Source organism: Cibotium barometz, chromosome 3 (assembly GCF_041138505.1).
Source record: "Cibotium barometz isolate CiBa-2024 chromosome 3, ASM4113850v1, whole genome shotgun sequence".
In the NCBI taxonomy this organism is placed as follows: Eukaryota; Viridiplantae; Streptophyta; class Polypodiopsida; order Cyatheales; family Cibotiaceae; genus Cibotium; species Cibotium barometz.
Genome location: NC_141048.1, coordinates 15846087 through 15990265, shown reverse-complemented (window position 1 = coordinate 15990265; position 144179 = coordinate 15846087). Strand labels below are relative to the sequence as shown.

The window sequence follows — 144179 nt, the reverse complement described above, 5'->3', positions numbered from 1 at the left end:
ATCATCTATGGGAATGCAGCATTCACTTTCACATGCATCTTATGTCACTTGAGATGCATGAAATATGATTATGTGGCACGCCATGGTACACCACAAAATAGTGTGATCATTAGTCAAGGTTTCTATGAGATAGGAGGATTCGGTGCTATGACCATTGATGATGGAGTTCCTCATACCGAGGTGGTGTTGGGTTTGTATTCCAGATTATTGGATGCATCGATATGTCTTCCTTTCGATCCAGGAGGTCACACAATTGTTTTATGGTGGTTTGATGAAATCAAGAGATAGTTTACATGCAGGTACACTCCGCAAAACAGAATGGTGTTATAGATAGAAAAAATAGGCACATTATAGAAGTGTCACGTGCCTTGATCGTGGCTGAAAAGAATATGCCACATTAGTTTTGGGCAAAAGCAGTATCAAGTGCTGTGTACATTGTGAACAGGACACCCACTGCAGATGTTCATGGTATAATGCCTGAACATAAGTTCATAGACATAAGACCGGATGTGTCTCACTTCTTGAAAGTGTTTGGATGTATTACGTGTGCATGTTCCTGATGAAGTAAGAACAAATTTTGATCCAAAGGCTAACCCTTATAGATCTGTGTACACCTGGATCATTGTTGCCATTGTTCTCAAAACAACCCTACATATGGAATGCCAAGCTCCTCATCAAGGCTCTACTCAGAGCTACTAGAGTCACCATCCACATATGAGTGACCTGCTGAGAGATCAGGCACAAAAGGTTGATCTACCTTTTCCTTTCCTTTGCGTGATATATGTGTACCTACATCTGTCGCGCATCAACCTGCCTGACTATGGGCTAACATTGGATCCACTGCTAGAGGACTCTCAAGGTCCACTAACCACCTGTTGATTTGCTGCTCTACATGTGATACAGCATCGGCTTTTCTTACATCTATATCTTCTGTTGCCTTCACTGCTGGTACATATACTAGCTACTCATCTCGTCAAAGACAACAACTTTGCTTACTCGCATCTCACGAGTGGTAGGGTTATAACATCTATAACCTTTTTGCTCCATAGCTTAACATGAGATATGATGGATATACATCCCATCATTATGCTTACACTAGACGAAATGTAAATCTAAAGCAATGGCTATCAAACTGCCTGGATCAAATAGAGAATATAAAAAGCCCATGTTGGTGATGTGACTAGCCAATCCTCCTGGGTCGAATGGATAACCACAATGTAGATTTCTCAAGAAATCGCTGAACTCATTAGAGAAATATTATCCCCCACCATATCTGATCTCAAGAATTTTATTTGCATCCCTTTTTTCTTCTTGACCAAAGCTTTAAATCTCTGAAAGTGAGCAAACACCTTACTTTCCTCCTTCATGAAGTAAACCCACACTTTCCTAGTGTGGTCTTCAATTGTTATAGTCTTGGCCGGTCCCTATATATCTAAATGTATAACATCTAATGGCCTTGCACTAACATGCTTTTCATGTGGAAAAGCATGTTTGGCCTGCTTACCAAGCTGGCATGCTTCACATACTTTATGCATACCATCAATCTTAAACTTTGGCAAACCTGCAATAATATTTTGGGCCTATATAAACTTGAGTCATTGTATATTCACATGACCAATGCGCTTGTGCCATATGTCAATATTTGCAATGACACATGTTCCATGCATAAACATGGTTACCTTTATCTCATACATGTTCACATCCAAAGTAAACATCCTGCCATTTCTGTTACCCTTTGCAACCAAGCGACACTCATTTTTGAAGTCTTTCATAAAACATCCTTGAGGATTGCAGACCTTAAACAAAAACCAAGTTTTTTATAATATTTGGAACATAAAGTATATCTGCCAAGTACTTCATTTTGCTATCCTACATAGGACATGCGTAATGGGATGCGCAATATCATCACCTCTGTTTCTATATAACGTGGTTTTTCCATTTTCTACATGTCTCTAAACCACTCACCATGACTGGTCATGTGGTTAGAGGTGCCAAAATCCACATACTATATATCTTTATATCCTGAGACATCCCGTGTTATGGAACTAATCATGTGCTGCATCTCAAACAGCTGCTCACTTTCGTCATCACCACCTGTTTACTAGATGATGCATAGTTGCCTTGCTCTGCAACTTTCCACTTTTAATGTCATTCTACTTTTTATAGCAATCCTTTGCTATGTTCCCTGGTTTGCCACAATAATAGCACTCTATTCTATTTGCACTCTGATTTCTTTTGCATTTGGCTTATAGACACCCTTTTTTTTTTAAAGCTTTACCTTTATTTTTTTGACTCACAATGAATGACTAGTCTACCACACGTATATACTAGTTCGGTTTTGCCAAGATTGCTTATTGTTGCATGCAAAAGCATTGCAACCAACTCATCAAATGTAAGGGCATTGGGTTATACCCTTCATCATGAGTCAAAGTGTAGATAGAAAGCCTTAGTATGAATTTAGTAAAACTTTGAGAATAGTGCACTGCCTCGATAAACCTCATCATAATACATGCAAGCTACTCCCTAAGATCTTTAATCCTTGTGGAGGAACTCATTCATTAAATCTCCCTCGTTCATATGCTCGGACTTTGATTGCTTGTGCAAGTAGGTGCAAGGAAAAAATCTCACTACTATTATCCAAAGGTTTATGAAAGCAAAGAGGTGAAAATCTTTGGGCACATAATTGAAGGCTTTGGTGAATTTTCCACACCATCATATCAAAGATTAAGTCAAGGCTACAGAGAAGATGCAACCCTCTTGAAGAAAACCACCTTTGCAAAACCACTCTACAAGCTCTAAAGTCGTTTATAGGGGATTGTGTGTGGAAATTAAATCTATCTTTATGGATGTGTGGAGCAAAGCTTGACGACCATTCCCATTACACCACTCTCGCTTTCTAGATTGGTGGGGTCACAACAAGATTTCTATAATGAAACCCGGTGAGCAGATTGCTATGGAATTGAAGAAAAACAATTTAAGTTTTCCCCAAGCTAATATTTTCTTTTTTTACTCATTGTAGGCCCCTATTAGAATTTTGAAAAATTGGAAGTGCTCATGGGATATAACCGGCAACTAATCCACCATATTGGATTTTTAAAAAAAAATTGGCTTGATTAAGCAAAAGCGCAAGTGCTCGTGGGCTACAACTGCCAACAAATCATTATCATGGTGGCAAATTTCTTATTTTTTCTCCAATTGATAGGTAACGACCTATAACGCTACAATTTAGCCATTTTACGCTTTAATGCTTAAAAGCTTATTAAAGCCTAAAGGTTTAAAAGTTTAAAAGCTTTAAAAAAACAACCTTGAAAAGCTTATGAAAGCTTTACATTCAGCCCTCAAAAGCTTATGCACTCATACTCGTGCACTCAGGTATTTAGTAAAGAATAGTTTTAAGTCCTTTGACTTCGGTGCTATATGTACCCAAAAATTCTGATACTCCTTGACAGATTCTTAACACGGGGGTATTATTTCTCTTGTTGCGCAACTGAACAACTTTTTGACTTTTTACAAATTATGGATGAATCCGTAAGTATTATTTTGTTAAACCTTTCTTTCCATCTATCTACAAATAAAATTTGTGCTCTTTATTTATTTACATAACCTTCTTCATCATGAATCCTCGACCCCCAACTATGTAAAAGTAATTTTAGGCACTTTAACATCAAATCTTGGTTGAAAAAGAGTTGAGGAAAGAGTTAGAAGATAGGCTATCCCACAAGAAGAGGCGTAGAGGAGTCAATAAAAAGAAACTTCAGAGTCTAAAGAAGATCATATTCAAAAAACTATGGAAGCTACCCTTAAAGAGAAGAAGAGTAGTTGAAAAGCATTCTCGTTTCAAAATTATGATGGCAAAAAGAATGCTAAGGTGGTATTTTCATGGTTAAGTCAGGTTTATGATTATTTTTCAGGGGATAAATTCTATGTAAGGGATAAAATCAAGTGTGTTGCCAATCATTTAGTGGATAGTGCCCCATTGTTGTGGAACGCTACTAAGACATGATGTCCCAAACCTCGTACTTAGAAAGAGTTTCAAAAGGCAACAAAGAAAAAAGTATGTTCCTACTACTAAATCTTTTCATAGGTATCAAGGATCAAAAAATACTTTCAAATGCTTCAACAATAAGAAGAGCAATGATTCAAAGACTGAAGAGAATATTTATAAGGTGAACAAAGACGACCAAAAGTGGTGAATCAAATGCTTCAAGTGCAACTAGGAAGGCCATATTGTTTCCAATTGTCTAGAGAGGAGGCACACAACATAGGCCACGTTTCCAATTATCCAAAGAGGATGCACACACCATAGGCTAAACTCAATATGATCGATGAAGCAAATGATACGGATGGTGACTATGTGCTCGAGTAAGAGGGTAACTCAAACTATGACAATCTTTAAAACCAAGGAGGTAATTCTAAACCCTCACATACCTAGTTTAATCTGCATATATTATTGAAAATGGAAGGTAAGATAAAAGATAAGTTAATCATAGTCTTACATGATGATGGTAGCACCCAAGACTTCATTTTGTGAAACGCTTGTGAATGCACTTAATATTGAAGTCACACCATCCAAATACAAAATCAAATCTATTTTTAGTAATCAAAAGTGTAACTACACCAAATAAGTAAGAAATTTAAAATTGACAATATCACCTTATGAAGAGGAAATAATTGTTTTGGATGCACCACTACGAGGTATTGATCTAATTATTGGTATGCCTTGGAGACACAAGTATAGCCCACACGTTGATTATCACATGCATACTTTGTGTTTCAAGCATGAAAGAAAATATTTGTGTCTTAATGGAATTAGGAAAGAGGAGAGTATTATATTCCTTAGCCATACTCAGGCTAAGAGAGCATTAAGGAAGAGAGAAAACATTCTTAGTTTATGTGAATGAGCTCATGACTCATGAATAACCTCCCAATGATCCTTTATATCTCTTTTCTTCCCTAGTTCTCTGATTGTTTTCTTGATGATTGACTCCTTGGTTCACCTAGTTCTAGACCAAAAGACCATAGGATTGACATAATACCTGGTAACATTCCTCCTTGTAGAGCACCATATAGAGTGAACCAACTAGAACAAAAGGAAATTCAACATCAAATGGAAGATCTATTAGGGTGTAAATTGATCCACCCTAGTAGCTCACCCTATGGTGCCCCAGTCCTCTTAGTTAAAAAGAAAAATGGAACATATTGAATGTGCATTGACTATAGGGCTCTTAACAAAATCATAGTTAAGATTAGGTATCCTATCCCTTATGTAGACGACTTGCTAAAAAAATTGAGAGGAGCAAAAGTATTTAGTAAGATTGGCCTTAAGTCGTGATATCATCAAGTAAGGATGTGTGAGAAAGATGTGTACAAAACTACTTTTAGAATGCAGTCAGGCCATTATGAGTTTTATGATGCCCTTTAGTCTTACTAATGCTCCGGCTACATTCAATCATATGATTAATTAAATATCAAAAATTTGTGGTAGTGTTCTCTGACGATATTCTTATGTTCAGGGATGATATTACTTAACATAAGAAAAATCTAGAGATAGTATTTAATCTTTTAGACGGAAAATGAACTTTATCTCAATCCCTAGAAAAGATCCTTCTTTCAGTCATAGATTGAATACTTAGGCCACATAGTTTCTACAAAGGGTATTCAAGTGGACCCCGAGAAAATTGAGACCATAGTAACTTGGCCTAGACCTAAAGAGATACATGAGCTTCGATCATTTCTTGGTTTATGCACTTACAATAGAAGGTTTGTGAAATTTTTGCATATCTTGCTCATCGTTTGACTTTTTTTCTTAATAAGTTGTAGAAGTATGAATGGATGCGAAAATAAGAAAAATCTTTTAATGCTTTTTTACCAAAAGTTATTGTTTCAAATAGAGATTCTGAATTTGTAGTGATTTTTGGACTACCTTGTTTGATAATTTGGGTACAAAATTAGATTTCTCTACTACTTTTTCACCCTCACCACTGAGGTGTTGTGCATGCTAGTGTATTTTGGTGTATTGTGTTTGTGCCTTATCACCTGACATAATTTGATTGTTATTATGGACTTAGGTGATACGTGCAAGGATACCGACTGAGGTGTTGTGCATGCTAGTGTATTTTGGTGTATTGTGTTTGTGCCTTATCACCTGACATAATTTGATTGTTATTATGGACTTAGGTGATACGTGTAAGGATACCGACTGAGGTGTTGTGCACGTGTGCGAGGTTACTAACTAGGGTATCGCACGAGTTATAAGTAGTATGAGGATACTGATTGAAGTGTCATATTGTACGAGGGTCACCGATTGAGGTGTCGTATGGATTTTGTCAGTACAAGTATTTCCCACATGTGAACATTATTATTATTGGTTGACCTTGAGCCAAATGATTATACATATTATTTATTTGCATTTGTGTACGGTGTTGCTATCATATTAGCGCATGCAATAGTGGATTTTTAGTTTTACACTTTATGCGTGAACAAGCTCTTAGTACTTGTTATTTTTGCTTGAGTGGAAAAGAAAAGCCCAATTTTATACGAATCATCTATTATTAGCTCCAGGGATAATTTTTGCATTACAATATTAAAATTCTCATGCATGAAGGGAGCCACACGCATAAGGGGAAAAATTTGACCCAATAGGTGTCGACAGTGATGTTTTTGTGTTCTTCTTGCAACTTGTTTATGTTATGCTTGTCTTGATAATTTGTGTGAGCTCTAAGCTTTTGTTTATCTATAATAAGTGGGCAATTTGATTTATTCTCCAAAGTTGTTGTTCAACTATAATACGTGGACAATTTTATTTATTATTCACGTATAAACGAATACTCGCATAACGTATAATGCAACTTAGGTAGAGGCCTTCTCCCTTGTCTTTATTTAGTTGTTGGTTTTTGTGCATCTGCTTTATGAGCAGCATGCTATACTTGTAACTTGTAACTTAGCGTCTATGTTTGTTTTGAAGTAATACAAATAGTTTTTAGATTTTGATACTTGCAACTTGGCTTCCATGGCCATTTCGATTTAATACAAACAACTTTATCCATTTTGTTTCCCATCAATATTTTTTTAAAACCACGTGTCATTTAATTGCTCAAACTCGTATAGAGCAGTGCTTATATTGGTGCTTATATCGTTAAAAAATACCATCATTTATAGTGGCACTTCAATCTTGACACCCCACCTAGTTTTATTCATCATAAAAGTGACGATATAAGCATTGCTAAAATATTATATAATACATATATGTGCATACACACACATGCACACTTATATACACATATACATATATAAATGGCTATATTTGTATATGTATATGTATGTGTGCACGCACATAAAATTTGTATATGTATATGTATATGTGCGCGCACATAAAACTTTATTTAGATAAATATAGAAATGTAGACTAACATGTATAGATTCTCTCTCTCTCACACACATTTTCATTTGTTGAGTGAGAGACTCAATACTATGGTCATAATTGGCAGTTTTATTAAGCATTCAGATTAGTTATCTTTGCGAATAACCTACATTGGTTATTACTAATTGTTGAGTGTTTGAATTATTTTTTCCCTTCATTTTTTGCTTATTACGTACATTGGGTGAGTAGTAACCTACGTTGGTTACTATTCACCCACCAAACATACTCATAAATGACTACTATAAGTACTCACCTACCAAACATACCCATAAATGACTACTATAAGTACTCACCTACCAAACATACCCATAAATGACTACTATAAGTATGTGACCCACTTGTTGCTGTTGACTAGGCCATATAACAAAAATTACATTCCCAAGCGTGGAAAAATATATCTTCATTTCAAATTTTAAAAATCCAAAAAACCTCCTTTCTCCCTAGTCCCATTTCTCCCTCTTGTTTGGCCATGTGGAGGGATAAGCTTTTAATGCGAGCTATTAAGCTTAAGCCAACATTGGAAAATGAGAGAGAGAGAGAGAGAGAGAGAGAGAGAGAGAGAGAGAGAGAGAGAGAGAGAGAGAGAGAGAGAGTTCTATTAACATCTTCAAATGACCAAAATGACATATGACACCAAAATGTTACATCATATCCATGGAATACATCATCATGATACTAAAAGTGAAACTAAAAGAAAATATCCGTAAAAAAACAAAGAGCCTCAAGCTCTCGCATCAACCAAGAATATCTTACATAGGGTGTTGCAACATGGCACCCAATGTAGTAAGGCTGAGTCGGTGGGAGAAAGTCTTGCGATCGTGGGCCCCTTGGCCACTAGAGCATGCAATTCTCCCCCTTGCTACGATGAGAAGAAATAAAGTTTACCAAGGTGTATCCTCATAACACCATTTGCTCAATGAAGATGTTGATCTTTGAGTGGCAGCGCAACAATGCCAACTCGAAGAGAAGCTGTGCCGCCGAGATGAAGTTCGAGTCGTTGAGTTGTTGGAGAGGTCTAACGATATAGACTCCATGGTCAACTTGGTAGTGCTTCTCTTAGGGCTAGGGCTTATGTCCCCAAATCTACCAACTTCATCCTGTTGGCTGATCCTGACGCACACTGGCGGTTCTGGAGAGCTCCCCCAATAGGCTCACACTAGAGCTCCTCTGTGCGTTGTTGTCTTGTGCCAAATCATAAGGATATTGGATGCTGCTCACCTTCTTCTTCCTATATCTTTAGAGAAGGAGAGGAGGGAGAAGAGACAACTTTTTTTTCTTACTCTTCTCTTTCTATCTTTATAGAAGAAGTAGATGACAATGACAATATCATCATTATCATCATCTTCTTTTTATGCTTTTTGGATAAGGCCCATGCATTATATAGTCCATATGCATAGGCTTGTGGGATTATGGGCCATGTGCAGAAGGCTATACAGATAGGTAATACTATGGTTGCTTGTGATTGTGCATTCATGGAAAGGTTATGAGATGTCATTCAACATGTGGTTTGTGTATTATGCCACCTTAAGCAACTGGGGAAAAAACCTCTTTCTCCCCTTGCTTACTTATTGATGGATCCTCGGAATGAGTTCATTTAGTTGAAATGATGCATCTATGTGCATTGATGAACTCTAAACTTGGTGGATAGAGATTTAGTGTCGCATCATGAGAGAGGGAGAGAGAGAGAGAGAGAGAGAGAGTTATTCTCTTAAGGGTGAGTGTGTGGTGCATGCATATGTGTGCTTTTTTTTTTTCTCTCTCCATGCCTCCTTCCACCCTCTTTGTGAGCTGCTCTCTCCATTGCATACGTACATGCACATGCAAGGACACATGACACATGGAACCGCAACACATAACCCATCCGTTTACACGTGCAGAAAGCACTCACATCCCCATTCCCAAAAAGAGGTTAAGAGGACGTGCCAAGAGAGAGAAAAAAAAGCTATTCGAATTTCTCTGACAGGACGTGCCAGCTACCTCGTTAAGTAGCAGCCAAAAAAGAACTATTCGAATTTCGCACGCAATACGAAAGCTGTTCTCTCTGGCGTAGCTAGGGAAAGCTGTGCGAGACTGAAACTATGCAAAACCTGGTGAGAGCAGGAAGGTCTTCGCCCACGGTGAGTTTCACTTCGTCAAGATTAACAGCTGATTAGGGTTTTCCTTAAGTTAAAGTTAGGGTTTGAAGAATTCAGAGTTTCTCTTGCTTGTCTTATCAGTCTTTTCCTTTTTTCTTTTACCTTTTGTTTTGTCCTGCAATAGGCTTTTGGAAATGCCGTTTCAAATGCCATCATCACTCCGAACGCTAGGGTTTTATCAGGACGCTTAATATACACTCAGTCCAAACTGTTTGGGTCTCCACTGAAACTAAGTAAGACGCTGAAGGTCCGTTGTGTAATCATTTTCTGTGTTTTTGAATGAGCCACTAGGGTAACAGATAATGCTTGCAATTTCTCAATTCATATCATGGACTGAGCCGCATCAATACATCGTGAGAGATCTAAGTTTTCACACAGCGTATTTTGAACATTCTACCTTTAATCTAAGTTCCGTATTAAATTACAGAAACAAATCTCAAACATTTGTAATTTTGAAATTTCATAAACTGTGTATATACATATATATTGCATAACGAGTGTGTGTGTGTGTGTGTGTGTGTGGGCTTGCGTGCGCGCATGGGATTCATTCACACATGCTACACACCTGTACATGTATACAATTTGTAGTTTTTTTACATGCGCGTGTGCGCATGGCATTCATTCACACATGCTACACACCTATTCATGTATACAATTTGTAGTTTTTTACATGCGCGTGCATAAACACACATAAACAACAAATATTCAAAGGTGAAAGCTTTCAATTGGCAATACTCTGAACAAATCTTGTTTTTCCCTTAAAAGTTTTTTATTGCCTTAACAGAAACTGCAGAGAAGTACAAAAAGAGGGATATGCAGGTCGGAGTTTTCACAAGATGCACCTTTTGTTATTGCAATTGGTGCTTGCATCTTCAGCTCTTTGGTACTCATGGAGCAAGACAATGAAAAGGACGAACACTCCAGGAATAATGCTCTTGGAGTAGACGATGTTCGCAATGGGGCCATGACTATCATTAGTTTCATTCCTCTTTTCAATTGGCTGGTATATCTTGGCTTTCTGTTTTTCCGTTTACATTGCATTATTGCCCTTTGTTTTTTGGTAATAGGTTTTTAGATCAGGAATAAAATCCATGGATCAAACATGTTTTTATGAAGAGTTGAGTTTTTTGAGCTTTTGTCTATTTCACAACATTACATGCTGTCTAGTCTTCATGCTCTCCATTGGTTTTTTTTGTAAGAGGTTTTTGTTGCCAAGAGAGGTTTCTTGGTTAAAATAAGAAAGCTATGGGCAAAGAAAAGACAAGATCTTTATTTTTGAGAGCGGTAGTTTCGTACATTCATATAAGCTCAGGTTACATAGCACAATGACATTTGTGCTAAAGAAAATATAGGAGCCTAAGATGGCAGAGTATTGATGACCAAAAAGAGAAGGCTGAGTGGTCCATGTCCAATATTCAAGACGCGGCCACGTTGTAAACTCCTATCGATAGGAGACCAAGAGAAGACAAGATCTTTATGCATTGCTTACAATTAAGCTTGAAAATTAAGATGTCAAGATAGCCTTAATAGTAGAAACTTGATAAAAGGAAACAAAAGATCAATTGTAAGATCCCTTCCCAAGGGAATCTAAGATATGTAAGAGTAATTAATCGTTCTTTTTTAGCTAAATTTTTTAGAGAGAGAAAGTGTGATTCAGGTGAAATATTCATTCAGCAAAATTTCCTTTTACTCAAGAAACTTATGTATATGCCTGGTTTTTGATTTCGACTTTGCTAGAGCCATATTTTTAAAGTTACAAGTTGTACAGAAACCATAAACAAGACTGGATTTCGGATAAAATTGGAAATTGGATGTCTGGATTGATTAGGTCATGTAACCTCTCAGAGTTTATTTACGGGATTATTAGAGAACACCGGTAAGGAATCACGATTCTGAGCAAGTGCTATTGCTTGACGTGGCGAGATGCTAACGGGTGGGAGAATGAAGAGGATGGGGGCTCCGAAGGAGTCGATCAGAGGAAGTTGTTGATAGCACCCTTGCTCTCTTCGTAAGGAGATGAAACCGGCTTTCAAGATAGCTTCCATCGTGGCCTTCCCATGAAGTGTTTTTTGAACCAAACACTGTAGCACTCCAGACGAATAGATTTTTGTCTCCATAAGGCTCACGCTGCAGCCCTTTGTGCATCTGACCATGAAAGGACTTTGTAGTCTGCCTCTTAGCCACATCTCGCCTTTCAGTCACAGTCCCGAGAGCATAGATCCAGAGAATGCCGAGCAGCCTCTCAAGCTCACGAGGCCCGGTGCAACTCTAGCACAAGGTAGATGAAGGTGCATGCGAGGGGGGGGGGGGGGGGGGGGGGGAAGGTGATGATGACGATGCCGGCCTGTTTCACGTTGCAGAAAACCGCCCGCCTGGTTGCTTCCACACATGTAGCCGCCACTAGCATGCGGCCTGCTCCACGTCCACCAGCACTCGGCTGGTTTGCTGTTGTGCGCCCATCCCCTGCACCGCCTTCCCAAAACTGAGATACGCATGCTTTGACTTGCTTTTTGGCGACTGGCTGTTGCCGTGCACCCCCACCCACAATGCCTTCTCTTAGCCCTCGCGACTGGCTATTGTCGTACACCCCCGGCCAATGCCTTGCTTTTTACCATGCTACTTCTCTCTTCTCGCAGGCGCCAACACCAATCGCTTGTGCTTCTCTGGCAACCAGCTGTCCAAGGAGAAGCAACCACACGTCTCTTCGAATTTCGCCACCCCTTTTTATAAGGAGGCGCCTCAACTTGCTTGTCTTCAAAAACTAAAAGCAATAGCAAAAGCACATCTTCCAAATAAAATTATCATCAAAGGTTTTAAAACCTTATAAACTTTGAAATCCTTTTGTCCCCTTCACACTTTGGCTGGCCACACATGAGTTTCTTCTCGATTCCAAGTTGATGCCATTCACACAGTCCATCCCGTGCCCGTGCCCACCTGCTTACTGTCCAGAGGAAAACACAGGGTTGTAACACCAAATCGACTTTTTTTTTCTCAATACTGGAGTCGCCTCTCTTTCATCAACCCTCCCCTCTCCCCCACTTACCTTCCACGTGTGGGGAAAGAAAAGTTTCCCATGCAATACATGCTTTAAATTACATACATATATTTTGTAGAGATCTAGATTCAGACCATATTTTGGTGATTTAGAAATCAATAGGTTTCTCGAAAAGATTTATTCTCCTGAGAAGAATTAATTTATATGCCGAAAGAGATTACTAGTAACCTTAAGAAATCTTTCGGAAGACTTGCAAGCTGAGGAGTAATGGATTGTAAGACGTATATGGGGTAAGTTCTAGTGGTATGGGATGCTAGGATGTATCACGTGTGGGTTTACAGGGTTCTATAGAGGCAGATGCTTTAGCTTTTAATGGGATAGTTATCCAAAACTCGATGCCTGGTTCATGGGGTGAGTGCACTAGCCTCTAACATGGTAGATATCCATATTATCAGCTTTTATTATGGCTGATATCCAGGGCTGTGTAGCGGGGTATTGATTGGTGGGGTTTTTCTAGATCGACTTGGTTCCAATAGAGTGTTGATGTCGGTAGATTGTGCTTACATCTTGATTACCTTGACATAATAGAGTGAGTTAGGACTTGATGTTTCTAGATACTGTAGACAGAGAGGGAACGTATTTTTGATATCCCCTAGGTTCAAGGAATTATCCAATCTTGATAGGCTAGGTAATTTGATTGGCTATGGCAATTGTCTCTGTGATGTCAGATTATCCTCGGGAGTTGGATTGAGATATTGCTCTGTTCCTTGTGACTCTGGTTCGAGTTAGTTTGTTTTTAGTTCCATTGAGAGAGTTGTAGGAACAGTGGTTGCATATTTAGTTAGTTGAAAGCTCTAGAGTTATGAGTGGAAAGTACATGAATGGTGAACGAGATTATGGAGTCAGTTGTTAGATGTAGTTTACAGCATAGGTTTCCTAGTTTTTTTTCTTAAAGAGACATTTTGTTTCGAAGAGTGGAAATGTCTGAGGAGGGGAAGTATGTTATGTACCTAGTGCTAATCCTCAGGTATTGTGCTAATAGGTGATAGCCCAAGCGGTGAAGGTGTTTGCGTAGGACTAGGAGGTCCTGACTTAAAAACTCCAGAGGGTGCTTCCTCGACGGCATTGCCTACGGGCGGATGAAATGCGCCTATAGGCGGGCGCCTAAGTGGTGTGAAAAATGGTAACTAGTAGCGCAGCACCCTTTAGTAGCACACACATCAATCAGTGCTCAGATGTGATGCCAGCAGGAAGCCATACAGTATGGTACGAAGCAGTTCTGTGGATTCAGCCAGGTATAGATATGTGCTTTCTTGTTGACGAAGAGAAAAGCAATGATGTCCTTGAGGTGACGAAACTGAAACGCTTGTACTACTCCACACGCCCTAGGGTTGTGTAGTTCTGGGTGTCCCTGGCTTCTCATGATGACACAAACATCCAAACAGGCAGCAGCATAGTGCACACATGCCCAGGCATAAATCCAGTGTTATGCTAGTGCAAAATACTCATGTGAAAATTCTCCATTCACAGTTCTGTACCATCATGAGCTCGTCCACATTGGTCCAGGAGTCGTACCACTTGACCTTGGGGTCCGGGAATCGAGTGCAACACACCTGTACAATGTCTAAAAAATCAACTTCTTGCCAGGAGAGACATTTGGCTTGAAACTTGCTGTCTAAACCTTGCTCTGATACCTATGCTAGATAATCTCGTGGAAGTGATTACTTTAGCATAGATAAATGTTGCAATGAATTGTTTTAGACTTCGAACAAACACTTAAAACTTTTAACACACGTATTGGGCCTGGCCAAAGTGCCTGTGGCCTGCTAGCTCCCCAATTTTGCAGGTTCTTGGAGGATTTTCTTGACAGGTGGATTGGGATCTCATTTCTGGTGTCTGTTTAACAGGTCAATGGTGTGCTGATGTGTCAGTAGACTGTAAGCTTCTAATGGAGTCAGGTCTGTGGCTTTGTTTTGTGTTTGCAGGGTTGGGTCTTTGCGTGGCTAGATACCAATGAGCAACGCTATCTTTTCTATGCCTCTGTTTACCTGGCTCCATATGTGCGGTATGGAAGTCCAAACAATGAGATTCTTTAGAAAATGCAGGAGAGTTGGAACTATGATTATCTTGCATGATAAAGTTTAAAGTGAAAGTCTAGTTGTTTAACAACTGTTATCTGTTTGTAGGACTGGTTTTTCCTTTTCCTCAGATGAAAATTGGTTGCTCATTCTAAGCTACATGGCTTGCATAGCTCACATTCAGGTAGACTCTTTCTATTTCAGTCCTTTTCTGTTCTCTTTCACATCTTTGTGAAGCATTGTTAAATGATAAGAATGGCGTCTGTTTGGTTTTGCTCATCCATTTTATTGAAAATTGACCTTGCTGGCCTGTTTTGCCACTGTTTGTAACTTCGGTCCCATTCAGAACTTTTCTGCCATTTCGTTTGGGCAGCAGGTGAGTTGGAGAGTGTTGGGTAGGGCACCCACAGGCAGGCCGGCCGGCCAACAGGGCGCGGGCAAAGAATTTTAAGGTCCAGCTGGTTCAGTCTGTTCACAATCTGTGAACAGCTAGGTACAACTGGGAAGCCAGTGTTTATCTGCAGACAGCTTCTCAGAAGACTTGGGTTGTATGCTGGGTGGTAGGATATTTAGTAGTTTAGGTATCTGTGAGTGAATTCATGCTAGTTTAAACCAGCTTAGTTCAAGCTATTGCCTTGAGTTGAATAGCTTGAAGGGCTGTTTCTCTGTAGCTACGGGAATGGCCGGATTGCAGAATCTCTAGGTCAAAACATCTGTTTCAAGGGCCCCTTGACCAGAATCATGTTCTTCTCTGCCGTTCTGGTCATTTTCTTGAAAGTGCCTACCGGCTGCAGGAGTTACATGTCCCTCAAAAGTCTCTTGTGGTAATGGGCCTGCCACACCTGCCATGACACGATACTATTGATATTCTCCCAGGAGTTCAGAGCTGTGGTCCTAACCCACTGTGTCACAGGCGCCCACTGGCTGATGGTTGTGAGTCATCAGTTGAAAAGGCAGATAATATGATAATTTGTGAAGGCAGGTCAGGTCATTTTATCAGTGCTCGTTTTTTAAAGATTTTGGTGCAATGCTGTTTCAGGTAGAAATCACTGCACAGACTGGTGGCATAGAGCTTGGAAATACCTTCCTTAAAGATAGTTTGAAGCAGCTACAAAAGAAAGCAAGGTCACAAGTGTTGGGAGATCGACCCAGAAGGTTCTCAGTAAGTGTCTAGAACTAGTCCGAAAAGGAGAGTTTGTTTTTCTCGTATTCCTTCTGTGTACCACAATAATTTCTTAGCATTTCTCATCTAGGAATCCGTCCTGCCTGAAAATGAAGCTCCAAACCCATCCGCAGAAGAATTCTCTGAAATAGAGTTATCAGAGTTTGACAAGAAGCTGTCAAGTGTGAAAAAAGTGGGGGAGGATGAAGAGCAGCCTACTGTTGAAGGTTCTGAACATGCAGGGAGAGAGAAGAAGAGTACAGAGAATGCTGAAAATTCAGGTAGCTGATGTGCTCTCAAATGTTTTGCCCTTCAATTTTCCAATGCGAGTGCCCATTCTGGTTCTTAAAATACAGCAAATCATGGAATGGTCCCTTGTAAGGATTTGTACAGTTGAGATGATTGGACATTTGAAAACTTGGTAAATGTTGTTGGGAACACATTTTGCAAGTTTGTATGTTTCTATGCAGATTGTGGGCGTAGTCCTCATTATGCATGTGCCCACGGTGTGGGTAGACGGGGAGGGTTTCAAACCTGAGTTCCTGCCTTGGGTTCCTTCATTCCTCACAATGAGGCTGCATGTCGTCACATATATGCTTGAAATTAACTTTGGGCTTGCATTTCTTGCATGGTGTTCGAAACTTTAAGCAAGGGGCTACCAATCGCTACCTATTTTTATCTTGTTAACAAGAATCATGAATTTTGTTTTGTGTTCTTAATGTTGAGCTAGTTATAGAATTCATGGCGATGCTATGGTTCAAGAACATGTTGCCAAAATCATTGTTTTAATCGAGTGCGATCCTTTTTAAGTATTGGAGTGTAGACAAAGATAGTAACACAGAGATGTGAAGAGCAAGCAGAGATGGAGAGAAGCACAATATTCAAAGTATATTGATGAGAGTAAAGTATAAGTGAAATGACATGATAAGGTCATTTACACACTCATAAGAGTATGTACATATACTCTTTAGGGAAAAAAATCTTTCGAAGGAGGGAAAAGTATCCCAATTCATAATTAGCATGCATCCATACATCACTACCATATAAATAGATATAAATCCTCTATATAGTGATGATGTGAACACGTACAAGGATCATGTGGTTGATTAATTTTTAAATGGTAATAAGTCTTGAACTTTGCAAAAAGCTTTGATCTACCACATTGTTGTGTGTAGAGACATAAGCCATGTTAATATCTCTTACAATAAGCCTCTCCTTGACATAATGATAATGCACCTCAATGTGCTCTTTGCATTGGGCTCCTCGCAACGGCCATGGACTTGTTGTTCGATATTAGGATCTGCCAAAAGGTGTCTGAGTTATACACACTCCATAGTTGTAAAAGATGCCTTGTATCCAACTTCATTGCTCGAAGTGGCCATCGTCGATTGCTTCTTGTTGAGTCATGGTGTACATGAATCACCAAGATGAAAGAACGTCATTAGTGGATACTCGCGTGTAGTAACATCCACAATCCAATCAGAGTCATTGAAAGCGTGTAGTTGAATATCATCCCCTTAGCGTAGAATATCCCAAGGGACTAAGTGTCTTGCATGTATCAAAATACTCACTTGGTAGCCTACTAATGCGTGCTTTCGAGACTATGCCTAAACTTGACCTCAACTTGAATGTTTGGTCTTGTATTGTAGAGATAGATAAGGCACCCATAACAACTTGCTGATAAAGTGATGCAGCAAATAGTTCACCTATATCTTGGAGACTTAGCCTAGCATCTATCTCCACTAGTGTAGCAATATGCTTATGGTTTTTAAGATGAAACTGTGTAAGTAATTTGTATATGTACTTTACTTGTAACATGACAATAATGCCATTAGATTGCATAAACTCTATGTCCAAATAATAATGCAACAAGTCCAAATATACCAAATGACACTTGTAATTCACTCTTAAAGATTGAAATCTTCTCCTTATAAGGACATGCGAGTAGCGGCATGCCATCAACGTATAAAACGAGGACCAAAAGCCAATTCTTACTTCTCTTTATATAGAGAATGCTCTCAGTTGGATTGTTGCAAAAACCATTTGCAACTTAGCATGCATTTATCTTCTCATGTCATGCTCTAGAAGCCTACTTTAAGTCCATATAGATCTTTTCTTAACTTGCATACTTTAGACTCTCATCTCTTCTAAACAAAACCATGAGGCTAAGATACATAAACCTCCTCATGCAAATCACCATTCACAAAGGTAGTCTTGACATCCAACTACTCTATATTTCATTTATGACGTGTTGTCAATGCAATAATACACTGGATTGTACTCTAATAATATCGGAGAGAGAGAGAGAGAGAGAGAGAGAGAGAGAGAGAGAGAGAACCAAGATCTCATTATAATTTATGTCCTTGTCGTGAACATTCCACTTTGCAATAAGCCTTGTCTTGTAGTGGTCAATGTTATCATCAGCTTTATGCCTAAGCTTATAAAACAACTTCATACCAATCACCTTTTTACTATAAGGCAAATTTGAAAAATACCTAATGTCATTTTTAGGACTCCTTGCAAGGCATGTTGCATCCAAGGATCACTTTCTTGTGCTTCCTCAAAGAAAACATGTTCCTCTTGATTGTATATATTGGTAATGAGAGTATAATCCATAAGAATAATATGCATGATGAGAACCTGCACGTGCCTTGCGTTAGGCAAAGGAGCAGCTAATTTGGTATCTCATAAATGATTGCACCAACCATTTTAGCATACTCTTGGATGATTGTATGGGTGTTCTTTCGTCATCCACTGTATCATCCAGAATTGCCTCATCAATAGGCTGATTTGTGGGTTGAAATTCAAGCTAATTTGTAGCACCTTGTCGAGCATTCATTTGCTCCACCTTATTGAGCATTCATTTGCTCCACCATATATGGCTGTCTGACATTGTATAAAGGTAGGAGTGTATGAAAGATGTCCTATGAGTATACACTTTGTTGTTTTTTTTGTTTAAAAGCATGAGTTGAATGAGTTCTCAAGAGAGGTAACATCTCTCCTCACCGAAATCCGCATTGTGGCCAGATGGTAGAGTTTATACCCTTGTACTTTCTAAGATACATTTTATTGCCTTATTATCTACCTTATTACGTTGTTGCTTGGGCATAAGATTATAAGCAAGAAAAATAAAAATATGCAAATAAGTCAGAGGGCTTCGTGCCATTTCAAGCTTCATAAGGGGTAATTGTTTGCAAGGCCTTAGTGGGAATCACATAAGAATTGGCACATTGTCTCCAACCAAAAAACATAAAACAAATCTTGGTTTTTAACCATGTAACGTGCCATCTCCATGAGAGATGTATACTTCCTTTCAGCCACACCATTATGCTAATGTGTGTAAGTCACTATGCATTGATATGTTATGCCTCTTTCAACCATAGAAACAAAGTGTCTAAAGCATGTAAAAGCCTTTGACTTTGCCTTCAATGGATACACCTAGGTGTGCCAATAAAAGTCACAAAGTAGAGATATCCTCAAATCGATTGTGTCCTCATAGGACCACATACATCACTATGTGTAAGCTGTAATTTTTGGATAGCCTTTACTGATCCATCTTTCAAGAATGATGTCTATTGCATCTTGCCCAAAATGTATCCCTCACATACATGTTTGACATGGGCCTCAAGCTTTGGCAACTCTGACACCATCTCTTATCTTGTAAGACATAACAAATTGCTTAAATTCAAGTGACCATAGCGGGCATGCCATAGCACCATGTCCCTCATAGCATGTGTAGCTATAACTAAACAAGCATTATAAGCCCATGGTGGCTTAGAGTACTAAATACCATAGTGTGATGTCTCCATCATTCTGGTCATGATCTGTACACTTGTCATCAACAAATCTGACCAACTGGGCCGGCCCTAGCAATGGGCATGGACTAAAAGTAAGTTCTTTTTACTGCCAAGACTTTAAGAGTGTTGTCTCACCATTTGCAGTAGTGACCATAATCTTACCAACTCTTTTCATTAGATATGTGGAGTTATTTGCATATGTGATTGTGCTTCCTAAAAGGAGCAATCTCAAGAGAGGAAAACAAATCATGCCAAGAAGTAATGTGCTTGCTAGCACCACTATATAATACCGAACATGTTGATTTATCATTGACTTATATATATTATGGACAAAGGGGTCATAACTACAATGCATAATGAATGCCCAGTCATCTTGTGCATAGTTCACTGACTCCTTCTTTTGAATACTTGGTGCTGATGCATTAGCCACAACCATGCTTGACTCTTTCTTCTTCTCCTTCTCTAGCCTTTTTTTGCATTCAATACTTGGTGCTGATGCATTAGCCACAACCATGCTTGACTCTTTCTTCTTCTCCTTCTCCAGTCTTTTTCTGCATTTATTAACATAATGGTCTTTCGATAGAAGTTGCATTTTATCTTTCTTCTTAGGCTTATCACCCCCTTCTAGGAATCCTTTCCTTTCTTCTTAGACTTATTACTCCCCTTCTTGGCATCCATCTTGACATCTTTCCCTTTCTTCTTAGACTTATTACCCCCCTTCTCGGTAACCTTGCCCCACAAGACTTGGGTTTCTGTCTTTGACTTATAAGGAACCTTGAGAGAAGGCTTTGCGCTTTGGCAGTGCATAATGAGGCACATCTGGCAAGAGTCCAAGCATATGAATAAGGGAGACTTGATGAATGAGTTTCTGATAGGAATTAAAGATCTCAGAGAGGAGCTTGCATGTATTGATGAGGCCTATTTGAATAGTTATTGGTGTCTATTGTTTTCATAGCTTTACGAGATTCATATTACGAGTGTTTTTCATTCATAGTTTGTCTTATGATGAAGGGTAAACCCAATGCCCTTATGTTTGTGAGCTGGTTATAGTGCTCTTGCAAGAAGAGCAATCCTAACAAAATCGAACTGTTATACATGTGGGAGATCCCAAGATTACTTGGCAGTTTTACATGAGTAAATATGAGGAGTAATGCTCGTTTCTTACGGGAAGTACGCCAAAGCTCTAAATCCTTGGCTTTAGTACCAGGAAATCTATCTATAAAATGTAAGAGAAGACATGTGGTGTGACCAAATTCATACTCACAGTCCGCACATGGCTTTGAGGTTGAAGTCTAAATGGCTCCTAAAGGGCACCAATTAAAATCATGGATCAACATGGTCAGGGCCACCCACATACCTAAGCCTATCTAGATGCACTATGAGCCCTATCTCGATATAACTCATTAATCGTTCCTATTAGTTTACACCCTAGGTTATCTTCTAGCATATAATCTCTTATCTCAATAGTTCCAAGTCATTCATTAAAGCATTCTTCACAAGAGCACACACATGTGGGGCCTTAAGATGTCTCTATGCTATAACAGCACATAGGAAAATATAACTACAACAAATGATTACATAAGATCAATAGTGATGACACGTGGGTTTATTTTTAGGATGTCATGTTCCCTAAAGGTTCATATATCTTATGCACTAATCATCTCCATGGGTCAAAGGTGTCATGAGGTAAATACCAAGGAGCACACCATCCTTCAATGTGCACTATACTATGAGATCAAATGCCATTGACTATTTAGATGGGGATTTGGCCTTCTTTGTCTAGTCATATTGTATGAGAATAAAAGGTGTGTAGCACTCTTTTGCACGAGGGTTAAGAAGTCACATAGACTAGCTCATGAAAGGAGGCAAAAGAATAGACCCGATGTTAAACCCTCCTTACGTATTTCTTTTAGAGCATTGGAGAGTGTTAAAATATTGAGAGCCGAAGGAGGCAAAAGAATAGAGCCGGTGTCAAACACTCCTTACACCTTTCTTTTAGAGCATTGGAAATCAACCTTGAGAGCCAAATGATGAGAAGGAGACACAAGTGCACCTGATGAGTGAACACATAAAGAGATTGTAGCCACATAGAATTTTCATCTCGATGTCCAAATGCCTATATTATACAAACACATCAAAGACCCAAGGACCAGAGATCACTCTCCATGCCATGCTTTAAAGAAATTATAGCCACACAGAGTTTTCATCTCGATGTCCAAATGCCTACTATAAAAGACCCAAAGATCATGGACCACCCTTTATGCCATGCAATATTGGGACATAAAATCTTATGAAAATCTCTAAGTTCATATCCCCTTGATCTTCATCATTAAACAAGGCCTTAAGATGTCTTCATAACCCTATCAAGCTTTGTCAGATCATGCCTTAATTGTCCATCAATATCTTCTCGTAGTTTTTATCCACTTTTTGTTTAGCTTGTATAGGGGATGCCCTATGCATTTCCCACTATATTACTTACAAATGTATTATATAATTATTGGTCTCATGGACACTCAAAGAATCTCTCTCTCTCTCTCTCTCTCTCTCTCTCTCTCTCTCTCATGCACACGCACACGCACACGCACATGCACACGTGCACGCACATGCGCGCGCGCGCACACACACACATGTACATACATAAATAGGAAATCTCTAGACGTACTCTCTCTCTCTCTCTCTCTCTCTCTCTCTCATGCACATGTGCACATGTGTGTATGTATACACACATGTATATGTGTGCAATGCATGCAGACACACACACATGTACATATACAAATAGACAATGTCTAGATTGACTCTCTCTCTCTCTCTCTCTCTCTCTCTCTCTCTCTCTCCCTATGTTGATGGAGGCCATGTTCTAGATAGCCACTTATATACATAGGGTGAGGGAGATGGATCCACTTCAACTACCCCAACTTACACTACAATCATCACAGTAAATAGCAGTTGACATGAGAGCATTCATCCTGGTATGGCATAATACTCACTTGGTTTCAGGCACATGGATTACAAATGGACGGGCTCCCTCCGTTTTAGTATGATCTAGATTCCCCATTCATTAGGCTTATACACAAGGATAGGAATTGGGTGATCTAGTAGGATCTATTGAGGCGACCTATTGAGACTATACACACATAAAACACGGATCACGTTGGCAGGCCCATTGCCTACCAAGATGCAACATAGAATAGATCATTTCTTGAGATTCATAGTAGATGGTTTCATACAGAGAGACCAACAAGTTATCTCGATGCCTTCATGACCCATTCTATGAGGATAGCCATTGGCCACCAGATTAGGGTATCATCCCATATATTGAGGATAGAGACTAGCATACCCAGAGAGGACATGACATGTAGACTCTATCAAATGGGGGTTGAATCGTGGAGGAGCACTATGTTTGCAGTGTCTAGTCTACTATGAGATGAGAGAGAGATTTCATTGTCTATTCTGTTAGTATACACTCAATGCCCACCTCTCGGCATGTATCTCACTTTGATGTATAATGCACATTTGTTAGGCCCCCATTATGATGAGGAGTAGCCATGGTGCATATGTATTTAGTGGGAACCCCGGCTTAAATGCCGATGGGGTCATTATTGTGACCATTGATGATGGTTAGGATATGGTCAGGGGTATGAGTATTAGCTGGGGTCCGAGGATATTCCTTAGAGCATTTCCTCGGATACTGGGTCCATCATTAGTGGGCGATCATTAGTGGGCGGTGGTCGGGGGGTCGCATTCTTCATATGCGGGTGGTGACCGTGTCTATGTAGTGTAACCACCCTCGTTGTATACACGTCTACCACACTGCATACAATACTATATATGGACATGGTTGCCATGAGCTAAGGCATCCAATGCTTATGAGTATTCACCCCCTTCTACACTTCGTACATACTCCATCTAGAGTCTGTCTATATCGCATCTAAGCTCTACTTGAGAGCGCATAGGTGGACAACACCATCACTTGTACCTCTTTGGTATAATCAGAATTTCAAATTCTCTCCATTGTGTATCCATTGCATTGTCTATTGTGCTTTGTTTTGCTATCTCTTTCCACTGCACCATATTCTTATATGTGGTATTAGAGCTTAGGTGCTCTTAGCATGAATTGTGCATAAAGTTTAGTCTTTCTTTGCATAGAACCCTAGAAGTGATGGCTTCTATCTCTGCTGTGTTGCACTAGTCGCGCATTCGTCCACCTGCCTTCATGTGGAAGGCAAGCTTGATGGGACAAACTATGCTCTTTGGAAATTCAAAATCAATGCCATTCTAGACTCTTATGAGCTCCTAGAAACTGTTTTAGGAATGGATGCAGAACCAGTGGTGGGAAGTCGACCCCAACAACCCTGTAAACATGCTTCCGCCAGATGCTACACTTCTTCGGGCATGGAGAAGGCGCAATGCTGACGCACTTTGTTCCATCGTCACTAGCGTTAGTGACTCTGTTGTCACTCTAATTCAACATACTACCAAGGCTATAGAGTTTTGGATCATATTGAGAAATCAGTATGAGACTCGTCAGACCAGGATTTTGAACCTGGAGAATCTGCTTGCTATTGAAAAATTTGCTGAAGAGAAGCTGCTGAAGCATTTATCTTGCGGATCAAAAATCTGCGAGATCAAATGGCTACTGTAGGGATTACACACACTAGTGAGGAGTTGGTTCGGAGGTGCATCCAAATTCTTCCACAGAAGTAGGATGACTTGGCTACATCACTAAACACTCAGGTTAGAGTACCATCTTTATTATTTGAGGAATTTAGTGCTATGTTACTTGAGGAGAATTTGCACAGCTGAAGACTCGCGATGGTAGTGATGCTACATTTTCAGCCAATGCTAAAGGCAAAGGCGCGACATCTTCTGATGAGAAGAAGAAGAAGCCAAAGAAGAAGTTTAAAAGGAGATGTTATTACTGTGTGACAAGAAGGGTCACGTTGTCACAGACTGTAGAAAGAAGTAGGCTAACAAGAAGAATGACACCTTGAAGTCTTCATGGAAGGGAAAGGAATCAGTTAACAATGTCGAGACCGAGCTTGAACTTTGGGTCGCCATTGAAGAGGTATGTTCATCTGCTCAGGCTCCAGTTGATGATTCATGGATTTTGGATAGTGGAGAATCCCGACACATGACTAGTAAATAAGAAGCTGGTAAAGTTCCTGAAAGCCTTTACAGCAACCCATCAATGTCGTTGTGAATAATACTAAATGACCAGCCGAAGGGTCTGGAACCATATCTTTTGTGGCACCTACAAGTGAAGAGAAGAAGCTGTCAGATGTGCTCTATGTACCCCAGATAAAGAGAAATCTACTATAAGTTGCTCTGCTGCGATGACACAGATCGTGGGCTTGAAGTACGCTTCAAGAAAACTGAAGTAGAAATTCTAGATGCTGTTGGCAAGGTAGTCGGCAAAGGAGTAAGGCACAACAATCTCTACGAGCCGAGTGCCCTTACAATGTCTGCAGATAAGAGCACAAATAAGCTTTGGCACGAACGATTTGGTCACATTGGATTTGTTGTGCTAAAGGAGATGCAGAAAAAGGGTATGGTAGCTAATTTGCCCACATTTTTAGAATTGTAGGAACCATGTGAAGCTTGTATAATGGGCAAGCAACAATGCAAGGCATTTCCACAGGAAAGCAGCAATCGAGCAAAGACTCATCTAGAGCTGGTACATGCTGATCTTTGAGGTAAATGTCTACTTTACTGAATTAGGGGGATCTTCTTACTTTATGCTGTTAGTCGACGGTTACAGTAGGAAGATGTGGGGCTGAAGCTTTTTGCAAGTTCAAACAGTGGCATAAGCTTGTAGAAAATGAGATAGGTAAGAAGGTGAAGAAGTTTCGTACTACAGATCGAGGAGGAGAATTCCTTTCAACAAAATTTGACAGCTACTGCAAGGAGAATGGCATCAAGCGCCAACTCACCACTGCTCACACACCTCAGCAAAATGCTGTTGTAGAATGCCGCAATCGAATTGTCATGGAGATGGCTCGATGCATGTTTCGAGGAGGAGAATTCCTTTCAACAGAATTTAACAGCTACTACAAGGAGAATGGCATCAAGCGCCAACTCACCACTGCTCACATACCTTAGCAAAATGGTGTTGTAGAATGCCACAATCGAATTGTCATGGAGATGGCTCGATGCATGTTACAGGCAAAGGGTTTGCTCAATATATGTTCAGCTGAAGCAGTCAACACATCCTCAAACAATCAGAGCTACACAAAGGCACTCAAGGATGTTACACCTTAAGAGGCCTACTTTGGTAAGAAACCTTCAGTTTCTCATTTTTGAACATTTGCTGTGAATGTTATGTGCATATTCCAGATGCATCCAGGACCAAGCTAGATGCCAAAATCAAGAGTGTATCTTTCTTGGATATAGTTAAGAGTCAAAAGCATATCGGCTCTATGATACACAAGCAAAGAAGATTGTGGCCAGTCGAGATGTGGTATTTGCAGAACAACCACACTCAGTGGAGGAAGGAGGTCTATCCACTCTGTCATCAGCTGGAGAAATAGTCCACCATGAGTCCAACCCACTAGTTAGATTTCCTCTCAAGGAGGAGGAGTTTTCAGAGGATGAAGACTCTCACACGTCACAACAACAGTCTACTGTTGCACCATAAGGAAAGCCACTTCCAAAGTGGGCACAACGACTCTTTGATGAGCATAATCTAGTACCTGAGAAGCCAGAATCTTCAACAGATGGACCATGCAGATGAAGGAGAATAGAGGAGTAGAGATGAGCATCTGATCTCATTATCAATATGGCCTTGATGGTTGAGATAATGGGAACAGTGAAGGAGCCAGCCACCTTGGATAAAGCCTTAGAAAATCTAAAGTGGAAAGCCGCAATGCAGTCTGAGTATGACAGCATCATAAAGAAAAACACCTGGGAGCTAGTTGACCGACCACCAAGCAGAAAGGTAATTGGTACCAAATGGGTTTGGAAAGCTAAGTATAAGGCTGATGGCTCACTTGAAAAATACAAAGCTAGACTGGTTGCATAGGGATTTGTACAGGTAGAGTGTTTCGACTTTGATGAAACCTTTGCTCCCATAGCTCGTACAACAACTATCAGGGTGGTACTTGCCTTGGCTGCTCACAAAAAGTGGTCAGTCTTTCACATGGATGTCAAATTAGCATTTCTGAATAACCATCAGCCTGCTGCTGCAAACTTTGTTTTCTCATCCGGCCATCTCAAAACCTGGTGGTTGAGCTACATATACCTCCTCCTTGAGAAGAAGGCATTGTACGGGCTAAAACAGGCCCCAAGGGCATGGTATCACATGATAGACCAATTTTTCAAAAAGATTGGGTTTATATAAGTAGTGCTTCTGATGCTAATTTGTATGTTCTAAAAAGGAAAGGCAAGATTGTTTTGGTTGTCTTGTATGTATATGACTTAAACATATCAGGTGACAATGAAGAGATGATCCATAAGACAATGGATATGCTGAGCCATGAGGTTGAGATGTGAGACTTGGGTCTTATGCATTTCTGTTTGGGGATTGAGGTTTGGCAGCAAGAGTCAGGTAAAATCTTCATTTCGCAACAAAAGTATGATTGGGAGATTCTCAAAGCATTTGGGATGACAAACTGCAAGCCTGTGTCTACGCGAATGGAAGTGAACATGAAGCTTTTTGTAGAGGATTCTTCATCATGTGTTGACATCAGGAAGTACAGGAAGTTGGTGGGTATTAGATGTCGGCTTCTCGTTTGTTTCCGGAATGTAATTATCTTCATCGCCATCTTTTGCAATCAAAGTTTCCACAATTCCATTTTCGGGTGCACGAGATCTCGTATCTCGTAGTAGTGAAGAATACCAGGTGCACTAGGAGCTTCCACATCTCGTCATTGCCAAATCAGATGGGGTCGAATCCGACGCAGGGATAAACTGCCACTAATATAGAATAGGAGAGAGAAACAATAAAACCATGCTACTCCTTGATGTTTTTCCGGGCATGGCTTCAGTCTCTGCTGTTACGGTCATACGTGCTAAAAACTCCATCTTGGGGAGTTTGATTTTTCTCACTAACACTAGACCTGATATCAGCTTCACAGTTGGTGTGTTGAGTAGGTTTTCCAACAAGCCACGAGAGAGTCATTGGAAGGAAGGGATGAGGGTACTTAGGTACATCAAAGGTACTCTTGAGTATGGCATCACTTACATCATGGGTGACACTCTGACAAGTTATTATGACTCAGATTGGGCAAGAGATTGTGATTCTAGGAAATCAGTTTCTGGATATTGTTTTTTCCTTGGTTTCGGTGCTTTCTCTTGGACCAGCAAAAAGCAACCTACAGTGGAACTTTCTTCCACAGAGGCTGAGTATAAGGTAGCTTGCTTTTGTTGCATGTGATGTAGTATGGTTGAGGAGAATCTTGGTTGACATGGGAGTTCATATGAGGGAGGCTATAGTCTTGTGGTGCGACAATCACAGTTGCATGGCTATCTCCAAGAACCCTGTGTTTCATGCTCGCACACGAAGCACATTGAGATTCAGTATCATTATGTGCGGGAGCTGATAGAGGATGAGATAATGGAGCTGGAGTATTGCTCTATAGAGAAAACCTGCGCTGACATCTTCACCAAGGCTCTTGGGAAGGACTAGCTCACTCGGCATCTTCATTGACTTGGTGTTGGGCCAAAAACCTAGTTCATCTCCGGATTGAGGGGGGGGTTAGTATACACTCAATGCCCACCTCTCGGCATGTATCTCACTTTGATGTATAATGCACATATGTTAGGCCCCCATTGAGGAGTAGCCATGGTGCATATGTCTTTATTGGGAACCTCGGCTGGGGGCGGGAGCCCTTGAGGCAATGACATGAGGAATATTCCCTACTAGAATATTCCCTCGGATACTAGGTCCAACATTAGTGTGGGCAGTGGTCGGTCACGTTCTTGATATGCGGGCGGTGACCGTGTGTATGCAGTTTAACCGCCCTCGTTGTATATGCGTCTACCACATCGCCTACAGTACTATATATGGACATGGTTGCCATGAGGTAAGGATTCCAATTCTTGTGAGTATCCACCCCCTTCTACACTTCGTACATACTCCATCCAGAGTTTGTCTAGATCACCATCTAAGCTCTACTTGAGAGCGCGCGGGTGGACAACACCATCACTTGTACCTCTTTGGTATAATCAAAATTTTAAATTCTCTCCATTGTGTATCTATTGAGAGCGCGCGGGTGGACAACACCATCACTTGTACCTCTTTGGTATAATCAGAATTTTAAATTCTCTCCATTGTGTATCTATTGCATTTTCTACTGTGCTTTGTCTTGCTATCTCTTTTCGCTGTAGGGGGCTTTAGACCATTATCTAGGATCATGGAATACCCAGATTAAAGGTGCCTTGGACTCTTCCTACTGGAGCTCAACTGACATAGAGAGTCACTACTTAGAGATCCTTGCCCCCAATAGTCCAGCTTACCATCACCAATTTTTTCTAGCCTAGAGGGGTGGATAGGGAGGCACCAAAGCTCATTACAGTGGATATGGGAACCTATACCACAGTGCCTCCTTGCATCAGACTCATGGGAATCACATCACATCAGGCATGCACACTCCAAAGAGCTAGACACACTAATCCTATCGGCGGACCACGGCCACCTCCAGCTCATTAGCCCCAAATTCAGGAGATCGTGGCCCGTGATCAAGAAGCCTCATCCTCATAGTAGACTATCGACATCTCTAGCCTTCTTATATCACCCATGATTGGCATCCTTAAAGATACCATGATTTAAAGAGAGGAATTAGTTATGTATCACTTCTACAATCACAAGTCCTAGCCCACCTCTCGTCTCAATGAATATAAACACAAGTCCCACCTTTCGTCTCAATGAATATAAACACAAGTCCTAGCCCACCTCTTGTCACACTGAATCCAATCACAAGTCCTAGCCCACCTCTAATCAATGAATGCAAATATCATCTAAGGGACATGGCACATGTCCTATAGCCTTCTTATCTGTGGAAGTTAGAGTCCCGATGATAAGTTCTCTTTTATAAGGAAACACCCAACTATGGAGATAATTATTTTACTAGATTAATGGGAACCTAAGAGCCCACAATGAAGATCCATAAGAGATTGAACCATGCCCACCAAGAAAGCACTCTCCTTCTCTAAGGGACATGGCACATGTCTAATAGCCTTCTTATCTTTGGAAGTTAGAGTCCCGATGATAAGTTCCCTTTTACAAGGAAACACCCAACTATGGAGAGAATTATTTTACTAGATTAATGGGAACCTAAGAGCCCACAATGAATATCCATAAGAGATTGAACCATGCCCCAAGAAAGCACTCTCCTTCTAATCCCACGTCTAAGTAAGGATTTCCCAAAGTGCCCATGAAAAAACTGGGACACCATTTTGAAAGCAACAAAATTAATGACGTGCTCCTTGATATGTAAAGGAAAGGTTGTCACAATATGCATTCTTGCATAAGAGTACAAGATAATAGTTTGGACTACTTTAGTCACAACATCTCCTAATTGTGCTATAAGTTCTTGGGGACAATGAAAGTGAGAAACAAAATATGAGCCTCTCCCCAAGCTTGATGATTTCGAGAATTGGATTCTTGTTCTGGAAATAATATTCTCACAAGACTCAACAAGATTGATACAACATCCTATTCATGCTAAGTGTTGCTATGTGTAGCCTCCCTTTTAGGAGCTAACAATGATTTTGAACCACGGGGGCTTACAAGTGACTCTTTTGGCATAGATTCCTCCATATATAAGAATCAAACCTTGCCCTACCCTTAAGCTTTTGACCAAGGAGAAGGAAACCAAAAAGAAATCCCAAGAGGTATGTTCCCCAGATGGATCTTCATTGGCTTTGCTATGCTGAGGCTCTACAATCTCACAATACCTATATAAAGCCATGCGAAATAAACCTTAATTTAGTCACACTTTTGGCTAAGACAATGAACACCAAAAGTAACAAAGCCAAGTGGTTCAATGGGGCTTTGTAGAGCTTCTCAACAAAAATCTAGATAGGCTTTTAAGGCAGATACAAAGAGAGAAGCAAAGCTCAAGTAGCTTGCCAACGCTCTGGAAGCAGATCTAAGATAAGTGCCCGAGTATTTCAAGTCCCACAACATTGGAAGAAGATCTGAGATAAGTGCCCGAGTATTTCAAGTCCCACAACATTGGAAGAAGATCTGAGATAAGTGCCCGAGTATTTCAAGTCCCAAAACATTGGAAGAAGATCTAAGATAAGTGCCTGAGTATTTCAAGTCCCACAACATTGGAAATAGAGTGATATATTGTAAAAAATCTCAAAGTAGCCCGAGTGAATATTATCATACTTCTTATAATGGCCTTGTTGAGGTCAAAGAAGTAAACCTTGCTAGCTTGAGCAAAGAACCCAAGCCACTATTTATTGCTAAACACCTCACACCCAAACAAGAGATAAAATCGGTAGCTCTCTACTTATAGAGTATCAAGATGTCTTCGCTTTACAAATATCCAAAGATAAATTGGATAATAATTTCACCAATGTGGAATTTATTTGAGATATCATCAAGCATTCAACAAACTAGGCAGTTGGATCCGAAGAAGATTCAAACTCTTGGAGGCATTAAGTCAGTGATAGTGGAGATAGGTAGTGACATGTTGCTTTCAAGGAAGCTAAGAAGATTCAAACTCTTGGAGGCATTAAGTCAGTGATAGTGGAGATAGGTAGTGACATGTTGCTTTCAAGGAAGCTAAGAAGTTCATCTCTAAAGCTCAAAAAAATTGAGCCCTCCTAATTAGCTAGATGATTTCTATGTTAGTGTTAGTGTGGGTACATATGCTACTGGTACCACTCTTCTTCAGAAGGGAGAAAGGGGATATATGCAGCATGTTTATTTTGCTAGTAGATAGTTGATGCCTCATGAGCTTCACTACATAGATATGGAGAAGGTGGGCTTATCAATGAGATCTTTATAGTAAGGAAATTCTGATCTTACTTATTGCCTAAGCATTTTATTTTCTTGAGTTCTTCATACCTCATGCCTTTTCTAGCTAAGAAAGCTCAACCACATCGTCGATTGTTTAAATGGTCATAGTAGAGCTCTAAGAGTATGATTTTTCTTTTCTCATTGAAGAAACAACCAAAGCTACTCTAGCCGATCTTCTTACTCATAACAAGATTTAGGAATAAGTGCAATTGAAGACTAAAGGTGAGACTCTGCTCTTAATATCCAGGAAGAACATATGAAAGGTGCAGATGTCTTGTATTTTGATGGGGCTTTTGCAAAAAGCAAGGGTAAGGGTAGTATTGGGGTAATTCTTAAGGATTCAAATTCAAAGGTACTTGTTAAGGAGGGTAAGGTTATAGAGGGTATTAAAACTAACAATGAAGTTGAGTACATGGCCTTATTAGTTGGGCTTCAATGATGTGTGGATTTTGGAGTTTAGTCCTTACTAATTAAAAGAGTACACTTGCAGGGTATTTGGCAAGTAAGAAGGGACACACTTAATCATTTGTATGATCAGGTGGTAGTAAAACTAGCACTAATTCCACATTAGTTTATTTGCTTTTATACGAAGGAAAGACAACACAAAAGTTGATGTTTTAATTGCCTCAAAGCAGCTCTCCATCATCGAAGAAACCTGTGCCCATGCCAGCCAAGCATTGGCCGCATAACAAAACCATCACAAAGCAAGGCACGACCGTCACTTGCGTCGTCCGCCGCAATTCAAGGAAGGTGACTTGGTTCTTCTCTACTAGGCCCGGTACCTCAAGTGAGCCGAAAAGCTTGTTCATGCATGGGAAGGCCATTCATAGTGCATGCAATCTTACCCCAAGGCGTAGTGGAGCAGCTCCACACTTTGAATGGGCAGGCACTCCCATTGGTCAACGACACTCGTCTCAAATTGTATCGGCCACTTGGGGTTCCTGCCTCACAAACCCATCTTCCCTAGCCTCCCCCTCGGATGCAGGAAAAAAAAAGATGAAAAAAGGAAAAAATAGAGAACAAAAAAAGAAAAAAACCATGCCATCACAACTTTTTGGCTGCACACTCGTGCACTTCACACCCTTTCCGTGCACATTTCGATCGCCCACATTTTCCACTAGATTTTTTATGCACTTTTTGTCCTTTGCACATTTTTGGGGTGCACATCATTACACACATTTTCCTCCACCGACTTGAGCTCACATTTTTTGCACACATTTTACTCCATGTTAGTATTCACATTTTTTAGCTCCATTTACCTTTTACACACATTTCTGAGGTGCACAATTTTGGGTCCACATTGTGCACATATTTTTGCAAGCCCATCTTGTGCACTGTAGCATTGACATTTTGAGGTGCACATCATTTTTTCATATTTTGGGTAAATGCCCATTCTTTTTTTTACACCACGAGCGCATATCCATTTGTTTCAATCTTTTTTCACATTCCCACGCGTTTGAGTCATGAGGCGCACCCCGTAGTCACCCATTCCTGCCGTGTGCACCCCCACCGACCATCGGCTTACGCATCCCATCTGCCCCCTTCTACACGTGCGCGCCAGACCCCCCCCCCCCCCCCCCGGCCTTGTGCACCCCCCCCCACCTCGACATGTGTGCGCCCCCAACCCCGCCTCTGCTCGAAGACCGCTTCACAGTTGGCGCGGTTCCCACCTTCCTCGGCCTTGTTACCTGCCCCCCCACACTCACACTTGTCCACAAAGTTTCCATTCCGGGGAGGCCCCCTTTGATACCAGTTCTTTTTGTCCACCACGTAATCACCTTCCTCATCTCACCGTCTCCACGCCCGCTGCAAGCTTCTAATGTGCTCACCACTTTTTCCACACTCACACCCCCCCCATCTACTCACTGCCCCCTTGCAAAAGGCCAAGCAAGGCTCCAACTTCAGCTCCATCGTCCTGAGATCGGCCTTACAAGTTTGGCGCCACCACTCCATAGTCCCATGTGCACCAATCACGACAAAGTTCATGACACCATTGTGCTCTGTGGCTCTATTATGATGGAGAAGCAATAAGACCTCAGTGCAAGTAACCATGCCCATCCCTTGGCCACCTTTGCTGACTCAATTCCAACCATCTTAGTTCACCAACCCTCACTGTGGGTATGTGCTATATACATGGGGAAAGATGAAGTAGCAAATGGTTTTACTTCTCTCTCGATGAGGTCTTACTCTCTTCTCACCAGTTTTACTCGTCCGACATGTGGTGTCCTTCCTACGAATCTCTTGGACCTGTGGTGGTCCTACTTCTTCACCACATTCTCATGAACTTGTGGCGGTCTATCTGCAGCTTTAGCTCAACATATGCCTCTTTGCTTCTGGTGTTCACGGGGACAGTGAACGGATTAATGGTGGGAGACCTGTAGCCACCCTCACTGCCAGTGATTGGGCACCCCAAGCTCGTGAACCCCCAAGATCGAGCACCCCCAACGTCAGGCACCCCAAGCTCGTGAACCCCCAAGATTGGGCACCCCCAAGTTCGTGAACCACAAGCCCACCCTCCAGTCACACAAGGTGGGAATCTCTAACGGCCCCACTCCCCAACAAGTTTGGCTAACCACTTGACCGATGGGAAGCGGTGCTCACCTACTTGTGCTCAACGCCTCTCACCTACTCCAACGGCATCTGTCAGTGACATTCTTGAGTTTGTGTGAGTGCGTAGTGGAGGGGGATAGAGTGGTTGCCATCTCCCTGGCATGTGCCAACTCCTGAGGGTATATTGCCCTAGAGAGGACCCTATGATTTAGTGTGCCTACACGATGGGCATCCTAGTCCGCTATAGACAGTGTGACCATCCTCCATAGATTCCATGTTATTGACCAAACTTCTTTGAGAAGTAATTTGCTTGGAAGCACCACTATCAAGAAACCAACTGTGAGAAGCATATACATTAAGATATGAATCTGTTTACATTACCACTATGAATCCTATGACATGAATCTTGTTTACAGGATTAAAGCTACAAACAGCCACAAGTAAGAAGTCTTCAAGGATAACATTTGTAGAGTCCTCTTTCTTGGTACTCTTATTATCTGGGGTAGAAGTACTAGTGATATCTCTACCTCAGGGCAGATCCCCTACTTCGAAACCAAAATAAAATTCTCTTATGTGTCAAAATAGATGAAAATGGAGTGATCGTAACAAGCTTAACTCCAAGAATAGATTTCTAATGAACAACAATGATTGTCTCTCTCTCCACATGTTTGGACAAACCCTTCAGTGATGTGTGGAAGAGCTCCACAGTATGCCTAAGATGACTCTCATAATTGAATGATGAATACAAGACCCTGAGGTTCTATTTATTGGGTCTAGACTACCAACCCTATCTACCTAGTGCCAACAGGACCAAATTAGGTCTACACCCACCACTAGCTTCTCCATGGCCCCTAAAACTAGTTCCACAGATATATACAAGCTAGTGTCCATGTGCCCAAGCTAAGCCAATGTACATAGGACCAAACCCCACCTATTCAAGCATACAAAGGACCACCAAATATCTCCAAACTGTCTCCCGAAAGGGAAGCTCACACCATGAAGATGTTTGTTGCAACATCAAGCACACTAAATCTAAGACCCCCTCTCATTTTCATGGTTCAGAATTTAATGTCAATATGTCAATGCCGAGGCTCTTTGTAATCTCCTTGGCAATTTGAGAAAGATCACATCCATATAAATCCACCAAACACACCTTGGAACTTGTAGAAGAAGGAACAAAACCATGTGGGAGCAATAACATGCTCCAAAAGTGTCACACACATCGTGTGATAACTTCAACTTTGAGCTATTCTCAATCGAGAAATTACCTAGGTCATGACACTTTTGCAACAATAACATGCTCCAAAAGTGTCACACATCGTGTTCAGTTCAACTTCAAGCTATTCTCATTCCAGCAATTACCTAGGTCATAATAAACAACTCTCGTCCTCTGAAAACCATTGCCACATGGAATTCCATCGAGGAAAAACTCATTTTGATCAATCTAGGAAGCCTCTTATAACCAATCCATGCACAACCGCATGGAAACCTGAGGTCATACCCCTCTAGCCGCTCCAGAGATGCCACCACCTCCCAATCTTCTAGCCATGGGCATGTATTCTCAACTTTCCAAGTGAAGAAAATATATATCAGGACCCTATCAAATCTGCCTAGATGTATACCTATCTCAATGACAATGTCCAACTATCTTCAGACCACCGTGATCCGACGTGCCAACTTTGAGAGACACACTTTCCCTCTTTGTTTGAGAAAAACATGAGCAACTTGGATCGATGCACATGAAACCTATATGCTCCCACATCATGAAGTATGTACCTTTTTCCTCTCCCATGATCCCAAAAGCTCAAGGATCCCACTCAAAATCATCTATACATTGACATGAGCTCCAATGCTTGGCCGGTCTACTTACATGCCCTGATACCATGTCAGAATAGATGACAATGGAGTGATTGCAACAAGATCAACTCCAAGAATATATTGCTAATAAATAAGCAATTACAATGGTCTTATCTCTCTCCACCTATGCTCGGCCAAGCCCTTCAATGGGTGAAAGAGCTCCACAGTGTGCCTCAAATGACCCTCATGAGTGAATTGATCCTTGGGATCTATTTATTAGACTGCCAACCCTAGCTAAATGGTGCCAATTGGACCAAATTAGGTCCACACCTACACTATCCTTTCAATGGGTGAAAGAGCTCCACGGTGTGCCTCAGATGACTCTCATGAGTGAATGGACCCTTGGGATCTATTTATAGGATTTGTGCTGCCATTCCTAGCTAATGGTGCCAATTGGACCAAATTAGGTCCACACCTACACTAGCCTGCCCAAAACTAGTTCCCCATACATATACAAGCTAGTGCTCATGTGCCCAAGCTAAGCCAATGTACATAGGGACAAACCCCACATAGTTAAGCACACAAACAGCCATGACCTACCTCCGGACTATCTCTTGAGGGAGCTCACAACATAAAGATGTTCGTTACATCAAGCACGTAAATCTAACTTTATGATCCTATTGACTTGGTAAAGGTTCTTGGGTTTCATCTGCATAGAATGGGTTTTTTCTCAAGTTTAGCTTCATATCCCAAAATTTTCACATGTTTCTCAATTGACACTTAATTTTGATTGGAGCAACTCTTAGTGCTGGAGGTTATGGGTGGTAATTTAAGTGGAGCTAAGAGAACTTCTACAAGTGGTGGATGTCATGATGGTAATATAAGTGGAGCTAATAGAACTTCTTCAAGTGGTGGAGGTCATGACGGTAATACAAGTGGAGGTAGCCTATTCATCATTCCACTACTAGTAGTTGGAGTTTGAGCTTGGTTTACTGTTATGGTTGGCCCTAGTGGTACATGTAGTTGCTAGAATTTGAGCTTAGTTTACTATTATGGTTGGCCTTAGTGGTATAGGTAGAGAAAATGGTGCTCTTTGTCGGTTTGGATTTGATCTTGGTTTACTATTTTAGTTAGCCCTAGTAGTGCGTGTAGAGCAAGTGATCCTTTGTTGGTATGGCAAGGCATTTAACACACTAGCATAGTGACATCAATTACTAATTATTTGTTGAGGCTTTAGAAGCTCTTTTTCCATGAATCCTTTTGGTATATTAGTGAAACTTATTATGTGGTTGCTTTTGAGACCTCCACAGGCTCAAAGTTAAAGGTGACAATTCTTCCAAAGGCCCCTACCCCAAGTTGGTTGTAAACCAATCTCAAGGTCTCTTAAAGTAGGATCCTCCTTTAACTCTAAGTCTTCATGATGTCCTTCTTAGACATGGTCTTTTGTGATAGGTTTCATTCCAAAATAACTTAAGGCTCTCCCTAGCAAATTGTTAAAGAAACTCACTCTTTTTATACCCTTGAAATAAACCCGTCTTAAAAAATTTCCCAAAAATATCTAAAAAATGGCTATATTTAAAAGCATTGTATGTATAGAAGATGAAATCTTCAACATACAATCACAATTGTCTAACGTATTGTTGAAGTTTTCTTTTGTGTCATTATAATGGTACACATACAATTTGAAATTGTATAACATGTAATAAAATATACATGGTAGATTTTGTTTTTCTTTTATTTATACAAATTAAATTTTACGATGTAACAAATAAAATGTATGAATTGATTTGAAGTTACAGGACGAAAATGTGTATGGTTCACATCTTATACAATGTACTAGATGAATGCGTATGATGTACAAATTGAATAATGCACAAGTACAAATAGAAAATGTATGGTTAAAGTGATACATGTCAGTCAAACATTGGAGGATTTTATATGCCGTGTGTTAAATTTTTGTTTTTGGAAATAGATAATATTATCCATCACATATAGTTGCAATAATACAGCATACAAGATGATCTTGTACGTACAGTTACATGCTTCACACATATAATTGTAAGGTTTTTTTAATGACTTTCGAGAAAATTTTTAATTTATGGGTAGGTTTTTTGGGATTTAATGAATAGATCAAGCATGAATGCATCCAATTTTCTACTAGTTCATGTTTTTGTTTTGTTTTTTAAATAGAAAGGAAAAAAGTATAGATAATGAGTAAGAAAATAAAAATTAAACAAATTGATACCTAAGCTATGTATAAACACCCATTGACCAAGTTTTCTAGTGGTCTTTACCTTTCAATGCAAAAGAAATAATAGAAAACAAATATTTTTCAACATAAACCACCTATCTTTCCTTACAAATAAATCTTGTTTCAACATAAGTGAACCTATCTTTCCTTACACACTTGTAACAACATGCTCAAAAGAGCCACGAGCAAGTATGACACATCAAGTGTGCTAAGCTAGCAAACAAAAAGGAGAAGACAACAAGTTGTTCCTTGGTAAATGACACCAAAGATGTTACTCCTCCCCACTCCAACCTTATCATATTGGGAACTAACTTCTACTTGCACCAAGCCATGCTTCAAATTATAGCTTTCCTTTCATCACTCTTCTCTCTCAGTTTGCTCCATTCGTGTGTCACTCAACATAGTTGCTCCATCACACACAATGGTTCATTCTCTCTTGCTCTCCTTCTATCTCACACATAAGCAAGATAGCTAAAGGCACAATGCAAAATAAGGTTCTCTCTCTCTCTCTCTCTCTCTCTCTCTCTCTCTCTCTCTCTCTCTCTCTCTCTTTTTCTCTTGCACACACACACACACACACACACACACACAAATAATTTCTATATTATTCATAAGAATGTCTCATACAATAGTGAAAGTTTAGTTATATACCAAGCCATTGGATTTGATCATTCATCACATAAAAATACTAAAAAGACTTAGGCTTTATGGGATCAACCTTTTACATGGACTAAGAGGTATACTCTTGGTTCATGATTTTGGACATCATAGTTTTAAACTTTGATTTGAAATTGAAAAATTAAAGAGCAAAGATTAAACAAAGGAATATTTTAAGAATATTTTAATGTCTTTAAAAATTGCCTACCTGACCATCTTATTGAGTCAACTTGTGATATTGTATCATAGTGTGTTGACTTGCAATCCTTACCTCTAGAAAATCTTGTGACTCTTACAATCATCAAAACCTCAAAGGTGTGTCCTGTGTCCTCACTTCATTATATACCTTGCTAGTAATAATGGTATTAAGGTGCTAATTTGTGATTTTTTATTAGTGTGTCTTTAAACCTTAATTAGTTTATTTTTTAATCATGAGCATCTATAAAGAGTGGTCCTTCATAGCTCTTATCCTATCTACCATGAGAAGAGATATTCCCTTAATGATTAGCCGTATGAGCCCAACACCTCTCCCTCTTGTAAGAGATGGAAATAATTTTTCAATTCTGTTAATCAAATTAAGATGGCCATGCAATGTTGTTACAAGAATAATTGTTTATTGAAGATTGGATCAAAAAGTTAGAGGTCCTTTGACATTGTTTTATTGAAGATTGGATCAAAAAGTTTGAGGTCATTTGTTTTAACTCTATACTAAGTTGTAAGGAACAAGATGCATATCTCTTAGGTCAGCTTATACAATTACTTTTTCATGATAAGTTTGAAAAGTGTCATCAGCAAATAATGTGGCTTGTAGAATCGCTTTCAAGGATACCTTGAGTTTGGGGAGTGATTGGCTTAAGAGAGTAAAATGCAATGCAAAAAGAGAGAGAGAGAGAGAGGGAAGGTTGGATTTAAGCATTTCATGGGACATGTTAGTTATTATAGAAGGCTCGTTATCATTTATGCCAAAATTACTAGACCCTTGTATCCTCTTTTCATTGTCTTTGAGTGGACCAAAGAGTACTAGCATGCTTATGATACACTTAGGAAAGCCCTAGCAAAAGTGGAGCAAAGAGTTACTAGCACGCTTATGATACACTTAGGAAAGCCCTAGCAAGTGCAAGCCTAGTCTTAGAGTCTATTCTTAGAGCACCCAAATGGGATATTATGTTCCACATACATATATTTTAACATTCATAAGGGGATATGTACTAGCACAATTCAATTAACATAAAGTGGATTTTCTTGTTAATTTCTCTAATGGCCAATTGAATGAGGTTAGCAAACTTATACTACCACCAAAAGAGAAGGTTTAGTGATGGATTGTTTATGAAGTTAAGAAGTATTGTCATTATCTTTTAACACGTAAATTCATATGTATGGTAGACCATCAATTGCTTCTATACCATGTAAACAAGCCATGCACTACGGGTAGGATCACCCAATGGAGGAAGGAGTTCTTTGATGATGGATCAAGAGAAACTTCTTGCTAAAGTCCATACAAATTATTGGGATCTGGTTAATCCTTTTGTGAGGCTAGTCATAACATGTGTCACACTCAAGCACACATTTCTCAGGAGATCGATAGTCTCCTTCATGCAAACTCAAGGCACAATACCTAGGGTTGACAAGATATAAAGCAAGAAGAGAACAACTCCAAGAGAATCAGAGCAGAGATCCCCAAGCCATTAAGGAGAGAACTCCTGTGGCTACTTTAGGAGAGGATGATGATTTTGGTCATCCATTTTGGATTGGTAAAGTCATAGGGATGAAAAGGATGAAAATGGAGAAGCATTATTGTCTATCATAGTTCATTGGTATAAAACAAAATATGAAAATGCCTTTGAGGAAAAATGCATCTTAGAAATCTTAATAAGTGGGGTGCAAGCAAGAGGCAAAAAGAAGAAGAGCAAGAATACTCCTAGCCCTAGCACCTTGAAACTTGATGAGGTCGATATACTTGTGTATGACTTCAATCTTATACAAACATGGATATCTCAAAGGCAGTCAACAATAGCCATTCTTAAATGGCTTAATTCATGACTTGTGCAAGGAGATTTGTGATGGACCAACAACTGGATGCACTAGGCAAAAGACTCAAGTTTATAAACTCATGGTCTTCACCTTGAAGAAGACAATGTTGTTGTAGATAGTGCTTAGGAAGATGCATCCTCCCCTTCATCTTGCAAAGTAATTGAAGTTGGTGGCACTGATGGGATAGACATCCAAGAAGAATAGTCTAGCTTGACGGTGTCAATGCAATGTTTTTTGTGAATTATTTCTAGCAATAATATTTTCACTAAATTTGGTTTTGTGCTAGGTACATCTTACAATGTACACAAGAGTGACATGTGGGGTCTTGAAACCTTCAAATGGTATTAGATAAACTAATAAACAATATTTTCATAGCAAATAATTAACTATTAAAAAAATGTGATTTGATAAAAAGCGTGCATCTTTGTGAGAGATGACCTATAAGTACCCAAGTAGCACTTGGTAATAAGTCTTTGAGTCATGAGTGGACTATGGTACATCTTGAAGCCTCCAAAAGATCTTCATATGTCTTCTTGAGGTTGTTTGGTGTGGGGCCTTGAATGTCTTGTCTTTATCACTTTGATGACAACCTAATTGTTGACACGAATCAGTGGACATGGTGTTCAACAAAAACATATCCAAGGGGTGCATTTGTATAATATCATGGGATATCTTGGGACTAATTTGTCGCCCAAAACTAGAAGCTTCTCCAATCCTTTCTCTAAAATATTTTGTAGCATGGCAAAACAAGAAATGCATAGTCCACATATTAAGGTGAGTGGCGTGTAATCTCAAATTTTGTAATTTGCAAGTGTTTTTTCGTGCCAACAAATTGATTTCAAAGCTTTGCAATATGTGGCTTAAGTTGCTGGGTAACAAAAGTGCATACATACTTTATTGTAAACACATAATTAGTATGCGCCCGCGTGTGTATATATATAAATATATATACATAATTAGTATGCGTGTGTGTGTGTGTGTGTGTGTGTGTGTGTGTGTGTGTAAAACCATACCATTATGGTCTTGGATCGTGGGAAAATAAATCCCAGCCATCAAATCAACAAGCTTTATTTTTAAAGAATGCACTATAAGATACTAACACATTAGCAATGAGAATTTTACTCAAATGAAAGCAAATGAGTTGGACACATAAGCAATGAGAATGTTAAAAAATAGAAAGCCAATAAAACCTTGACACATGAGCACATAGAATGTTAAAAAAGAATAGAGAGCTAATAAGAATTTGCCACATCAACAAGGAGAATTAAAAAATTTTGTTCTACTCCCCATTTTCCTCTAGGGAAAGGCCTCCCCATGGCCTTGCCCTGCACCTTCATGTGGATGGGAGTTGGCATACAAATTACAAGACCCAAAGAAGGTGCTCTTCTTTGGAAGAATAGTGTGTTTTTTGTAATTATAGTACCGTAGATTTATGAGGTTTGATTTGTGCAATTGGATTCTGATACTATGTATTATTATTGTAATACAAGGTTTTATATGTGAAATTGGATACTACTTGTAAAGGATGCATTTCCCTGGATTCAAAATAGTAGTAGAAAGCATGCAGGTTAAGACTCCCATTTGATCAAGCGAAAATTTGATTTGAATCGCTAAATTCTGCTAAGTAGCTTGGTGTCAATTTGTAATCAACACAGAGACATGCGCCATGATAGCTTGGTGTGATACAACAATTTGTAAAGGGTTGATTGACATACAAATAGGACCAAATTTCTTTTCCTCCTACAACCATTTAGCACCTTTGAAATATTCTTGTAAAAAAGAGTCAAATTTTTCTTTTAAATGTAAATTGAAAAACTACTTCCTTGTTGAGTAAATTTTTTTTTAATGTAAATTGAAAAACTCTTTACTTGTGAGTAAACTCTTTTCAAAAAATTTAAATATAAATTGAAAGACTCTTTAGTTGTGAGTAAAAACTTTCTAAAAAAGACAAAAAATTGGAAGTTTTCTAATCTCTTACAACAATGAAATTTTGAAAATGACATGGATTTTTTGGGATAAAAACACTATAACATCAACACAAAAATGCATGTCATATTTTACACATCTTGCCCTCTCTTATTGTCAGATGCTCTTGGATTAACAAGCCTTCTCTTACAAAGGCACTTGCTTTGTATCAAACCACCTTAAACTTTAACTTCTATTCTCGACTATTTTCAAAGAACCAATAATTTAATTGCTTAACCATTACTTTTAGTTCATATTGAAGCTCATGATTAAAGGACATCTGAAAATACAGGCTTAAGTTTTGCATTCTCTTAAAGTCAAATTTGTCACATGTATTTTTATTTTTTGGTTTAATGTCTTCATGTTCCTTGATGCATATAGAATGTATCCTTGTGGTCTTTTGCTATGTGTAAATAATCTCTCTCTCTCTCTCTCTCTCTCTCTCTCTCTCTCCACATCATTTTTTTCTACATCTAGCCTATCTTTCTGATCTAGGGAAGCCTAAGTGGACATTATTTCATCTTATGTGTACCACTTGGTTACTTTTATAAGACCATATTTTCTATGAGACCACCTACAGTTACACAATTGGTGAGAGGATATACATCCCTAGCCTGCATGGAGAGGTAATGTTTCCAAGCCCACTTCCAAGAACCGTGCACCAAATGTTGCCTATTTGATACCTTAGTGAACCCAACAACATTGTATGGGCCCCACTTTTGTTGAAGACTAGATGTTAGTGAGCCAACTTGGAAGAACATAATGGGTGTTGAAGACTAGATGTTTATGAGACTCCGGTCCATAATGGCCTACACGAACATGTGATCCTCACTCAACATACATGGGGTTTCATTGTGGAAGTGTGCATTGACTTCTAAGAGCCAACCACCTCAAATTTCAGAGGACTCGTCCCTCCACTTAGCAACTAAACATCCAAGATATCCTTCTACAACATGGCAAGTTTCCATCACATAAGGGAGATGCTATGGCTGCTTTGCCTTCAATTTTAGGGAAGGATGGTATCACTGTATGACCACATTGTTATCATGTAGCATCACATGAGCCTATGTAGCTAGTTATGTATTTTTTATAAGAAAAAAAACTTTTCCATGGTGACCATTGTGTAAACCCTTCAATGCTTGCAGTTACTACAATCAACACTATTGCAAGAAATTCATGGAATAAACTCTTAAATTGAGCTATAAAACTGTGACTCTGCACTGTATTGATTGTTCATGTAGGCCAGCTTGGTCAATGCAAAAAAAAATGTAGCCAAGTGCAGACAAAGAGAACAGCATGATATAGTTCATTGCACAAGTTCTCTCTCCTTGAACATTGTAGGTACAAATTTCACATATACCATGAGCAAGGAACGACTGAAACCCAAAATTTCACATAATCTAACATTGATATTGGATTTGCATTGAGCTAGTCTTAACCACACATTTTGAAGGCCACTATCCAGCCCATAGGGTTAAGTAATCTACACGCCCTCTATCAATACATGAAATGCCCTGATAGACCTCACCTCCCTTAAAAGCACTGTTTATGAGAACTTCTAAGGTAATCACAATAAACATTAAGGTAATCACAATCACTAGGCATTATAGCATGATTTGACACCATTACAGCACTGTGACCCCACCTTGTCAAACTACATCTTTCTTCCATGGCTTCTCACAGGACACTGAGGTAAGTTTATACAAAAATGTTGTCCACATTTCTCCCATTTCCTCATCATGGCTGGTTCACTCTGACAAAGCACAAAAAAGAAGTCATGCATAACATTTATATACAATAAAATGTCATAGAAGCATCGACTAATGCTAAGACGCTTTATCAAGAATAGATTGTAATTTTACCTAATAACACTTCGGCTTCTCTACCATTAAGAAGATCAAAAACCTCTCGAATATCTGAACCCTTGCACATCTGTCAAAAAGGGTTGAAACATACACAAAAAAAAATTATTATGGCACTCACTTCTCCTTAACGTAAAACTATTCATTAATCCTCAAATCACCCATACTCATATGCACACCTTCTACAAACCCTCTTAAAGTACTCAGTATGGCCTATGGAAGTGTAGTAGCTATACAAAGCTCTAGTTTATCCTCCATTCTCACACAATTATAGAGGATGTTCTGGAGGGATTTCTCACTGCCAGATAAGCTTGGTAGCCAATGACACGTGGCTGTTACAGGTTCTTACTTTGTTCACGAATTTGAGCAGTCATGATGCACCTGACCCCTCCCCCTCCCCCCTCCAAAGGTTCATCATTTATCCTCACTCTTGTGAGTGGCCTTGAAACTGCTGTGGAAGAAAATTCTAGTGGGCACATGTGAAGGTAGCCTTAGAATTGCTGGGGCTAAAACTGTTGTCCCAATCTGAGCTCCTTTCCCCTCCATTTTGTTGGGAATCGGAGCTTCATGTGTGTGAACAAGCCTTGAACGTGTCCCATCATGTGTGTGTGTACCCTTGTTTATGTGTCCTTGTGTGTGTGTGTGAAAAGCCCCCAAAGGGGTGTGAACACTCACTTATGTGGTTATGTGTGTATTTGTGTGTAATCCCAGTGCCCACTCTTAAGAGTGTCAGCATAATATCTATATATTTTGTGTTTGACATAACCAATGATGTCATGAGCAGAACCTTTATACCTATAAAGGTATTGTACTTGATTGAAAAAATACAACATCACATCATTGAGTCGTGCATCATATTCTTTATGGTGCTTTGTTCTCTTTCTATTTCTCTCTCTCACTCTGATCCTGCACAGCCGCACCTCCACCTGCTTGCTACCGGCCACCACCACCACTGCCTTTTCCCACCTGCTGCCACAAATTCTCTCCAGCTGCAGCACAAAAAGAGCTTCGGGCTGCTTCCTGCCCTATGGCCTCTACCTGAGCCACAGCTTCAGCTCTCTGCGTGGCCCCCTTTCTCATAGCTCTTCTGTAGCGTTTCCAGCCTGCATACATCACTGCTGGCATGCTGACAGCCTTGCACAGAATATCATACAGTGTGCCTCTCTGCATACAGCAACATTAGCATTGTGAATCTTTATATATATATACCTAGATGAATCCAGGAACATGCCCAAATTCACCTTTTAGGAACGTGCATGTTATATACTCATGGTAGTCAACCCACAAGACTATATTAACTATCAACTCCATTATGCATAGTATGGACTAGATACTACGACATCCCCACTAACGTCATCACTGCCCAATAGTGGGTGTAGAACTCTGTATCAAGATATGATCTCACACACGCAATCCACACACACACACACACACACACACACAAGAGCATGTATTCACACAAAGGCCTTCGTACTAAGTTTCTGTCAAACCTTCGGAGATGCAGGGTAGACTCAGCCATAATGAAGCCTAGCACTAAGGGAAGTAGCAAATAGAAAGAATTAGTACATTAAATAAGAATCTTTGTGCATTATATCTCTTATGCTGCTGAAGGCCATCTTTTAGCTTCCATTTGCTTCTACCACCATGGATCTCAACAGAAGCAGCATCTCCTTTGACCAATACTCCGGTGCTAACTTTCCAACATGGTAGACCAAAATCAGACTGCTACTGATGCGAGAACTACTGTGGAAGATCATCAAGGGTTATGAGACAAATCCTGAAGGTGTACCTACGGAGCTTGTGGTAGTCGACTGGACAGCCAAAAATCACAAAGCCATGGCATACATAGGGCTGGGACTGCCTGCATCACATTGATTTCGACAAGCCAGCAAAAGTGGTATAGACACAGCTTGAGAATTTGTTCGACAACAAAATAAATAACTTTGAAGTGTTTCTCAAGCAAAAATATTATGGCCTTAAAATGAAAGAGACTCGTACACTTCAAGAGCACTTACGCATCTTAGGGTCACTACTGCAACAATTGACTGCGTTGTCAGCACAAGTAGATGAAGATGATAAGAAGGTAGTCTTGTTCTCAAGACTTGAAGAAACCACCAAAGTGGATTTTCCGCTATCTTCATGGCTCCCTGGATCTTCCGTTGGCATACCCTAGGGGGGCAGCTTGCAGTTACATGCTTACAGTGATTCTGACTGGCCTGATGACTATGATACAAGGCATGATCTCCCTAACACATATCCAAGGCATCCATTACAATACGGAGATCGTGAGGATCATCTCATGGCATGACGGAGGAATTATTTGCATAAGCTTGTGCCACAAAATGCTTGCCATACACCTTGCTAAGTAAGTTTTTGTTTTTCGAGCTGGGGCCAGAGACCAGCAAGCTCGTTCTAAGACTCGAACATAGAAATGCTTTTGTTACTAGCTTTGTTGCCCGCGAAGTGCACCTTTCCGAGTAAGATGATCCATCAATTGAAGACCACGAAGTGCACCTTGCAAGGTAAGTTTTTGTTTTTCGAGCTAGGGTCAGAGACGAGCAAGCTCGTTTTGAGTTTTTGTTTTTCGAGCTGGGGCCAGAGACCAGCAAGCTCGTTCTAAGACTCGAACATAGAAATGCTTTTGTTACTAGCTTTGTTGCCCGCGAAGTGCACCTTTCCGAGTAAGATGATCCATCAATTGAAGACCACTAAGTGCACCTTGCAAGGTAAGTTTTTGTTTTTCGAGCTAGGGTCAGAGACGAGCAAGCTCGTTTTGAGACTTGAACAGAGAAACACTTTTGTTATTAGCTTTGTCGCCCGCGAAGTGCACCTTGCCGAGTAAGATGATCCATCTATAGAAGCAGAGAATGAGTTGCGATGGCATATAATAAGGCACTCAAAGGGCATCCTTGACGCACAAACTTACCCAAAGACCACGAGTCAGAGAGTTCACCATCAAGAATACATGATGCCTCATCTAATTGACGGCGGTATAGAGGACGATCATCTAATTGCAGTCCGAAGTCTAGTCCCATCCATAGTGACACATGATCAGATAACACTTGTGAGTGATCCACCCAAATTTTGCATATAAAATCATCATACTAATCCACATGTAATAAATACCATCTATCGAGGGGAGCTCTATATCAAGAAAAAGCCCTGTGGTGGAAAGTAAAGCCAAACACCCTAGGACACATGTGAGTCCACAAATCAACAGCCTGTAAAGCGTTTATCATTGCATTCCAACGGAACCTCTCAAAAGCTTGTTTTGTATATTTTGCTTACTCAACCCCAATGTAGACATTTGCAATGTTATCCGTTATATGTCTGTGCGGGACAAAACCATATTGCGCCTTGTGTAAGCTTGCATAAAGTACCCCTTTTACCCTGTTGACTAACATTTTGGTGACCAATTTGTATACAATGAGCATTAGAGTTATATGCCACCAATCACTGAAGGTCTCACATAGGCTCTTTTTTGGGAGAAGTTTTACAAGCCCTTCTTTTCATGATTTGGGTATTTTCCAAGTATGCCAAGCATCATTTATCATAAAAAGCAACACATGTTTGAGGTCATCCCAAAAGTGCAAGAAGAATTCCCCAGTTAAACCATCCCAACTTGGAGATTTCCAAGTGCCGAATTGTTTTATTGCCTCTTACAACTCTTCCTCTGTAAAGCATTGTTCCATAGAGAATCCCTCTTCGTGTGATATTATGCCTGAAACATGAGACAGCAACTAATCCCTGGCCTGACCTTGTGCATTTGCAGGACCTGTAGTAGCAAAGACATGCACATAGTAGGACACACATTCATCAACCAATTATTGTTTGAAACATGTCCAAGTTTGCGTCGAGATCTTGACGCGTTTAATGGTGTCTTTTTGCCGTTCAAAGTATAAGCTTTTGAGGAAATCCTTTGAAGAGCATCCCTTATCCTTGAATGGCCGTTGCCTGGCTTTGACTTGACATTTTTCCAACTTACGTCGGTCATTTTCAGCAAGAACATGTTTTGCATTGTATAAATCCTCCTCTTCAGACACCGAAAGATTCCTCGTGTAAGCAAGCTCCGCCACAGCTTGACAAGTTGCCTTTGCATTATGGAACCTCTGTTTTCTTCATGCAGATACCAGTGACCATATTCTCTAATGATGAGTTGAATCCTCTCAACAAAACGATACAAGGCTACATCCGTACTTTTCCAACATTTGCAACTTTAGTAGTGTAATCACCTCTTTGACCAAGTTGTGATGCAAGAGGTAACGGTTATTGATTAGAAGCGGATGACGGCGGTATACAGGACAATCATCTAATTGTAGTCCGAAGTCTACTCCCATCCATAGTGACACATGATCAGATAACACTTGTGAGTGATCCACCCAAATTTTGCATATAAAATCATCATACTAATCCACATGTAATAAATACCATCTATCCAGGTGAGCTCTATATCAAGAAAAAGCCCTGTGGTGGAAAGTAAAGCCAAACACCCTAGGACACATGTGAGTCCACAAATCAACAGCCTGTAAAGCGTTTATCATTGCATTCCAACGGAACCTCTCAGAAGCTTGTTTTGTATATTTTGCATACTCAACCCCAATGTAGACATTTGCAATGTTATCCGTTATATGTCTGTGCAGGACAAAACCATATTGCGCCTCGTGTAAGCCTGCATAAAGTACCCCTTTTACCCTGTTGACTAACATTTTGGTGACCAATTTGTATACGATGAGCATTAGAGTTATATGCCACCAATCAGCGAGGAAGGTCTCAAATAGGCTCTTTTTTGGGAGAAGTTTTACAAGCCCTTCTTTCCATGATTTGGGCATTTTCCAAGTATGCCAAGCATCATTTATCATAAAAAGCAACGCATGTTTGAGGTCATCCCATAAGTGCAAGAAGAATTCCACAATTAAACCATCCCAACTTGGAGATTTCCAAGTGGCGAATTGTTTTATTGTCTCTTACAATTCTTCCTCCGTAAAGCATTGTTCCATAGAGAGTGCCTCTTCGTGTGATATTATGCGTGAAACATGAGACAGCAACTAATCCCTAGCCCGACCTTGTGCATTTGCAAGACCTGCAGTAGCAAAGACATGCACATAGTAGGACACACATTCATCAGCCAATTGTTGTTTGGAACATGTCCAAGTTTGCGTCGAGATCTTGACGCGTTTAATGGTGTCTTTTAGCCGTTCAAAGTATAAGCTTTTGAAGAAATCCTTTGAAGAGTATCCCTTATCCTTGAATGGCCGTTGCCTGGCTTTGACTTGCCATTTTTCCAACTTACGTCGGTCATTTTCAGCAAGAACATGTTTTGCATTGTATAAATCCTCCTCTTCAAACACTGAAAGATTCCTCGTGTAAGCAAGCTCCGCCACAGCTTGACAAGTTGGCTTTGCATTATGGAACCTCTGTTTTCTTCATATACGAGTGACCATATTCTCTAATGATGAGTTGAATCCTCTCAACAAAACGATACAAAGCCACATCCGTACTTTTCCAGCATTTGCAACTTTAGTAGTGTAATCACCTCTTTGACCATGTTATGGAAAATGTGATGCAAGAGGTAACGGTTATTGATTAGAAGTGGATGATGGCGGTATAGAGGACGATCATCTAATTGCAGTCCGAAGTCTAGTCCCATCCATAGTGACACATGATCAGATAAATCTTCTGAGTGATCCACCCAAATTTTGCATATAAAATCATCATACTAATCCACATGTAATAAATACCATCTATCCAAGTGAGCTCTATATTAAGAAAAAGCCCTTTGGTGGAAAGTAAAGCCAAACACCCTACGACACATGTGAGTCCACAAATCAACAGCCTGTAAAGTGTTTATCATTGCATTCCAACGGAGCCTCTCTGAAGCTTGTTTTGTATATTTTGCATACTCAACCCCAATGTAGACATTTGCAATGTCAGCATATATATCATCAGGTGCAACATGTGTTGGGGCTTCTACAGCACCCATCTTCAGCACAGAAGGTATTCATAAGCATTTAGAGCATTTATTATATCCGGTCGTGGATTGTTAGGACTAGCCGACAACAGTATTTTGAATATTTTATGCAGTCGTGAGCATTTATGGTTGGCTGACAGCAATTCTCAGCAAACCGACCAGCAGCATAACCCATATATAAGAAGCGCATCATAATCAGCATTAGATATCTTCTCTTCTCAGCATTTTCCTTCCTTGGGATCATTGGGAGTCAACAGATCAGCAATAAATTCAGCATGATCAGCATTCAGTCATCTTCCTACCTCCTACATAGAGGAAAACCAGCATCCAGAATGTGGACCTCAGCATTGGAGAAAGGATCAGTCGTCATCATCAGCATTCAGCATAGATCTATTCATAGATCTCAGTTGTAACCGTTGCATTTAATATTGCTGCATTGACACCATTGTCCATCTCTTAAGCATCATTAAGTGAAGTTTAGTATTAGCCTAAGGTTGTTTACTACGATCAATCCCCCGCATGTCACATTGGTATTAGAGCTTTACAGAGTAAGCAACCTTCGTTCATGTTCATTCCAAAGGTCATTCAATAAGTCAGCATGTTAGTCACTTCCGCTCAGTTAAATCGAATTCTCAAGATCTTGCAGGCCATCCTTAGGGTTTTCCCCTTAGGTGAGCATCAATAACCCATCTTGCATTCTTGCACAGCATATAGGGTTGCAGAGGGCTTGCATTAGCATAGTAATCATCCTAGCAATCAGTCTAGCATTTTGCATCCGCATGAGTTTTCTGGGGAAGAATTACATCCATCATCAAAGGAGTAATTGGAGTTTTGAGCTTCAACTGGCAACAGGGGGTTCTCTTCCACAAAAGAAGACGGAAGTTTGCTCAAACATCGCCTCAGGAGGTTCAGAAGTTCAAGAACGACAGAGATGGTGTGTGTAAGGATTCCACAGACAGGTCAGGGGTGACTCGGGTATTTCCAAACAGATCTATCAGCATTTGCCATGTAGTTCCGCAGTAAAGAGAAGTCTTTGTCTCAAAGGATTCAACTCCTGCATGTGTCGACCTTAGTCCTGGCAGAATAAGTCAAAAGGGGGCAGTGGTTTCAGTGGAGGAGAATCAGTAGAGGAGTCGAGAGGTTGCCATGTGTACCACCCAGCAACAGTTCAGTAGAGGGGAATGTCACGTGCACACCCAAAAGGTGTACAAGTGACATGGCATATCAAAGCATTCATAAGCATTTGGCAAATAGCATTTAGAAACATCAAGTATTACCCATGCATTTTCAGCATATATATCATCAGGTGCAACATGTGTTTGGGGCTTCTAGAGCACCCATCATCAGCACAGAAGGCATTCATAAGCATTTAGAGCATTTATTATATCAGGTCATGGAATTTTAGGACCAGCCGACAGCAATATCCAACAGCCAACAACAGTATTTCGAATATTTTATGCGGTTGTGAGCATTTATGGCTGGCCGACAGCAGTTCTCAGCAAACCGACCAGCAACATAACCCGTATATAAGAAGCGCTCGTAATCAACATTAGATATCTTTTCTTAGCATTTTCCTTCCTTGGGAGCATTGGGAGGCAGCAGATCGGCAGTAGATTCAGTATGATCAGCATTCAGTCATCTTCCTGCCTCCTACATAGAGGAAAACCAGCATCCAGAAGGTGGACTCAACATCGGAGAAAGGATCGGTCGTCATCATCAGCATTCAGCATAGATCTATTCATAGATCTCAGTTGTAACCGTTGCATTTAATATATAGCTGCATTGCATTGACACCATTTTCCATCTCTTAAGTATCATTAAGTGAAGTTTAGTATTAGCCTAAGGTTGTTTACTATAATCCCCTGCATGTCAAATCTCCATCCATAACGTTGCTCTCTTGGCCGAAGCGGTTGGCGCATAAAGAGCTAGAAACTCATAAAGAGCTGCAACAAATAGACGACCAGCAATACATGAACTTCTTTGACTGCTCTAGACAGTCAAATCCTTGGCCCCTATATAGGGGCTTCAATTGTATCATGATGTTTTGTTTGTGGGTATTCACCTCGTAATAACGAGGTTTCCCACTAGTAATATAAGAATTACTATAAAAAAAGAGTGTGAACAAACCTGAAAGGGTGTAAACACTCACTTACGTGGTTATGTGTGAACCCACTGTTACAGTGGTGAGCATAATATCTAGATATTTTGTGTGTTTGGCATAAGCAATGATGTCATGAGCTGAACCTTTATACCTATAAAGGTATTGTACTGAAGAAATACAACATCACATCACGGAGTCATGCATCACATTGTCTCTCTAGTGTTTTGTTCTCTCTCTATCTCTATCTCTCTTCTCTCTATCACTCTGCACATACAATAGCCATGATGGAGTGTTTGGCAAGCCAGCATTACTAATCAAAATATGGGATACAATGAAGGCAACAAAAGGACATAACGTCAACTACACTCGGAGCCGCTACCTCAAGAAGGAACACACCCATGCACCTCTGATCAGGTTACTAAATGAATTGTGAGAAAGGCCCAAAACCCACCCAGAATACACAATGGCCTCTACCCCAGATCTCATATAAAACGAAGGCCTAAAAACGATAGTGCTCCTTCACCTTAATCCTTCTTCTCTCTCATAGGTGGCAGAGACTTCGATCTCTTACTCGGTAGGTTGCCAGCAAGGTCTACTTGAAGAATCGGCAACAACATCAACACATTTTTTTGAAACCTTTATTCATTGTATTGTTGGCCTTGGATAAATCTCGTGTGCCAGCTCGGGATTGCCCCGGACACACTCAAAGCTTGTACTTTGTTAACGCTTCTTTTGTATTGCTACTTGCAAACAACCTTTCTTCTACACCTAGTGAGGTATCGTTGTTGGTCACCGGTGGAAGGTGAGGCCGAACTAGAGAGAGAGGGATAGCCAAGATGACGACCAGCACAAGATTATCAGCATGATTAATACACTGAGTTAATTAATTAGGAATTAAGGGGAGCACAAAAGAGAGTTGTGGGAAACATATTTTTATTATGATAAATGGTCCTCTTTCTAGGAGAGGCTGGTCCTCTTTATAGGAGAGGCTGGTCCTCTTTATAGGAGAGGCTGGTCATCTTTATAAGAGAAGCCCCCATTACAAGGTGTGCATATGCTACCACCACACATGCCACATGTCAAGGCATGATGCCAAGTGTCCCTAAGAGGTGTCACTTTTACACATCATTGCTTACATAAGATCCTTCTAAGGAGATGTTCCCACACATAAATGAACTAACACACTAGCAGTTGTTCACACACACTAGAACCACTTTATTTAAGCCCTAGTTCACACATAAGTAAGTGCTAGTTTACACAACCACCTAGCACCTTTTTATTTACTAACTCATTACACATTTTTACTACCGTGAATGCGAATATTCCCAACAATCCCCCCTGTAGTGGGAATGTGGTAATGCGTTTATGTACACAGTTATGTCCCAAATGCCAGGAAGTCCAAGACTGGCCGGAAAGCCTTGAAATTTACTCGTGGGCGCTCTTTCTTCTTTGCCCATGAATTTTGGCCTCCTGTACGAGTCATCTGTAAAGGATGGACGTCCAGCACCAACTCATTTTCATGCTTGAATGTGGCAGCTGCTCTGTACTCAACTCCACAAGTTCCCTTCTATACTTGCACCATTGCAAGCATGTGATGCTCTCCTACAATAAGAACTTGTATCCAGAAGGTATGCTCTGTAGGTGGCTAACGGTATGATGATGGGAACTAGTTCTTATGGACACCACATGCCCTGAATTGTCATGCATACTGGATTTCCTTATTGCAACTTCTTGGTGTGACAGGAAGATCCCCCCCTATGATGAGAGCTTCAAAACACCTTTAATGCAGATAAGAAAAACAATGGAAGTAGATGTCACAAGACCTGGAATGTGTTTACAACACCGGCAATGTGTAAGGTATACCGAGAATGTGCCAACTGCATTGAGATCATAGTTACGGGAAACGGAAACGGAAACGGGAACCATGGAAACGGAAACGTTTCGAGATTTTTGGGAAGGGGGGACACGCGAAAACGCCGCGTAAGCAAGGGTTTTATAGAGAAGGGTAAAGGAGGCACAAATGAATATTAAAAATTCACAAATAGTGCTCACATGTCATCACTCGGTCTTTTAAGTTTTAGCTCTCTATTTATTATTTGACATCAATCATTATAGAAGGCTGAAGCCTGGTCTTTACACACCGCTCGCTGAAGCTCTCGTTTCCACCCTGCTCTGCGCACCCTCGCTCCCTCCCCCTCCTCGCCCCCTTTTTTCCTTCCGCCCCTCGCTTGCTCCCCTCTGCTCGCCGCTGCGCCCCCCCTCTCCTTCCTCGCTGCTGCGCCGCCCCCCCCTCCTTCCTCGCCGCTGCGCCCCCCACCACTTCGCCGTTTCGCCCCCCTCCCCTCTTCGCCATTTCGCCTTCCCCCCCGCTGCCGCCTGTTCGCCTTCCCCCACCGCTGCTGCCTGTTCCCCCCCCGCTGCCTGTTCGCCATCCCCCCCGTTGCCGCCTGTTCGTCATCCCCCCCCCGCTGCCGCCTGTTCGCCCCCCCGCCTCTTCGCCTCCTCACGCCCGTCTCCATTCAGCAGCGCCCCCTTTCTTCGTCTCCTCGCCGCCCCCCCTCTCCCTCCTCTGTCGTGCTGCTTTTCACCCCTTGGGGGTTTTGGTTTTTTTTTCCCTCTTCGTCATCCGTCTTTCCGCCTTTTGGTGTGCAGCCCGCTTCCTGCAGGTTTTCCGCTTTCGCCTCGCCTTCGCTTGAGCTTCAGACTCTGATGGAGACTCCTCCCGCCTCGCCTCAGAGGGACTCTTCCGCAGCCCCCTCGCCCGCCCCCGAGGTCATCCCCATCAGGCTTTCTCTTTCGCCGGAAGAGGAAGCGAGCCTCACCGCAGAGGTGGAACGCCTTCAGGCTCACTCCACCATCTGCCGTATAGTCGGCACTCGCCCCAGCAGAGGGGAGATCAGGGATCTACTTCAGGCTCGCCTTCTTGCAGATGTGGGCAAGATCCTTGATGTACAGCTCTTGGGCCGGGGACATTATCAGATCGAGTTCGAGGCCGCCCAGAGCGTTGCCACGGTCCTTGCCATGAGTCCTCTGGATATCAGGGGTGCTCGGGCTTTCTTCAGGCCTTGGCAGCATGGATTTGACCCAGCTGCGGCGGAGCAGGGAGAGCGCCTCTTCCATATTACAGTTTGTTTCCCTGGTCTCCGCCGGGAGTATCTTCCGCTCCTCTCCAGGCTCGGAGCATTGGTGGGCTCGGTTCTTGAGACGGGCCCCTCAGCAGCTTCAGTGGTGGCCAGAGCAGCTGGGCTACCTTCGGTCAGAGTGTTGGTATCTGACATCTCCTCCCTTCCTAAGGTCATTCAGCTACCTAGGATAGGGGGGGGGGGGGTGGATAGATCAGAGAGTGGAGTTCTCGGGGCTCCCGAATCAGTGCTTCATTTGCAGACAGGTCGGTCATTTGGCCAAGGCCTGCCCTCGCAGGAGACCTCGGCCCTCACCACAGCAGCAGGCCACGGATGGCCCGCCCACAGATTCGACTCGGCAGGCTGCCTCAGGGACACCTGCTCAGGCCACAGAGACCTCGGAGTGGCAGCCTGGACAGGGGCGCCGTCGAGGGAGACAGCCACAGCAGCACGCCCAGGTACCGCTGCAGCAGCAGCCACAGTCTCAGCCTCACTGGGTTCCCGTGAGGAACAGATTTGCTCCCCTTCAGGAGGAGACCCCTGCAGCGACCGAGGACCAGGAGATGCCAGCTCCCCCTCCTTCACCTCCCCCACACCCATCCCCTCCCACCGCCTCGCTTCCACCTTCGCCTCCTCCCGCCCCCGCTCCCGTCTCGGCAGCGGCTCCCTCTCCTCCTCCCTCGCCTCCCCCTCCTCCCCCTCCGCCCGCCTCGCCTTCCCGGGAGGTCTTGGCAGCTCCCTGGCGCTCACCTGCAGTCCGGAGGGCGCTGAGCACTGACCTCGCTCGAGCATCACAGAGGAGACCTATGCCGATTAGGGCCTCACGGATTTCATCTATCCGCAGTCGGCTGAGCCGCCTCGGCATTCGACAGCGCTCGGCGGCGTTTGATTATACCTTCACACGGCTTTTTGGAGCAGAGGGCCCCCATGAGCCAGCACCCATCCGAGTGCATGTAGTGATACCTCCGGCCCGCGGGGAGGAGGCACTAGACTCAGCGGTGGCCTTCTCGTTCCCTCTATGTGGACCTTGTGACCGGGAGTGGACTCTAGAGCTCGCTCTCAGCACGTTGAAGACTCAGGCAGTTGAGTTTTCTCATCACATGAGCGATTTGGAGGTTACAGATGTGCTAGGCCGACTTTGGGAGTTGGCTCATTTTGTCTTGGATCCCGGGGGTGTGGATACATCCGGGATTCGGCATTTGGTCGTGCGCATAGTTGCCGATTTGGCACGCGACCCAGGATATGTGAGTATTCACGAGGTTACTATGTCAGAGCAGGAGGCAGTCGCCATGGGTCACAGCCACTGGCGCCTGATCCGGGATTCTTGCAGTACACCGGGTGGGCAGACTCGCAGCCGTTCGGATGGGGACTACTCTCCATCCAAGCCGCTTGCGAAGGCCCGCCGTACGGCTGAGACAGCATCCACCTCAGTAGGACATCCATGAGGATCATCTCATGGAATGTACAGGGCCTTGGCGGAGCACACTTTATACGCTATCGAGGCTGCTTGAGGCAGGAGCTACAGAGATGCCTGGTTGGTGGCAGCATTGACATTCTGATGATGCAGGAGCACCACTTGGGTGAGAGCAGGATCCGGAGATATGGTTCGGTGATGCCTGGTAGATGGGACACTTTCTGGTCTGCAGGGTTTGGTCCTTTGGGTGGACAGGGAGGAGTATGCATGGTTATTGCAGATGCATGGCGGCAGGCCATTGTGGATCGAGGGATCATTGTGCCTGGTAGAGCACAGTATGTCATTCTGAGGATGCATGATGAGCTATTGGGTGTGCTCAACATCTATGCGCCCAATCATGCTAGTACCAGAGCAGAGTTCTGGACTCAGGTTACGGATGCATTGCCAGAGGCCGCACATTGGTGTGTTGGGGGAGACTTCAACATGCTTGAGGACCCGGCAGATAGGGTGGGAGGCAGTCATGTTACAGTGCACGGCACGGAGCTTGCAGCTTGGGACCGGTTTTGTATGACACTGAGGATCACTGATGCATGGCAGCACGGGGCTTTCTCCCGGTCTCAGGACAGTCTTAGTTTCTCTCGGTCGGATCGCCGGCAGGGAGGGACTAATCTATCTCGGATTGATCGCTTTTATGTGGGCGATTGGTTGGGGGAGCGAGGGGGCTCCGTCGGCATTCTTGCTGGCACCTCATTTTCAGATCATGCGCCAGTTATACTGACTTTGGAGGAGGGGACACGGGAGCCTAGCTTGCAGTTGAGGATCCCAGAGAGGGTACTTGCAGACCCCAGTCTCGCTGAGGACATTGAGAGGATCTGGCATGATAGTCAGTGCTCTGACCAGGATGCAGCGGGCCAGTGTGCCCAGGGACTCATTGATCTTAGCTCTTTTCTACACGCTGCAGCTTTGACACGACTGGGAGAGATTCGCGAGCGGGAGCAACGGCTGAGACGCAGCCTTGCTTCGCTACAGCGCCTTCAGGAGCAGCAGCCTGCATGTGAGTGGGTGGCGTCCCAGCTGAGCCAGGCACGCCAGGAGGTTAGAGAGGCAGAGGAGCAGAGACATGAGTTTTACTATCGTCGTCAGGCCTCTCAGTGGACGCAGCTTGGTGATAGAGTGACTGGGGAGTTTTTTGAGATCACTGGACCCCGTCATGCGCGAGCAGGGGTTCGCCAGCTTGGTAGACCGGATGGATCGATAGCTACTGAGCTCGGGGAGATCAGAGCCATTGCCACTGCTTTTTATCGTGACTTGCTTTCAGCGGAGCCAGCCACTGAGGATCGAGATGTATGCAGACAGACTGTGTGGGCCCATGTGCAGAGGAGGGTCACAGACCATATGCGCACAGTTCTAGGTGCGCCTCTGTCAGAGATTGAGCTTGCCGAGGCCTTGAGGGTCCTGCCGCGACATAGTTGCCCAGGGGAGGACGGATTGACGCCGGCCTTTTTTATGCGCTATTGGGACCTTTTGGGGCCAGGCCTCCGCAGGGGCTTTCAGCATGTTTTGGACACTGGGGTGATGCCGCAGAGCTTTTCAGAGGGCTTGATCTATCTTATCCCCAAGGGGGAGGGAGTATCGGATGACATTCGGCATTGGAGGCCTATTACGATCCTCAATACTGTATACAAGGTCTTGGCAAAGGCCTTGAGTTTGAGGATCCAGCCCTTCCTGGGGGAGTTGATTCATGCTACTCAGACAGGATTTGTCAAGGAGCGCAGTATCCTTGACAACATCTTTACTTTCTGGGAGGCGACGGCCCGAGCTAGGTTTCTTGGCGAGGACTTGGTCGTGATGCTTCTCGATTTTGAGAAGGCATACGATAGAGTTGATTGGGGATTCTTAGAGGGCACTATGCTACGCCTGGGCTTTGAGCCAGGATGGATCAGAGGGGTGGCAGCTTTGTATTCCACAGCTCGCAGCCAGGTGCTGATTGCAGGAGGTCGGGGGCCGAGTTTTGAGCTGACCAGATCAGTCCGTCAGGGGTGTCCTCTCGCCCCTTTCCTTTTTCTCTTCTTTGCGGAGGCTATGAGTATGTATTTGACGGCAAAGGAGGTTGGTTTGAGAGGACTTCAGCTCCCAGTCCGGGGGGAGGATTTGCTTGATGCTGAGTTTGCAGACGACACGGGCTTATTTTTGCATGGCCAAGAGGCCAATCTTACTCGGGCAGAGCAGTCGCTCCAGGTTTTTAGTGCAGCTTCGGGAGCATTGATCAATTGGCGCAAGACAGTGGCCTTTTGGATCAGTAGTGCTCCCACTCCGGCATGGAGTCCGGACCCCGGTTTTAGATGGATTCCTCCCGGCACAGCAGTGCGGTATTTGGGATGCCAGATTGGCCTCGATTTGTCACCTGAGCAGCAGATTGCCCCGCTTCTTCTGAGCATTCGGAAGAAGCTATTGTATTGGAGTACAGCTCGACTATCCTTGGCTGGGAGGGTGGTGGTGGCAAATCAGGTGCTGTTAGCAACTATGTGGTACATTACGTCTTGCTGGATTTTCTCGAGCTCTTGCATCAGCCAGGTACAGAGGCTGATCAGGAACTTTCTGTGGTCTGGGCGGGACGGTCAGCCAGCTCGGGCAAAGGTTGCATGGGCAGTTATTACACTTCCGCTGGCTCAGGGCGGTTTGGGCATTATAGATCCAGTCGATCAGAGTAGAGCCTTATTGGGGAAGCTTATTGTTCGGGGGTTGCTTCCAGGCGCTGAGCCTTGGAAAGAGCTCCTCTTGCAGCGACTGCAGGCCCGGGCGCCTCCTGCAGGGGGTACTTGGGCACCAGAGATTCGCTGGATATTCATAGAGATGAGGAGGACAGGCCTCAGTAGAGGATGGGAGGACAGATTTGCTTTGAGTATCCTGAGAGCTTGGGAGCTGCTGAGACCGGGGCTCTCTCAGCGGCCTCCGTCTTGTGTTGAGGAGCGGGCCAGGCAGCCGCTCATCTGGAGCCCAGCGGTTCGTACAGAGCAGGGTCATATGCTGGGTTCTCGGCCTCGTCTAGCCTGGGGACCTTTAGCGGCAGGCCCAGCTCGTAGTTTTGGAGACTGGCAGGCTTTCTGCAGTCTACCAGAGGAGACCCAGGTGGAGAGGCTGAGTCACTTCAGAGGGGGGTTGATTATGAGGGATGATATTCAGGAGGCACTTACAGAGAAGTGGTTCACACCTCTCGAGCCAGTGGCCCCACGGTGGATGGGTGCCTTCACACAGTTGGAGATCCTGATTGCTGTCAGAGCTAGCACTGAGGATGGCAGATGCCTCTATTATGAGATTCAGGATGAGGGCCGACTCCAGAGAGTGGAGGTGGAGTCGCCTTTGGTTGCAGAGTGCACCTTTCAGAGGATTCGGGTAGTGGCTGCCGCTTCTCGGAAGTGGCATATTGACCCCGACCCTGCTGACGTGCTCCCGGATTGGCGTATATGGGCATATGCAGCGCGCCCCTTGGCCCGGCTACAGTGGGACCCCGGAGAGTACGAGTGGCATGATCCTTATGCATCCCTTGAGGCCACAGAGATCACATTTTTTCAGTATACTGTTCGGCTGGGACGGCATATTTTGACGGCGAGGAGGACGGTTTCTCCAGCGGCAGCGGGGCATTGGCGATTGCAGGGACTATCACAGGAGTTCCTGGAGGATTTCTGGGCTCGGCTCTGGGCTAGTCGACAGGCCCGCAAGATCTCGGCTTTTCAGTGGCTGGTCGCCCACAGGGGCTCAGCAGTTGGCACTTGGCTTGTTTACAGCGGTCTTCCGGCGGCCTGCGTCCGATGCGGCCACCCTATGGAGACACAGAGACATTGCCTTTGGGACTGCCCTCAGGCACAGCAGATTTGGCTGCGGATGCTGCGTATTCTAGCCCCCCTCTCTCCAGAGGGTATGTTTACGTGGGGTGCCGCTGCTTGGTCGACTTCGTCAGGGCCTGCTATGGGCTATGAGATGGAACAGGGCAGTCAGGCCATCAGATTTATTAGGGGCCAGCCTCGCCTGGTTCCGGCACCGGATTTCTCGTCCGCCAGCTGGACACAGGAGAGGGATTTACGATGGGAGCTCCTCAGCAGCCTCACCATCTGGTTCACCTGGAGGGCCCGGTGCTTCACGGCCTTTGAGGGGAGATTAGAGCCACCAGCAGAGACTGTTCGGGGGATTTGGCAGGAGTTGATCCACACCCTGCGAGGACAGTACGACCGCATCCGGGGAGACTCGGATGAGGCGATTTTACGGCGCCAGGCCTTTCATACCACTTGGCGCTGTGGCCCTTTCTACACCCTACACACGGGATCCCCCCGTTGGCACTACAGGCCACCTGTTTGGCTCTTTCCCCCCCCCCATTGTATGATTTAGCCGCTCAGTCCTTTAGGCTGATGCTTGTATTTTGCAGCACCTAGGGAGAGTCTCCCGGGCTGCCATGATGTATTCACTGCTCTTCTCTCTGTTAGGAGCAGGAGAGATCTCTTTTGTAGCCCTACGGGCGTTTTTTACATAACTAATGAAAGGATCTTTTCTCGGAAAAAAAAAAAAAAAAAAAAAGAAGGCTGAAGCCTGAAATAGTGAAACTTCAAAGTTCAAACAAGTTTTTTGCTTTGTTGCAGGCTGCCAGGGGGAAACGGTGCGTTTCCCCCTTGGGAAACGTTTCAGCACCTTGGGGAAACGTTTCCCCCAGCCGTTTCCCCTGGGGGAAACGTTTCTGCCTGAAACGCCGTTTTAGAATCTGGAACTGGCCGAAACGCCGTTTCTTGAAAAAATGGGGCCGAAACGCCATTTCCCCGTAACTATGATTGAGATACTAGATTTAAGATGTCGTGATCGAAATGCACCAAGTTCTAGATGTGGACTTAACTGAGCTTCACTACTTCAGAATATGAGCACGTAGGTGCTCCAAAACGTGTGTTTTACTAGCACTCGGAAGTGTGCTATATATGGCACCAAGATTGCACAAAGTACAAGAGTGCCTAGGATGCTCCCATTCCATTGATTTTCCCACACAAGATATGCCTTTGATTTTCCCAATAAACTGATATAAGCAAAAAGGCCCAAAATTGTGTTTGCCATTGTGTGAACAAGATTCTAGTGTGATCTTTTTTTTTTTTGGGCATAAAGGAGACTTCTATTAAGTACGAATAAACCTTACAAAATCACGGCTTGAAGCTAGAGCAAAACAAGACCTCATCCCAAACTGTAGATTGATTTCAACCAATATGGGGCACAAAGGTGCCAAGAGAGTCCTATGGGGGTCATTGAGAAAAAGATCCCTTGATCCCACTCCCTTATAAAAACAGTGCACTTTGCATGCACAAATCTGGAAGGTCCCTCTGTATACGAGCCCATGTAGCCATAAGTGTGAATAAATTCTCCCCATATAGTAGAAATGCACTAAGTGTCATATATCTAAGTGCCCTCAATAGCCTCTGTGCATCTAGCCCTCCAAATCTGCCAAGCTGTGACACTGGCAATGAGCTCCCGAGTAGTATCAATTCTTTGCAGAGGTGGTCTATACTAGGTATGAGAAATATCTCGTAGCATGCAACGTTGGGCCACACCTTTGCATATCATTATGGCAATGTCCTCATCCCTGCTCTCAAAAAATATTTGTGGACTACACTAAGTGAGCCAAGCAATAGATCCCCAAGTAACATAAATGGTTTCTCTCCACAATCTGTACATAAGTTAAGCTATAGAGTCCCAAATCCTCTGAGCAGCTCTACACCCCCAAATACAATGTTCAATGTTGCATTATCTCAGAAGCTACTTGGCATCTAGGGCACACAGGGTCTACTCCAAAAAAAATCCCTCCAGTGATTAGTGGGAAGGACACTATGTAAGAATATCCAAAAGAAGTGAAGTTGTTTTCATTTTCTTTCAATTACCTTTTCCATGGCTCAATATGAACACCGATGGTATCATTGTATAACTCGTGGTCTCATAGACCCTCCACAAGCTGCTCTAGACCTACCTCGCCCGAGACGAGTTACCTTGGACCGAGCCTCTGCACTCCAACGTGCCCGACGCCCTCGACCCCCCCGTCGGCCACGATCACCTCATCAGCTCCAGATCCAAGACATGCTCCACCGCCATCGAGCTACCTTTCCACGTGACATAGCTGAGGGAGACCTCTCGGCCACTCTCATTAGCCCCATGCTTGATATTTTGGAGAGTGGTATACCATCTACTCGGAGCTAATGTTGCTCTCATGTTTCTATGTTCTTAGTATTCCATGATAGTTTCCATGGACAGTTTTGTATCACTCCAGTGAGATAGCTATGTCTATGTTCTTTAGTAGACGCTTAATATATCTTTCTTTCTTTCTCCACTCCATCCCTCTCTTGCATAATTTCAAATTTGATATTCTTTGCTTATCAAGTATAAGGTTCCATAAGCTTCCACATGTAGCACTCTGACATTGATGAACAAGCATTGCATTTATCTCAAATTATTATGGGGGATTTTGATCACATGATGTGTCACCACAATGCATATTTTGCCTCAACGGAAACCCTAACCCTAACCCTAATTTTCAAGATTGTAAGAATGAAGATCTATTTGCTTCATCATGAAGAGCTTGTTGAGAGGAGCAACTTTGTCTCTTACAGCATCTTCAAATTCAAAGTGCTTTGAGAGATTTTTAGCATTTGCATAAAAAGTCAATAAAGCTACTTTCCAATTGCTTTTTAAAAGCAAGTTACTTTTTAAAAGCAAAACTTGCTTTGAAGCAAGCCTAAGCCTGCTCTATATAAGTGAGGTATGGGGGAGGGCTCTAGTCATAACCATAGCATGGGTTTGAGAGGAGGAGGCCAAAGAAGCCTCCACTCGCGGGCCTTGGGCGCTACTGCGTGTGCAGGAGCGCTCCTAGCCAAGGATACTTGGAACAAGACCGATGAAGTTGTAACCAACTTTGAGAAGAGTAAAGAAATACCTGCAAGGACACTAGAGCGGTTTGGGGCCACCACTTCTCTTGTGTAGGAGCAATCTAGCTCCCCTTGTCTACATTCCATAGTCACCAGAAACGTTTCAGGGTTTTTGAGGTTTCGGGACAAAACATTTGGTCTTTCGGCTAAGAAACGTGGAGGTTTCGTAGTTTTTTCTATGTAAATACAATAAAATGGTTTAGAACTTGTAGAATTATTTGTAGGCCTACCTAGTGCTAGCTAGGCACTTAAAATATGGTAAAAGCTTAGGCAATTGTGGTCATAATTGGGCAACTGGGGAGTTGTGGAATTGTGACTCGTGAGAAATTCAGTAATCGTGAGAAATTGGCGATTTATGAGAAATTGGGCAATTGAAAATTTAGGGAATTGGAAATATTAGGAAATTTGTGAGAAATTCGAGGAGAGAGAGGAGGAGAAGGAGGAGGAGAAAAAGAAGAACAAGAGGTGACTGTAGATCGCATGCAAGAGAGAGAGAGAGAGAGAGAGAGAGAGAGAGAGAGAGAGAGACCAACATTTAAAAAAAAAACACTTAGATAAAATGACAATTTGGTTTTTTTAAAAACAAAAAAAAAAATCCCGTTTCTGAAACACGTTTTTGGAGTTTCGACCGTTTCGGGGTTTCGGAGTTTCTAAACTCAGAAACGTGTTTCTATGTGACTATGCTACATTCTCACTCGATTTTCTCTCTCTCTTCAAGTTTAAGTGATTTAAATTGTCTTTAAGCGCTTGTGTGTGGTGAAGTTATTGTTTACCGCCCAGCGGTATTGATCGCCGGTTTCATGATGTATATGGTGTTTCAAGGAGTAACTTCATGCCTAGTCATGAAGAATTTCAAGGAGAAATAGATTTGCAACTATATCATACAAAATTGGACAAAAGACAGGACATGAGAAAGAGGAAATGATTCTACAACATGGGACTTGATTTTTCAAGCAAGAAGACACAACAATTGTCCCTCTTCTTACTAAGGGTCTTATTTTAAGTGGGAGGAAATGTCAAGATGTATGGCCTGCCTTGAACGCAGCCAATAGATAGAGAAAAACAGCCTGTTGTCAACTAGTAATGAAGGTGTCCAGCAAAGAGAGAGAAAAACACTGCCACGGCCAGTTTTGAGGGTGACTAGAGGAGAGAGAAAGAAAGAAAGAAAGAAAGATGTATTAACGTCTTCAAAAGGCCAAAATGACCTATGAGACCAAAAGGTTACATCATATCCATGAGGTACATCATCCTGGGTACAAAATAGTAATAAAGAAAGATAACAGAAATCTAGAACTATAAAATCTGATCTAGGTACATGAGCAGAAAGCTCTCATATCACCCTAATACATCCCTCATGGGCCGCTGTGACATGGTGCTCAAGGTGGTAAAACTTAGCTGGCGCGAGGAGGTTCTGCGATGATGGGAGATGATGGCCCGGATCCTCCTATGGTGGCATGGCCGTGGGCAAGGGCCATGGGGTCTGGGGCGTCGAGCTCTGCATAACTCAGTGGCTCTATCGAGTGTCACACCTCTCGGTCGAGCTCCTACACTAGCCTGTGGTCTGGGTATGATGGGTGGATCGGCCCTCGAAGTGCTGGTATGGAAGAAGTCAGTGAGAGCTCTTTGTGTTGGTCCTCGAGCAAGTACAGCTGATCTGGATCTCACTAGGACTCCCTGTGTCTACGGAGCTCTAGAAGAAAAAGTCCCAGGCATCTCTAATCCAAGAAGTCCATGATCCTGGAAAGTGGTCCGAACCAAGCTCAGAAGAGGCAGTGGAACCTCCCCCGAATCTCATAGTATACATGGCATCGGCATATGTAATGATCCTCTGTCTCGAGCTCTATGTAACAAAGCTGGCATATCCTGTCCTCTGGTATGGCTGCCCTGGGCCCATATCTGGCAATCTCCACTCTCAGCTGGTAGGACAAGCTGTGGATTTGGCCGATTGCACATCTCACCCCAAAAGATAGGTGTGTGTCCATCTAGCGTGGGCGGATGATGAAACCATCCTCTGTCAGGCATAGGAGGTGATCTCTGTAGAAGGCCATCTTCGTCACTAGTGGACGACTAGGTGAACTCCATGTCCTCTGAGTATCCAGTCTGACAATGTCCTTCCTGATAACCATGTTCCGCTCTGTGCAGCTGAGAGCAAATGACGGGGCCTCTATGCTGTACTGGAACGGGAGGAGTGCCTCCATTTGCATACCGTGCATGACAAACCAAGTGCCTACCTGTGCATACCAGCACTCTGTATCTCCCTCAAGTGCCAGCTGTCTCGAGGACTCCATGGCTAGCCGAGGGTATCTATCAAGTGGAAGCTCCCATAGCCTGTGTCACTATGTCATTGTCTGGAATAAAGCCTCTGTCACTATCGGTGCAGCCCCCATCTCTGCCCGCACAATGGCACTGATGGCTGAAACCGGCCTCTGATAGAAACCAGAGTGCGGTAGACTAGCAGTCACCCATCCACTTGTAGTCTAGATATGAAAACAGAAAAGATTGGGACTAGAGTGCCCAAATCTGAAAACAAAGCGACACCTGTTGGCCCCAAAGCTTGGCGCCCCTTGCGGTATTTCTTTATTCAATTCCAAAAGTATGAAAGGCTGGGTACAACAAAAATTAGCCAAGAGATTACACCTGTATGTCCAATCTGACCGCCCACAATACCTCTTAGCACAGAGGATCCACGCACACAGATCTGTGTCTCAAGTAACACACTGTGCCTCCCTCTGATCAGCCAAGACCACTAAGCAGGGCAGCCATGAGCATACATCTGGCATAACTCAAGCACATGATTCAACATCTCAGCTCATACATACATGTACTGTTCAACCTCTGTCTCCACCCTTGTCAATCTGCCATACCCCTCCTCTCACAAGGGGCCAGATAGCTCAAATCTGCAATAGACATTAAGCAGTGAAAGAGAGATAGATGAACAGATGCGGAGCTTACCAAAATCAGCCCGTGTATCTGCATTGGAGGAAGCAACGGTACCAATCTGTACTTGCAGGCACTTGTTTCCACAACCCTGCTTCACACGTGTGTATGTACTTGTCTGTACCTTCCTCTTTGCATCCAACTCTGTGCTGTACTTGACTATACAGATCTGAAAATTCTGCACGGTACCAAGAAGAGCGCCGCTTGTAACTGTATGGCTCTATCTGAACCACAAAGCACGCCACCTGCAGCTGTAATGATGCGCCTGCTCTCAGTTGTACCCGACTGAACCTGCTCAGTCCAGCGCTGCCTGCTTCAAAACTGTCCGTACACTGTACGGCAGTCGTACAGTGCTGTACGGCCTGTGCCAGAACCAGCAGCCACCTGTGACAGTCGCCTGCTACTACAGCCGCCTGCAAACAGCAGATGTACTCACAGCAAACTGTGCGCAGCCTGTCTGTACAGAGCTGTACGGCTGGTTTGCACAGAGAAAACAGCAACAGCACACCCTTCAGCAGTCGACTCCTTCTCCTCTTGCTTTTTCCACGCTTCCCAACAGCACGTAGGCTTCACGTTTCCCAAAAGGAAGAGAGAGAGAGTGGAGAGAGAAGCTTACACTCCAAAAGTGGAGTTGCCCCCTCCCCATAATAATCCTAGGGCCCCAACTTTAATTGTTATTAAAGTTCCCTAGGGGCCACTAAGGCCTAGGGGCAACTTTTAATAAAACATTAGAATTCTAATGTTCTAGTTCCCCCCCTTCACACCTAGGATGTCCACACATCATTAACTCTGTCCGGGCACCCCCCATGTGAATCATTCAATATTTTGACTCAGCAACCACCATGCCCACACTTGTGCTGTTCCATTTTCACAGGGCCATGACATACCCCCCTCTTGAGAAATGGCAAGCGTCCTCGATTGCATTCTCGTGATACAGCAAAATATCCAAAGTGAAATATACAATATGGCAAGATCAGCGTCCCAATCTCTCTAAGCCATGCACATGTATCAACATTCACTACAAACCAATGGCGTAGTAATAGTCCAAGTTGTATACCACTGTGAACCATACATATCCACAAAATCCCATGTGACTAGTACACATATATCATAGAAGGCCCATGAACAGATGTACTGTCAGCCTCAGTACCTTCGGGTGAGATAAAAACTGCACCAAGCGACCTCTAGATGTCATCTGAGCCTGTCTGTATCAAGGGAGTGGAGGTGCTACCCCCCTCTTGAGCATCAGGTAATGCTCCAGACCCATGCTCTGCTGAACCTGAATGAGCCACAACAAGAGTCGGCTCTAACTCAAAGGCATCGAGATAAAGCTGCAAAACCTGAGGTGAATCTGTTAAGTCACCTTCCTCCATCCACTTCGCATCCATCGGTGAATAGTTCTTGAACTTCACAAGATAGCGACGGGAAACTTTACCTCGTACCTTCCTTTCTTTATGTGCCAGTATCTGCTCTGGAATCAGAACCTCATCAAGTTCCTCAACTTCCGGCTGAGCCTCATCTGATACATCCTCAGGCACATCCCCACGGAAAGGTTTAAGAAGACTCACATGAAAAGCATTGTGAATCCTCCAGTGATCTGGTAACTTCAAACGATAGGTTACCTCACCAATCTTTTCCAAAACCTGAAAAGGCCCACAATAACGCATGCTCAACTTAGGGAATAAGCGCTCTTTACCCTTCATCTTCTTGAGTCTAGCCTTTTCAAAGCGCAAAAGAACCCAATCACCCAATGCAAACTGTAAATCACGTCTGTGACGGTCTGCGGCTTTCTTTTGCTTCTGCTGAGTTTTCTGGAGTGCCAACTTAACCCTCCGATAAGCTTCATCCAAACTCTCCACATACTGATCTGCCTCAAAGATCTTATCCTTTGTATGCAAAATGGGTGGTACCTTCTTCCCTCCTTCCACAATCTCAAAAGGCGCCTTGCCTGTCCAGGTATGTACAGTGTTGTTATATGCAAACTCCACCAAAGGAAGATACTTTTCCCATTGTTGCTTGTGCTCTGACACATAACACTTGAGAAGATCCAACACTGTAGAGTTAGCCTCTTCTGACTGACCATCTGTCTGTGGATGAAATGACGATGAAAACTTGAGAGTTGTCAAACAACCCTCTCCAGAACAAACTCGTCATCCGTGGATCACGGTCACTAATGATAGACGTAGGCAAGCCATGATACTTGAAGATGTTCGCCATGAACAACTTCACCATATGATCCACTTTGATCGTCTTACGCACGGGAATGAAATGAGCCTGCTTACTGAACCTACATATGATAGTCCAGATGCCATCATTTCCCGTTTGTGTCCGTGGAAGATCAAATATAAAATCCATGGCAATGCTCTCCCAAGGTCTATCTAGAATAGGTAAAGGCTGTAATAACCCTGGTGTCTTCTGACGGTCAAACTTTACCTTCTGACATACGATGCATTGCCTCACAAAGGCATCAACATCTCTTCTCAAGGTTGGCCAATAAAAGAAAGTCTCCACTGCTTTGACCATGGCGTCAATACCTCTACGACCTGCATACGGTGGAGCATGACTTTCAATCATAACCTTGAGTCGCAATGGCCTGGTAACACACAGTCTGCCATGCATCAATAAAAACCCATCTCTGAGAGTATAGTGCTCATGCCGCTGACCCTCAGACGTCTGATCATACAACCTTTCAAAGTCCTCATCATGGGCATACTGCTCTTTCATTTCATCAAGCTCATGATGATAAGCAAGTGAAACTGCAGAGACCTGTGGCTTGCGTGACAAAGCATCTGCCACTACATTCTTTTTGCCTTCCACATGCATAATCTGGAAGTGAAACATTGACAAAAAGTTTGCCCAACGCATATGCTTCTCTGAAAGCTTAGTTTGCGTGAGGAAATAACGCAAGGTTTGATGATCTGTCTGTACAGTAAAATCAGCCCCAAGCAAGTAGTGTTTCCATGTAGAAAGAGCGTGAATTACAGCCAACCATGGTTGACATATAAGTACGTACGGATCCGATCCGTACCGTACGGCCGTACTGTACGGATCCGTGCGTGTACGGATCAATCCGTACGTGAGTTTTTTTTGGGGCTGAAAATCGTCGTGCGTTGTCTGATTGGGCGCCCGCCTGGCCTTTGGGTACATACTAGGCCTTTGATTATTGGGCTTTGTATTGTATACACTTATTGCAGAGAGCGTGCGTTAGAGAGAGCAGAAAATTATCGGAAAAGACCAGGCGAACACATTTGCATAGCGTTGGAACTTTGGCGTGCGTGTAGGTAAACTGAGCATCTTCCTCTCTCTCTCTTTCTCTCCCTCTTGAGTCTTATCTCTTTCTCCGCGTCACGCAAGACCTCTGGCTTGCCGCTTATAAGTTATTCCTCAGTCCTTTGCATATGTGCTGCGCACTTGGCAGGTGCAGACAAAAGTCTCAAGAGCCATCATGCCTAAGCCAACTAACCCGTATTGGCAAGAGCACACCAATGTCATCCGCATTGTCAACACGCCAGGGCAAGCTGAATCTGGCACGCGACGATGGCAATGCAAGTATTGCAACTTTCAGCTCACCAGTACCATTTCTCGCATCGTTATGCACTTGACAGGCATTGGCACAACCAATAACTGTGCAAGGTGCAAGGCAGTACCAAAGGACATTAGGGATAAGTTGATTGCTGAGAATTTTCCAGCAATGGGTGCAGGGAAAAAGGTGAAAGGTAGTCAACAGACACAGGATGCTCTCCATGATGCACTCTTGGGAGACTTGGGTGGTTCTTCACAGGTTCAGGAGGAGCAGCCCTCTGGCAGTAGGAAGAGGGCTCGTACCATGCATGAGCAGCAGGACTATGTGGAGGATGATGGAGAGATGCATGCACCAAGGCAAACTGCCTTGCCTTCTCGAGTGGCCTCTCTTTCTTGGGTGAAGGAGCGCCAGAAAGTGGCTAAGATGGAGATTGCTCGCACTCTCATTGAGTGCAACATCTCCTTTCATGTCTTGAGGACTGAGCAGTGGCAGAGGATGGTCAGAGCTATAGCCCAGGTTGGACACACAGAGGATTGGTCGGGGTTGGAATACAATAAGATGTGGACCACTATGCTTGAGGAGCAGAAAGCATTGATAGATAAGGCATTGGTACCAGTGAAGGCAGGTTGGGGGCAGTTTGGGTGCACCATCATTTCAGATGGCTGGAGTGACATTCGTAGGCGACACATCATTAATATTCTTGTGTCGTCTTGCCTTGGCACGTACTTCTTGCGTGCTGTTGATGCAAGAAAGGCTGGAGAGCGGATTACAGGTGAGTTTATCTATGAGCACATCCGGCAGGCTATACTTGAGGTTGGCCCAGAGAATGTGGTGCAGGTTATTACTGACAACGCCTCCAATTGCAAGGCTATGGGTGAGATGATTGAGGCAGAGTTTAAGAACATTGTTTGCACTCCATGTGCAGCTCACTGTCTTGACTTGTTGATGGAGGACATTGGGAAGTTAACATGGGTGTTGCCTATTGTTTCCGATGCCACAAAAATGACTACTTTTTTCCGCAAAAAGCACAAGGCATTGGCTATCTTTAGGAGTCACAGTACACTTGACATGGTGTGGCCCTTGAAGACCAGATTTGCATATATGTATCTTGTGTTGCAGCGACTCTATGCAGTGAGGGATCCACTTCTACAGACAGTAGTGGACCCGAAGTGGAGAGAGATGCATCACGCACAGGAGGAGTCCACTAGATACATACAACGGCGGGTGCTTGATGAGTCCTTTTGGTCGGAGGTGCAGGCTATGATAGCAGCATTGCAGCCAATTTATGTGTTGCTGCGTGTCACAAACATGGAGGGCTCCACCATGGGCCTAGTCTATCATCTCTTCTCAGAGATGAAGACACACATCAGAGGCTGCATATCATTGGCGCTTGATCGGTATGTACTTGCTTCTGTAATGATTAATCTATTAAATATTTAGTATAATACTATAATGTATAATACTATAATCAAAATTCAGTCTGTTAACTAATGTTGCGTCAATGCTTTTACAGTCGGGAAGAGATCTTGGCTATTGTAGACAAGAGATGGACATTTATGAGTCGGCCCATTCATGCGATGGCTGCATTGCTTCATCCTTTCTACAAGAAGCCAACTCTTTTTAATGACAGGAGTCTACTAAAGGGCAAGGATGCGTACATTGGCTTGATTTGCGAGGAGGATGAGCAGTTGGACATTGATGCAGAGATCGCTAGCTATGAAAATAATTTAGGGTCATCCTTTACTAGAGCTGTGGCGTTGAGGCCGGAGGCAACGAAGTTCTCTCTTACATGGTGGCAGAGTTATGGAAGACAAGGTCTTCCAAAGCTCACTCGTATCGCTTTACGTGTCCTCTCACAGGTAAAGTTTTCTATCTTTACATTTTCCATACATGTGTTATGGACCTGGGACCATGGTTCATTGTCCAATGTCTATTGTCTATGACCATGTCCAATGTCCATTGTAATTTGTCACCATTGACACGTCACATGTGACATGCAGGATTGCTCTGCTGGTGGATGCGAGCGCAATTGGAGCGCTTATTCGCTAATTCACACGAAGATCCGTAATCGACTCAGCACTGCACAGCTAGAGAGATTAGTCTACTGCCGAGCAAATATGAAGCTTGTGCGAGATTACCACGCTTTGGGGACACCCAAGCAGGTTAGAAAGTTGAAACTTTGGGCTAGCGTTTATACATATTACAAGCGAATATTTGTAATTACTAATTACTACTTTCTACGTTGTTAATAATGTGAACACTGAATTGCATTTTGTTTTTTAACAGACAGATCCATCAAAATTGAAGTTGGTCTCGGAGGGGAGTGCAGAGGAGACTGGGCGCAGCAGCAGCAGCTTGTGAGAAACGATTAGGAGGAGATTATTCGCATGCTGCACAGAGAGCTGGAGAGTGTGGATCGACGTGTGACGAGGTCACGTGCGCGAGTTCTCAGTCTCCCGTTAGTCGCGCGAGATGCAGATCCAGAAGTTTCACGACGAGAGACCATTACGCGAGGAAAGCTTCCTGTCCGTACTCCTCGGAGACGGGCAAATGAGGCTGTTCCTCTCATTCAGCTTACGGAGGATGATGATCCAGGACAGCAGAGTATGATGGCAGAGCCAAAGTATGATGAAGAGGGCAACGTCCTGACAGATGGGGACTTGCTCTCTTCAGGAGTGTCATCATCCTCATCCGATGAGGAGTTTTGAGATTCAGAGAGTAGAGTCTCGAGAGTCGAGTCGAGACTCTTTGTTATTGCTTAGTGTTTTTTACTTTTGAGTCTTGACTCTTGACATCAGACATTTATGATTTGTTATTTGTATGCTCTAGTATGAGCCTTTTAGGTTGACATCAGACATTTGTTATTTGTATGCTCTAGTATGAGCCTTTCTACGTCTATTTTGTCTTGACAGATATACAATGTGCCATTGTGTCAAGTATATGATGTGTGTTTTGAAATTAGTACATGCAAAGTGGTTTATTTTGATTCTTGAATGTTTTATGTACCTTAAATATAGAAAGGTGTTGAATGTCCTATTGTTTGCCAATGGTACGTATTTTTACGTACATAAAAAATATTACTGTACGGAACACCGTACAGTACGTACATATACACAACGTACAGTACGTACACATCAACCTTGCAGCCAACATCTCTTTCTCATAAACCTGTAAATGCTTCTCAGCATCTTGCAATACTCTACTCTCATAGGCTATCACATGTCCCTCTTGCATGAGAACTGCACCAATGCTACTTCCACATGCATCACACTGGACAACAAAAGCCTTTCGGAGGTCCGGTAACACCAATACTGGGTCCGAAGTAAGCTTTTCTTTGAGCTTTTTGAATGCTGTAATTTCCCGATCAGCCCATCTAAACGGAGTTGCCTTCTTCGTCAAAGCATGAAGAGGCGAAGCAATTTCAGCAAAGTGCCGTATGTACCGCCTGTAATAGGAACACAATCCTAGAAAACTGCGTACATCATGCACGGTCGTCAAAGCTGGCCAATTAAGTATTGCTTCCACCTTTGCTGGATCCATACGGACTCCATGCGCAGACACAATATGCCCCAAGAAATGTATCAAACTTCACTGCAGCTCCCCCTTCCTTGTAATCCTTCGCCTTTCCCATAGGCGTTAGATTATCATATGGAAGTGGCTTCGCAAGATTGCTGCCCCCAACATTCATACCCATCATTGGGTCAACATTTCCCATTCCCATACCAAGCATACCATACATTCCAGCCATGTTTCCAAACATTCCATTATGCATTCCTGGCTGCATATTGCCTTGCATTCCAGGTTGCATGCTTCCAAACATATTTCCTTGCATACCGGACTGCATACCACCATACATATTCCCCTGCATACCAGGCTGAAAATTAGCTCCAAAAGGCCCATGCATACCCATGCCTCCCTGAGGATAACCCCCAGTCATGGATTGGAACACCGAGCCACCACCAAAATAACCTGGATGCATATTCTGCTGAGGAATAGGTGGCTGTCCATAGAAGGAACTCTGAGAGTTTGCACCATAAGCATGCTGCATGTTCGGAAACTGGCCAAAAGATGGTTCCTGTGGGATGGCACCACTATGACCCTGTGGAAGATTCTTAGAACGAACCTTCTTCTTCTTTTTCTCGGGCTCTGTGCGGGATCTCATAAATTCAGCAAATCTCTCACTCTGTGTGAGCTGCATAAATACATCCATAACACTAGCCAAACGATCTTTGAACCGAGTATCATCATCCTCTTTACCATGTACATCCTCTGGATGTGTTACATCCTCATAAGGCTCAGCATCTGCAGCCTGTTCTCCTGCATTAATATCCTCAGATACATCTCTCTCAGGAGAAGTCTCTTGCTCTTCCTCTTCCAAGACCACTAAGCAGGGCAGCCATGAGCATACATCTGGCATAACTCAAGCACATGATTCAACATCTCAACTCATACATACATGTACTGTTCAACCTCTGTCTCCACCCTTGTCAATCTGCCATACCCCTCCTCTCACAAGGGGCCAGATAGCTCAAATCTGCAACCAGAAGTGCAGCATTCATTGAAACCAAATATTGCAACAAGAATAGTCAAAATCATAGTTTTTATGGCTGTCAATGTTTTCATAGATATTTTTCAAGAATATTCAGTCAGAGTTTGTGAGACTATGTTTTCTTTTAAAGCAAAAGGCTGTGATGACATTCCAAAATTTTTGGATGATGGTTGGGATAAAATTATGGCCAACATTATGTATTGTGAGGTTGTCCATGACACAATCAATCTCAAGTACATGTTTGCTGTCACCAATTGGCCGACCATTTGGTCCATTCCTAGTTTTTGCGTCTCGTTCACTTGAGGCCAGGCCGGTGTCTCATGTGAAGAGGCCAGTATTTTGCTGACATGGACGGGAGCCAGACTGGTGCCACCCGTGTGTTAGCAGGATGGTGTCGTATGGACGGGAGCCAGATCAGTGCCACCCGTGTATGACCTGGACTGTGTTCGATCCATGGGACTGTCACGCCATGGAAGAGCCAGTATTCGTGCCGTGTTTTACCTATGGGACTGTCACACCATAGGGAAACTCGTGCCTGGAACTGTGTCTTACCTATGGGACTGTCACTCCATAGGAAGACCAGGTTTTTATGTTTTTATGTCGTGCCAGTTTTGTGCCGACAGATATTTTGTACATGTTCCATGAACGGGAGATATATCCATGTTACTATTTGCACATGCACACATATTTTGCATGTTTGAAACTGTTTTCGCATGACATGTATTTGTGTGTTTGCCTGCCTGACGTGTTACTTACTGAGCGGGGACGCCTGCCAGTGAGTCGTGAAGTCTGCTCTGTATTCTGACAAGTTTCAGTGCATGTGAACAGGTGGTAAGTATGTTGCACATGTTGTTTTAATGTTATTTTATTCTAACCCTTTTATTTTATAAGGTTAGGGGATTCACACTTATTTAAAAGTGGGCACCCACTTTGGGGCCAAGGTGGGGAGCCCCACTTTTAAGTGAGTGTGGGGGTGGGCATGGTCACCTACCCCCACTAATCCCCCACATGCAAGCGTGGACAACACTAAGGTTATCTTCACTTTAAATTTTATTAAAACGTCTTCTCCTCTAGCGTAGAGGGTACGGGGCGAACTCTTCCACCATCCTACGTAAGAGAAAACAACCAGGCGGCTGTGCGCTCCACCCGCATCCAAAACTGCTGCACAAACTTCATCTCCCATACAGGCTGCGCAGGCTGCCAGGCTGCGTTATTCATGCTTCAGGTGGCTGGGCGCATGATCACCAGCCTACGGTGTTTCTCCCTCAGGCAGCTGCACCACTAGTGCTGTGCTGCACAGCAGCCGGCTGGGTATCCATCACCAGCAGGCTGCGTGTACATCTCCAACAAGTGGTGTTTTGTATTCAGGACGTTGTCCACCAACAGCAGGCTGTGCTCCAGCAGGCGGCTATCCACACCAGGCGGCTGTCTTCCTTCTGCAGGCGGCTGTCTTCCATCTCCTCCTTACTGCTGCGCCTGCCCCTCTCCAGGCGGCTGATGTATTGTTGCTTCTTCAGGCGGCTGCTACAGCACTCAGACGTGGGCCTTCTTCACAAAGCACTGCTGCGCATACAGCCAGGCGCCCGTTACATGTTTTGCCTACACAGAGTTGGCTGCCATCACATGAAGGCCACGTATTACCTCTGAATTGTTTCCCCCAGGCGGCTGTGTATCCATCACTATCAGGCTGTGTCCTTTGTGGCGGTACATCATCTCCACGGGTGTTCTACAAGGAAGACTTCGCATCACCTGAGTGGCTTCATCATTCCGCAAGTTTTGGTCTTTTATCAACCAACTACAAGTAAGTGATTTTCAGATTTGAGTAAAGCATTTAATGTTTAAATCTGATAAGGGATTCATCCCTCTACGGCAACACCCGTTCGGTGCCGGGTTGTCCAAGCTATTTTGGCACACCTCCGTCCAAAGGTGCTGAGATCGGGAGAGCCAGGCGTTAGTACGAGAGCGCCTGTCTGTGCGTGGTCTCGGAACACCAGTGTGGCGCTCTCCGCGGAGTCCAGTGAAAGCACAGGACCGTAGCGATTGGACCACACTAGTGGTCGTTCTGCTTCGAGTTTTCTTCATCGAAATCCGAGCCTACTTGTTTGGTACTGTTTTCATATGTACATGGACATTATCTGGTTCTCAGAACCCATGGAGCATTGTATTCATTAAATACTCCCAATAAATATATCATATATTGAGGGGGGGGTCGGCCCGTTCCGGCCCCAGTGCTGGTGTCCATCTTTCCATTTCTGTTCATTTAAATTCAAGTTGTTTTAAAGTTGTCCATTTCAAATTTGTGGTTTTAAAGTTGTGCTATTAAGCGTGTGGGTGTCCAGCGGAGTCTTTCCCACTTGACGGGATCGGTTTCATTTGCCTCCGAGAATTTTATTTTCTCATTTTACTATAAACGAAGCAGGATGATAGGTACACAACTAGTACCAATGGAACAAGATGAGAGCTCTTCATGTCTAGAAAATGATATTGTTGATATAGCTGTTGTCGAGAATGGCATTTTAATAGCATCCATCTTGGAAGATACTGCACACTCTCTCGATTACGGAATGACATTATAAACGAGACTGAAGGGAGTGTCTGCATGGGATTTTCATTCATTTTAAACAACAAAAAGGTAAACTGAGTTTCCTAATGTACTCATTCAAGATTGGCAAAATTGTTTTATCAAAATTTTAATTCAAAAAATGTAGACATCTCATTTTCAAGCTGTGATTTTGTTTGAGATACTGCAAAGAAGAGAAAGCAAGATACAATGCAGAGATATTGCAAGCAGAACAATTCAGATAGTTCAATCATCTTGAACTCAGGTACAATAGACAATTCATATATACTTTTACCAGATAGTAAAAGCATTATAGAGTTCTTAACATTTTCAAACCAAAAAGTGATCCATTGAGAAAAAGTAATTGCATTTATATTTGCATTTACTGTTGTTGTTCTTAGATGTACAGAGGAGGGTATATCTACAGATGTATAAATATGCCTATATTTGGGATTCTAGCTCAGGCTGAGCCTGGCTTTGGTCCAAAGACCCCCGCACTTGGTTTTCATCTATTGTCAGTGCATGAGGTTTGCAAGACTAGCTTCCGGGTGGAGTTTGAGGAGCATTCTGTTGCTCTACGAGACAGAGAAACACGCCATGTTGTATGGGAAGGCGGAGTGGAGAATGGTATCTACAAACTCTCAGCACTCTCTTCTTTGACAGGCACTCAGATCGGTGACTTGTGGCACTTCCGTTTTGGCCACTTGAATGTGGTTGCGCTCCGGCGGGCTTTCCAGGACCATTTGGTGGATGGCTTGCCAAATGTTGGCAGCAGGCGAGGACGTTGTAGTTCTTGCATTCGTGAGGCTTCTAGGCGGGCTTCGAAACCTTTGGAGTTGGTACACACTGACTTGTGTGGACCCATTTGCTTTCCCAGAAGGACCAAGCTTTTGCTCGGTTCAAGGAGTGGCATGTTATGGTGGAGGAGTCGTCTGGATTGTAGGTAAAGACTCTTGGGGCTGACAAAGGAGGAGAGTTCTCTTCTAATGCGTTTGTGCGGTTTTATGCGGAACATGGCATCAAGTGGGAGCTGTCCAATACAGGTTCGCCTTCGGAGAATGTAGTGGTTGAGCGAAAGAACCGGACTGTGGTGGATGGCGAGGACGATGCTTGAGCATTGTGATCGTCCTCGTCCACTTTGGGGAGAGGCTGTGGCTACGGCTGTCCATATCCTCAATCGATCTAAGACGACTTCAGTACCAAAGATGACTCAATTTGAGGCTTATTTTGGCAAGAAACCATGTCTCCCATTTCCGTGTGTTTGGGAGTGATGCCTATGTTCACATTCCAAAGAAGCAGAGGGGGAAGCTTGACTCATAGTCCCAGAAGCTTGTATTTGTGGGATATAACTGTCTTTCCAAAGGCTACAGGTTGTATGACCCGGAGAGGAACGAGGTGATAAAATATAGAAGCAAGAGCTAGAAACTGAAAACTAGAAGTGAAATAAAACAAGACTGAAAGACAAAGAGTTACCTTGAGATGAGTGTAGACAAGACACAAGCTAGATACTTTCATTGATGTGACACCCACAATATATAGGTGAGAAGTACAAGATAGAGTAGACTGACTTATGGGACAATTATAGAGGTGCCACATGGCACTAGACTCAAGACACAAAGACTCAACTGAAACTAGACTAGAGAAATAGTACACCTAGTGTGCACTTATTTCCAACACGAGGTTGTTGTCAGCAGAGATGATGTTTTTGATGAGCATGTTCCAGCTTCCATTGTTGATGAGCCGTCACTTCTTGGAGACCTAGATGAGTCTGAGGATGATACCCAGTCTATTGTTCCAACTAGACAACCTCCATCAATTGTAGAGGTTGAGTCCGTGACTGGAGATGAGCCCCAACATCAGCAAAAGGCTCCGCGTTTTGTTGGAGTACCGAGGTGGTTGTTAGACACCCTTCGAGAGTCGGGTGTTACGGAGCTTCCATCCAAGTGGACCACAGAGGACGGACCTCCAAGATCACACAAAGTTCGTGACAAAAGCCATTCACCAGAGCTCTTACAGGTAAACTATGCTTTGATGTCTCGTATCACTCGTATCATGCGGGACAAAGAGCCCACTTTCGTGAAGGAAGCTCTTTCTTAGGAGACTTGGAGGAAAGCCATGCAAGTGGAATTGGATGCCATAGAGAAGAATAAAACTTGGGAGTTGGTTCTGAGGCTGTCAAAATGGTCAGTCATTGGTGTCAAGTGGGTCTTTAAGACCAAGTATACGTCTGATGGGTCGGTGGACAAGCACAAAGCTAGACTTGTGGCTAAGGGTTATGCTCAACGGCCTGGCATTGACTGTGAGGATACCTTTGCACCGACAGCGAGGATGACCACGATTCGGACCGTTCTTGCCCTTGCCTCTTCTCAGCGATGGCCCGTATATCAGATGGATGTAAAATCTGTGTTCCTTAATGGTGACTTGCAGGAGGAAGTGTATGCTGAGCAACCTCCAGGCTTTGATGTTCCAGGATCAAAGGGGATGGTTTACAAGTTGCGGAAGGCCTTGTATGGTCTTAAGCAAGCTCCTAGGGCTTGGAATCAGAAGATTGATTCCTTCTTTCTACGGAAAGAATTTCTGAGATCAGTTGCAACTTGCAGATCCTAACTTGTATCTCTTTTAGGAACGCGGTTTGGTCACGTTGATTATCCTTTAAGTGGATGATCTAATTCTCACTGGCGGTCATGTGGAGCACGAAGCAGTGACGAAGGCTGCCTTGTCAAAGGAGTTTGAGATGACCGACTTAGGCTTACTCCACTTCTTCTTGGGATTGGAGATTTGGCAGACCCAGAGGGGGTTCTTTGTCTCTCAGTAACGGTATGTTCATGAGTTGCTTGAGGCCCTTGGGATGGAGAACTGCAAGCCTATCACTTCACCAATGGACTCGAACACTAAGCTTACAGTGAATGATCCTTGTGAGCCGGTTGATGCCTCTCTGTATCGGAAGCTTGTTGGTTCATTGATTTGGTTGTTGAACACCAGATTGGACTTAAGCTTTCCTGTGGGGCTGTTGAGCTCATTCATGCAGACGCCTTTGAAGACTCATTGGGACGCAGGATTGCGGATCTTGCGGTATCTGTAGGGTACGAAGGATCTTGGACTCTTCTATAACACTAGAGGGGGAACAATGGATGGAGTCCGACTCCAAGGCTGGAGTGACTCAAATTCGGGAGGAGATCCAGACACGAGGAGATCTACATCAGGCTATGGTTTTACCCTCGGCTCAGGAGCTATTTCATGGAGTAGCAAGAGGGAGCCAACTATTGCCTTGTCGTCTACAGAGGCAGAGTACCGGGCTGCTTGCGAGGTTGTGTGGCTGCGGAGGTTGCTTGGCGAGATTGGGTTTCCACAGAAGGAGCCCAGAGTCATCCAGTGCGTTAACCAGAGCTCTATCACTATTGGTCGGAACCCGGTCTTCCATGCCCGGACCAAGCACATAGAGATACAATATCACTTTGTTCGTGAGAAGATTTTGGCTGGTGACATCTTGCTTGTCTATTGTTCGACGGAGGACAATGTAGCCGACCTCTTCACGAAGTCTCTACCTTTGGTTCCACATCCAGGAGCTGAGAGGGGGTGTTAGTAGTCATCTCCTGTCTATACATTACACGCTAGGGCCTCTGTTGTGGGTGTGCCTGCCCATTAGGTGTTTCTCCATTTTTTCCCTATTTTTCCTTGTATTTTCCCCTTTTGTTTTTTGGTCGTGGGGCAGTAGTATGCTGTCGACTGTTTACAGATCTGGCCGACTGATATGTGTGCTGGCCGATTGTGTTTTTTCTGGCCGACTAATGTTTTTCCTGGTCGTGAGCAGTTGGGGCTGCTGTCGGCCTGTTTTGGGCTGGCCGACCAGCAACCTAGGGCCATATATATAGATGGCCTTGCCCCCACACCTTCTGTATCATGTGTATCGGATCTACTGTATATAGCAGAGTTTATACAGCTTCTCTCTCTCTCTCTCTATTCTGCGTTTTGCTCTCTACAGCAGCTGTCTTTCATTTCCGCTGTGCATTCCGACATAGGTATCATGCTTGCATGCTTTCCCTCATATTTTTTGGTATTTGCCAAATAATTAGATCATAAAGGAAGAAGGAGAAAACTTGAGTATCTCATCTCTCTCTCTCTCCCACCAACTCTAAGGCTGAATTCTGCTTCTCTTCACTCTCTCTAGGGTTTAGAGAAATTGGGCCTTGGGCATCTCATAGGTGCTCTGATGCCCCTGTAAAGACTTGAGCTAGTCTAATTATTTCATTAAGCATGATTGAAGACTTAATACTGAACACATAGAGGGCAGCAATGTCAGAGTGTCCCTATTGGTGACATTGCCCATCCAAGCCCAAAAGTCCTAAGTGCATTGTCGAATTTCTAACAACTAAAGAGCAGGTACGTTTGCATTACATAGCCTTCCTCCCTCCATCATAGAAAGCAGCCCTCTTTCTCCCTACACAGCCTCCACTCCCTTTTCATTTACTTCCAACCCTAAAGAAATTCTTCCTATCCTATTCTAACAAACAAAGGCGCCTCCTTTTTTCCAAGAAAGGGAAGGCGCTTCTGCTGTGTCCTATTTTCCTCATCTTGGCTCAGATTTACTAAAAAAAGAAGAAGATAAACATATGCAATTTAAAGAAGCATCAGAGACTTGCTGAATAAGCACTAAATTCAACGACTAGTGAACACTAATAACGTAGTACATGCCAAACCATGAAAATTTTGAAATTTGTAACTTTACCATATGAATGGCAGTCTGAATAAGACAGACGAGGCGCTTTGCTCCACCATCCTGTGTACCTTGCATGATCTGAAGAGCTGTACCTAGGTTTGTCTCGACTGAAAATTTGCAATTTGTGTACCGTAAGGAATCAAGCAACCGGACAACATGTTCTCTCAGATCCGTCTTCTGGTCACATCGTCTGCAAACATACTCCATATCTAAACCCAGCTGTTTTACAACTCCAGCCAGCTGGCACTCCAAGGCACACATCAAGTGAGCTGCATGACCACAAAACTCAGCTCCTGATCGCCTTGCAAAGCATCGTACGGAGGTGTATGCACTATAGCCACACTTCATTGTCTTCCCACAAAGTATACACAGGCATTCTCGGCAGAAATCCGGCTCACTGCAACAAATGTCACATGGCATTACCCCTATGGCCCCTAGAGCTAGACTTTCACCCATCTCCAAACCACAATTGGGATTACCCACTTTGCAATGCATTTCTTCTTTTTCAACGTCCGTACTTTTGGGTTTATGCAGCCTCCCTCGCTTTGATAAGGTCACCTCCACAACAGATGCCACTGATAACATACAATACATGCTTAATAGAGGAGCATAGCAAACCTATTATGTGACAAGCATGTAAACTGCTGTTTATGTGGATCAACATCAGCAATCTAGGTAAAACACATCAATCATTTGAACCTTCTGGTGTGTAAATGCTTTGGCTATGAAAAGAAAATCAGCAAAGACATTACAAAAGTGGAGCTTACTATGGCTGCTACAGTCAACTTACTGTGGCTGCTAGTATGCAGGACAATACACTAAATTCCACAAAATTCCATAGTCAACTTACTGTGGCTGCTAGTATGCAGGACAATACACTAAATTCCACAAAATTCCATATGAGAAACCTAAGCTCTCAGTCATTGCTGCTATCTTTCGTGTGAGCACATGAACAATGCCACACTGAAAGTACCAAAAGTTCTGAGGATCGTAACTGAGGAGACTAAATGATTTCGGAGGGCTTATCAAGTGAAGTGTGTCAAACATCTAAAAGTGTCTCATGTCCTTTGCTACCCCAACTTACTCGTTCAACAACTGTTCCCAAGAGAGAGATCGTCACATGCATCCCACACATGGATGCCACGTGGACGTATCCGATACCAAGGTGCAGGACCTAGAGTGGAAACTGGTCCCATGTGAGTCCCAGCCCAAGACGAGTCAGCCGGGGTTCCACACTAAGCGTCCAAGGTCAGGTGTACAAGTCGCGTACATGGTCTTGGTCAGCTGTGCATTATCCTACACATGAAGCAGTGCCAGTCCATACTATGAGTCTCCCTCTGGAATGATGTCAGGTGTTCTGAGTGTTTGGTTTGCAACTGGACACCAAGCATCTGTAGGAGCAGCAGTTGCATGTAGAAGGGGGCAGCCCTTGGGGCTACCCCAGAAGGGGTTATTGTATCCCTTGAATGGGCAAGGGGTAGGCCTTAGGCCACCCCAAGGGGCCCATGGCCTTTGCCCACCAGCGAAGGAGGCTGTGGCTCAGTTGGCCACCCCAAGGAAGGGCTTGGCAGGCTGTCGGCCAGCCCATGGGGCAGCCAGGACTGTAGGCGCCCAAGGCATATAGGCTGCCCAGCAGCCTGGCCATCATGCGCAGGGCAGCCAGCAAACAGTGTGAAAGCGCATGATATAAAAGGCAATAAACCTGGTCGTGGGAGATTTATAAGCAGGCCGACCCCAACCAGCACCTTTAGGGGCTATAAATAGCCAAGCATAGATCTCAGTCAAGCATCTCATTATTCACAAGGGGGGGTTGTGTTCCAAGGGCCAGGACAACCAAGGGGAGCTCTCAGCCAAGGTGAAGAGTGCAGGTCAAGAACCAGATTTGATTTGCGTTATCTGTACATCATTCTAATAAAGCAAATACACCATTCGTGGTGGGGGCCCTATGGAGGGTATTCGGGACCCAATATTGTGTCCGCGACTCTCTCTCTCTCTCTCTTTCTTCTGTTCGCCTCACCTGCCACCTTTCCAGTATGATATACATGCACCACACATCTAGCTCTCTCACAGTGAGAGGAACAGAGTCCTTCGGCACGATTTCTGGCAGCAATACACTCAAGAGACTTGGATTACACCCAGTCAACCTCTACCGCCAAAGATGCTATACTACAGAGATCAGTTTATGCGTATCTCAGCGGATGGATTCATACAAAGACCTGGATACATGGATGTGTATATGCCTCACAGTGCACGAGTGGTGGTGAGCTTGAGATTGAGGCAGGTAGGGCAGCACGGATCCCCAGAGCAGAGAGGATATGCAGACTATGCCAGGAGAAGGTTGAGAGTGAGGAACATTCTGTATGCAGATGCAAAGCATATAGTGTCATTAGAGAGAGATACACCACCATCCTCAGTGGACATCCCTCACTCCACCAAATCATGGAGTCCGCAGACCAGCGCAGATTTGGCCAGTTCTTGCTAGAGACACAGTGCCACAGAGAGACTCTCCTACGGACTCATACCACAGGGAGAGGTGGGCGACAACTCCAGCTCACTGATTTCTTCCAGAGATCTATCCCAGTGCCTACCCTGACACATGAGGGGGTTACACTTCAGCGCGCTGCAAACCTCCAAGCCAGACGGAGACCGAGAGCACCAGGCTACCAGACTCCCAGACTACATCAGAGGGAGATCACAGAGATACGGGCTCAACATCAGCACCATATCCAGGAGCAGCTAGCTCACTTACACTCACACCCGGAGATCATGCTCCGAGGTATTTTTGCGTCGCCATCGCCTATGTATCATATATTACACTCCCATTATGGTACTAATTGGAGCTAGACACATCTGCATTGCATTCTTGTATACCCTGCGCATATAGGTTTCATACTGAGCCTCTAGCAGTAGTGCTCCATCGATCACACCCCCCCACTAGCTCAGTACTTTCATAGTTTATTTCACGTTCATTTTGTCCCTTTTTTTTTTCTGGACATCCAGAAGACATTGACAGTTGTACATTGATTTGTCTCATAGGTCGAGTTCGGCCTCTAGTAGACGTTAATACAGATCTCTCTCTCTCTCTCTCTCTCTCTCTCTCTCTCTCTCTCTCTCTCTCTCTCTCTCTCTCTCTCTCTCTCTCTATCATTAATATATCATTTCATTTCTCTCTCTCTCTCTCTCTCTCTCTCTCTCTCTCTCTCTCTCTCATTTCCAGTTTCATTTTCTAGGTGCCTGTAGTATCATCTTTATTTTTCATTTTCTGGGTTTTTTTATCCAGACATTGTATCAGATCCACCATGATGTAACTTTTGGTCTCATAGGTCATTATGGCCTTTTGAAGACGTTAATATAACATTTCATTTCATTTTCAATTCTCTCTCTCTCTCTCTCTCTCTCTCTCTCTCTCTATACGAGAGAGAGAGAGATGACAGAGATCAAAGCTCAGTTTCATAGAGAGGGTGCAGAGCGACTGGCTCACTTCAGAGCAGACCCAGGCATGTTCTTAAGGGAGCTGTGGACACCCCCTTCATTGATGTATACCATTCTATACCCCCAGTATGGTATAGGATGGAGCTAGCTAGGTTGCATATCATGATTGTATACTCCATGCATATAGCTATTTGGACAATTTTTTATGAGGTTTGGTTCTATTGGTTGGATCAATGATGATAGCTTCAGATTTGGCTCCCGTACCACTTTCTTGTTATTTCCTTGATGAGACAGACAAGTTGGATGGTGGTAACTTTCAATCATGGAAGTTGCAGGTTACTTCTATTCTTAGGGAGTATGGTTTGATGGAGTTTCTCTCGTACAAGAATCGGTGCTTGCCGGACCTTGCCTCTGCAGAGGATGTGTGTCGGTGGAGGAAGACTCACGGACAGATTTATGGCTTTCTCCTCCTGAATTGTCAGGATTCGGTTCTTCGACACTTCATCTATGCTCCTGATGATGCTTGTGCTTTCTATGGCTTTCTCCTCCTGAATTGTCAGGATTCGGTTCTTCGACACTTCATCTATGCTCCTAATGATGCTTCTGCTTTCTATGCGTGGCAGTTGCTTCGTGACCTGTATGGTGATGCGAGTGATCGGCAGATGGTTTCTACTTTTGGGTGCTATGTGAAAGAGTGCACAGAGCGGAAGCAGAGTGGCACTAGAATGTGCTGAACAAAGAGTGCAAGAGAGAGAGAGAGATGGAGAAAACTATGCTGAATATACTGAAGCAAAACAGTCCCAAGCAAGAGACACTACAAGTCTCATAAGTGAGGGAGCAAAATATGTACAAGACTGAATGAGAAATGAGAGGCAAGCACCCACTATTTATAGTAGAGGTAAGCTGGCTGACTGGAGCTGCAAAACAGGCCAATTGGAGCTACTGGACAAGCCGACTGGAAAATGCCAGAAAAGTTGGAAAAAATCCCAGAAAAATACTAGAAAAAGGGGTGGCCAGCCCACAAGCAAGGGCCATGCAAACTAAATGGGCACCATAAATGAGCAGAAACTGGGGATGAATGTGCCAACACCCCCTCTCAGCCAGATGCTGAACATACTCCGAAAAGTTGAAGAAGTCGTCCTCTATCAAAGACAAAAGAATGCAGCAGCAACAGGTACCAGGAAAGCTTCACAAGCAATCTCCACAGCAACTCAGCTACAAAAGCAACAGAACAAGCTGCAAGGTACACTGCTCTTCCAGAAGATAACAACCATGTAGGTTGCGTCATGCTGCTCCAAATATCGGTGCCAAACCCAAATGTAAACACAGTGTCACAGGAATCCCTAGAAGCCTGTAGCTCCGAGAAGATAATACCCTCAAAAGAAATAGAGTCCATCTGCTCCAACTCTGTACCAAGAGTAGCCAAATGCTATATAATAGCAGCCTCCTCGAAGGTCGGCATCGCCAGATGTAAGAACTCAACTGTCCCCTGTGAAAACTGATGTCGCGACTCCACAGGCCGAACCAAATCCAAATCCCAATCCTTCAAACCCTGGAAGTACCACTGTGCCCCAGGCACGGTCACGGACACACCTGACCACAATCCAGAATCCTCACACAGAGTAAGGGAAGTAGGAACATTCATAGTAGTGGTAACTGAAGTAGTAGCCTCCTCAATAGCATCACACAGCATAGAAGCAGGCTCCTCCATAGAAGGCAAAGGGACCAGCAACACATCCTGGTCACTGGTTGTCGAAGAAAGAGTCGGAGGCGAAGCAATAGGAGACAAATCCCCCTCAGAAGCTGTGAGCAAAGATAGCCCACTGTCTTCCTCAAAAACATTACCAAAGATATCATCCTGGCAAGGAGAAGTATGCACAAAAACTGAAGGCAAGGCAACAGGAGAAACAAACTCCTCAGATGCAGTGAGCAAAACTGGCCAACTATCCTTCGCTGCTGCAGGAACATCTCCAAAAGAAGTATCCACAGATCAGTGGCTGCATAGCACCCAGAAGTAGAAACCATCTGTCGATCACTGGCATCACCATACAAGTCACAAAGCCACTGCCACACATAGAAGGCAGAAGCATCATCAAGAGCATAGATGAAGTGTCGAAGAACCGAATCCTAACAATTCAGGAGGAAAAAGCCAAAGATCTGTCCGTGAGTCTTCCTCCATTGACACACGTCCCCTGTAGAGGCAAGGTCCGACACGCACCGATTCTTGAACGAGAGAAACTCCATCAAACCATACTCCTTGAGAATAGATGTAACCTGCAACTTCCATGATTGAAAGTTACCACCATCCAACTGTTGGGATTTATGCTGTGTATGCACCCAAGGGAGTGCTAGTGATCATCAGTAGGTTACTGGGGCACTTTTTACTTCAGTTAGTGGAGGTTTTTTCCCCCAGTTTTAGCTTAGTTTCACTTATAATGGTTTATAAGTGATTTGGTCCACCTGGCACACTTTATGGCTGGACCATGTGAACACACCTTTTAGGTCACATCTTTATGTGGCTATTGTACTTCATTTTATCCGCCATCGACCGATGAGAGACTTCTTTGGATAGTGATGTGTATGATGCTTACCTTTGTTGCTGGAGTTTTCCTCCCAGATGTTATCCATTAGGAGCTCCTAGTACCGTACTTTTCTTCATAGTTATTTGAGTTTCACTTAGTTGTTTTTAGCTTTTCTTACACAGACATTGTATCAGATCCACCAATTGTTGTAACCTTTTTAGTCTCATAGGTCATTTTGGCCTTTTGAAGACGTTAATATATCATTTCATTTCATTTTCATTTCTCTCTGACTCTCACGCCTCCTGTTGAAGTACCTTTCAAACCCTAACCCTAACAGCTGAATCCCTTCATTTGTTATCAGAGCAAGTTCGCATAGCTGCCCGTACAGTTCACCTGTTTTTACTTCAGCTGTAGCCACGTACACACAGTCGCCTTCAGCTGCACAGACAGCTGTTCCGTACACAGCTCCGTGCAGGTTCGCTATCAGCTATCGCCTTCAGTTGTCCGTACAACCAGGTTCGCCAAGCTGCCCGTACTGGTTCGTCTGCAGCAGCTGTCCGTACTGCTAGCCGTCAGCTGCACATACAGGTCTTCGCCTGTTCTGTTCTATACCTGTCAGCTGCACGTACAGTCCCTCTGCTCCGTACAGGCGCCTGCTTTGCTTCGTACACAGTCGCCTAGTACACGTACAGTACCCCAGGCGACCTGTTCTGTTCCGTACCCTACAGCTGTCCGTACACTCGCCGTCAGCTGCACGCCCAGCTCCGTACAGTACCTGCTGCGCATACCTGCAACAAACCTGTCGACTGCTGTTTTTGTACAGTACCTGCTACGTGTACCTGCAGCTCCGTACATCCGCCGTACAGTCGACCAATACTCTGCTCTGGACAGTACCTGCTCCGAACAGTCGCCGTACAGTCGGCCTATTTCCGTACAGCTGTTCCGTACAGCCTGCAGCAGCAGTCGACCTATACTTGCACTGTACCGTACACTTGTTCTGGTACAGCCTACAGCCGCCTGTATCTACAAAATCACATTTGTGGTAAGCTTTACATGTTTTGAAATTTGGGCATTTTCTCTGTGAAAGTTTTCTGGCCGATACAGGGAGGTTTCCTTGCAAAGAAACCTCTACAGGCTTTTGCAAGGCTTTGGGTGCAGAAATTTTTGGGCATTTTGGCACTGTGTGAGCCATTTTCATTGCTCTACTCAGTCAATGGTGCATTTCGTTGCACATTCAGAGGATTGAGAGTGCAGGCATATTTGGGTAAGTTGTATTCAGTGGAGTACAGTTGCTTTTAGGGTTGTTGCTTTTGGGTTTTTTGATACACAGGTACAAGATTGTGCATTGGCATAATGGCAAATCAACAGCAGAGTGATGTGTTCATGTACTTGTCTAAGGAAGACAAGTTGGATGGCATGAACTACTCCTTGTGGAGTTTTATGCTGAGAAATGTGCTCGTGGCAAAAGGTCTTTGGGATTTTGTTAGTGGTGATGAACCACGTCCAGGTCCAATGGCTCCAGAGACGCCTCCCCAAGGGGGTGCTCGTGGAAGAGGACAACAGGCACAGGCACCAGGTCGGCCTCTGCCTGTTCAAAGAACAAATGCTCAGAAGACATGGGATGCCAGCGATGCACAAGCCTTATCACTTATTGCATTGTCAATACAGAGGTCTATTATACCTCATTCGTTCAGCTGGCTCTTCACGAAATGCATGGGTGACTTTGGAGCAGATGTATGCTGCTCGTAATGAGGCACGGATCTCATTTTTGAAAAGAGAGCTAGAAGATCAGAAGATGCACGAAGGAGATGATATCCACTTGAACAAGCTGCAGGATTTGAGAGAGCAACTCATCAATGTGGATGAAATTATTCCTGAGACACAGCTTGTGTCCACCATCTTAAACTCTTTGCCAAGATCCTACTTGGCTTTTCATACCTCTTTGAACCTTAGCATGAGGAATGCTGTTGAGCCTCTTAAGTATCGGGAACTTGTTGCTCTCTTGTTACAGGAAGAGCAAATCAGGAAGAATATGAACATGAACACAAGTGCTGAACAAGCATTTACGACAGGTCAAAAAGGGAAAGGCAAATCTCAGCCAAAGAGTTCAAATCAGAATTCAGGTGATGGTGGTTCATCTCAGGACACCAAGAAAGGTGATGGACAGCCCAAGAAGAAGGGCAAATGCCATTACTGTAAGAAGCCAGGTCACTACATCACAGAGTGTAGGAAGAGGATTGCCAAAGAGAAGGCAAAGGAATCTGGGATGTCTGTAAATGATGCCTCTAAAGCTCCTCCGGAGACTGCTTCTTTTGTTGAAGACAGGGATTACTGTTTCTACACATGCAGTTATGATGCCTCTTGGTCTTCACAGGCACTCAATGTGACTGAGCATGCATGTACTTGGTATTTTGATAGTGGTGCTTCAAAGCATATTATATCTCTTAGGGATTTGTTTTGTCATGTAGGCCCTGCCATGTTGGCAAAACTGTTCAGTGTGCCAATAATGCTTCATATCCAGTTCGTGGCATTGGGGAGATTCAGCTCACAGCCATTGATGGCTCTATTCTTCACCTTACAGATGCCTTATATGTACCAGGGATAAAGAAGAATCTGTTGTCCATTTCTTCTTTAGCACAGTGTGGTATGCAAGTCAACTTTGATGATGACAAATGCATGGTCAGAGACAAAGCTAATGCCTTGACCTTGATGCTTATTGGTACATTATGTCATGGACTCTATCAGTTGGATGCATTTCAGCCACTGGATCAGTCTGCTTATAATGCATTCACTCTTACTCCAGCTATGGTTGATGCGGAGTTATGGCATGCTCGCATGGGGCATGTAAATTTTGGTAGTCTTATGCTTATGCAGCGACATAACATGTTGACAGACCTACCTCTTATGGAGAAGCCTCCAGATCACATATATGAAGGATGTATTTTGGGAAAAATGCATCGGTTTTCCTTTCCACGTGATCAGGCTCTACGAGCAACTGCAAAGTTGCAGCTTGTACACAGTGATCTTTGTGGTCCCATGCAGACAGAGTCATTAGGAGGTTGCTTCTATTTTGCTACATTTATTGATGACTTCTCTTGTATATGCTGGGTCTATCCGTTGACACAGAAATCACAGGTATATGGTGCATTTTTGGCCTTTGTAGCACTTGCTGAAACTGAGTCAGGATGCAAGGTTAAGACTCTCCGTTCTGACCGAGCGGGGAATATGTGTCACACATGTTGAATTCCTTTCTTGAGAGTAGAGGTATCAAACATCAGTATACTACTCCTTATACTCCACAGCAGAATGGGGTTGCAGAAAGGAAGAATCGGTCACTCATGGAGATGGCCAGATGTATGTTAAAGGCAAAGAAGCTACCACATATCTTTTGGGTGGAAGCTGTTATGTGTGCTTGTCATATCTTGAATCGATGTCCCACAAAGGCACTGGTTTCCATTACTCCTTTTGAGGCTTGGCATGGCCGCAAGCCTTCCGTATCACATTTTCGTACTTTTGGGTGTCTTGCATATGCACACATACCCAAAGAGTTGAGGAGGAAGTTGGATGATAAGGCCACAAAATGTATTTTTGTTGGGTATAGCCGTGAGAGCAAGGGCTACCGATTATATGACCCACTGTACAAGAAGATATTTACTAGTCGGGATGTGATTTTTGATGAAAAATCAGAAATATCCATGGCTGGTTATGATGCAAATCAGGCTGAAAATGATGTGTTTGAAGGTCTACTACCTATGGAGTTTCATTCCACAGTTGGTGATCCAACCCATGAGGGTGCAGGACAGCCAGCTAATCATGAAGATGGTGCAGAAATTCAGCAAGCTATTGAGCCAGAAGTTGAGCCAAATATGGGGCAGCAGGCTCCACAGGTCAGACACATACCTAGATGGTATTTGAGGACATTAAGGGACAGCCATCTAGAGGGTCCTCTTGCTGGCGGTACTCGTAGGGAGACACGGACCAATGAGCATGCACACATCATGGATTTATATTTGGTTATGGCAGCCAGTTTACAGGATGATGATGAGCCTGATTCATTTGTGGATGCACGAGACAATGTGCATTGGAACAAAGCCAGTTTACAGGATGATGATGAGCCTGATTCATTTGTGGATGCACGAGACAATGTGCATTGGAACAAAGCCATGCAGGATGAACTTGATTCTATTCAAAAGAATCAAACATGGGATTTGGTTGATCTGCCCAAAGTCAAGAAAGCCATTGGTACTAAGTGGGTCTATAAGTTGAAAAGACATGCAGATGGATCCATTGACAGGTACAAAGCCCGTCTAGTTGCAAAGGGCTATGCACACAAGAAGGGCATTGATTATGAGGAGACATTTGCTCCTACATCCCGTATGTCGACACTTAGGTGTGTCATTTTTATCATCTTGTCTTGTACATCTGTTGCTCCCTCACTTATGAGACTACTTGTGTCTCTTGCTTGGGACTGTTTTGCTTCAGTATATTCAGCATAGTTGCTCCATCTCTCTCTCTCTTGCACTCTCTATTCAGCACACTCTAGTGTCCTTTTGCTTCCGCTCTGTGCACTCTTTCACATGGACATGATGTAACCTTTTGGTCTCACAGGTCATTTTGGCCTTTTGTAGAAGTTAATACAACTTTCTCTCTCTCTCTCTCTCTCTCTCTATTTATTTTTGCACATCTCTCTCTATCTTGTGTGTTAGCTTTGTCACAAAAGATTGCTGAATTCTGTCCATTGAAGTAACCAATTCTATTCATCAAGCTTCCACATGTTACAACCAGTTAGCCTCATCAAAATTGCTAGTCTAGATATGTGTAACATGCGGAAGCTCGGTGGATAGGATTGGTAACTTCAATGTGCAGAATTCAGAAATCTTTCGTGACAAAGATAACGCACAACAAAGAGAGAGATGTGCAGAAATAGAGAGAGAGAGAGAGAAAGAAAGAAAGAAAGATATATTAACGTCTACGAGAGGCCAAAGTCGGCCTATGAGACAAAAAATAATACAACTGTGTTCTTCCGGTCATCGGAAGAAAAGAAACAAAAGAAAAAGTGTGCATGTGTCTGGATACAACTGTGAATCATCATGGATCGGTGGAGCCCATATACAAACAATATAAGGGGGGTGGGGATGTGGATGGAGTGCTAAGGCAAGATGCATCTCTATATGCTGAAGGGGTAGTACAAGCATGCTATGCAGATCTATGTCTAACTCCATCCAGTGCCATAAGAGGGATATAAGATATCATACATCGCCGATGCTGAGGCTGTGGATGGCATGAACATGTACCCTGAGTTTGAATGAAAGCGAGCTAGCCTCTCCTGTGTCTCCATCTGGTGTCTCATTCGGATAGCTGCTATCTCTCGGTGACGGAGTCGAGGTGCTCTATGTCCAGTCTGTCTAGGTCTCCTCCTGGCTCTCAATTCCTCTGCTCTCTGTGCGGTCACCCACGTGGTACATCAGCTGGCACTGGCATAGCTCTCTGGAAGAAATCTGTGAGCTGGGACTGTCTCCCACCCCTAGTGGGAGCGGGTGTCTGGAGGAGTCTCTCTCGAGAACTATGAAGCTCTAGTAGTAGTTTGCCAAGCTGTCTCGCTGGTCCGAGGCCTCCATCAACTGATGTAGTGAAGAGTGCTCCTCAAACAATCCTGCATATCTATCTCTGACCCCCTGGTGGGCTCTACATCTACATACAAAGTGATCCTCAGTCTCCACCTCCTTGCGGCACAATCTGCATATCCGCTCAGCTCTAGGAACCCATGCCGCTCTCCCAGCCTCTATCTCTAGCTGATGTGATGAGACCCGTAGCTGTCCAATAGCAACGCGAGAGCTGTGTGGCATGTATACATCCATGTACCGCGGTCGATGTATAAACCCATCCCCTGAGATGCTCATAAAGTGGTCTCTGTAATACAGCATCTTCGGTGGTAGTGGGCTCTCTGGTGCTGTCCATGTCTCCTGTATGTAGTGCTGCCATATGTCCTATCTCATCACTCTGTTCCTCTCATTGAGAGAGAGGTAACCCCGTGGAGCAGACTGATCATACTGAAAAGGTGGCAACCGCTCAATGTCTATACCATGATGTGAGAACCACTGTAGCATCTGTGCATACCAAGATCCAGTGTGTCCAGCCTCGGCCAGCTGTCTGGATGCCTCAAAAGCTCAGCGGGATAATCTCTCCATGGGCATCTCCCTCATCCTGTATATAAAGGAGATCGTCTGGAACAATGCCTCCACTACCATAGGTGGTGCAGCAAACTCAGCTCGAGCAATGTCGTGCGGGACGGATGGTTTGCTGCGTATCTGTGGTCTCTCCAGCTGTACCCATGTGGAGGCTGCAAGCCCTGGTGCCCAAACCGCTGCTGCATACATCAAGGCTGGTGTCACTAATGTATCAAAGAGCCACCCCTTCGTGCGGGGTTCCTGAAAATGTGCCTGATGACACTGACGCTCAAGGCCAGCAAGAGCTGCATACCCCCGGGTCACTCTGTCTCGGACTGCCTGAGCCATGGAGAAGCGTCCAGCTGAGCTAGTAAATGTGATGCCAAGGTAAACATAAGAGCTCACCACCTCGACCCGCCCTCCTGCTAATGTGAGAGTAGTGTGGCTCCTGACTGCGGGTGAAGTGTGGAAGATCATAACCTTGGTTTTCCCAAGGTTCACTGTGAGCCCCTGCTGTGCGCAGAAGTCATCAAGAGCCGCAAGGTGTCTTTGAAGCCCAACCTGCGTGTCGGATACCAAGACGATGTCATCAGCATAAAGCATAACATGGACAGTAATACCTGATAGCTCAACCCCAGAGCCTCCTCCCTGTGTGATGTAATCGACCACCTCATCAATATAGAGCCCAAAGAGCGTGGGGGAGAGCGGGCACCCCTGCTTCACACCAATGGTGCTAGCAACTGTGTCGGACAAGCCTCCTGGGCATCGGACTCTCCCAAAGACCTGCTCATATAGCCTGTATATGCCCCACATCATGTCTGAAGGTATGCCTAGTGTCTGTAGTCGCCGAAAGAGGCGCTCTCTGGGCACAGTATCAAATGCCTTGCGGAAATCCACAAAGCAACAATAGAGCCGTTGCCTCCATGCCTTGGCCTGATCAATCAGGCACCTCAATGTAAAAATGTGGTCGATGGTCGAGAAGGCTCGACGGAAGCCTGCCTGGCCTGCTGCTCTCAATCCCCCAACCTCTGCATGAGTGCTCAGCTCTGCCTCCAAAACTGCCCCGTATAGTTTGGCCAATATATGGCCAATCATGATGGTCCTGTAGTTCCCGAGGTCTAGTACATCTCCCGCTTTATGGATCGGCACAATAGTGTGCATCGTCCACTCAGCCGGAAACCCCTCTGACAGAGCTCTGTTGAAGAGATGAGCAAGAAATGGTGCCAATGTATCAATAGCATAGATGAGATGCTCTCCCTGTAATCCTGTATGATCTGTCGCCCGTCCATGTTGGAGTCGGCATATGGCCCTCCTAACCATAGGTGGGGTGAAGAAGGTGGAGACTGTGGGGCATGGCTCTGTGGGCTGTGGTATAGGGGGCTGTGCAGGCACATCATAAAGTCTCTCTGCATATGTCTGCCAGGTCTGAGGATCGGCAATAGGTGTGGGAGGACGGGGCTCTCTGAGTCTCCTCCAAGCAGCAGCAGCATCTCTGCTCATGAGCATGTGATATGTGTCCCAGTACTGAGCCTCCTCATAAGCTCGCCGCTTACGGCGGGTGAGAGTATGCATCCTCCTGCCTGCCTCCCTCTGGGTGATCTCCCCGCGAGCCCTCTGCACTCGGAGACTGCGGTAAAGGTTTCTGCACTCATCATCATACCATCGGTTTTGGGGCATGCTCCCAGATGTAGGTGGCCGTCCTGTCTGTATGTGGTATGGGAAACTCCTCGCGGCTGCGGAGTGAAGTACATGTGAGAGCTGGGAGGTGAGCATGGCCATGGGTGCCGATGGATCTAAGGCAAATAGCTGATCATGAACATGATAGTCGTACACCTCGGCTAGGTCCTGAGTGAAGTGAAAAATAGTGCGTGGTGGCTGTATGATGGGTGGGTGGGCCTCCAATAAGCTCCTGAAAGTGAGGGATAGGTATGTATGATCCGCCCCAATGGGACATGGTGGTACGGTGAAGTGAGACACCATATCTGCTGCCTCCCGGGATCCCATCACATAATCCACTGTACTACTACCGCCTCCCACTGGAAAGCAAGTCAACCCACCTGAATCTGGCCACTGAGTCATCCCGTTATAAATAACGAGATGGTGTCGGGCCCCAAGCTCCAGCAAATGTTGCCCATATCCAGTGCTGTCAGCTCCTCCATCAGCGGAGATCCGAGTGGTCCCTGTATCCTCTGTAGCTAGCGGCTCTAGTCTCAGGGGATCCTCAAAGTCATAGATCTCGCACTGTCTGCTCTGAGTCCGTGCATTGAAGTCCCCCATCAAGAAGACTTCTCCCAGTGTCGAATAGTGTAAGATCTCCTCAGATAAGACAGAGTATGGAGACTCACTAGCCTCTCCTCCACCCGGCTCCTCGGTGGTGGCAAACCGCGACCCCTTCGGAGGAAAGTAGCAAAGGGCGATATAAATCCATCTGGTCTCCGAGAGGCGTAAGCTAATCCACATGTATCTCACCTCCGAGTCTCGTGCTACGACTCGAACATGCTCATGTAACCCATGCCTGAAAAGCACTGCAATACCTCCTGAACCTCGGGAGGTGGCCTGTCTCATCCCCTGTCGGTGAGCTGACTCCCACTGATAACCCTCAACCCGTGGTAAGCCCCTCTCCGGGCTCTCATGTGTCTCTGTCATCAAGATGATATCCCGGCCCTCCATCACCTCCTCAAGTCTCCCTGGATGTGTACATAGGACTCCATTACAGTTCCAGATTGCTATGTGTATCTCTTTGTCTTCATGTTGTTTCCTCCGTGTCTCATAGGCCAGATGGCGCTATTCGACCCTCTTCCCATCAATGTAGATGTGACTGTTCCTATAATGTGCCTTCTTCCCTTCTTTGCGTGCCGCCTTGATCTTCGGCATGCATAATCTTCTGTGCTCCAATTGCATCCATGTGAGGTCATCATCGAAGTAGATGGGGTCCCCTGGCAAGCTCCTCAAGATAGCCCGTCTTCTCATAAAGCTCATCCTACTCTCCTCATCCGGGAACTGTAGCACTAAGGCCTTGCCTTTGGTGGAGTCCTTTGGGGTTGTCCTCCATACTCTAGTGAATGGGAGCGGCTCATCCTCCTTTAGTCCTACCTTGGTACATAGGTTCCGCCCGTCAATCTCGGGCGTGGAGGTAGTGCTCTCTGGTATCCCTGTGACTCGGATGTTGAGGCGCCGGATCCGTCGCATCTTCTCTTCATCAAGAGTGGACTGCATCATGTGTACATCTTCTTGTACCTCCTTCTTGATGTTCTTCTTCATCACTTGTACATCTTCTTGCACCTCCTTTTTGATGTTCTTCTTCATCACTTCTACCCATCCTTCGCGGGCCGCCTCCATTTTCCCCTCGATTGTGTGGGTGAGGGTTTTGGTGATCTCTTCTTTGATTGCCTCTTTGTCCACCTCAAGAGTCTCTCCTTCCTCCCGTGGACGATCGCATAAGGATGCCACTTCGCCCTTCAAAAGGTTGATTTCCTCCTGCATGGCGAGCTTTTCCTTCTCCCACTCCTCTTGCATGGTAAGCTTCTCTTCCTTCCACATTTTGGCTTCGGCCTCCAGCTTCTAAAGATATATTAAGCGTCTACTAAAGGCCCAAGCGTCTACTAAAGGCCCAATGGTCCTATGAGACTAAAGTGATACAATAATGTCCATGGCATATCTCATCATGGAATGGAAAATAAAACAGAAAGAAAACATAAACATAGCTATCTCATTGGGGTGATACAAAACTGTCCATGGAAACTCATCATGGAATACGAAGAACATAGAAACATGAGAGCAGCATCAGCTCCGAGTAGATGGTATACCATTCTCCAAAATATCAAGCATGGGGCTAATGAGTATGGCCGAGAGGTCTCCCTTAGCTATGTCACGTGGAAAGGTAGCTCGATGGCGGTGGAGCATCTCATGGATCTGGAGTCAATGAGGTGATCGTGGCCGATAGCCGGGGGCCCGGGGTGTCCGGCACACTGGAGTGCGGAGGCTTGGTCTGAGGTAACTCCTCTCGGGCAAAGTAGCAAGATGTCACCCGCCAAGATCTTCTCACGAACAAAGTGATACTGTATCTCTATATGCTTGGTCCGGGCATGGAAAACCGGGTTCCGAGCAATAGCTATACAACTCTGGTTATCACACTGGATGACTGTGGGCTCCCTCTGTGGAAACCCCATCTCGCCTAGCAGCCTCCGCAGCCATACAACCTCACAAGCAGCACCACAAGCAGCCCGATACTCTGCCTCTGTCGAAGAAAGGGCAATAGTTGGCTGCTTCTTGCTGCTCCAAGAAACCGCTCCTGAGCCGAGGGTAAAAGTGTATCCTGAAGTAGATCTCCTCGTGTCTGGATCTCCTCCCCAATCTGAGTCACTCCAACCTTGGAGCTTGACTCCATTCCCTCCTGTGTAAAAGAGTCCCAGATCCTTCGTACTCTGCAGATACCGCAAGATCCGCAATCCTGCGTCCCAATGAGTCTTCAATGGCGTCTGCATAAAAGAGCTCAACAGCCCCACGGAGAAGCTCAAGTCCAATCTGGTGTTCAGCAACCAGATCAATGAACCAACCAACTTCCGGTATTGCGAGGCATCAACTGGCTCACAAGGATCTGTAACGGTTAACTTTGTGTTCGGGTCCATCGGCGACGTAATAGGCTTGCAGTTCTCCATCCCAAAGGCCTCAAGCAACTCATGAACATACCGCTGCTGAGTGACAAAAAACCCCCTCTGGGTCTGCCAGATCTCCAATCCCAAGAAGAAGTGGAGTAAGCCTAAGTCGGTCATCTCAAACTCCTTTGACAAGGCAGCCTTCGTCACTCCAATGTGCTCCACATGACCGCCGGTGAGAATGAGATCATCCACATAAAGGATGATGAGTGTGACCATGCCGCGTTCCCGAAAGAGATACAGGTTCGGATCTGCAACCGATCTCTGGAATCCAGTCCGAATAAAGATGGAATCAATCTTCTGATTCCAAGCCCTCGGAGCCTGCTTAAGACCATACAAGGCCTTACGTAACCTGTAAACCATCCCTTCCGATCCTGGAACAATAAAGCCTGGAGGCTGCTCAACGTACACCTCCTCCTGCAGGTCACCATTAAGGAACGCCGATTTTACGTCCATCTGGTACACGGGCCACCTCTGAGAAGAAGCAAGGGCAAGAACGGTCCGAATCGTGGTCATCCGCGCTGTCGGTGCAAAGGTATCCTCGTAGTCGATGCCTGGCCGCTGAGCATAACCCTTAGCCACGAGCTTGGCTTTGTGTTTGTCCACCGACCCATCAGCCGCGTACTTGGTCTTAAAGACCCATTTGACACCAATGACAGACCGCTTCGACGGCCTCGGTACCAACTCCCAAGTGTTGTTCTTCTCGATGGCGTCAAGTTCCACCTGCATGGCTTCCCTCCAAGTATCCTGTGAAAGGGCTTCCTTGACGGAAGTGGGCTCTTTATCCCGCATGATACGAGACATAAGAGCATAGTTCACCTGAAGAAGCTCCGCCGTGTTGCTTTTATCTCGAACTCGATGTGATCTTCGAGGGCCGTCCTCTGTGGTCCACTCGGAGGGTAGCTCCGTGACACCTGACTCCCGAAGGGTGTCCATCAACCACCTAGGAACTCGAACAGATCGTGGAGCCTCCTTTGGTCGCGGGGGCTCAGCTCCAGCTGCGGGCTCAACCTCCTGTGATGACTGAGGTGGATCAAGTGGTAGACTGGGAATCATCATCAGACTCTGGATCTCCAAGAAGTGGCGGCTCCTCGACAGTGGATGCTGGAACATGCTCGTCAAAGACCACATCCCGGCTGACAACAATCTCGTTCCTCTCTGGATCATACAACCTGTATCCCTTGGAAAGAGAGTTATACCCCACAAATACCAGCTTGCGGGACTTGGAGTCAAGCTTCCCCCCCTGCTTCTTCGGAATATGTACATACGCGTCACTCCCAAAGACACGGAAGTGCGAGACATCGGGTTTCCTGCCAAAATATGCCTCAAATGGAGTCATATGGGGTACAGAAGTCGTCGGAGAGCGGTTAATGGTATGGACAGCTGTTGCCACAGCCTCACCCCAAAGTGGACGATGAAGATCACGATGCTCCAGCATAGTCCTCGCCATCTCCACCACAGTCCTGTTCTTACGTTCAACAACTGCATTCTCCGAAGGCGATCCGGTATTGGCCAATTCCCTCTTGATGCCATGATCTGCACAAAACCGAAAGAATACAGTCAAGGAGAATTCCCCTCCTTTGTCAACCCTGAGAGTCTTGACCTGAAATCCAGACTCTTTCTCCACCATCACGTGCCAATCCTTGAACCGAGCAAAAGCCTGGTCCTTCTGTGAAAGAAAGTAGACCCACGTGAATCTGGTACAATCATCAACAAGCAGCATGAAGTAGAGAGATCCTCCCAAGGATCGTATCTGCTGTGGTCCACACAAGTCAGTGTGAATCAACTCCAAAGGTTTCGAAGCCCGCCTGGAAGCCTGCTTCGGAAAGGATTCCCTGTGCTGCTTACCACGTATGCAAGAACTGCAGCGTCCTTGCCTACTACCAACATCTGGCAAGCCAACCACCATCTGGTCCCGGAAGGCGCGCCGCAAAGCATCCACATTTAAGTGGCCAAAACGAAAGTGCCACAAATCTCCGACCTGAGAGCCTGTCAGTGAGGAGAGTGCAGAGAGCTTGTAGATGCCGTTCTCCACACCGCCTTCCCAAACAACTTTACCTGTCTCACGGTCCCTTAGAGCAACTGAATGCTCCTCAAATTCCACCCGAAAGCCAGTCTTGCATACCTCATGCACTGACAAAAGATGAAAGCCCAGAGCAGGGACATAAAGAACACGGGAAGCATGCTTGCCCCCCTTGCCGTCGGGAATGATCTCCATCCGGCCCTCACTATGAATCGGAATAGTGGAGTTATCGCCTATAAAGATACGACCTGACTGCCGTTTCAGATCCAGGAAGAAGTCACGGGATGGAGTCATGTGCCTGGAAGCACCACTGTCGAGAGTCCATTCCCGGGTATCCTTTGCGGTGAAGCCAACTGCCTCCTCGCTCCAAGACGATGAATCATCGGAGTCCACCATCTCCAAGTGCACAAATGCCGGAGTCTTCGCAGCTGAGGCTGAGGACTCAACACTCTTCCCTGTCCGCTTAGGGCACTTCCTCCAGTAGTGGCCTTTCTCGCCACAATCATTACACGATCTTTCGGCCTTCAGCTTCTCTCGTTCTGGATCAGGCTTCTTCTCGGAAGACTTATCTGGTGAAGCCTTCCCTTTGCCCTTGTTGGTATTACGGCCTTTCGACCGTTGGCCAGTTAAGGCCTCCGAACCTCCGCCGTGAGGAGGGTTCGTGAAACGTTCCTCCTGGTCCAAGACCATTGGCACAAGCTCCTCCCAAGTAATGGTGCTGAGCCTGCCACTCGTGATCAACGAGGAATAGAAAGCGGAATACTGACCAGGCAAGTGGGAAAGTAACGTGATGGCCATATCTTCGGACGATATCTCTTTCGTAGCTTGAAGGACTTCCTGCTGAAGGGCCTGCAGCTTGTTAATGTGTTCCCGCATCGTCGAAGACTTTGCAAGGTTCATAACCCGCATCTGCACTTCCAAGGATATCCGTTTCATGGGTGACACCATGTTGTACAAAGAAGCCAAGTGCTCCCATATGCCTCTCGCCAGCGTCATGTGCTTCACATGGTTGATCACCTGTGGTGTGCAATTGAGGAATATAAACGACCGGACCCTGGCGTTGACACGGTCCCACATTTGTGCCTGTGCCTCTCGGTCCTTCCTCGTCGATAATAACTCCCCTTCCTCAGCTTCCGGCCTTGGCACCCCTTTGATAATAAAATCAGCAAGATCATATGACTCCAGAACTGACTCCATCATGACCTTCCAGATGCCATAATTGGACCCGTCCAACTGCCGATCCACTGGGAACGTGGGGAGAGTCGGAATCTTCACGTGCTTCTCAGCCATCTCGAGTAAATCCGCCATCTCGGAGAGTAACCTGAAAGGGTGGGTGGGTGGGAAAAATCTGAAAATCAGAAAATATGCAAGTGGCTGTCCAGCCCCTCTGCCCGCCTTCCTCTTGCACCTTCACTTCCCGTTCAGCCCGAAACAGTCCACCGATCAGCAACCTGTTGCTCCCCCTCTTGCTCAGAAAAACGCCCAAGATCTCCTAGAGCCTAGGGCTCTGATACCATGTCAAAATATGCAGCGGAAATGATATCCAAACTTGGGTAGACAAGAGCAAATAGACTGCAGAAAATAATCAGCACAAGAAACACAGAGAGAAGTGTGTAAACTCTTCTCTATACACAAGATCCCGGAGATACTGAATGAGTAAGTGGAGGAGGATGGGGGGCAATATATACAAGCCCATGAGGGCAGTCGGCCAGCTCCAGACAGGGCCCACGACTGAACAAAGTCCCACGACTGCTGAATATAGCAGTCGGCCAGCATCAGATGCCCCACGCCTGGACAGAACAAGTCGGCCAGCACTCCTACAGCCCACGACTGATACAGATGCAGTCGGCCAGCTTCAGAGTGCTCCTGGCATCAACTGGCAGCCCTCCAGCCACTAGGAAAAAATGGGAAAAATAGGGAAAAAATACGGGGAGTGTGGAAAAATGATATACGGGCGGGCACACCCACAACAGAGGCCCTGGTGTATACAAATAGACAGGAGATGACTTCTAAGATTGTCAGAATATGCAGCGGAAATGATATCCAAACTTGGGTAGACAAGAGCAAGTAGACTGCAGAAAATAATCAGCACAAGAAACACAGAGAGATGTGTGTAAACTCTTCTCTATACACAAGATCCCGGAGATACTGAATGAGAAAGTGGAGGACGATGGGGGGCAATATATACAAGCCCATGAGGGCAGTCAGCCAGCTCTAGACAGGGCCCACGACTGAACAAAGTCCCACGACTGCTGAATATAGCAATCGGCCAGCATCAGATGCCCCACGCCTGGACAGAACAAGTCGGCCAGCACTCCTACAGCCCACGACTGATACAGATGCAGTCGGCCAGCTTCAGAGTGCTCCTGGCATCAACTGGCAGCCCTCCAGCCACTAGGAAAAAATGGGAAAAATAGGGAAAAAATACGGGGAGTGTGGAAGAATGATATACGGGCGGGCACACCCACAACAGAGGCCCTGGTGTATACAAATAGACAGGAGATGACTTCTAACACCCCCTCTCAGCTCCTGGCTGTGTAACCAACCGCAGGGGGCTGAAGTGCCGCCTGAGCGTAGCTTGAGGTAGAGACTTCGTGAAGAGGTCCGCCGCATTGTCCTCCGTCGAGCAATAAAGTAGCAAGATGTCACCCGCCAAGATCTTCTCACGAACAAAGTGATACTGTATCTCTATATGCTTGGTCCGGGCATGGAAAACCGGGTTCCGAGCAATAGCTATACAACTCTGGTTATCACACTGGATGACTGTGGGCTCCCTCTGTGGAAACCCCATCTCGCCTAGCAGCCTCCGCAGCCATACAACCTCACAAGCAGCACCACAAGCAGCCCGATACTCTGCCTCTGTCGAAGAAAGGGCAATAGTTGGCTGCTTCTTGCTGCTCCAAGAAACCGCTCCTGAGCCGAGGGTAAAAGTGTATCCTGAAGTAGATCTCCTCGTGTCTGGATCTCCTCCCCAATCTGAGTCACTCCAACCTTGGAGCTTGACTCCTTTTTTCCTGTGTAAAAGAGTCCCAGATCCTTCGTACTCTGCAGATACCGCAAGATCCGCAATCCTGCGTCCCAATGAGTCTTCAATGGCGTCTGCATAAAAGAGCTCAACAGCCCCACGGAGAAGCTCAAGTCCAATCTGGTGTTCAGCAACCAGATCAATGAACCAACCAACTTCCGGTATTGCGAGGCATCAACTGGCTCACAAGGATCTGTAACGGTTAACTTTGTGTTCGGGTCCATCGGCGACGTAATAGGCTTGCAGTTCTCCATCCCAAAGCCCTCAAGCAACTCATGAACATACCGCTGCTGAGTGACAAAAAACCCCCTCTGGGTCTGCCAGATCTCCAATCCCAAGAAGAAGTGGAGTAAGCCTAAGTCGGTCATCTCAAACTCCTTTGACAAGGCAGCCTTCGTCACTCCAATGTGCTCCACATGACCGCCGGTGAGAATGAGATCATCCACATAAAGGATGATGAGTGTGACCATGCCGCGTTCTCGAAAGAGATACAGGTTCGGATCTGCAGCCGATCTTTGGAATCCAGTCCGAATAAAGAAGGAATCAATCTTCTGATTCCAAGCCCTCGAAGCCTGCTTAAGACCATACATGGCCTTACGTAACCTGTAAACCATCCCTTCCGATCCTGGAACAATAAAGCCTGGAGGCTGCTCAGCGTACACCTCCTCTTGCAGGTCACCATTAAGGAACGCCGATTTTACGTCCATCTGGTACACGGGCCACCTCTGAGAAGAAGCAAGGGCAAGAACGGTCCGAATCGTGGTCATCCGCGCTGTCGGTGCAAAGGTATCCTCGTAGTCGATGCCTGGCCGCTGAGCATAACCCTTAGCCACGAGCTTGGCTTTGTGTTTGTCCACCGACCCATCAGCCGCGTACTTGGTCTTAAAGACCCATTTGACACCAATGACAGACCGCTTCGACGGCCTCGGTACCAACTCCCAAGTGTTGTTCTTCTCGATGGCGTCAAGTTCCACCTGCATGGCTTCCCTCCAAGTATCCTGTGAAAGGGCTTCCTTGACGGAAGTGGGCTCTTTATCCCGCATGATACGAGACATAAGAGCATAGTTCACCTAAGAAGCTCCGCCGTGTTGCTTTTATCTCGAACTCGATGTGATCTTCGAGGGCCGTCCTCTGTGGTCCACTCGGAGGGTAGCTCCGTGACACCTGACTCCCGAAGGGTGTCCATCAACCACCTAGGTACTCGAACAGATCGTGGAGCCTCCTGTGGTCGCGGGGGCTCAACTCCTGCTGCGGGCTCAACCTCCTGTGATGACTGAGGTGGATCAACTGGAGTGGTAGACTGGGAATCATCATCAGACTCTGGATCTCCAAGAAGTGGCGGCTCCTCGACAGTGGATGCTGGAACATGCTCGTCAAAGACCACATCCCGGCTGACAACAATCTCGTTCCTCTCTGGATCATACAACCTGTATCCCTTGGAAAGAGAGTTATACCCCACAAATACCAGCTTGCGGGACTTCGAGTCAAGCTTTCCCCCTCTGCTTCTTCGGAATATGTACATACGCGTCACTCCCAAAGACACGGAAGTGCGAGACATCGGGTTTCCTGCCAAAATATGCCTCAAATGGAGTCATATGGGGTACAGAAGTCGTCGGAGAGCGGTTAATGGTATGGACAGCTGTTGCCACAGCCTCACCCCAAAGTGGACGAGGAAGATCACGATGCTCCAGCATAGTCCTCGCCATCTCCACCACAGTCCTGTTCTTACGTTCAACAACTCCATTCTCCGAAGGCGATCCGGTATTGGCCAATTCCCTCTTGATGCCATGATCTGCACAAAACCGAAAGAATACAGTCAAGGAGAATTCCCCTCCTTTGTCAGCCCTGAGAGTCTTGACCTGAAATCCAGACTCTTTCTCCACCATCACGTGCCAATCCTTGAACCGAGCAAAAGCCTGGTCCTTCTATGAAAGAAAGTAGACCCACGTGTACAATCATCAACAAGCAGCATGCAGTAGAGAGATCCTCCCAAGGATGGTATCTGCTGTGGTCCACACAAGTCAGTGTGAATCAACTCCAAAGGTTTCGAAGCCCGCCTGGAAGCCTGCTTCGGAAAGGATTCCCTGTGCTGCTTACCACGTATGCAAGAACTGCAGCGTCCTTGCCTACTACCAACATCTGGCAAGCCAACCACCATCTGGTCCCGGAAGGCGCGCAGCAAAGCATCCACATTTAAGTGGCCAAAACGAAAGTGCCACAAATCTTCGACCTCAGAGCCTGTCAGTGAGGAGAGTGCAGAGAGCTTGTAGATGCCGTTCTCCACACCGCCTTCCCAAACAACTTTGCCTGTCTGACGGTCCCTTAGAGCAACTGAATGCTCCTCAAATTCCACCCAAAAGCGAGTCTTGCATACCTCATGCACTGACAAAAGATGAAAGCCCAGAGCAGGGACATAAAGAACACGGGAAGCATGCTTGCCCCCCTTGCCGTCGGGAATGATCTCCATCCGGCCCTCACTATGAATCGGAATAGTGGAGTTATCGCCTATAAAGATACGACCTGACTGCCATTTCAGATCCAGGAAGAAGTCACGGGATGGAGTCATGTGCCTGGAAGCACCACTGTCGAGAATCCATTCCCGAGTATCCTTTGAGGTGAAGCCAACGGCCTCCTCGCTCAAAGACGATGAATCATCGGAGTCCACCATCTCCAAGTGCACAAATGCCGGAGTCTTCGCAGCTGAGGCTGAGGACTCAACACTCTTCCCTGTCCGCTTAGGGCACTTCCTCCAGTAGTGGCCTTTCTCGCCACAATCATTACACGATCTTTCGGCCTTCAGCTTCTCTCGTTCTGGATCAGGCTTCTTCTCGGAAGACTTATCTGGTGAAGCCTTCCCTTTGCCCTTGTTGGTATTACGGCCTTTCGACCGTTGGCCATTTAAGGCCTCCGAACCTCCGCCGTGAGGAGGGTTCGTGAAACGTTCCTCCTGGTCCAAGACCATTGGCACAAGCTCCTCCCAAGTAATGGTGCTGAGCCTGCCACTCGTGATCAACGAGGAATAGAAAGCGGAATACTGACCAGGCAAGTGGGAAAGTAACGTGATGGCCATATCTTCGGACGATATCTCTTTCCCAGCTTGAAGGACTTCCTGCTGAAGGGCCTGCAGCTTGTTAATGTGTTCCCGCATCGTCGAAGACTTTGCAGGGTTCATAACCCGCATCTGCACTTCCAAGGATATCCGCTTCATGGGTGACACCCTGTTGTACAAAGAAGCCAAGTGCTCCCATATGCCTCTCGCCAGCGTCATGTGCTTCACATGGTTGATCACTTGTGGTGTGCAATTGAGGAATATAAACGACCGGACCCTGGCGTTGACACGGTCCCACATTTGTGCCTGTGCCTCTCGGTCCTTTCTCGTCGATAATAACTCCCCTTCCTCAGCTTCCGGCCTTGGCACCCCTTTGATAATAAAATCAGCAAGATCATATGACTCCAAAACTGACTCCATCATGACCTTCCACATGCCATAATTGGACCCGTCCAACTGCCGATCCACTGGGAACGTGGGGAGAGTCGGAATCTTCACGTGCTTCTCAGCCATCTCGAGTAAATCCGCCATCTCGGAGAGTAACCTGAAAGGGTGGGTGGGTGGGAAAAATCTGAAAATCAGAAAATATGCGAGTGGCTGTCCAGCCCCTCTGCCCGCCTTCCTCTTGCACCTTCACTTCCCGTTCAGCCCGAAACAGTCCACCGATCAGCAACCTGTTGCTCCCCCTCTTGCTCAGAAAAACGCCCAAGATCTCCTAGAGCCTAGGGCTCTGATACCATGTCAAAATATGCAGCGGAAATGATATCCAAACTTGGGTAGACAAGAGCAAGTAGACTGCAGAAAATAATCAGCACAAGAAACACAGAGAGATGTGTGTAAACTCTTCTCTATACACAAGATCCCGGAGATACTGAATGAGAAAGTGGAGGAGGATGGGGGGCAGTATATACAAGCCCATGAGGGCAGTCGGCCAGCTCTAGACAGGGCCCACGACTGAACAAAGTCCCACGACTGCTGAATATAGCAGTCGGCCAGCATCAGATGCCCCACGCCTGGACAGAACAAGTCGGCCAGCACTCCTACAGCCCACGACTGATACAGATGCAGTCGGCCAGCTTCAAAGTGCTCCTGGCATCAACTGGCAGCCCTCCAGCCACTAGGAAAAAATGGGAAAAATAGGGAAAAAATACGGGGAGTGTGGAAAAATGATATACAGGCGGGCACACCCACAACAGAGGCCCTGGTGTATACAAATAGACAGGATAATGAATGGGGATTCTTGGACGTAGTGTGGTCTACAGTTCAATGTTCTTTGAGGCAGTTGGTGCTCAGGATGGCATTTTTGGTGGTGACAAGCTGGTTGTTGCAAATCCGAGGTGTACCTAGTGGTTGGCCACAGCTGGGGTGTCCATGGTAGCTTCTTCATCGACTTGGTATTCCTACTTATGTTCACTATGAGCTGCAGAGAGGGTGTTAAAGTTTTGTGCACCTCAAGTGAAATGCCCAAGTGATCCTGCTTTACTTATGTTATTTGTGTATTATTTTTTACTCATTTGACATGTGAACTGGGTCGGGCAAATTCATTGGGTGGCTATTTAAGCACCCTTGCCCCTTATTGTAAAGACACGTAATACATAATTCAGTGCTACTTTGGTCATACGAAAGCTCTCTCTCTCTATCTCCTTGCGTTTCCTCTTTCTTTCGCTCCCTACCTGCGTTTTCCATCTGCCAACGTCTACTCTCTCGGCTCTCTCTTATTGCTTCAGCGCGTGCGCCTTTGACATGGTATCAGAGCTGAGTGCTCGTTGATTCTTGGGCACACGGAGGAGTTGGAGAAGGTGGCTGCTGCAGCACAGAGGAGCCAACAATGACCTGGACGTCATGCAGCGGTGATGGCGAGGGCGGAAGGGTCATCCAAAGGGGATGGGTCCAGTGCAGGGGCGCCGGAAGGAGCGACGCAGGAGCAGGCAGTGGGTGCAAAGCTTGCGGGAGGGCGGAGGTGGAGAACGGGTGCAACGAGGAAGAGCGGTTGCGCCTGGTGGTGGACTGCAACGACGCGGGCGTGGAGTTCGTGGAGGCGCGATCCCACCACGTCTCCTACGCCCACCTCCGAGCAGCAGACAACTTCGCTCCTCAGGACTTCTTCAAAGCCCTCTCTCGTCCGGGAGGCTTGCACCCACAAGATCCCATCTTGTCCATTTTTACAAGGTCCTGGAGCTGGACCCTAGTAATAATTATGCATTGTTGGTGGAGAGGCTGAAGACGAGCTTGTCGGAGGTGCTGGTGCCCTACTACCCCGTGGCTGGGCGTTTGGCGTTGGCCCGCGATGATCATGCAGGCGATGGTCGTGGCCAAGGCAAAGCTGACGAGGATGACAGTGACAGTGATTCTACTAGGGATGCTACGGCGTCTGCCGGTGTGGCGAGGACTACACTGGCACATGCTCCAGCATTCTAGCTTGGTGGATGGATGCTACCACGTGCTTCAGCCAGAGAGAGGCATGTGAGTGGCAGAGAGGGGCAGTCTGTGCTCCCGTTTTGGTGATTTGGACCCGTGTGTCGGAGTTCAAGGCACATGCATCTGGCATGGAACAGCTTGACAAATCTATGGACGTGATGTGCTCGTAGTTCATTGGTAGCAGACTATGGATGGGATGAGTTCCTAGTTCATTGTCAGAGAATTTTGGGCGTCATGTGTCGACAGTTCAAGGTTCAGAGGATTTTTTGAACGTGATGTGTTCGCAATTCAACGAATGGGGGATCATGAATGTGGAGTTGTCTGCAATTCATTATTCTATGTGGCAGCTAAAGCTCAAGATGGCATTTTCTTGTGGAGACAGGTTGATTGGTGCATTATCCGAGGTGTACCTAGCAAAGGCCATGCTAGGGTGTCCATGGTTGCATCTGCATCAACTTGGTTTCTTCATCTATGCCCACTATGAGCTACAGAGAGGGTGTTAAAATATAGTATCTCATGTGGAATCAAGTCGTAACAAAGGAGTCGGCCATTCACAGCATGAGGGTATAAATACCCATGCCCACCATTCACAGCATGAGGGTATAAATACCCATGCCCACCACCACGAGGAGATCTACTTCAGGATACACTTTTACCCTCGGCTCAGGAGCGGTTTCTTGGAGCAGCAAGAAGCAGCCAACTATTGCCCTTTCTTCGACAGAGGCAGAGTATCGGGCTGCTTGTGGTGCTGCTTGTGAGGTTGTATGGCTGCGGAGGCTACTAGGTGAGATGGGGTTTCCACAGAGGGAGCCCACAGTCATCCAGTGTGATAACCAGAGTTGTATAGCTATTGCTCGGAACCCGGTTTTCCATGCCCGGACCAAGCATATAGAGATACAGTATCACTTTGTTCGTGAGAAGATCTTGGCGGGTGACATCTTGCTACTTCATTGTTCGACGGAGGACAATGCGGCGGACCTCTTCACGAAGTCTCTACCTCAGGCTACGCTCAGGCGGCACTCCAGCTCCCTGGGGTTGGTTACACAGCCAGGAGCTGAGAGGGGGTGTTAGAAGTCATCTCCTGTCTATTTGTATACACCAGGGCCTCTGTTGTGGGTGTGCCCGCCCGTATATCATTTTTCCACACTCCCCGTATTTTTTCCCTCCTGTGTAAAAGAGTCCCAGATCCTTCATACTCTGCAGATACCGCAAGATCCGCAATCCTGCGTCCCAATGAGTCTTCAATGGCGTCTGCATAAAAGAGCTCAACAGCCCCACGGAGAAGCTCAAGTCCAATCTGGTGTTCAGCAACCAGATCAATGAACCAACCAACTTCCGGTATTGCGAGGCATCAACTGGCTCACAAGGATCTGTAACGGTTAACTTTGTGTTCGGGTCCATCGGCGACGTAATAGGCTTGCAGTTCTCCATCCCAAAGGCCTCAAGCAACTCATGAACATACCGCTGCTGAGTGACAAAAAACCCCCTCTGGGTCTGCCAGATCTCCAATCCCAAGAAGAAGTGGAGTAAGCCTACGTCGGTCATCTCAAACTCCTTTGACAAGGCAGCCTTCGTCACTCCAATGTGCTCCACATGACCGCCGGTGAGAATGAGATCATCCACATAAAGGATGATGAGTGTGACCATGCCGCGTTCCCGAAAGAGATACAGGTTCGGATCTGCAACCGATCTCTGGAATCCAGTCCGAATAAAGATGGAATCAATCTTCTGATTCCAAGCCCTCGGAGCCTGCTTAAGACCATACAAGGCCTTACGTAACCTGTAAACCATCCCTTCCGATCCTGGAACAATAAAGCCTGGAGGCTGCTCAACGTACACCTCCTCCTGCAGGTCACCATTAAGGAACGCCGATTTTACGTCCATCTGGTACACGGGCCACCTCTGAGAAGAAGCAAGGGCAAGAACGGTCCGAATCGTGGTCATCCGCGCTGTCGGTGCAAAGGTATCCTCGTAGTCGATGCCTGGCCGCTGAGCATAACCCTTAGCCACGAGCTTGGCTTTGTGTTTGTCCACCGACCCATCAGCCGCGTACTTGGTCTTAAAGACCCATTTGACACCAATGACAGACCGCTTCGACGGCCTCGGTACCAACTCCCAAGTGTTGTTCTTCTCGATGGCGTCAAGTTCCACCTGCATGGCTTCCCTCCAAGTATCCTGTGAAAGGGCTTCCTTGACGGAAGTGGGCTCTTTATCCCGCATGATACGAGACATAAGAGCATAGTTCACCTGAAGAAGCTCCGCCGTGTTGCTTTTATCTCGAACTCGATGTGATCTTCGAGGGCCGTCCTCTGTGGTCCACTCGGAGGGTAGCTCCGTGACACCTGACTCCCGAAGGGTGTCCATCAACCACCTAGGAACTCGAACAGATCGTGGAGCCTCCTTTGGTCGCGGGGGCTCAGCTCCAGCTGCGGGCTCAACCTCCTGTGATGACTGAGGTGGATCAACTGGAGTGGTACACTGGGAATCATCATCAGACTCTGGATCTCCAAGAAGTGGCGGCTCCTCGACAGTGGATGCTGGAACATGCTCGTCAAAGACCACATCCCGGCTGACAACAATCTCGTTCCTCTCTGGATCATACAACCTGTATCCCTTGGAAAGAGAGTTATACCCCACAAATACCAGCTTGCGGGACTTGGAGTCAAGCTTCCCCCTCTGCTTCTTCGGAATATGTACATACGCGTCACTCCCAAAGACACGGAAGTGCGAGACATCGGGTTTCCTGCCAAAATATGCCTCAAATGGAGTCATATGGGGTACAGAAGTCGTCGGAGAGCGGTTAATGGTATGGACAGCTGTTGCCACAGCCTCACCCCAAAGTGGACGAGGAAGATCACGATGCTCCAGCATAGTCCTCGCCATCTCCACCACAGTCCTGTTCTTACGTTCAACAACTCCATTCTCCGAAGGCGATCCGGTATTGGCCAATTCCCTCTTGATGCCATGATCTGCACAAAACCGAAAGAATACAGTCGAGGAGAATTCCCCTCCTTTGTCAGCCCTGAGAGTCTTGACCTGAAATCCAGACTCTTTCTCCACCATCACGTGCCAATCCTTGAACCGAGCAAAAGCCTGGTCCTTCTGTGAAAGAAAGTAGACCCACGTGAATCTGGTACAATCATCAACAAGCAGCATGAAGTAGAGAGATCCTCCCAAGGATGGTATCTGCTGTGGTCCACACAAGTCAGTGTGAATCAACTCCAAAGGTTTCGAAGCCCGCCTGGAAGCCTCCTTCGGAAAGGATTCCCTGTGCTGCTTACCACATATGCAAGAACTGCAGCGTCCTTGCCTACTACCAACATCTGGCAAGCCAACCACCATCTGGTCCCGGAAGGCGCGCCGCAAAGCATCCACATTTAAGTGGCCAAAACGAAAGTGCCACAAATCTCCGACCTGAGAGCCTGTCAGTGAGGAGAGTGCAGAGAGCTTGTAGATGCCGTTCTCCACACCGCCTTCCCAAACAACTTTGCCTGTCTCAGGGTCCCTTAGAGCAACTGAATGCTCCTCAAATTCCACCCGAAAGCCAGTCTTGCATACCTCATGCACTGACAAAAGATGAAAGCCCAGAGCAGGGACATAAAGAACACGGGAAGCATGCTTGCCCCCCTTGCCGTCGGGAATGATCTCCATCCGGCCCTCACTATGAATCGGAATAGTGGAGTTATCGCCAATAAAGATACCACCTGACTACCGTTTCAGATCCAGGAAGAAGTCACGGGATGGAGTCATGTGCCTGGAAGCACCACTGTCGAGAATCCATTCCCGAGTATCCTTTGCGGTGAAGCCAACTGCCTCCTCGCTCCAAGACGATGAATCATCGGAGTCCACCATCTCCAAGTGCACAAATGCCGGAGTCTTCGCAGCTGAGGCTGAGGACTCAACACTCTTCCCTGTCCGCTTAGGGCACTTCCTCCAGTAGTGGCCTTTCTCGCCACAATCATTACACAATCTTTCGGCCTTCAGCTTCTCTCGTTCTGGATCAGGCTTCTTCTCGGAAGACTTATCTGGTGAAGCCTTCCCTTTGCCCTTGTTGGTATTACGGCCTTTCGACCGTTGGCCAGTTAAGGCCTCCGAACCTCCGCCGTGAGGAGGGTTCGTGAAACGTTAGACCATTGGCACAAGCTCCTCCCAAGTAATGGTGCTGAGCCTGCCACTCGTGATCAACGAGGAATAGAAAGCGGAATACTGACCAGGCAAGTGGGAAAGTAACGTGATGGCCATATCTTCGGACGATATCTCTTTCCCAGCTTGAAGGACTTCCTGCTGAAGGGCCTGCAGCTTGTTAAGGTGTTCCCGCATCGTCGAAGACTTTGCAGGGTTCATAACCCGCATCTGCACTTCCAAGGATATCCGCTTCATGGGTGACACCCTGTTGTACAAAGAAGCCAAGTGCTCCCATATGCCTCTCGCCAGCGTCATGTGCTTCACATGGTTGATCACCTGTGGTGTGCAATTGAGGAATATAAACGACCGAACCCTGGCGTTGACACGGTCCCACATTTGTGCCTGTGCCTCTCGGTCCTTCCTCGTCGATAATAACTCCCCTTCCTCAACTTCCGGCCTTGGCACCCCTTTGATAATAAAATCAGCAAGATCATATGACTCCAGAACTGACTCCATCATGACCTTCCAGATGCCATAATTGGACCCGTCCAACTGCCTATCCACTGGGAACGTGGGGAGAGTCGGAATCTTCACGTGCTTCTCAGCCATCTCGAGTAAATCCGCCATCTCGGAGAGTAACCTGAAAGGGTGGGTGGGTGGGAAAAATCTGAAAATCAGAAAATATGCAAGTGGCTGTCCAGCCCCTCTGCCCGCCTTCCTCTTGCACCTTCACTTCCCGTTCAGCCCGAAACAGTCCACCGATCAGCAACCTGTTGCTCCCCCTCTTGCTCAGAAAAACGCCCAAGATCTCCTAGAGCCTAGGGCTCTGATACCATGTCAGAATATGCAGCGGAAATGATATCCAAACTTGGGTAGACAAGAGCAAGTAGACTGCAGAAAATAATCAGCACAAGAAACACAGAGAGATGTGTGTAAACTCTTCTCTATACACAAGATCCCGGAGATACTGAATGAGTAAGTGGAGGAGGATGGGGGGCAATATATACAAGCCCATGAGGGCAGTCGGCCAGCTCTAGACAGGGCCCACGACTGAACAAAGTCCCACGACTGCTGAATATAGCAGTCGGCCAGCATCAAATGCCCCACGCCTGGACAGAACAAGTCGGCCAGCACTCCTACAGCCCACGACTGATACAGATGCAGTCGGCCAGCTTCAGAGTGCTCCTGGCATCAACTGGCAGCCCTCCAGCCACTAGGAAAAAATGGGAAAAATAGGGAAAGAATACGGGGAGAGTGGAAAAATGATATACGGGCGGGCACACAATAGTGGAGAAAGCTCGTTGGTATCCAGGTTGCCCTAGTGCTCGCAGTCCCTCTTTCTCTGCATATGAGCTCAACTCTGCCTCGAGCACTGCGCCATAAAGTTTGGCCAATGTATGACCAATCATGATAGTCCTGTAGTTGCTGGGGTCTAGCATGTCTCCCGCTTTGTGGAGAGGCATGATGGTGTGCATAGTCCACTCATCTGTAGGCCCTCCACTAGTGCCCTATTAAAGAGGTGAGCAACAAAGGGTCCCAGTGTGTCAGCTGCATAGATAAGATGCTCACTCTGTATACCTGTGTGGTCAGCCGATCTCCCATGCTGTAAACGGTGGATAGCTCTCTCTACCATTGAGGCGGTAAAGAAAGTAGAGGTGGTAGGGCGGGATTCCTGTGGCTGTTGTATGGGCGGTTGCTGAGGGATATGTTAGAGGCTCTTTGCATATGTGTGCCATGTGTGGATCCTCAATCGGGGTACGAGGGCGAGGCTTTCTCATCCTGCGCCATGCAGTGGCTGCATCTCTGCTCATGAGTAGGAGGTATATATCCCAGTACTGTGCCTCCTCATATGCACGCCTGTGACGGCGTGTGAGGATCCTCATCTGTCGGCTCGCCTGTCTCTGTGTTATGGTCCCCAGTGCTCTCTAGGCACGGAGGTGTCTATATAGCTCTCTGCACTCATCATCATACCATCGATTCTGGGGCATGCTCCTAGATCTATCTGTGTGTGCAATGTGTGTATGAGGGGGGAAGCTGCGGCGGGTGGCGGCCGTATGTAGTAGAGATGCATGTTGGGTGGTGAGTGTGTCTAGAGGTGACAGGGGATCCATCTGGAATAGCCCGTCATATACATGATGCTCGTATATGTCTGCCAAGTCATGGGTGAAGTAGAAAGTTGTATGCGATGCCTGTGTGGGCTCTGTGGGTGTTGGTGTGGAGCTCGCCAGTGACAGTAAGAGGTACGTGTGATCCGCACCAATAGGACAGGGGGGGATGGTGAAAGATGTCACTGCTTGTGTGGTCTCCATGGACCCCATGACGTAGTCCACTGTGCTACACCCCCCCCCCCCCCCCCCCCCCCCCCCCGATCGTGGAAAGCATGTCAGTGCTCTTGAATCTTGCCATTGTCTCATCCCGTTATAAATAACCAGATGGTGTCGCGCTCCCAGCTCAAGTAAGTGATGACCATATCTGGTGTTATCCCACCTATTAACAATAGCGAAAAGAAAAAAAACGAGCCGTCAACGGGCCGCATGTCCTCTGACACCTTGCAAGCTCCCGTGTCCTCCACCTCTAGTGTGTGCATCACCTCGGGGTGCTCGAAATCATAAATGTCGCACTGTCGGCTCTGTGTCCGTGCATTGAAGTCCCCCATAAGGAGGACTTCCCCCAGGTTGGAGTAGTGTATGATCTCATCTGAAAGGGTTGCATATGGCGACTCTCCCAATGGCCTTGTATCCTCCTCCTCCCCTCTACTCTCCTCCTCTACTGTCATGGCATATCTCGATCCTCTAGGAGAGAAGTAGCATAGAGCAATGCATAACACCCTGTCTGCTGCTGAGGCTGCAATCTAATCCACATGTATCCAGCCTCTTGGTCACGTGCTACCACCTGGTAGGTGCTCCCGTAGCTCTCGCTTGAAGAGTACCGCGATACCTCCAAATCCTCTCGATGTGCTCTGCCGTGTGGTCCCCCTGTATGTAAACTCCCACTGATAGCCCTCTACTTTGGGTAGCCCCCTCTCAGGGCTTTGGTGCGTCTCTGTAAGTAGTATGATGTCCCGTCCCTCCATGACCTCCTCCATCCTCCTAGGATGTGTCCAAAGTGCTGCATTGCAGTTCCAAACTACTATGTGTATCTATGAATCTGGATCCTCCATAGCCGATGTCCCATAGGCCGCCTGGCGCTGAGAGATGAGAGAGATGAAATGAAATGATATGATAGATTAACGTCCTCAAAAGGCCAAAATGACCTATCAGACCAAAAAGGTTACAACAATTGGTGGATCTGACACAATGTCTGTGTAAGAAAAGCTAAAACAACTAAACAACTAACTGAAATTGAAACAATAACTATGAGGAAAAGTAAGGTACTAGGAGCTCCTAATGGATAACATCTGGGGAGGAAAACTCCAGCAACAAAGGTAAGCATCATATACGTCACTATCCAAAGATGTCTCTCATCGGTCGATGGCGGATATCCTCAATGTCCTCCATGGTGAGTACTCTAACTGGACGTCTCCCATGCCGTGCTAGTATGGTCCTGATCCTCTGTTGTAGTCTCCGCCGGTGTCGAGATGGGTGTCACGTGCATCCTGCACTTGGATGCCACGTAGACATTTCTGTACAGAAGGTGCAGGACCTGGGATGGTGAACTGGTCCCATGTGAGCCCAGTCCGGGACGAGTCAACCAGGGATCCATCTCAGATGTCCGAGGTCAGGTGTGCATTGTCCTGCACAGGAGTCTAAGGTCAGGTGTACACTGTCCTGCACATGAAACAGTGCCAGTCCGCGCTGTGAGTCTCCCTCTAGAATGATGTCAGTGGTTCTGTGTATCTGGTATGGTATCGGATGCCAGATCACTGAGTAGATTATGTTTAGGACAAGGGGCCAGCCCATAGGGCTACCTCGGAGCTTAGTATGGGCATGGGAATGGTGTGAAAACCATCCCCATGAGGGCCAGGAAGGCCCAGGCTGGACCCACCAGCCATGGAAGGGCTGTGGGACAGCCCTAGGGCAAAGATAAGGCTATTTTCAGGAGCATACAGCCTTTAGATGGCTGTAGGGCATGTATGGGGCAGCCCATACAGGCTGCCCAGCCTTGGGATTGTGGACAAAAGTGGTGTCCAGCCAATCAGAAGCACGCGCATCACTTTCAGCCTGTTAGGAAAAAAAGGCAGTATTTTTTGAGATTTAATTCAGCATTTATTGCTGAATTTCCACCAGTCGTGGGACATAGCCTGTTTTTCAGCTGGCCGACTGCTCCTGAGGAGGAGTATAAATAGTGGAGGCCATAATCCCATCATTCATCTTAGTTTTCACCAAGTGCTCAAGCCAATCAAGGGCCAGTCAAGCCAAGGAGATTGCCAAGCAAAGGGGTGGACTTCTGAAGGTCAAGGGCAGGATTTTCAGCCAAGAAAAGGTCAAGTTTTCTGTATTTGTTTTCAGACTTACATCATTCTAATAAAGCAAATACACCATCCGTGGTGGGGGCCCTACAGAGGGTAATTGGGACCCAATACTGTGTCCTCTCCATCTCCCCCTTCTCTCTCTATTTTCTGCTCATCTCCTTTCAGTTTGTGCGTTAATTTCCGTCGCGAAAAGAGTGCTGATTTCTGAGTTTTGAAGTACTGATCCTTCTCCGAAGCTTCCGCATATTACAATGGACCTCTCATCTTGGGGCGCCTGGACCGCCCCAGCTCTATAGCCCGATCAATCAGTGTACCTCTGGTGCAGCTATACTCTCGGGCTAGCTGCAATGCCTGCTGGCGTGACTGCTCAATCTCTGGTCGAAAGAAGTCTGTAATCTGCCTCTGTAGGTGTCTCTCCCTCTCTGATCGCCTCCCTCTCAAGAGACCCTCTCTATGTCTACGCAGCTCCAGCAAGTATAATCTGAGGCATCTCTGATCCTGGTATCTCATGACTCTGGAAAGTGGTCCGAAACCCTCTCTGAACAGGCAGTGAAAACGGCCTTGTATCTCATAATATACTGGACAGTGACATATGTAATGTAGCTCTGTCTCTGGCTCCATCTGGCACAACTGACAAATCCTGGCCTCAGCTGGTACTCCTCTGAATCTGTCAGTCTCAATCTCTAGCTGGTGTGAGGATGTGCGCATTTGACCAATAGCACACCGTACCCCATGAGAAAGATGAGTATCCATGTAGTTGGGTCTAATCACAAACCCATCCTCCGTGAGCTGGAGAAGATGATCTCTATAGAAAGCCATCTTCGTACCAAGCTCGTGTGTCGGCAGTATCCATGTCCTCCTAGTATTCAGCCGAGTCAAGTCCTGCCTGATAAAACGGTAATCTCTGCCCGTGTGAGAGAGAGGGAGGGTGCATCCAGGGAGTACTGAAATGGAGGTAGCCTGTCCATACTAAAGCCATGCAGTTGGAACCAAGCTGTCATCTATGCATACCAACATGATCCGTCTCCCTGTGATGCCAACTGTCGTGAAGACTCCAGGGCTAAGCGAGCATATCTGTCTCTAGGGAGAGCCCAAGTGCTATGTATAAAGGAGACTGATCGAGTGAGTGCCTCTACTACCAATGGGGGGGCAGCCATCTCTGCACGGATAATATCATGTGGTACGGAGGCCTTGGCCCTAATCATCCGGGAAATCATAGAAACCAAGGGCCTCTCCATACATCTCCATCCATCAGTGCTACCAGCTCGACTATGGTGATCCACTGAGGGTCCCCATATCTCCACTCCATACAGCATGGCTGAAGTGACCAAAGTGCCAAAGAGCCAGAGCTTTGTTCAAGGTTCCTAAAACTGAACTTGCGAACACATCCTCTCTAGTCTCCCCAATGCTGCATAAGCTTTGGTCAATCTGGTCTCCGCTGCTCGCCTCAAGGAAAATAGTGGGCCACTAAAAACCACACCAAGGTAAGTATATGCATCTATATACTCCACTGTCTCCTGACCATATGTAAAGGTGGGTACTGACCTCCTAACCCACTGTGCTGTGGTGTTAAACACCATCACCTTGGTTTTTACCAAGGTTAACAGACAATCCACTGTCCTGTGCAAACGTGTGCAATGCATCCAAATGACGCTGCATCCCCTCTGGAGAATCTGAGATCAGCACAATATCATCAGCATACAATAACAGCGGAATCCATGTCCCTGCTAGCTGTGCTCCTCCGTCACCCTCTTGCTCTACATAGTCCGAAACCTCATCCACATACAACCCAAATAAGGTGGGAGAAAGAGGGCAGCCCTGCTTCACCCCAATAGTGCAGTGAACCATCTCAGATATACCCGGAGTAGTACGTACCTGCCCCACATGATTCCCCAAATCAGCTCTGTTGGCACTCCTATCTCCTGTAGTCTGTGCATCAGTCTGGCTCTTGGTACTGTGTCAAAAGCTTTGCGGAAATCCACAAAGCAACAATAAATCCTCTTGCCATATAATCTGCCCTCCTCAATAATAGCTATGAGTGTCAAGATATGGTCAAGAGTGGAGAAACCTCTCCTGAACCCTGCCTGCCCTGATGCACGTATGCCCTCTCTCTCTGCCCATCTACTCAACTCCTGCTCAAGAATAGATGCATATAATCTAGCCAATGTGTGACCAATCATGATGGTACGATAATTCCCAGGAAGCATGGGATCCCTGACTTGAAGATAGGCACAATCGTGGACATATTCCAAGTCTCAGGAAAACCCTCACACATGGCTCGGTTAAACATCATAGCAATAAGCTCTGCAAGCATATCTTTGGCATGAATAAAGTGCTCTGCTACCAAACCATCATGATCATATGCTCTCCCAGTCCTCATCCTGTCAATAGCTTTCCTTACCATCTCAGCAGTAAGGAAAGCACATGTTTCTGGGCATGGCTCCGATGGGTTTGGCAGGGGCGGCTGTCCTGGTGCTATGTACAGGGATGCTGCATACTCACCCCAAATCTCTGTGGAGGTAATGTCTCCATGCCTCGCCTGAGTCCTGACTCATAAATAACTGATACAAATCCCTCTCTAACTGAGCAAGATAAGCCCTCTTCTTCTGTCGCACTAGGCGCCAGAAGGTAATCCGTAATTGTCTGATCAAAAAACGCTGATGTAGGTCCCTTCCTCCCACTATAACGCAGCCCTAAGAGGCTGGACAGCACCCGAAAAATCCTCCTGTAGCAAAAAACGCAGAAGCTTCTGTCGACTGTACCTCCAACCTTGAGGCCAACACAAGAGGGAAGCAAAAAATGCAGATTTGATATAGAGAGAAAAGGCAGCCACACAAGGCCTGGGAATATGCTGTAAGAGGGTGCAAGAGGGAAAGGCATCAACTAAGACTGTAGCTTGGGCTCTCCTCAAGAAAAAAAACGCACAATCTCAGAAGAAGAAGTGTCCACCACAAGTACCAAGGGTGCCACCAAAGCCCGAAACACCACAAACCCCCTCTGCAAAAGGGAATGTCCATCGGAGAGGAAAACGCAGCCAAAAAGGGGCTGCTGTCCTAAAAAAACAGGCCGCCTAGATCCAAACTCCAAGTAGGAAAAAAACGCTGATGAAATTGCCTTCTCGCTGCAAGCGATGAAGCCAAACTGAACGAGATCCAACCAGCAGAAGCTGTCCACAAAACGCAGCAAGAAGAAGGCTGCAAATCTGTGAAAAACACAGAGGATAAGGGGCTGGAAATAAGGCTAAATCTGGGGCAGCAGATGGAATCGCTGAACCGGGAGCGATGATACCATGAAAGAGTGCACAGAGCGGAAGCAAAAGGGCACTAGAGTATGCTGAATAGAGAGTGCAAGAGAGAGAGAGAGAGATGGAGCAACTATGCTGAATATACTGAAGCAAAACAGTCCCAAGCAAGAGACACAAGTAGTCTCATAAGTGAGGGAGCAAAAGATGTACAAGACGGATGAGAGGCCAGCCCCACCTATTTATAGGTGGGGAGAGCTGGCCGACTGGAGCTACAATGCTGGCCGACTGGAGCTGAGTAGCTGGCCGACTGGGAAAAACCATGGAGGTTGGGAAAAATCCCAGAAAAATATGTAAAATAGGGGTGGCCAGCCCACAATCAAGGGCCATGCAAAAGGGACCAAAAGGACACCATAAATGGGCAAAAATTGGGGATGAATGTGCTAACACCATGAAATACATCATCATGGGTACTAAAAATAAAAATCAAAGAAAGTAATAAGAGCTGAAATGTCAGATCTGATCCCAAAACAAAAAGTGTGCAACTCTCATATCACCCTAAAATATCCTGCATAGGACGCTACAACATGGCACCAATTTAGTAAAGCTGGGCCGACGGGAGAAAGTCTTGTGGTAGTGGGAGATGATGGCTCTAATCCTCCTGTAGTGACATGGGCATGGGCGGGAACCACGAGGTCGAGGGCGCCAGGCTCAGCATAGCTCAATGGCTCTGTCTAGTGTCACTCCTCTCGGCCGAGCTCTTGCATCAACCTGAAGGTTGGGTGTAGTGGGTGAATCTGCCCTCGTTATAGATCAATGGCTCTGTCTAGTGTCACTCCTCTCGGCCGAGCTCTTGCATCAGCCTGAAGGTTGGGTGTAGTGGGTGAATCTGCCCTCATTATAGCTCAATGGCTCTGTCTAGTGTCACTCCTCTCGGCCGAGCTCCTGCATCAGCCTGAAGGTCGGGTGTAGTGGGTGATCCCAAAACAAAAAGTGTGCAGCTCTCATATCACCCTAAAATATCCTGCATAGGACGCTGCAACATGGCACCAATGTAGTAAAGCTCGGCCGACGGGAGAAAGTCCTGTGGTAGTGGGAGATGATGGCTCTAATCCTCCTGTAGTGACATGGGCATGGGCGGGGACCACGAGGTCGAGGGCGATGGTCTCAGCATAGCTCAATGGCTCTGTCTAGTGTCACTCCTCTCGACCGAGCTCCTGCATCAGTCTGAAGGTCGGGTGTCATGGGTGAATCTGCCCTCGTCACTCTGGTCTGGAAGAAGTCGGTGAGAGCTCTCTGTACTGGTGCTCTGACAAATACCGCTAGTCTAGGCCACAAAAGAGACTCCCTGTGTTTGTGAAGCTCCAGGAGGAAAAGTCCCAAGCATCTCTGGTCTAGGAAATCCATGATCCTAGAAAGTGATCCAAATCCATCTCAACAAAAGCAGTGGAACCTCCTCCTAATCTTATAGTAGACTCGACATCTCCATTCATAGTGGGCCTCTGTCTCAGCCTCTGTGTGACAAAGCTAACATATCCTATCCTCTGGTGCACCTACCCTCGGCCCATATCTAGCTGTCTCCACTCTCAACTGATGGGATGAGGTGCAGATCTATCCAATCGCACCCCAAATGACAAATGTATGTCCATGTAGTGCGGGCGTGTGATGAAGCTGTTCTCTGTCAAGCGGAGAAAATGGTCCCTGTAAAAGGCCATCTTCATCCCAAGGGGCTGAAGATGTCCATGTAGTGCGGGCGTGTGATGAAGCTGTTCTCTGTCAAGCGGAGAAAATGGTCCCTGTAAAAGGCCATCTTCATCCCAAGGGGCTGAACGGGTGGGTGCCAAGTCCTATCAATAACCAGCCTCAAGATGTCCTTTCTGATGACCCTGTTCAGCTCTGTGGCTGAGAGCAAAGAAGGGCGCCTCTGGAACGAAGGGAATGCATCCATCTCCATGCCATGCATATCAAACCAAGTGCTCACTTGGGCATACCAACACTGCGTGTCTCCGTCTAGTGCCAACTATCTCGAGGACTCTAGGGCAAGCCCGGGGTATCTCTCTTGTGGGAGCTCCCATAATCGGTGCCAGTATGTCACTGTCTGGAAAATAGCCTATGTCACAATCGGTGCAGCCCCCATCTCCGCCAGCACAATCTCGTGTGTTACTGATGGCTTACTTCTAATCATGCGTGAGATCATCACTAGCGGCCTCTCCATCAGCTTCCACCCATCATATACATCCTCCGTGTCTGTCTCAACTGGCTCCTCCCTCCGTCTCCTCCTATGGTATAAACTAGGACTCCAGATGGGAGCTCCATATAGTAGTGCAAGTGTGACTTGTGTGTCAAATAGCCAGAACTTCATCCTCGGCTCCTAAAATTGTATATGTGAGCATTGCCTCTCAAGTGAGCCCAAGGCTGCATAACTACGCATCAATCTGGTTTCAGCTACCATCCACATAGAGAAACACGGTCAAGGAAAAGTGATCCCAAGGTATACATAAGAGGTCACATGCTCCTCTGGCTCCCCACTATATGTAAACTGTTGTGCAGATCTGCGTATCCACTACGAGGAGGTGTTAAAGATCATAACCTTGGTCTTCCCAAGGTTTACAGTGAGGTCCCGATCCTCACAAAAGGCTTATAATGCATCCAAGTGTCTCTGCAGCCCCTCTGGTGAGTCAAAAATGAGGACAATGTCATCTACATACAATAGAATGGGTATCAAAACTCCTCCCAAAAGTGCTCCTAGACCTCCATGTCTGTATATGTAGTCAGACACCTCATCAATGTAGAGCCCAAATAGAGTGGGAGATAAGGGACAGCCTTGTTTCACCCCGATAGTGCTATGTATGTCCTCTGATCCCCCCCCCCAGGGCCCGCACTTTGCCAATGACACGTTCATACAGCGTGAGGATCCCCCAAAGCATCTTTGTCGGTACTCCCATGTCCTGTAGTCTCCTCATCAATCTGGCTCGTGGGACTTTGTCAAAAGCATTGTGGAAATCCACAAAGCAACAGTATACCCGATGCCCATGTGCTCTCCCCTCCTCAATGATACCCCGTAATGTGAAGATGTGGTCCAATGTGGAGTGCCCTCTCCGGAAACCTGCCTGCTCTGGCACTCTCAGTCTTTGCTCCTCCGCCCATCTACTGAGCTCGTGCTCCAAGATCGATCCATAAATCTTGGCCAGTGTGTGACCAATCATAATATTTCTATAGTTACCGGGATCCATGGGGTCACCTGCTTTCAGAATGGGCACAATGATATTAGAAGAGCAACTGGCGGGGAAACCCTCGCATAGGGCCCTGTTTAATATATAAACCACAAGTGGAGCCAATACATCCCTCACATGTGAGAAGTGCTCGGCAATCAACCCATCATGATCCTGTGCTCTCCCATTCTGCATCCAATCAATATCATCCCATCTCTCACCATGCTCAAGTGGAAGGAGGAGGGGAGGGGCGGGGGCGCAAGGCTCAAGAGGGCAAGGGAGTGGTGGTTGTCCGGGGATGTGGTAAAGGGAGGTGGCATATGCATGCCATATATCGGGTGAGGTGATCAGGGCCGGTGGGCGATGATCTTGGAAGAACCTCCAGGCCTCCTTACAATCCCGTCCCAAAAACAACTGGTACAACTCCTACTCGAGGTGAGCTAGGTAGGCTCACTTCTTCCTCCATACGAGACAATGGATGATCTGTCGTGCCTACTTGTGAGTGGTTGAGCCCAAAGCGACCTCCCGCTGTAGACGGGCACGGGTCTCGCGGCACTCCATCATACCAACTGTTCTGTGGAACAATTCCTCCGGGTGGTCCGAGGGTGGCTCTGGTGTGAGGGAAAGTGGCTGCAGCAGATGTGTGAAGGGTTGCTGCAAGTTGCGTGGTAAGCTCGTCAAGTGGGATGTGTGGGTCGAGGTCGGAGAGGGTGCGGAAAATGTGATCAAAGTAGACGAAAGAGGTATCCGTGGTGAAGTAGTATCTCGGGTAGGAAAGGACGAAATGGCAAAATCCGAGATGAGGGGTATCAAGGAGACAGCACCCATCAAGTAGTCCGCTGTACTAACTCCATGTCTGAAGGGATAGCAAGTGAAGACACTGGAGCCAGGCCACTGGGTGAGGCCATTATAAAGGCTAATCCATGAGCTCCTCCAAGGGCTAGGAGGTACTCCCCATAGTCTGTACAGGCTTTCATGTCTTGTGATGTCTGCTCGAGATCTATGCCCATAATGTCGATCTCCTGGTACATGGGATCCTCTGTCTCAAAGAAAGGTATCTGTGCACTGGCGGTGCGGGCGTTACAAGTCTCCAGCAAGGAGGATATCCCCTAGACTGTACTAGCTCCATGTCTGAAGGGGTAGCAAGTGAAGGCGCTAGAGCCAGGCCACTAGGCGAGGCCATTATAAACGCTAATCCATGAGCTCCTCCAAGGGCTAGGAGGTACTCCCCATAGTCTATACGGGCTTTCATGTCTTGTGATGTCCGCTCAAGATATGTGCCCATAATGTCGATCTCCTGGTACATGGGATCCTCTGTCTCAAAGAATGGTATTTGTGCACTCGCGGTGCAGGGGCCGAAGTCTCCAACAAGTAGGATATCATCATATCCCCTAGATTGGAGAACTTCAAAATGTCCTCATAGAGTGGCAGGTATGGAGACTCCCCACGGGTGGCATACCTAGAACATTGCTTTAGAACAAGATCTAAGACTAGATATCTCTGGCCCTCTCCATCATGATCCTCACCCACATGAACTATGCATCCTCATCCCGTCTGACCACCTGTATCACATGATGCAATCCCTCTCTTATAACACGGCCACTCCTCCTGAACCTCTAGTGCCGCCTACTGTGCGTGGCTGTATAAAGGACCATGTCACGCCCTCTACATGTTGCTTCGAACAGACTTGCATCTATTCGTAGAGCGCCATTGCTATTCCAGACTGCAATCTCTAGTGTGGTCCCATAGAGCACTGCTCGGTGATAATCACCCTCCCTTCTCTGTACACTGCCCACTTCCTGCCTTACGCGCTTCAAGTATGCGAGTCATGCACTCCCTCCTGTGTGCCACCTAGGCTGGTGTAATGTCACATGCACCCATGCACTGTGGTACACGATGACAAACCGGCTCATCAACAGTGCAAGAATCATGTACAGAAGTAGTACCTTTTAGGATATTTTGTCGTATGCCGTGACCCTTTGGTGAGCCCCAATCCGGGACATGTCAAGCACATGCTACTCAGGTCAATCTCCAAGCCATAGAGGTCAATGTCACGTCAATCCTCTTAACCCATTGTAGAGAATTCACCAAGTTCATCATGTAGGTGCATGTAGATGTCAGCCATGGCAATAGTATGCATCATAGGCATTCAGTTGCACTTCATGTAGTAGGGGCCAGCCCCAAGGCAGCCCCTGACCATGGGCAAGCCTTGCAAAGGGTAGCTAACACCCCTAGCCACCATATAAAGCCACTCGGCAGCCTATGGAGCATAAGTATGCAGTCGGCCAGGACAAAGAGGGCCTGGACAGCAGTCGGCCAGGTGTGGCAGCAGTCGGCCAGCAACCCGACCAGCCACAAAGCAAACAGGGCATTAAATGCAGGTCGTGAACTTCTCAGCAGGCTGACAGCTCTATCTGGCAGCCGACCTGCCCCTGGAACCATATAAAAAGGCAAGCCACAGTCAGTCCCAAAAATCATCAAATAAAATCAGAGATATCAAGCAAAGTCACTCAAGCATGTGTCCATAGGCTCCAGCCTTTGCATACTTACAGCCACTCTTGTGCTTTCAGCCCAAGGCAAAAGAAGTTCAATCTCTTCAAGAGTATTCAGCACACCAACCCTCAATCTCAGGCCAGTGTATCCTCTTCGAAGATAGCTTCATAGTCTCCTACAGCTTATGCACAGTTCTGCCCAGCGTTTGGTCGCTTTGTCCTTCCGTTTGGTGGTCAGTCAATCAGTTTGTCCGCTCAGTCTTGTGGACACAATTCAGCTTGTATTCAGTTCTCTAGAAGAAGAAATAAAGCAAATACTCTTGCTTGCAAGGGGAGCCCTTTCGTGGGTAATTCGGGACCCCATCTGGTGTTGTCTCTACTACATCTCTTTCATTTCATGTATGCTATTTTGAAGGATTGCTAAAGACTCACTAAACTGAGGTTTAAAGAAAGGCTTCGTTGTTTCACACGGTCCTAGCTTGACGCATGCTACATGTAAGGTCATCCTAAAGATAAGTCTTTTCCCCTTTTAATGTCCGTCTTTTGGCGAGGAATGCTTGCCTCACCTCTACCCCCTCAAACTTGAGGATAAGTGCGTGCTCCTTTGTGGTGTCTTTCCCCACCCTCCATGCCTCAACAAAGGGAGTGTCGGGAATCTCCATCTTCCTCCATATAGCTATGGTGTCTTCCTTCGGCAAGACCCCTTCCTTCCATCCCACCACTCACATTGAGTGCTCGGATCTTCCTTCTCTTCTCTTCTTCACGCATGTCATTGATGATATTCGGGATTGATGGTAGGTTTCATTGCCTCTTGGCAACCTCAATCCAATTGCCCGCTTCTTTGACTTGTTGCTGCGTCTTCTTGATCATTTCAGCCCATGTATCTGCTTCATTGGCCTTCTTCTCCTCTTGGGCTTGGAGGATCTACACTTGCTCCCTAAGCGTATTCAGCTCCTCATTGAGGGATGGCTGAATTTCGCCTTCTTCATATTGGGTGCGTGCCCTCAAGTGGTTGTTTTCCTCTTTAAGTATGGCTACTTGAGCCTCTAAATCCGAAATTAGGGAGGCTTCATGGCTGGTTTTATCTTCCAGCATCTGAACCATTTCCTCTCGCACCTTGTTGAGTTGGCTCACCATGTGGGCCTGCATCTTTTCCTTCCACCTGTCCATCTCCTCTTGCATAGAGGAGGTGCAGCCCCTGTAAGAGTTCGTCCTGACCTTCTCCAAGCTTCTTTTGCAGGCTTTCTATATCTGTATCTTGCAGTTTGCATATCTCTTTCATGGCTGTCATGCATGTTTTAGCATGGGGGTCACTGATTTTCTGTGTATTCACCCATACAGTGCTGTATTTCCTCTCCTTCTCACCCCTAGTTCTTGTATCCAGAGAGCACTCCATGTTGGAGAAGGGAGTGGAAATGCAGTATGCAGGTAAGAGAAAAATACTCACATTGGTAAGAGAGCGAGGAGAAAGAGAGAGACAGGGCCCACGTGGGCTGCCTTGCTGCCTCGGGGGCCTGAGCGAAGGGTGGGCGGGTACAGGGGAGCTGGAATACAGAGAATGAGCGGGACAAGGTTGTGCGAGAAAGAGAGAGAGAATGGTCTATTGTTGACACTATGAAAAAGCAGTCTCTATACAAAGTGTAAGATATCTGAACCAACAAGGCTCAAAATGATTGACTAAGTACCTACCTTTGCAGGAGGATTTTAAGTGCTATCGTCCATAAGGTCGGACACTTCAAAAAGAAATTCCCTCCATAGTTCAACTAACTAAGCACACTCCTACCGCAGCAATGCATCCATTGAAGAGCTAGATGAAAAAGTAAAAAGCCCAAAGGGGAATTCTATCTCAAAGTGGTGCTCTAGCCCTACAGGATGTTAAGGGTCAATGTAAGACGAAACATCATACTCTTTGAGCACAACGCATCTCAAATGGTGAAATTAGCCAGGTTGACGATCACTTCAAAACAAACCTGCAATCTTGCAGGTGCTTTTCCCACAGGTACCTTAAGATTTCAATCAAGATTTAGGATATCAAGTTGATATTGCAAGGGTGGATTAAAACAGAAATGACAATGTCAATATCACACCCTACCTTTACAAAGGGATGTTCCAAAGTGCTTGATGCTTCATTGTGATCCACAGATTACCAATGTGCTACAATGACTTCTCACATGGTATCAGAGCTCGGGCTTGTGGTCCTTGGCAACCCTCGCTCCTATCTTCGAGTGGCTCCAATAATGGAGGAGGGTATTGGAGGCATGAAATGACTGGAAGTTGTGCTGGATTATCCCACATGCAAAAAACATGGAAAGTCGAAGAGCCATATATAGGCTAGAATGGCACCTTGTCTTAGTTATCTCCCCCGGACGGTATTTTTGGGGGGCAGCACACCAGGAGGTGGGAGCCCGATGGGGGTTTTGTTGCAATGCCCAAGCGGGGGGGGGGGGGGGGGGGGGGGGATTCGCCTCCTAGTGGTGCAACGTTGCTTGGTTGTCCTAATGGCCTAGGTTGTGCTTGGACACTGTGACTTCTCCCAGGTTGCCAGCCTTTACATGCTATATGCTCACAAAAAACTAGACAAGGAGTACATTTAGACCTTGAGAAAGAAGCCTCAATTGCAGATCTCTTCTTGAATCAAGGCTTTCCTCCATGTTTGCCCAATGCCACCATCGGGTAATCATCCACCATACAAGGTCCGAAAAGATCTACCTCCGAGACTTTCATTCCACCACTCCATCCAAATCTTAGAAACCAACTTGGCCAAAGGCCATTCTTCCTCAATTTCAACTGCCTAGAGGCTATTAAAAATCATAGAATAGCATGAAATGAGAGATGTGTAGCACTCCACTTTACAAGAAATTTGACACTACAAGATGTAAGCTTATGCAAAGCACCAAGACAAGGGCTTCCTCACATGTCACAACCAAAGGGTTGAGCACGCTTAATTTAAACTCTATAATCCCACGGGATGTACATGCTGAAGCAAAGTAATAACAAAAAGTGTAGCCAATACACTTATTTTCTATGTCTTGTCTTTTAAACTTTATGGCAATGGCATGGCAGGGGTGTGTGTGTATGTGTGTTGGGGAAAGCAGGGAAGGGGGAGGGCGCTGTGCCAAAAGCTGAAAAGTATCTAAGGGCTGCATTTAAGCTCAGGGCAAAACAACGAGTGTTTCTTTTTTCCCAGTCAGTACAGGCAACAGCAACGAGATCACCCAACTTTTAACCCACATGGCACCAATAAAATACACCCAACAGAAGTTAAGAATCATGGCGATGGAGTGTTAAGAGACTTACTCTGCAAAGACTTCAGAAACCACGCAAGGTCTGCGACGAGGGGCCTTGGATTTTGAAGGAAGAGAGGTGGCAAGGCCTCAGTAAAGGATGCGACATGAAACACGAAGAGCCAGGTTATTTACACCTTATTCCCCCCGCCCACGGGAATTGAACACGGGCGTGCGCAGCCTGCACGGGCCGCCTTGCCCCTACTTGCCCGTCCGTCCATCCTTGAGTACGCTTATTTTTGGGCTCTGCCCACACTATAATGGGCAGATGGGCATTTTCATACTTACAGGGGGTCAATAAAGCTTTTATGGCACTCGTACTTCTCCAATCGACAGCATATTGCAAGGTTAAAATAAATAGACAACAAGGGTGTGTGAGTTAGGCCCAAAGTATTGTTATAGGTTTGCCGAAGCTCAGAGTGGATGAAATGCATAAAGTATGTGAATGTCCATTGGAAAAACAATCGAAGTATGCATTTCCACATGATAAGAACGTAAGACAAAAAGACCATTGGATGTGGTGCTTCTGATTTTTGGGGACCAACAAAGACCATCAATCAAAGGATGATTGACCACACACTAGGAAGTTGTGTGTATACAGTTGGGAAATCGAAGTTAAGTGTGGGAACAGTCTCTTAGACTAGGAATCTTCCCTTGAGGTAAGCAATGATGTCACACCTCATTTAATAAGGTCAAAGAAGAGGTTGTACTTTCAACCCATAAAAGGGGCACCAATGTACTCACAAATCAATCAATCAATCAAGCCAATCTATTGTGTCTTATCTTGTACTCTCTCTCTTTCTTCTCTTTCTAACCATGGCTCTCTTATGCACACACCCACCATAGCTCTTGAGACAACATCGGTATCAGAGCTACTACCTGTTGTATAGATCTCACGTGCTGGTTCTATTGTCTCTGCCTACTCGCCGATGTCTAGATCTCATGCGCTGTGTAAGTTTAAATCTGTTGTCACCCTGCTAATCCTCCTCTGCCACACCGTCCCCATTTGTGGCGCCTGCCTGGTGGACCCCATGATAGGGTGCTGGCAAGTTGAGCTGAGCACCACCGCTCAGTCAGCTGGGCGGATCGAGGGGGGAGGAGGGTAGGAAGGACCCTAGCTGAGTTGCCCATTTGACCAGGCAGAGTTGGGCGCCAACCTGCCTTACCAAGCTGCCCCCGATTTTTGGGCTAGTCCTGTAAAAGTTTTTTTCTCGCCTCAGAATTTCATGCCCTCGTGCCATTTTTTATTCGTCTTGCTACTCGATGTCGGTTTTCAGTTTGCTCAATGCTATCTTGCTATTGTCCACAAGCCGATGCCCGACTACTTGTTGGAGCTGTCCGAATGAGCTCTCCAAGTACAGAGCTACCACATCAGCACCTCCTCTACATCGACCTGCCACCTACAGCCCTAATTTTTTAAATTAGGGGCTTCTCAAAATCAGGTTTAAAAATCACTTAATTACAACTTTTGTATTCAATAAAAATTGGGCGATGTCCAAAGAAACCTCTATACAATCACTAATACCCTTAAGGACTTGCAAGGATCTTTTCAATTCCTTACCCTTGGTAAAGTAAGTGTTACCATCCCACCATGGATTAAATGGCATATGTGATGAAGAAGGTAACACCTATACCTCGAGACTTGCCACCCCCATTGAGGAGGAAAGAAACACAAAGTCTAGAAAGAGGAAGTCACATCACCCTTAGCCTACAGAGTAAAAGGACGATAGGAGGAAGAGAAGGGAGGACCTCTTAAGAGAAAAGAATTCTCTTGGGAGGAAGAGAAGGGAGGACCTCTCAAGAGGAAAGAATTCTCTTGAGAGACTTGTCACTCACGCAGAGGAGGAAAGAAACACAGAAAGGTCTAGGAAGAGGGGGTCACATCACCTTTAGCCTACCAGATTTAAAGGACAATAGGAGGAAGAGAAGGGAGGACCTCTCAAGAGAAAATGACTTCAAGAAGAGGCAGTCGAGTAGAGGAGAAAGAATTCTCATTCTATAGCCCACAGACAGGATGCCAACTTTTGGATTCCTTGCTTATTGGAAAGGATGAGGGAAGATAATGCCATTTGAAGAGAGGCAATACCTCTTGAAAGTGCAAGGGTATCCACTCCCTTAAAGCCAAGAGTATGAGCTTAAGGAGTATGAGAAACTGAAAGATTGTTATAGTCATGAACTAAGAGCTACAAGCCAATTGACAGAGCCAGTGCTATATCGGTAGTGGGATACCCAATGATGCATATGGCAAACGTACTTCCAGAAACATCAGTTAGAGTACTGGCCTATGGGTACATGAGACCATCCTATGCACCACTATATTCCAGAGTTGAACCTAGATATGACAACATACTTCTAGAACCATCACTAGAAACATCAGTTGGAGTACCAGCCTATGGGTATATAAGACCATCTTATGCACCGTCGTGGTTTCAAATGCTTGAAGACTCACAAAATGGACCATGGAGGATCTCAAGATAGCATTTAGATTGGTGTCAATCACAACTCTATTACTCAGTTGTATTAATTCAAGCAGCTTAAACATGAGTCAGCAAGAGATTGAATCAACTACCTTAAGAATATGAATAGCAGATGCCCTATATTGAGGAAAAACGAGGCTAAACTAGGATAATCTCTTTGTTATTAGAGGGTTTTGAGAAGCAAACAATTATATGATGCATTGTATGCCAGAAGGATCAACACATTAGTGGAGTGTTGCCTAGATGCATTAGATTTTGATGACAATTTTATGGGAATCCCTTCCACAGAAAGTAGAAGAGCAAACTCATTGGTCAAAACGGATGATAATTCTACAAGCATCCCTTCCATGAAAAGTAGAAGAGAGAACTAGGACCTAGCGTTAAAAGAAGCTAGGACATTAGAAAAACAAAAGAGTCCAAGAGTGCAGATATTACTAAGGTAGTGATCAAAGGGCTAGAAGAAGTGTGGAAAGCCCTTCCTAGGGAGACTTCCACATTTAGCTCTAATATGGGAAATGACTTCGTGTGTAGTTTGTAGAAGCAACAACCACATGGTACATGAGTACTTGGCCTTGAGAGCAAGGGGGTAGCTCCTCTTTACTAGCCCCACCTATAGTTGGACCAAATCATATAGCAATGGACCCTACGTTAGCAAGAAACCCATATAGAACATCGGATGTACCCTCTTTTGTGTTACCACTAGTGTTATCACCACATCCAATGCGAAAAATAACCATACCGAGACGAGGCTAGTAGATATGCAACACATTCTGCATGAACCCCCTAGCACATCAAAATTATATGTTGACTATCTAAACTCAATCCCAAGAAGCCCAGTGAGAAGTGAATACCGTTTGGGACAACTAGGACCAATGATGTGTTGAAATTTGTGGATCCAAGGTCCCCACCCATGGAGATGGTGATGATGAGAAAGACTTAATCCTATACTAATTAACAATGTGATTAGTGCTAATCTAAGCTAGGGAGGATGATACCTAAACACAAACATGATAAATACCCTAAACTAATTAAGGTTTAGACTCAAGCATGATTAGGTTACAAGGTTAAGACTTGTACTCTTAAAGAAGCTCGAGAGCTTGCTTGATTCCATTGATTGAAAATGACCCCTTTTATATAAGGGAGGTACAATAAGGCTTTGATAGCTTATGTGGGATAACCTTAACTAGGTGACTTGGCACTCTAGCATCACTTATTTCAACACCCTCCCTTGATGCTTTAGGTATAATTTTTAGGCTTTCACTCTTCCTCTCTCTCCCCTTGTGTTAGGCTACTTTGGCCCTTGTGCTACTTCGGCACTAGAGCTACTTTGGCTATGAATTTCAGCTTGAGTGCATCATACTTTTTGTAGAGACAAGTGGGGTGAAGAATATAATGGTTCTTTCTCTAGAAGAGTGCGTCTTCTACTGAAGCGTCTTTGACCTCGATGTAGTTTGCCTGCTTCTTTTTGTGATAGAAATCTTCTTCTAGGTGACCAATTTTTCTACAGTAGTCACAAACAAGCTTTGGTTTATCTTTATTGTTACATTCATTCTTTGTGTGACCAGGTTTTCCATAATGATAGCATCTTGGAAGTTGAGGCATTGATTGATTTTTCTTTTGAAATCTCCCACCCTTTGCATAGAATGCTTGCTCACTTGAATGTGATTTAAATGGTTCTTTATGCTTGAATTTTGATTCATGTGCAAGCAAAGATGATTCTATGTCTTGAATTTTAGTGTTGGGCACATTTTTAAGTGTAGCAACAAGTGATTCATATGGTTCTTTGTCAACACTTTTTAACAGCATAGCAATAGATTCATCTTCTTTAATAACCTTCTTTAAAGCTCTAAGTTGTTTTCTTAATACCTTTGAACTTGCTAATGTGTTGTGCAATGATCGGTGTCCTTCTTGTGTCGAGCGTATAAAACTGCATGAGAAGGTTAATCTTTGAACTATTTGACTCAGTGGCTAAAATCTTGTTAATCTCCTTTGTTTACGATGCCAATTTGTCATCCTTGATGCTAGCAATGTGATTGATCACATCATCACCAAGGTTTTGAGAAATAGGGCCCAATGCTTTATTGTTTTAAAGTGGCCTCCAGTTGTTTATCCTCAATTAGGTGCCAAAGCCCCTTATACATAAGCAAGTACATGGTCTTGCTTTGCCATGTGGAAAACCCATCATCATTAAACCTTGACACAACTTCTACATGCTCCATGATGAGAGGGTCTTACCATGACAAAAAATCTCATGGCAGTGTCTTTTACTCTCTTACAATTAAAGGCTTGAATATAAGAGAGTGGTTAAGATTCAATGCAAGAGAGTGGAAAGGGTTTGAATGGCAATGACAAATCCTCAATCAGCCCCAATTTTCAAGCTTGAAGATCTAATCTATTAAATATTTACTAAACATAATTAATGATAATGATTAGTGCTTAATCATGGTGATTAAAGAGAGCAAGAAATTAGAGGATAAAATTCAGCTTATAGGAAGCAATTTTGATAGGGATTTTAGAATGGCTAGTTTGTCCCTGATGATCAACAAATGCCCAAACAAAAAAACACACCTACTTCAGGCATAGAATGGCTAGTTCGTCTCCTTGATGATCAACGAAGGCCCAAATAAAAAAACACACCTACTTCAAGCATATAAATGTAGGATTAGGGCAAATCTCCATAGCTGGTTTTCTACGTCTCATGGCTATAGTGGACCAAATTGGCTCAAATTTGGACTGTGGGTTCCTTGAATGATGGTTAACAAGATTATATAAGAAGGGGAATGGCTCAATTGCAATTGTAGAAGGGGAATGAGCAAAAACAGCAATATGGCTTATGGAGAGACGGAAGACTCTCTACACTTGTAGCAAGAGTAGCATGATCCATGTGTAGCTCAATCCAATGGGATTTGCATCCCTTTCGGAGCTAGGGATTCAACCCGTACCGGTGCACGGAAGCTTATCCACGAATGGAGAAAATGCTATGAACACCACTACCTGGACATAGACTTTACACACACAAGCTCAATCTTGCCATAGCTCATTCACTCATCATCCCACTCATTCATGCATCCAATACAAGAAGAAAGCTAAGCTAATGCATACACAAGCTCAAAGCATACTTCATTCTCAAGCACTTACTTCCCTAGCATGCACACAAACCTTGAAGCTTAATGGAACTTGAAATAAACATGCATTCTCATTCACTACTCAAGCAATGCCTTGCCCATGGATAAGCTACAAGCTATGGAGAAGCTATGGAGAAGCTTAAGCTTGAATCCACTACCACACAAAGCCTAATAGAGAATCCACAAGCATCAACAAAGAAGCATGCACACTAGAGAATAGAGATGAGAAGAGAGAAAAACATCATCTCATTGCATTGAATTAGAAGAGCATTGCTCATACAATAGTGTAGATGGGGAGAGAGAAGAGCTTGCACCTCTATGAACAAGAGGGAGAGCTAGTCTCAAGAGAGCTCAAGCATGAGTTTAGCCCAATGTGTGTGTGAGCTCTCAAATGAGCCACTATTTATACCAAAACTCCTAAAACTCCCAAAACTTTCCATGTGGGATTATTCTCAAGCCCACTCCCACACTCACCTACAACTTGGAACTCTCTACAAGAGCCCTAAATAAGAATGTCAAGTCTCTCCTTTTCCTGCTTCCATCTTTGTGTTGCATCCTTGCATTGATCACCACTCGTCATGCAACATTCCCCCCTTCCTATTTTGCGCACGTCCTCGAGCGCGTAGATGCCAAGGAAGAGTAGAATCTCCAGTGTGTACCTGCAAGCAAAATGATAGGTGATTTGTGTGTTTTCTTTTTTTCTTTTTTCCTTTTTTTAAATTTTTTAAATTTAAGGCAAAAGTACTGACAGACAATAACATAACAAACAATTTTACTGAATAAGACATGGCAATAAACATCCAATTAGCTAGAGGAAGGAAACATTGAAGCAGTGTAGAGATTGAATAGGTTAGTTCAAGCCTTAATAATTACTACCTGCAGCTAACTAAAGTAAAGAATGTTTTATGCCAAATGTATTGTTCTTTTCCTAGAAGGTAAAAGACAACAATTAATCGAGGGACTATCAAGTAGTATACCTAGCCTATGCTAAGTCAAAAATGTCTGTTCAACACTAATAAATCTAACATAATTATGTAGTGGCAGACTTTTGATATTGCTTAGTGTTTGGTTTAATATTTTAAGCACAACGGCGACCATCCTGGATTAGACAAGCATTTCTCTTGGTGCCTTTCTGTCCTTTATTTCTTTTCTTTTCTTTCTTTCTTTTTTTTTTTGAACGGGGCTCTCTTCAAGAGTATGTTTGCGCACTCGCGGTATGGCTATTCCTTACTACACAAGGCATTGGTCTGGGAAAGGTATAAACCTCCCTCGCCTACCATGAATACCAAGGCAATAGGCCACAACATATACACTTTTCTTTTATTTTTATCATGCCAATTTTTGTTATGGAAGGTTTATTAGATTGTCCCTAAGCAATGTCCTAGTAAGGGCAAGATATCCACTGACCGTCCTATGATTAATTTAGTCTCTTTGTCCTAGGTCTGGAACTCTACCTTTAGCACAAAACACTAATTACTTTGTATTGCTAAACGGGTAAAAACAATTACGGTCAAACTTACACTATCAAGTCTAAAGCCACTAGAATGTTATCCCTACTCTAGACCAAAGGAGATGCATATTGCCATGCTTAGTAAAGTGAATTTTATAAACAATCAAGCAACAAGAAAAATACAGAAAACATTAAAGATTGGCATGAGTTCACCTGTTTCTGTTAAAGCGCTAGTTGGTGAAGAATTGTTTGCACTTGATTGTATGACTGTCAGTTGCAGTACTGAAGCGGAAGATGTAGTTTGGTGCTTGTATCTGTTTTATTCTAACAAAACAACTAAAGAGAAAGAAAATTAAAAAGACAAAAAAATAAAAAATATTGGTGCTAAACACCGGATTTGGCCGAGGGGAAAAACCCAATGGGAAAAAGTGCCCTGGCTTCTAGTTCTTATTAAGAGAGTACAAGTGCTAGTCTTGCACTGGGGGTGGGATGTATGTCTGCATTCTCAGGTGGGTGGACATCAATAGCTTCAGGATGTAAAGATAACCCAGAACGTAATCCTACCCATGGAGAAGATGGCAAGGGAAGAAGTGCATCTTCACTAACATATGGTATGGGCACAGTAGGAAGGCTAAAGAGGCACCATGGTTTTGAAACCGTTCTAAAGACTCACTCACATTGAGCCAAAACTGACATGTAGATTCATGGGGAAGAAGAACCTGCAAAATGGGAGGGGTTAGCAAACGAAGGGTGTCTTCGCGCCATGTTTGAGCTCTTTCCTCTTCCGAGAGTCTTTGTTGGTTGGGTCCACGTTGCGGCATCATAATTGCCCAGAGATTATGTCGCTGAGGTGTGACCCCCATGATCTGCTGCATCATACCAGTGCCATAGCGACGGAAGTATGTGCGACACTGCCAACATATATGGGAAGCATTCCCCAATACCATACGAGCACAGTCGCGGGGCAGTGTAGAAACGGATGATGTTGCTGGTAGTATAACTCCATAAATTATCTTCCACAGCAATCCTCACCCACTGGGGCATAAAAATATCGGGAGTGCGTTTAAAAAGGTGCAATGTTGTAGCCCCCTTGATGGTCAGGGTGAGTGCGTTTAAAAAGGTGCAATGTTGTAGCCCCCTTGATGGTCAGGGTGAGTGCTATCTAGGTCCAAAGATGGACTGCATGTGTCCAGCCAAGTCTCCATTTGGTTATTTTGCGCCGGCACCTTATCGCTTCGTAATTTGCACCGGTAATGTGCGGCCACCTTATCGCTTTCCCGCACTCTCTGCTGACGCCACGTCTTCCTCCTCGTCTGCGGATGCCTTCATCGCACCCTTGCCTCCCCGGTCCCTTCACCTTCGCCTTCTCACCTTCGCTGACGCCTTCGCCTTCTTCGGCCACCTCTTCGCCTTCTCTGCCGGCCACCTCACCTTCTCGCGGCCTCTGCAGCCTTCGCAGCTGCCGGCCACCTCACCTCCTGGCCCTTTGCCTTTGGCCTTTGGCCACCTCACCTCCTCGCGGCCCTTCAGCGAGCTCGCCTCCCTGCCTTCGCTGACGCCACCTTCGCCTTCTCCTTAGCAGCGTTGGGGGACATGGCCTCTGCGTGCTTCTCTTCCACCGGTGCCTGTCTCCCCTACTGCGTTTAGCGGCGAGGCGGCCCTTCGCCTTCCACACCGGCCTCTGCAGCCTTCGCACAGCTGCTCTGCCGACCACCTCACCTCCTGGCCCTTCGCACAACTGCTCTGCCGGCCACCTCACCTCCTGGCCCTTCGCCTTCGGCCTTTGGCCACCTCACCTCCTCATCACGATCTTGAATGGGAACTGCGGATCGGCTTTGACCCGCTCCCTCCACCCTTCTGCCAGTGCCTCAGCCAGTCCCCATTTCCAGCGCTTGTTGCTGTCCAACGCCCCTTCTTCTTCACCACAACCTCCGCCTCCTTTCTCCCGTTGCCCAGTTTACCACCATAGACAAGGTCAACTCGCTGGACGCTTCCAACAGCTACCTCAACTTTTTCGCTACACCCGCCTTCTCTTCTCTGCTGCGGCCTCCTTGAAGCAGCAACAAGAGTCGACCATGCTTTTTCCCCTCAGATCTAGCGCATATATATAATATATTCACTAGTTGAGGGGTGTATGTTGAACTTGCAGCAGCTGCTGCTGCTGCTGATGATCATATGAGCTCAAGCTGCATTTTCTAAGCATCTAACATGAATGAAAGCATTGCAATAAACAAAAAACATTAGCGGGAGTAGATCTCAACCGCACAAGTAAGTACTAATCTACTTTTTCTCTTCTAATCACTAGCTCCGAGATTCCACACTGGTGCTAACCCTAAACCTAAAAACAAAAAGAATTAGTGGTAGTAATGCAAGCTTCTCAACCGGTTTTGAGTCTTCTCCCCGGCAGCGGCGCCAATGGAGAGACGGAAGACTCTCTACACTTGTAGCAAGAGTAGCATGATCCATGTGTAGCTCAATCCAATGGGATTTGCATCCCTTTCGGAGCTAGGGATTCAACCCGTACCGGTGCCGGAAGCTTATCCACGAATGGAGAAAATGCTATGAACACCACTACCTGGACATAGACTTTACACACACAAGCTCAATCTTGCCATAGCTCATTCACTCATCATCCCACTCATTCATGCATCCAATACAAGAAGAAAGCTAAGCTAATGCATACACAAGCTCAAAGCATACTTCATTCTCAAGCACTTACTTCCCTAGCATGCACACAAACCTTGAAGCTTAATGGAACTTGAAATAAACATGCATTCTCATTCACTACTCAAGCAATGCCTTGCCCATGGATAAGCTACAAGCTATGGAGAAGCTATGGAGAAGCTTAAGCTTGAATCCACTACCACACAAAGCCTAATAGAGAATCCACAAGCATCAACAAAGAAGCATGCACACTAGAGAATAGAGATGAGAAGAGAGAAAAACATCATCTCATTGCATTGAATTAGAAGAGCATTGCTCATACAATAGTGTAGATGGGGAGAGAGAAGAGCTTGCACCTCTATGAACAAGAGGGAGAGCTAGTCTCAAGAGAGCTCAAGCATGAGTTTAGCCCAATGTGTGTGTGAGCTCTCAAATGAGCCACTATTTATACCAAAACTCCTAAAACTCCCAAAACTTTTCATGTGGGATTATTCTCAAGCCCACTCCCACACTCACCTACAACTTGGAACTATCTATAAGAGCCCTAAATAAGAATGTCAAGTCTCTCCTTTTCCTGCTTCCATCTTTGTGTTGCATCCTTGCATTGATCACCACTCGTCACGCAACAGCTTGTAATGTGAAATTTGGGCTGTGGGGCGAAGAGATTTCTTTAATTCCTTTGGTAAGACTCTTAGCAATGAGCTAAGAAACCTACCTAAAAAGGATTTTGAAATGATTAATGGAGCAAGCAATGCCAAGCTTGAAAAATTTGAGCCACCTATGGGGTGAGTAGATAAGACAAGATTAGTGAAGCTTAATGGGGTGACTAATGATTGAGATTAAGCTAGAGAAAGATTAGAGAAAGCTAGAGCTAAGCTAATGGGGAGCTTAAACCAAGCTTTGATACCATGTTAAAACTTGTGGATCCTATTCTAATTAACAATGTGATGAGTGTTAATCTAAGCTAGGGAGGATGATACCTAAACATAAACATGATAAATACCCTAAACTCATTACACTTTAAACTCAAGCACAATTAGGTTATAAGATTAAGACTTGTACTCATAAAGAGGCTTGAGAACTTGCTTAATTCCATTGATTAAAAGTGATACCTTTTATACAAGGGAGGTATAACAAGGCTTTGATAGCACATGTGGGATAAATTTGACTAGGTGGCTTGGTAGTCTAGCATCACTCATTCAACATGATGTGCAATACGCAACAATTGACTACCTTAATGTAAATAACATCGAGAGCCTATAGACCATGAGATATTAATGGCCCAAGGAGAGCCCCTCTTGTCTATTTAAGATGTTGAGGCCCCCATAGAGTTGTTGAATGTCCCATGAAGGCAAATTTAGAAGTAGTAACAACAAATCCACCACCTTTGGATAGATGGTGTACCATGTGTGGCATACATCACTTGATCAGTGGACTGCTTGGCACAAGCCTGCCACTCCAAATCCATCTACCATCACACCGCACCCACCTTCAGCAAGTTTTAGGATCGTATGCTAGTCTTCTTCTCAAAAGAAGAACATGAAGTACCAGTGAGGATCATGACTAGGGTGTAGCCCCAACAAAATCAGGATCAGGATAGTCTTAATCTATGACACAAGCACCAAAAAATTTCAAGAGCATTAAAAATAAGAAATGAGGCAAGGATCATAGCAAGGGAAAAGCTACATTTCCCTCCTCAGAGCTAACAAAAGTACCCAATCAAGGACCTAAAAAAAGACCTAGTTGGTAAAGAGACAAGGGAAAGGGATACACCGCTACGATTCTTGACAGCGGAGCAAGAGTGAGCATTATGACCAAAGATATGTGGAAAAGATGGGGAAGCGAGTCCCTCCCAATTAAATTGGGAGGAGTGACACCAATATGATCCTTGACAAACAGGGGAGCAAGAGCGAGCATTATGATGGCAAAGATGGGGAAGAAAGCCCCTTAGAAGAGCTAAAGTAGCTGGCGGATGGAAATTTAGGAACCCCTATGGGAATCCTACATTATGAACAAAGACATGTGGCGAAGATGGGGAAGAAAGCCCCTTAGAAGAGCCAAAATAGTCCTCAAGTTGGCAGATGGTAATTTACGAATCCTTATGGGAATCTTGAAGGACGTAGAAGACATCATGTGGCTTGACTTACTGTGAGCATACATTTGCTGTTATTGACCTTGGAAGGTCAATTACGATGTGATTCTTGGAAGACCATTTATGCACCAATTGTCGTGATTCATGATTGGGGTTATGACATCATTTACCTCCATCGAGAGGGAAATACCATTAAGATAAACCTGAAGGACCATAAGTACAAAAAAGTCACCAGAATGCCTATATGATGGCTCACTTGGATTTAATACACATGCACCACTTTAGCAGACAAAGTGGTAAAATATTGGAGTTAGAAGATGACTTGGGGTATATGATGGCTCACTTGGATTTAATACACATGTACTACTTTAGCAAACAAAGTGGTAAAAGATTGGAGTCAGAAGATGAAGCTTCCATAGCTTCATTACCATAGCTTAAAGATGAGGAAAATTTGATGCACTTGCTAGCTACAATGGATGTATGTCCTACACCCATGGGAACATAGTTTTTGTGATGAGAACAGTAGAGACATAATCCTAGTTATTAAGATTGTAACCCTAGTTCTTTCGAAATAGAAACATCGGTTCCGCCAAGAAAGGAGGAACCAAAAATAGGGAAAAAGTCTTTTGATGACCTAGAAACTATACTAATCAAGGACTTAAATGCAAGTCTTGTACCAAGTAGCTCCTCTGATAGTGACATGAAGAAGGAGAAGTGTTGCCTAAACACCAAGCCCTTCTCAGAGAATTCCTCAAAAAGAGAACTAAGAAACCATAAAAAATTAGAGCTAGAGCCCAACAAGCCTTGAGGGGAAAGAACACTACTCACATATGTGGAAGCCTTGAAGGCAACCAAGGAGTTCTGCTCTAGCTAGAATGAAAAGACCCAATAAAAATGTCATGAAGATAGACCTTGAGATAGTTGAAGTGCTAGCCCATGACTACTTCTATGATATGGTCTTGATGGACTCTAAAAAGACTTCTAAGTTTGGATGGAGAAGACAAAAAAGGAAGAGAGAGTGAAGAAGAAGTCCGAGCCTTCAAGCCCAACCACTAGTGATCAGGAAGAGGATTCTAAACAAGTCCCTTCTTGATTTAAAAACTACAAAGTTGAAAACAAAAAAAAGGTGTGCCCCACCACTACAAAGGGAGAAACCCAAGTAACCAAGAGTATCCTATAACTAACGAAAAGATGTAAAACGAGTGGATTTAGCATCACATCAGGAGGAACCCAAATTGTTTTGGATAGCCACCGACTTAACCCAAGAAGAGTAGATAGAACTTGTAGCAGTTCTTAAGAATATACAGAGTATCCTATAACTAACGAAAAGATGTAAAATGAGTGGATTTAGCATCACATCAGGAGGAACCCAAATTGTTTTGGATAGCCACCGACTTAACCCCTCGTCCCTCCTCTCACCTCACTTCACTCACACACACTCACTAGCATGGATTAGAGAGAGATTAGCAAGAGGATTAGCAAGAGCAAGACTCTATTGCACAAGGAGATTCCTTTGTATTATGAGGGATATTCACTTATATACATGGCCATAAGTGTTCACACTCACTTAAAATATGGCCAATCGGGCACTTTAGGCTTATAAGAGGCCTAATGCTATTACAATGACTACTCTCATAATATATCCATGAAGTACATCACTTGGGACTTCATCCTAACTTACTACCACACACTCTTGAAGTGGAAATCGCCACCATAAGTATTCCATCATCAGACCATTATGAGAGCCCGTCCAAATTATTGATTTGGACACCATTGTTTCATATCTTGAATGATGATCTTTTGGTGTGTCTA

The 144179-nt window shown here is 45.1% G+C and overlaps 3 protein-coding genes across 6 annotated transcripts; 2 read left to right on the top strand and 1 right to left on the bottom strand.

The window, feature by feature from the left end:
* Positions 1 to 9362: 9362 nt before the first annotated feature.
* Positions 9363 to 16421, top strand: LOC147639760 (zinc finger matrin-type protein). 3 transcript variants are annotated; one of them, XM_086773522.1, is made up of 7 exons: positions 9363 to 9537; positions 9680 to 9802; positions 10340 to 10558; positions 14536 to 14615; positions 14737 to 14812; positions 15668 to 15790; positions 15868 to 16421. In XM_086773522.1, exons 1-7 carry the CDS (start codon positions 9499 to 9501, stop codon positions 15940 to 15942), a joined length of 735 nt encoding a protein of 244 aa, XP_086629648.1. In that variant the 5' UTR covers positions 9363 to 9498; the 3' UTR covers positions 15943 to 16421. The 3 variants fall into 3 exon arrangements, with proteins under 3 accessions (XP_086629648.1, XP_086629655.1, XP_086629642.1); XM_086773516.1 differs by having other exon boundaries at positions 9371 to 9537; positions 15882 to 16421; XM_086773529.1 differs by lacking the exon at positions 9680 to 9802 and having other exon boundaries at positions 9369 to 9537; positions 15882 to 16421.
* A 27759-nt stretch (positions 16422 to 44180) lies between these two features.
* On the bottom strand, positions 44181 to 130756 carry LOC147639758 (uncharacterized). Of its 2 annotated transcripts, none has more exons than XM_086773623.1 (4): positions 130573 to 130756; positions 82513 to 83078; positions 44669 to 44738; positions 44181 to 44559 (listed from the first exon to the last, which is right to left on the bottom strand). In XM_086773623.1, coding segments are annotated over exons 1-4 (642 nt in total). In that variant the 5' UTR covers positions 130574 to 130756; the 3' UTR covers positions 44181 to 44554. The 2 variants fall into 2 exon arrangements, with proteins under 2 accessions (XP_086629749.1, XP_086629756.1); XM_086773630.1 differs by lacking the exon at positions 130573 to 130756 and having other exon boundaries at positions 82513 to 82900; positions 82987 to 83078.
* On the top strand, positions 70600 to 73134 carry LOC147639759 (uncharacterized). The gene is made up of 4 exons (XM_086781714.1): positions 70600 to 72074; positions 72191 to 72536; positions 72678 to 72839; positions 72964 to 73134. Exons 1-4 carry the CDS (start codon positions 70600 to 70602, stop codon positions 73036 to 73038), a joined length of 2058 nt encoding a protein of 685 aa, XP_086637840.1. The 3' UTR covers positions 73039 to 73134.
* Positions 130757 to 144179: the final 13423 nt, after the last annotated feature.

Bases quoted from the DNA above. Each gene is read 5' to 3' on its own strand.
- LOC147639760 (XM_086773516.1), top strand. From the start codon at position 9,499: ATGCAAAACCTGGTGAGAGCAGGAAGGTCTTCGCCCACG. The intron at 9,803-10,339 runs GTCCGTTGTGTA...TTGCCTTAACAG, and splicing joins AACTAAGTAAGACGCTGAAG to AAACTGCAGAGAAGTACAAA. The intron at 14,616-14,736 runs GTATGGAAGTCC...ATCTGTTTGTAG, and splicing joins TACCTGGCTCCATATGTGCG to GACTGGTTTTTCCTTTTCCT.
- LOC147639759 (XM_086781714.1), top strand. From the start codon at position 70,600: ATGCCTAAGCCAACTAACCCGTATTGGCAAGAGCACACCAATGTCATC. The intron at 72,075-72,190 runs GTATGTACTTGC...ATGCTTTTACAG, and splicing joins ATATCATTGGCGCTTGATCG to TCGGGAAGAGATCTTGGCTA. The intron at 72,840-72,963 runs GTTAGAAAGTTG...GTTTTTTAACAG, and splicing joins CTTTGGGGACACCCAAGCAG to ACAGATCCATCAAAATTGAA.
- LOC147639758 (XM_086773623.1), bottom strand. The intron at 44,739-82,512 runs GTAAAGTTACAA...CCTTTTTGACAG, and splicing joins TTCAGACTGCCATTCATATG to ATGTGCAAGGGTTCAGATAT.